This window comes from Molothrus ater, chromosome 13, assembly GCF_012460135.2.
Source record: "Molothrus ater isolate BHLD 08-10-18 breed brown headed cowbird chromosome 13, BPBGC_Mater_1.1, whole genome shotgun sequence".
Classification (NCBI taxonomy): domain Eukaryota; kingdom Metazoa; phylum Chordata; class Aves; order Passeriformes; family Icteridae; genus Molothrus; species Molothrus ater.
In genome coordinates this window covers 8,895,228-9,039,406 of record NC_050490.2, presented here as the reverse complement: position 1 = coordinate 9,039,406, position 144,179 = coordinate 8,895,228, and the positions used below count along the sequence as shown (strand labels likewise).

At 38.2% G+C, this 144,179-nt stretch overlaps 3 protein-coding genes across 4 annotated transcripts; 2 read left to right on the top strand and 1 right to left on the bottom strand.

Annotated features, from left to right (window-relative positions):
* Positions 1–40,608: 40,608 nt before the first annotated feature.
* DMXL2 (Dmx like 2) lies at positions 40,609–88,211 on the top strand. Its single transcript, XM_036389828.2, is given in 45 exon segments — positions 40,609–40,721; positions 48,743–48,868; positions 50,585–50,656; positions 51,333–51,411; positions 52,059–52,215; positions 52,593–52,659; positions 53,404–53,582; positions 53,898–54,081; positions 55,373–55,547; positions 56,305–56,538; positions 56,655–56,932; positions 57,107–57,806; positions 59,456–59,577; positions 60,634–60,723; positions 62,120–62,237; positions 62,909–63,028; positions 63,489–63,716; positions 64,345–65,185; positions 65,187–66,025; positions 66,314–66,424; positions 67,142–67,311; positions 67,865–67,962; positions 68,124–68,289; positions 69,254–69,518; positions 70,112–71,199; positions 71,668–71,859; positions 72,586–72,662; positions 72,942–73,072; positions 73,721–73,969; positions 75,615–75,796; positions 76,110–76,240; positions 76,735–76,820; positions 77,060–77,261; positions 78,194–78,311; positions 79,097–79,159; positions 79,554–79,640; positions 79,720–79,841; positions 80,508–80,646; positions 81,563–81,623; positions 81,700–81,827; positions 83,425–83,502; positions 84,095–84,186; positions 84,758–84,810; positions 85,429–85,646; positions 86,746–88,211. Coding segments are annotated over 45 exon segments (9,213 nt in total). The 5' UTR covers positions 40,609–40,634; the 3' UTR covers positions 86,956–88,211.
* A 1,303-nt stretch (positions 88,212–89,514) lies between these two features.
* GLDN (gliomedin) lies at positions 89,515–106,058 on the bottom strand. 2 transcript variants are annotated; one of them, XM_036389829.2, is made up of 10 exons: positions 105,939–106,058; positions 101,837–101,888; positions 99,714–99,731; positions 98,961–99,059; positions 98,632–98,778; positions 97,867–97,992; positions 95,079–95,162; positions 94,871–94,996; positions 93,996–94,146; positions 89,515–90,656 (listed from the first exon to the last, which is right to left on the bottom strand). In XM_036389829.2, exons 1-10 carry the CDS (start codon positions 105,969–105,971, stop codon positions 90,197–90,199), a joined length of 1,296 nt encoding a protein of 431 aa, XP_036245722.1. In that variant the 5' UTR covers positions 105,972–106,058; the 3' UTR covers positions 89,515–90,196. The 2 variants fall into 2 exon arrangements, with proteins under 2 accessions (XP_036245722.1, XP_036245724.1); XM_036389831.2 differs by having other exon boundaries at positions 98,689–98,778; positions 105,939–106,036.
* A 16,073-nt stretch (positions 106,059–122,131) lies between these two features.
* On the top strand, positions 122,132–143,902 carry LOC118690907 (aromatase). The gene is given in 11 exon segments (XM_036389901.2): positions 122,132–122,214; positions 127,955–128,122; positions 129,092–129,242; positions 131,634–131,788; positions 132,430–132,606; positions 133,274–133,388; positions 135,248–135,362; positions 135,968–136,130; positions 137,276–137,517; positions 140,443–140,493; positions 140,495–143,902. Coding segments are annotated over 10 exon segments (1,530 nt in total). The 5' UTR covers positions 122,132–122,214; positions 127,955–127,977; the 3' UTR covers positions 140,711–143,902.
* Positions 143,903–144,179: the final 277 nt, after the last annotated feature.

Here is a 144,179-nt window from a genome sequence, read left to right as displayed (position 1 = left end):
TGCTGACACATAACAAAACTTTCTGTGTTTCTGTAGTTCGCTCTCATAAGAAATACATAGATATTTCCCTCACTACATTCTCCTTTAACTAACACCATAAGATCTGGGATTTACATAATTTGTAAGAAAATGTCTCTTCTTCATGAAATCTTGACTGCTTAGTAAAATATCCACTCCTTTCCACTACTGAGCACAGGAAAAATATTAATTAGAGCATGACTGCTGGTCAGGTACTTTGAGGATGTGTAAGCAAATGTGAAATGGTACCTCCAGGTGCATTTTACCTCCCACAATACACCACTTTCCCTTCTAATAAAGGGAATTAGTGACTGCAAATCTGATCCCAGAATCACAGAATATTCTGAGTGGGAGGGGTTCCACAAGGATCATGGAGCACAACATTTAAGAGAATGGCTCTTACAGAGATTGAATCCAACATCTTGATGCTATCAGCACCATGCTCTAATCAACTGAGCTCACACTGAAACCTGAGAATAAAACCTACCATAGATGGAAAAACTATCCAACTTACAACTTCAATATATCAGAGCAGCAGTTGGAATTCAAACTGATTTCAGGTTTGGTGGGTGTTGGGTTTTTTTTTAAATTTATTTCCAGCGCATGCTGAAAGTTATCTAAAAGTATAAATTAATAAAACTTCATTCTTCCATTAAGAGTAATTTCAAAGTGGATATTTCAAATATCCAAGCTTCTTCCTTAGTAGCAACATTAGGGCATCTAACACAAAAATATATGTCCATGATCTGCTAAAGAAATACTGGTCAAGTCAGAGTCTCCTTTATTCATATTTCATCTAAAGGAAGACAAGAGCCACAGTAAAATTCCATTTCTGACTGAGACACATTGCATAGCAATCTTTATTCACCTCTGCTCTCTGAGTTGCTGAATTAGCCATATCCCACTGCAAAAATTGATCATCAGCTTTGAATGCAGCTCTCCAATGTGTACATCCCTGTACGTGCAGAGCCACGCATGACTCAGAGCACAAAGCCTTACCTAACTTCATTAGGACGACGTTTCCAGCCAGCCCTTTAAGTGAACTCCCCATTGAATACAGCTGTACTTGAGGACAGGAAGCAAAATAAAAGCATATCCATTTTGCCAGGGAAAGTTCTACATTTCTACCAAGTAGACACAGTGGGGTTACTATAATATTATGAAAAAGAGTGCAAAATTAATTTACTATTTACTTTGTATTCTGAACACTGGTATATATTATTCTATTAGAAACTGGAAGGGAAAGTTTAGTCCTTAAGCAGGTGATAACTGCAAATGAGGGTGAGGGACAGAGCAGCCTTGTATTTAAAATTAACAGAAATACAGTATCAGAGGAAAATCTTCCTATACTACATTTATAGTCCCCATATTAAACAATATTAGTATAAGATAACCCATCTACAATTAACATGAATACATAACATATATGATACAGCTTAACTGCCTTCTCAAAATCTCTAGCCTTGACATTTCATGTGCAGGGAACTGACATGAAATGAATACTCCAGGATCTTTTCCTTTTGGGAGTGTAGGGGGTATTATTCTGCATTTTTTTGGCTTTACAAGTCTCCTACAAGGTTAGTTAGACAAACATTTCATGAGTTAACAGTGCCTCACTACACTGTGTAGCTATTTCCACAAAGACACCCTTCTATCAATCAAACTTAGTAAAGTGTTTGCTGACTGCCTCAATCTGCCAGATACATGACTGCTTCATGTGCAAGCCCAATACAAAGCAATTGCTAGGCAGCAATTAATTAGACTTGCTAAATATAAACTAAATAAATCAGAAAACACACAGCACTGAGTAAGGATATTTGAATAATACACTTGCTTTGGCCAATCTCTTTTAAGCCAGTGAGCTGTGCTCCTGGGACTTTTAGGGCACAAACATGGCACTAATCCCTCAAAGCATCATCTGCATTGGTGACACAATCTAGATGCTCAAGCAGAAGCAGATTCAACATGAATGTGAATAATGCCATGGGAATTGCACTGAGCAGGGATACATCCCTCTGCAGTACCCAATGCAGGCCTTGCACAAACCAGGCCTAAATGGCTGAGCATCACTCTTCATCTTTAAACATTCCTTGCCCTGGGGCTCTTCTTAGTGTTTCATTTCTCAGGTATCAATAAACATTAGAGAAATAGCATGCTGAACAAGAACAGAACTCTGGTTTTGCATGCCAAAACAGTAGTCAAAAGCATAAATACATTTTGTTAAGAACATCTATTCCAGCATTTCCTTACATGGTTTATAGATTACTATAGAAAAAAAAAAAAGATTACATCAGTAGAAGAATGTAAAATTTGACCTTCAGCTAGACAATGATTGGCATTGACTGTAATTCTTCATGAGATTTCACATAATCAACATGCTGATGCATGCAGGGAGAGTACATAATCAGCTGCTCTTGATCACAGACCATTTTGCCTGAGAAAAAAATCCAGCACTGGCTTTCAAGAGTGTAAGGTCTGTGAAAATTCCAACTAGAAACTGAAGTTATGGGGAAAATAACTAAGAAAATTTGGAAAATATACTATTTGAATTTGAACAAAATAATACAATACTACAAGGTTTATAAGCTTCAGACTGGGAAGTGATTATTGACTTAATCCAGTGGTTTTGTCTATGGGCATTTGTGGCAAATTTGCAGAAGAGATTTATCATCTTTTACTTCTCCCAGCATACTAGAAAGATGCAGTCCCTTCCCAACCAACTGTTTTATTCAGCAGTTCTTGAGGACCCTACAAATATGTTAGAGCTAAAGGCAGACATCAGTTCCAGACGATAACAGTCAGACTGGGCAACAGTCCTGTTCCTTCTCCATCAAACATTTTAAGAAGTATATCCCAGCTATAGAAATATCTACTTATTAATCCTGTTTGATTTTACATTCTTGTAATGATCTAGTCAGTTATTCTGCATTAGTTCATGCAGTCTCTCCTATGATGCACATCACCAACAAATGTTACCTACATTACCAAAAGCAGGGTATTCCCAAACTGTACAATTGCACATGTAAATTCAGGGGTTGCACATAAGCAGTTAATAATTGACTCTGCTCATTTTTTAATATTCATGTGCAGTTGCAATAACTGCATAGGAAAAGGGATACACAGACTAGAACAAAATCTAGCTTTCATTAATAATACGGCAATCACAATGGTTAAATAGATATTTTTAGGACAGAAGAACAAGAAGTGTCACCAGGTTGAGACAATTCCCAATACAAATAAATAAGTCTTGCACCTTTTATGGCAACTAACAAAGTTCAAAGTTAATAGTTAAGGAAAAACATGTTTTTTTTTAAGTGCTAAGCAGTTACAATTAGAATTTGCCCTTCAACAGACAAGAGTTTCAGGAGAAAAAAGTAGTAAAACCTCAGGTAAGGAGGACAGCCTGTGCTTCTTCCAGCTGCATAAACAAACCTCCCACTCTAAGTTTTACAAAGACCACAGATGCTATGCCACACAGTTCAACACTCACAGGCATAAGTTCAGGATCAGCATTATGAAAGTTTCACATTTGTATAGTAAATTTTGTGACTGTGTTAAATGTGAAACTCAGCTGAGCTCAAGGTTCAATACAAATGGTTGACAAATTGAGAAAAAGGTGTATAAATCAAAATAACTTTCCTTAGTAACAATATATTCTTTGTAAAATGCTTGATATGAAGGAAGGGAAAGACGAAAATGCCTCCCTCACCACCCCGCAATGTGTTGGATTTGTAAAAGAGTGGATCAGATCATCAAAAACTGTGTAGAGAAGCTGTTCACAGAGCAGTTTTAATCCAAAAAGAAAGGCAACTGTCAGTTCAAATCCAAATAGGCTTTTTCTTCCTCTGGTCAACAAACAGGGGTTGTCAATCAAAACTCCTTTATACTCATAACAGTTTGAACCAACTTACTCTCTGCTCTGATCACATATGTACACTGTATATATGTATATAGTGCATTTTAATAAGAAAAGTGTCCCTGTTTCCTCCCTACTATAGAGGGAATAGAATTTGACCCATGTTAAAAGGACGCCTAATCAAACAATCTTTCTAAAATAATTAAAAAGTACAAAAGTGAACAGAAACTTCCACTTAAGTAACCCTCAGCTTACACTTCAGTATAAACTTAAAATGACCTGTTTTCCAGCCCAGAAGTATAATACCTTCACATTCCCCATGAGGAACTCCAAAAAGAGCAGATATAACTGTATGGCAAAATAGCGACACAGTTTGAATAAGAATTTCTGTGCTGAATGTGTAAACAGAAGCAACTTAGAAAACATGGTGAAATTGTGCACCTTTGCAAGAAAAAACAACATTTTTTCTTGGTTATACACACTTATGTAAGGAAGGAGGGCATTTCAGGTGGCCCCTTTTTTAAATTATTCATTGTTGCACACACATGTTTTTAGTTCTATAAAAGGTCAGTCTTCTGATTCCACAACACTTGCTTGTGGAGTAGAGAAGAGTCCCATGAATATGCAGACACACATCCCTGTAACACTTCAGTCACTGTGCATTAATGTGTGTTCTCTGTATATTTCAAAGTCAAACAAATAATACCTGTCATGAACATGAATTTCTAATATCTTCTATATTTCATTTTAAATGAAATGTCAAAATGATGGAAAATATTTTCTAGAAAGCTGCAAAGGGCAGTGTCTAGTAAAAAGCTGCAATATGCAATTCTGCACTAGTGCAAAACATCATTAAAGGGACACTGCCACAAATTGAATCAGAATTTTTAAATCATTATTTTACTCACCTTTCTCAATCCTTACACAAACATTTCTAAGAACAGAAATCTGTAATCCTGATTTGTCATTCTTCAAGTACAACAACCAGCTAGATTTCTCTACAGCTGAGAAAATGGATGCCAGTATATTATTTTTCCTTTGTTATGCAGTATCATGTTGACATAATATTTACAAAACGCACTGAGCTGGAAGCCAAGTTTGGATGGGTGGTGTTTGCAAAAGATTGATTTTCCTGGCTCTGTCACCTGGCATGCATAGAAATGCTTTTATACATTTATTCCCCAATATTGGTTAAGCTGATTAAGCACCAAAGAAGTCTTAAACAGTTTATGTGGATATTCCAGTTTCTCACATTCAAAACCTAAGCTGCCTTTTACATCCACGAGCCAGGCCCAGCAACTCTCCTCAGCTCATTGACATCTTTCTCCTGTCCTTGGCAATTCCACCTTCCCCAGAGCACTCAGGTTGCATTTTCTGTAATTACTCCACACACACACTCTTGCAGCTCACACATAGCACACTGTGCCCTGCCAGGGGATCCTTGTTAACCCACTGAGTTCATCTTTCACTAGATTAGCTGTGTTCATAAAAAGAGAAGAAGTCATTAAGGCAAGTGACATAATTTTACCATCAGCCACAGAATGTGGGAGAGTGGGGTTTGGTGGTTTTCCTGGGGGTAGGGTATTGGTTTTTTCAATGTTGGCACAGTCCTAATTTCTTTCACCATTGTTATTTCAGACTTGTGAACCATCCAAACACAGTTCACAGAGATGAAAAGATAAATCTTAGGAAAAAGAGAAAGCATTGATTTTCAGGCAGCAAATGAATCTCTAATGTCCATACTACCTTCACTGTGATCTCTAGCAGATAAATTATTAATGCAAGTGTATGAACATCATTTTGTTGTGATTAGATTTCACTTAAATTTTAATTTAAAAAAAGTCACAGGGGATTGAAGAAGCAGTCACATAAGATAAGTGAGTCAGTCAAAGTTTTATTTTTCATGTTTGTGTGCTGGGATTATCTGGAATCTTATCATTCATGCAGCAAATTACCAAGAACTACATTAAAAATGTGTATAGCCATTTTCATTTTTAAAAGATTCAAGACTATAAATAATTAAATGGGTGAGACATCTGTTATTTATGAGCTGAAATGACAGTTTTAATTTAGTTCTTCGTTTAGCTGAGCCTGACGTATTGAGACTAAGTAAGAGAAAACAGGAAATATTTTTAAATGACATCTCTCATAGTTTAGAGCTTCCAAGAGTGCAAATCACACACTTCGGGTTTTTGTTTGTTATGTTTTCCTTCCAGATCCATCAAAAAAGACTCTTCATTTTTGCCCTAGCATTGCATATCCTTGAGGATTCTGATGACAAGGAAGAGCAACCACAGTGGCTTCACAAACTAAATCAGCCATGTTACTTCTCTGTAAACATTCAGGAGACAAATTGTTTATTTTACACACGGATACCAGTCAGACATGTTGCTCAAACTACAACACTGTTATGAAGTAGATATTTCCCATACTTTTCCCCTTTATTTCTCTCCACTAACATACTAGTAGAACATTCATTGTTGTGAATCAAAATATTCCCTGTGAGAAAACAGAGGGTTCAGAAAACTCTGTAGCAAGGTCTGCAGAGAGCTGGTTAAGTCAGATAAAAATAAAAGGTGCTCATCTCCCGCTTGCCCACTTGGGTCTGGGGAGGAAAGCTTGGCTTGTTCTAAAACTTCTGCTTTTCTCTCCTTTTTTTTTCCTTGCTTGTTCTTGATTTTGCTTTTGTTTTAATAAAAAGTTTATATACCATGAAATTATTCTTTAGGAACAGACCTTTAATGATCCTCCCTCATCACCGATTGTTGAAACTACTGTCTCATACATCTACTAACTTTGAGAGACAAGGCAATGGGCACAAATTATAGATTTACTATCCAAATGATTTTTGCAGGTCTCAGTGAACATAACAAAAAGCATCAAATGATTTGAATGTAAAAGTCGGGGTTTTTTTAGTATAATAATACTAAAAAAGAAAAATAAGTAAAAAAGAATTTTTTTTGTGATTGCAGCTATTTTTCCATACTCCAGCTTCAAACAAGCCACACAGCCCCCAAAGCCAAAGGACCCAGAAATAAGAACTCTGAAAATAAATAAACTGAAAATAGATGCAATTATTTGTATAAATCTACCATTAACTTCAGATCTAGTTTACCTGGGAAATGACTGTCCCCATTCTCTTTCTGAAAAAGCAGATTCATAGCTTGAGGGTATCTCAGGGGGTGAGGAGGTGGGGTGGTGTGTGAAATTCTGCTGAGACAGAAGCCTTCCAATAGGAATGTCATAATTTTTCTCAAACTGAGGAGAATGAGCTCTTGGCTTCTATGTGATCAGCCTGGGACAGAACTGCTTTTCAGAGGTGTTGGACATAAACAGCTTTCACTGAAATTCACAGGAGTCATCACTGCTCTGAGAGAAAGGGTTCATGACACATGTTGAATCACAGAGGCTGTTGAAAACAAAAAAAAATGGAAAAAGGCCTAAGCCTAGAGACTTGTAATAACAAGCTATCTTTTATTAGATCAGTCATTTGAGTCTGGAAAGGAGAATATTCTAGCTGATCTCATAAAAGACTTTATCTGTCCCTATGAACATAGCAATTCTTAAATCCTAGGCCATCACTGACACAACATTACTGCCGTGTCTAGAACCTGCAGTAACTTTCTTTTGATGTCTTACTGTTGCACAGAGGAACAACTATATATTCAGAATCTCAGGGTAGTATAACCTTCCCAATGTTACACAACTGTATTGTTTATTTTTGGTGAAGCAGATAGAAAACCAAAGCCTCAACGTTTTGTTTCTTCACCTGCTGCAATGCAAGGAAAAAGGCATTTCAAAAACCTGTATATTTTACCTTATCTCCTAAACAAGAAAAGGCAAAACAAAGTAATACTGACATTTCATTCCTGCAGAAGAAAGTACAAGAGTCTTTCTCAGCATCTTATCTTATTTCTCATTGGTCATTTCCCATTTATTTACCAGGATAAAATTGAAAAGTGTTGGGTTTTTTCACACACAGACAGGAAAGAAAAAAGAAAAACAAACACCCAGCAAAAATGAGGCGGGGAAGGAATCCATTCTTTTTCCACAGGAAGATTAGCTTGTCTATTAAAAAAATATCACAACAAATTTTCACATAACATCAGAACAAGTACCTTACTCTTCTCCCCTATATGTAGCAGTTAAGATATGTATTAAAAGGGAATCAGCAAGAAGGTAGCAGGTGTTGAGGAACATTCGGGCCAAAGACACCTGCTGTAGATGTCAAGAAAATTGAGAGGAATTAGGGACATCTAAGAGGACAAACACAGGTGAAAGCTTGAAAAGTAACAGGGTGCCAGGTGAAAAAAATAAACAGTGCTAATCAGACAGATGAAATTAAAGGCTTGCAGATAAGCACTGCTGAGTGACCACCCCATGAGTACAATCATTTGTAGCCACAGAAATAAACTTCAGAAATAGCAGCCTGATGTAAATATCATAATATATATCCTATAACTTCCTAAAAAGCTAGATGAGCTCATTTCAAATCCAACTTTTTTATTTTTTCTAAGAGGAAACCAATATATGTCCTGAAAACAGTGAATAAAACATCAGAACATTAGCAGGACTGCACAAAATAGTCTGTTACAAGGTACCATTTAAGAGCATCTGGCAATCAGATGTCAGGTGGGTGGCTTTGACTGATGAGAGAAACACCTGCTCCAATGCCACCAAGGGGCAGCTGTTTCAGCTGTAGAGCTTTGGACTCTGATCTGCAGAAATGTCCTGCATCTGGAAAACACTTTCTGTTTAGGTGTACTTGAAACGGGGATTTCTTTGAAGGTCATACATTAATAAAGTCCAATTTTACTTTTGTGAGTCAAATTTTACCAGGAAACTCTGAAAGACAGGAAGAGCAGGAATCACATATGAAAGTGCCAATAGCAATGCATCTTGTAGTTCTGAAGCAAAAGAAGGAACACGTGCAAACTGAACCAAGATAATTATTATTTGTAAGAGGGAGACCAACGCCATGTTTGTTCAGTGTGGGCAGGGCCCAGTGCTGGTCTGTACCATTGGGCAGGTTGATGGAGGCACTAAGATGTGCCCTGCCAGTCAAGCACCCTTTGTGTCCCCCAGAGCTGCAGCAGCACCAAGGGAGGACAAGTCCTGCTCCCTCAGGATCCCCAGCCAAGGCTCTGCATGGCCAGCACCATCTGCTTGGGCCACTGGGCACATTCCCAGCCAGTCTGGGGAAAACATACTACTGGCACTGAGGGAAGGACACACAGGGAATATTTGCTGTCATTTACCAGCCCAAGGACAGCAACTAATTAAGAGTTGTGAGAGTTTAGGGCAATGAAAATCAAATGCAGGACCATGCTCAGATTAGTAAGAAAAATTGCCATCATAGAAGATATTGACTGACCATGACATAAAACAAAGAAAGAGACATACAGGTTCTGAAAAGGGGAAAGATCTGCTCTGCAAACAGGTCCAACATTCAGAACCTGAAAGAGGCATCTCAGTTTAACACTATCTGGAACACTATACATGTCATATGTTGCAGAGATTCACATAGGCTCCTTCACTCTCTTGAATACCAGGACATTTCTGCAGAAAAACATTTGGGCACCATAGAAAACATTGCCAGATTTAAAAGCAAGTGTATTTGTTATTCAGGTATGCATTGTATATTAAAAGCAGCAAAAAATATTCAAGTTGAACTAAAAGTTTTAAAGTTTACAGCAATCTCACTTTCTTAAAAACCTCCAACACCTACAATAATGTCAATAGCATTAATTTTAAAACAGATAAATGGAATACCCCACTATCATCAACACTGATCTCATATTAAAAAGGAAGGGAAAGCATGTTAAAAAAATCAAAGTTAATCTACCTTTCACTTGTTGTCTTCCTAATGTACCACTGAAAGAGCTTAAATACTAGTGTGACCTTTGTAAAGTTCAAGGATTCTGTAGTTGTATTATGGTTAAAGTAATTAAAACAAGCTACAGAATACCTTTTATCTACAGATTAGTTCTACGAAAAGAGTTCATCAAAACTTGCCAATTTTGCTTCCCCACCTAAAGAAGACAGAACTGAATAATTTTCCAAACTGACGTCTGGAAAAAATATGCCACTTCCAAAATAATCTCAAAGCTTAATATGAATCATAGTCTTTTCAGAAAAAATTTTAAACAACCCAGCAGTTTTCAAGAACACTAGATTATTATGAGCTAACACAAAGGTTAGAAGACAGCTTTGCCTCTAGTTCAGTTTCTATTTCATCAGCAAATGTCAAAATATCAGATTTAGTCATTACAAATACAAATGTGAGATCTTTATTTTAATTACAGGATGTTGCTGTACAGTGAGTGCTAAGATGTGGATATCAGAAAAAAAAAATAAAATTTAAAAATAAAGTAGCTCGTCTTTTTCTTTGTCAGGAAATGGCAGCAAAAGGACATAATGTATCCCAGTGCAATATCCCAGGTCTATCTTCTTCTGTACCTATACTACTGACATGTCAGGAAATCATGGAAAACATAACATGGTATATGAGCTCCTGTCCCAATAATACTTGGTAGAATACCTTGAAAAAATAAATTGATTTACACCAGATTGTCTTTCTAATCCACCCACACAATAGAAAGAACACATTTCCCATTCCATAACAATGTTTCTAAAATGGAGGAAAACAACTTGATAGGATTTTAGGTTAGTTTAGTTTTTAATGATTTTGATAGGAAGAAAGGAAATCCAGCTATGAGCTTTGACAGGATGAACAGCTCTGCATGTGTAAATCCTACTTCACCATAGCTGAAGTACATAAGTATTTCCAAGCAATTGTGTGCAAAACAAAAGTAATCGAAATTTTCTATTCTCCTCCCACTTGCATAATAGCTGACTGCATTTAATTGAAACCTCCTTTAAAACTTTTGAGCTGAGACTAATGATGGCAGTTTTGAGACAGCAGAATTTTTTTAAAATGTAGTTGATGGGATAAAAAGAGGGCTTTAATAAAAGACTGTTTGCAACATTAACTAGGGTGTTTACTGGTGCAGAAATACCAGAAATTATCAACATACATCTTTGCTCAGGTAGGCTGCAGATAAAACTTATGTGGCAAAAAGGGAAATTCTTCACTGGATTTCCACAAGTACAAGGAATCCCAAAAGCTTAGTGTGAAAGGGAAAAAAAACACCCTTTTTTTCCAAAAGCCACTTGCTTAAGTTCCCTGAAGCAGAGAAAAATGCCTTTAGATGTACAAGAAAGAGTCAAGGGCAAACCTCTAACAAGTTAGAAATGTGTTAGCATTTCTCATGTGAGTTGTCCCAGGCGTTGTTCAGGCATGAAATAAAGGGTTTGTTGAGCACAGTAACAAGAAGTGCTACTTCATTATAGGGTACCAGAAATAAAAATTTCTATATCATTCAGATATTTACAGTTATATCTGGGAGGGAAAAAAAACCACGACCAACAGATATTTGACGGAGAGACAACCTATCTCTGAAATAATTCAGTAGTCTCTAAGTTAAGGTAAAAGGTACTTACTAAGAAATTGTAACATGTCCCGGTGCTTATAATATACTCTTTGCAGGAGATGGAGGGCTAGATGCAGTAAAGGCCCAGGGAAGTCAGAGCATGAGCTCTGCTGCCTGGTGGAAAACACAGACACCAGCCAGGAGAGGAACTTTAACACACAACCAGCCCTTGCTGGCACACTGCAGGGAAGGATGTGGGTCTCATAAACATGAAAAACAGCACCAAAAAAATTTGGCATTTTCTCCAATTTCCTACATCTGGCTTCTTACACTGATCCTGTTGCCTTTTAAATAACAATCTTCCTGACTTCCAATATATAAAGCATAAATAAATGTATAGGAAATAAATAGAAATATCCAGGCTTTCCTTATTTTTAGAAAATACTTAATAAAAAAGCCCAACAAAAAAACCCCACCAAAATCACCATCAAAAAAAAGACCCAAAACCTACAACTGTTTCATTGTCTACAAATAAACCACACAGAGAACAGAGAAAATATCTGTCATTTTCAAGCTCCTTCCCTTGGAGTTCTAGCACTGAGAACCCACTTTAGAGGTATATTTCTCTAGTGCAATGATGCTTATTCACCTATTAAGTTAATCAGTGGTATTTGTTCCCTCTGGATACAGTTTTGAAAAATTCTTTTAATCCAAGCTTTCTTTTCAGGATTGCAGTCAAGACTGGAAGCAAAACAAAATTAATTCTAATTGTACTTGATCTACCAAGTTACATGACTCAGCACTTCAGATATTAAAAATTCATCCATGGAAAAGCACAAAGCACTCCCAAATGCCTGACAAGACCTGCTTTTCTTACTTGACAAGCTGAGTCTGAAAAAGCTCTTAATGGATTCATAGCAGTGAGGACAGGGAGTTAAGGATACATTTGTAAGGGAGCTGATCCAAGCAGCACTTCTACACAATACAGCCGAGCCCCAGCCTGCATGAGAACATCACTGCAGTGCTGCACTCAGGGTAACGGGTCCTGCTGAGCTCCACAAAATGCACCTCCTGCACAGCTCCCCACTGCAAGAGAAACATGCTTCACACAGTCCAGAGATATTTATCTAGCTTGGCTAAAAAGTATAAAAAACCCCATCCAAAAGTGTTGCATCCTGGGTCTCATGGGATATGGTAAACTACTGCAACCTCCAGAATTTTGGTCATTATGCCCTTTCAATTTTGGCACACATGACCACAGAAAGATCAATTCCTTAGGTGATGGATACTCAAAACAATGTAGGGAAAACTGTACCTGCAGTTGCCCACTACAGCTATGGATTATACAGCATTGATTACATGCAGCTGGCAACAGGCTGGCTTGTGGCATTTCAGGGAGAGCCCCTACAATGTCAGCCCTTCACTGTATCCAGATAATAAACTCTTTAATGCTAATCAGCTGAGTTTTGCTTTGTATTTATATATAATTTTGTACATTCAATCCCTTCATTTAAACTCTCAGTGCTACTGCAAATAATAAGGGCCAGTAATAACAACTAAAGACACAGCAACTTTGAAAAAAGTTGCTTAAAAAAATATCTTGAAGATATTGAACCTTTCCTGCTTATGAAGAAAAATGAAGGAAAACCCTCCAATATAAGACTGCTGATTTCACACCTTGTGACTAAGCAGGGAAAGGGAATGGAAAGGATGTGGATGCTATAACTCTCTAAAAAACATGATCCAGGTCATAAACCTGCCTAGCCAGATATAGGAATATACTGGACTCCATAACTCCAAGGAGCAGCTGCCTACATTTAAAATCTTCAAGTAACACAGGTATGCACAGCAACTGAACTTCTGGAGCAACCTCCTCCCCCCCATGTCTGAGTGAAGAAACAGCAAAGCATTTCCACAGAGATGCTGAACTTCAGACTGCACTGGTCAGCCTGCTCCAGTCCTGAGTTCTGTGACCTTACACAGCTGCTGTGGTGTGGATGACTGCAAATCATTACAGCTTAATAGAGCTCCAATGGAAGGACCAGCTCTCTGCATCTCTGGAGAGAGTGAACTGACACCCAATAGAATGGTAATCAATACATACCTGACACAAGCAATGTACATAAATTATAGATGAAAGATCATTTAAATACATTCAAACAGCACAGTTAGCCCTTCAGATGCACTTGAAATGCAGATCTTGTTATATGAAAAATGGTTTGTGATACATAATTGTACAGGGAACCTTTTTTCAACAGAGGCAGGTCACATTACAGGCTGTGGGATGAGCAAAAGACCAGCTGCTTCAGAGATACAATACCATCAGACTAAGAACACTGCCAGGTATTTCCTGCAGTTCCAGCTCCTTTACATGAACTGTAATTTGCCTTGAGGTATTGATTGCCTTCACCAAAGTGTTTCTTGCTTAGTGATTCTACCCCATTCATTGCCTGCTTCTATTTCCATCTTTCTGCTCTTTTGATCACTTGCATCATGCTGAAGGCATGACTAAGAACATTATTCATCTGTTGTCCATCCCTTAGTTCAAGGGCCTGATCTAAATAAAGGCACACATCATTTTCATCTTACTTACACACATATGAACCAGAATAATTCCTCCCAGAGCAGTTCCTCAGCCATATCTCTCATCTTCAGCAGCACTATGCTGATTTACACTACCAAGCATCCAGTCTGTGAGCTCTATATAAGCTTAAGAGAAAAACCAAGGCCCCAGGAGATCTGCACTGAGATGCCAGTGAGAAATGAACTGAAGCAGTCCATTTGTCATATGCAAACTTTATTTTTCATCTTTATTCAACTCTATCACACATTTTTCCTTCACTCATCACTTTTTTTCTCTTCTCTTCTTTAGATGCTCATTTAGGAACACGAGAAAGAGCAATCCAGTTTGATTCAGAGGTACTCCCCCTCAGATAAACAAGGAGTGGGCACTCGCAAGAATAGGAAACTACACAGGTTCATTTTGCACCAAGTACCAAGGAATAAGTTATTACTCCAGAGACAATTCAAGCAAAACCCCAATAGCTACTACTTCAAACATAGATTAGTTTATCTTTATTTTGTCATATGCAAGGTGTGGACAACTTTAAATGGCAACTAATGAGCTATAAAACTAATTAGCACTAATTTGGTCACTAACCAAGCATTAGGTCGGTTCAGGAAATACCAAAAAACTTCTCATATCTTTAAACTTATCTGCAATATCTTTCTTTCTGTTCCATGTATATAATATATACAGTCACAAGCTGTGACTATAACTCGTACAAAAATCTAGCACACTATGCTGCAAGAGTAACCAACAGAGAAAGTTTTGCATCAGCAAACACATTTTTATCACTGAGACCACGCCTACATTTTCTCACAAAATTAATCCTTTTCTCGAGGAATACCATTAGCCTGCCCCTAACATAGCTCTTGCAGTAAAAATTACTTCCTTCATTCTTTGCCACCTCTCAGCTTTTAATACCTATTCAGCCATATGCAAAAGTGAAATATCCCATTAAAAATACAATCAAGCAATTCTACTGAAAAACTTACATTGCTCTTGCTATAAAAATCTTGTCTACTTTGAATTTAAACTAAGAAAAATTGCTCTGCTCACAACAATGTAACAATGAGAGCCCATGAGAACAAGACTCAATTGGTTCCAAGAGTTTTACCCAGTACAAAATGGCAAAAAGCAGCTAGAAATGTGCTCAACCTTCTCAACCCTTAGCATTCCTGTAGCACAGAGGAAATCCCTGGCTGGCACAGAGCTCCTTCTGCAGCCAGCACGTGTGGTAACTTGGGAAATACCTGGAGTGCAGTTTCTGCAGCTGCCAAGAGCATCAGTGCAAGGGCAGAATTAGTGCAAGAAAATGGGCTGTTAAACTGGCTAAAGAGTGTGGAGCCTGCCTGGAGCTCTGTGCTGCCACATAGCTGTAACTGAGAATTCAGATAAATTAATACACATTTCAGTCACCACAGCCACACACGTACAAATTGGATCCTTTTGATCCCAAGTACACACAAATGCATCAAATCAGCTGTTTAATTGTTCAGAAGTCAATATAGGCTAGCACATGGCTTGAGCTCTTTCCAGGTCATATGTGGTCCTGTCAAGAATCACTCAGCACAGGACAGCAGAGGCTGAGGTCTAAATAAAATAATGTGGGCTACATGAGGTCTTCCAGCTCTGCATCTTTCCCAGAGGGAACAGGGGAGCATCTGTTCTAGCCAAGGACAGTCCACAAAATACCTTTTCTCACTCCCAGCTGCCTTGGGTGGTGGTGTGGCAGCCCCTTCTGTCCAGCCACATTGGCCACAGGAGCCATTCACATTTCCCTATTCTGCAGCCCTACCCTTCACTTCCCCTCTGGGAGAGCAGGAATAGAGACTAATAGAGGGGAAAACCGGTCCTGGGATTATTTACAGAATTACTACAGAACGTGCATTTTTAAAAGGACGTGCCTGTGGGTGCATTTCCTTTGTGCAAGATGAGAAATCAGTTACATAACAGAAACCCACAGAGCAGGGAAGGCACAAAGCATTAATAAAGCACATTGAAGTTCACTTGAATTGAGGTGATGGGTTTGCACTGCCAGCTGGCAGTCAGACAGTCTGGCAATGTCAGAGGTCTTCGTGTCTCCTGATAACAGAGTCAGCAAGGGCTACATGTAACCTCTCTGGAGCAGTATTTGATGTGACTGGTGGACATTTAGCTAAATGTTCATTATGCCTTTTTAGCCAAGACTTCAGAATGCAAATGCCAGGTACTGTATCTCATAGCAGATCAACCTGGAAATTGTATCTCCCCATGAATTAAGCAGCCAAAATACAGAAAAAATATTCTAGATCAGGCTACAGTGCAGATTTCTATGTACAGATGAAGCACACAAAACATGAAAACACATGCAGATGCTAACTAGAATAAAACTGCCAGAGTTTAATTGGTTGGCAGTCAGTGTGACTAGGCGGAAATAGCTGCAGATTGTTCTGTATTGTGCAAGAAATGAAAGCAGCAAAAAAAAGTAAAATATTTACAAAACGACAGAGCAGAAGCATTCCCAGCCAGAACTGCAAATCTGGATACAGTAATTTATTAGGAACAGTAAAGAAATTACCTGAATGATAAGAATTTCAATACCAATAATGACAATGTACTGAAAACTCAGAGGCAAGCAGGTAAAGGCTTACAAACAACAAAACCCTACCCTGACCTCAGTATTTTTCCCTCACATAGCACACTAGGGTAAGAGAATGACAATGCAGTTACACCTTTACACATAACTTCCTGCCATGCATGCCAACATTTGCAGTGCAGCCAGGATTTTATTCTAGGTTTAGTGGAGCTGTGTGAGATTGTGAGATCAAATGATGAGCTTAACAAGCCCTGGCACAAGTTCCTGGGCTTAAATAAAAGCTCGAAGGTCAGGGAAGAAAGAGAAGGAGCTCAGAGAGGCAGGGCTATCCATCTTCTTCAAGTACTACCCAGGCATTCAGGCCACTTCTGCTTCCTGGCAAAGCCTAGCAAATATTTAAGGAAGCACTAAGGATGCTAAAAAGTACATTTCCCCTTTACTTCCTTCCCTCTAATGATTGCTATTTCACTATTTTCACCTTTTGTTTTACTTTCTCTTTAAATTACAGTAATGCAGACTGGTTCTGCTCTGTCTTGCCAAAGAGCATTCAGGCCAAGCTTGACTCAGCATAAGTCTATCCTCTTGATAAGAAGGCTGAGTAAAATCAGAAAAAATCCTCATTGCATAAAGAAAGAGAATCACTGGTAAAGCCAGCTTTAAGTCAATCAAAACTACTCATGAATAGAGCAAATATTTTTGGCCAAAGAAAGAAAAACATTCTGCATTGACTAAAAATGAAAATACTAGGTCAAATATTTAAATTGATCTGGTATTTTAAACAAGGTTCCAAACTTTAACTAAATAAAAAAAAAACCCCACTGCTGTTGACTAAAGTATTTTAAATCTTTCAGTTTTATACTTGTCCACCAACAAAAACTTCCACTTCCCACAAGGGAACATTGCAAGTCACTGTTGGAATACAGTACACAGAACCCAAAAGGATGTACAAGTTCTTTTACCAATCATATGAGGCGCCCACACACTGAGGGTGATGTCATTAGAATTCAGTCAGTTGTTTCATTACATAAAACAATACAGGGTTGTTTTTTTCTGAAATAAGTTTGCAAATACTAAGAATTCAAAGAGAAAGGGATTTTGGTACTCTACATATCCTCCAGTTGAACTTCAGATATTGCTGGTCTGGTGCTACATTAAAATAAACTCTTATGTTTCCCTACCTTTTCCTCATCTTATTACAAGGTTTGATTTTCCTATCATTTCTACCTAAATAGAGTTTCTTTGAAATTAATAACCAATATTTCCTACAATTACACCTCAATAACATCTACAAGGACATTTTGCTTTAATTTTTTACAATCGTGGTCTAGCCAAGAGAATCTTCAATATAGTACCTAACTACTTCAAGTGGAAATAAATGCAGCCCAAAAAATTTAAAGCTTCTACTTATACCTGCACTTACTCTGAGCATTTTGCCAAAGGGTGTCACAGCAGCTTTCCTGCTCAAATAGTTACAACAGTAATCCGTGGATGACAAGACAATATAAAGAGACCTTGAGCATAGCAAGCTGTGCTCAGTAGGACCTTCTGAAAATCAAGATTATTGTTGAAGTGTTGCACTATCATTTCTTCCCAGTTTGGGGTTTGTGTGTGTAGCCTCACTAGGGAAATTACTATCCAGGAAAATATTTCTGAAACACTGAGAAGCATGATATGTTAGGTCTAGTCCGAATATATCTTGAAATAAGTCTCAAAGAGCCCGAATGATGGCATGCAACTAGAAGTAGGCACCAGACTGTTTTGCTTTATCAAGAACACTGAACTAAAGCATGACCAAGAATGCCTGAGAAATATGTTTTTTACTCACAAAAAATGGTTTTTGTCTGGGTTTCAAGCAGACTGTTTGAAACTGAGTTTGGGAAGCAAATGAGATTTTTTTTTTCCCTAAGGACCACAATTTCTGACTGGACTCCTAAATCCTTTTATGTATCCAATTTTTTATATACTTTTACTCAATCCCATGCCCCAATATGATTTTAGGTAAGTTTTCAATGCCTTCTAACAGAGATCCAATACCTGCTCAGTGCTACTATACTCAGTATCTGCCAAAGCAAGATATATCCGTGCAAAGGCCTGGAATTACCTAAACAGTTGTTACATGTAAATTCCCTGTAGAAGAGAGGCAGTAGGATTTATTGCCAGTTTTTATGAACAGGCAAGTTCATCTTACATAAACAAGAGCCTCTCTACAGAGAGCTACAGTGTCCCCCAGACTCAAAAAGCAAAATATCTGCCATATTCATAAATCCCAAATAGCCTTTGAATCCCAAGAGCTACTCTGAAATGAGTTTCCACCTTCACAGGAACTACATTATTCAAAGGACCTTGCACTTCTAATTTGTCATTGTAATGTGTTCTTCAATACCTTGCACTGACATTGTGTAATTTGATGGTGCTACATGAATTGCTCTCCGAGGACGAGTTATCCAGTAATATTCCCAGTGCCGTTAGTTTCACTGCTGAACATGGCCACTCTCACAAGAAGGACAGAACATGTAGTTATTGCAGAATAATTATTTCCATATTGGTTAATTTTGTTACAGAGAGTAAAAGTGGCCTCACTGAAGCTTAAATAGCCTCCATCAGCCCCTCTCTCTTTGACAGTCTCTTAAAACAAAGCTGAAACTGCTGAGACAGCAGTGATCAAAATTTATCACGTTCTGCAACAGAATGTTCTACTGCTGAAAAGTCATTGGTGGTGACACTACTCTTTCTCATAAAATAGCACCTAAAATGCTACATACAGTTCCTCCACAGACTAAAACACATCCTTTAAACCACACACTGCCAACAAATGACCAACCACCAGTAACAGAAGTGCTAAAGGCTAAAGTGCTTCACAAAGCAAGCACAGATCTGAGACCACTAAAGGAAGCAGTGATGACAAAACATATACACCAAGTCTGGCACATCCAGGGTCTTGCTCTTCATCTGAAACACGCTGTATTCTTCACCCACATTCCTCTTCCAATAAGACACTGTTCTAACACAGCTTGGGGTTTTGGTAGTTTGGGTTTTTTACAGCTGTTATCCATAGACTCCTCTGATAATGACTAGACAAAAAATGTTATCACACATGTCCCTTAATGCATATTTTAACATAGTTTAATTAACAATTAAGAAACATCTATCACCGCAAACAGTAAGAAGTACAACTCATTACACCAGACTACTAGGGATGTGGAAAAAACCCTTATAAAACAGGCATATAGCTATTCAATTATGTTTTAAAAAATATCAAAACTGTGATTATATAAACATTACTGATAACAAATTTGGCAGAAAGATATATTGACATTTCAAAATAACAGCAGTCAGAACAAATAAGTATGTCTTCTAAGCAAAGTATTTGGAATTTTCATTAAACTGGAGGTTGTGAAATTCTAGCTCAGTTCCCGATAATACAGTATGGTTCTCCCTCTGCTGGAAAATCCATCCTACTACACAATCCAAAACCATATAAAGATGAAGAATTATTATAACATACTTCTCTGACTCCTCCTGCTGGGAGAGGTAAAGACTTGAATATAAACACAGCTCAGTGGTTTTATAATGAATGCTGCATTGCCTCAATAATTTATTTATTTGGGCAAGTCCTTCATTTTTGTGAATGACTTGCAATCTGAAGCATTGTAACTGTTACTACTCAAACTCTTACTTGATGACAACTTTAAAAATTATCATTCTTGAATTTTCATGGTTAAATTGTCTCCTTCCAGACATATTTTTTTTCAGAAAGAAGGGAAGGAATGCTGTATTTCAGCAAAATTCTGCAAGCCCTTTTTTAATCACAGTGGTGAAAAAAAATGAGGTGGCATTCAATTACTTTCTAAGAACTTCCACACATAGATATATACTAGAAAAACTCATCATTCTAGCTTCAATAGATGCTGAAACTAATGCTTAGGTGCCAGCTGATGTTTGGTGCAAGTAGCAAGTACAGTAAGTGATGAAACTAATTTGGAGAAAATTGTTTACAAAGACGAAGGATAGGTAGAATTAGTTGCTCTGTGGAAATATTTCACAACTAGCATAACTCATGGCACTATTTAACACTGCAAAGAGGCTTCCCTCACTTACTCAGGTACAAAGGTTCTGGGTAAGCATGTGTAAGCAAACCTCTTAAGGAGGAAATGCATATGCATACATTAATTTAAGACACATCTATGCTGCTGGAAGGGTCTGCTGCCAAAATCCAGATATTGGTGAATTTGAGTTGGATACACATCCAGATTTCCAACCATTCCAATGCTTCCAAAAAACAATAACAAAATTTCTCTGAACTCATCAGAAGAAAAATCAGAGAAGGAAAAAAACAACACATCAAAAGCAATTCCTTAAATGTGCACTTATTTTGTTTAATAGCTACATAACTAAGTTGAAGACTGTCATCCTAAAGTGTGTTATCTAAATTGCATCATGACTGAATCTATTTTCTGAAAAGAACAAACTGCAATGAGCTTCACAAAAGAGTAGCCTACTTGCAACTCAAAAAGATCTTATTAAATGGAAGAGTAGTCCCCCATGAAATTCTGAGAATTTCTTTCAATTAGCAAGGCCCAATTCAGACACCCTCCTGTGTTATATTGCTTTTGGGAAGACAAAAAAAAAAAAAAAAAAAAACAAAAAAAACCACACCAAAAAAACCTAAGAGGAAAAAAAAAATATCATTCCAGCTCTTCAGTCCTTTAACCCCTTCAGTTAGCAGCCATGGGTCACCAGTATGCAGCCAGCTGAGATACAGCCCACCTTCTACTAGGTTTCTTGCTGAGAGGTTAAAAGAGCAGGAGGACTCCAGCCCTAAGAGACAAACATTTTCAAATATTTTCATTTTTGTCACAAGTCTTATGACAATCCCAAGTCTCTGGTCCAGGGATAAACCTGAAAACCATGAATAAGACAAAACTGCCCTACTCAGGGAGCCCAAATTTCTTTGCACCCCCATATTGCTCAGTCTGGGAAGCATCCAGCATGTATGAGGTGCTGTGCTCTTCAGCCCGTGCCCATCCTGCAGGGCTTTGTCAGTGCTGCCCACTGTGGCTGGCATTCCCTGCCTGCCCCTAACCAGGGCTGTTTTCAGCTGCCAGGGCCATGGCAGCAAACAGCCTGACAGGACAGACTGACTGGGTGTGCCAGCCATTCCAACAGCTTTCTATTGCACACTACAGGGACCCATGGGGAATGACAACCAGTATCTAGTGTAGAAATCCTGTTCAGTTGAAGCCAGGTCACACATCTCATCTCTGCTCCAGAAGCCTTAAAAGGAAAAAGCTTCTATTCTAGCAATAACCATTAAACAGTACAAATTTCATTTTAAACCTGTCTGAATCACTAGTTTTCTCTTGCAAGTGGAAGATCCTCACAAGGTACACAAAGTAAGCAGTTCTGAAGACTGGCAAAGAAGATCCACCAGAACAAACACAGGCAATGCAGGAGAAGTCCCTGAGAACACCCAAGAATATTGGCACCTTTGCAATTAGTACTTTCTAGTCCAGGCAATGGCTATTAAGCATGAGTTTCAATCTGATGAATATAGGATATTATGTATGATAATATCATACTGTTTCCAGTATGATAGATTGGAAACAGGAAACAAAACCAAACAAAAAAGTATTCATAAACTAATTCAACTCAGAAACAATAGGGAGGGGAACTTAAAAATTAACAAAGGAGATCTGAAAACTGAGATAACGTCAACAGAAACATGCAAAGTAACCAAACCAGAGAGGAATAGGAAACAAATTACCCTGCAAGTTTCACACACAGCTGCACAATGTTAAAAACAGACACATCTGAGCCGAGGATATTTCTGCAGAGCTGTCTCAGAGCAAGTCCCAGCTGTGAAATGCAGCAGTTTGGGGGTTAGAATTCAACAGATTTAATTTAAAGAATATAAGAAAATACAGTATATTCTGCCACTTTAAAATACCAAAAGAAGTTTCCATAGCTGCTCTTCAGGACAGTCTCCTTTTTTCCAAATCACCTCAGATTTGCTCAAGTAAGGTATTATAACAGGAATCAAAACTCATTGAACAATGTTAGTGCTTTAGCAAAACTGCCATGTGTTTTTGACCAAAACGTGATTAAACCCAAGAACAAAAAGGGTACTTTGGAACAGTACCTGGAAAACAGGACTGGCCTAGGCATTGCCTACATTTCTCTCTAAGTCACCACACAAGGTCTGTCAGCTACAGTGACCTAACAGTTTTCACAAGAAAAAACCCAAACCCAATAAGCAACTTCTTCAAATGAACTACACTGATGATTTTCATTTGTTTTCATTGCTCAGCTTGTTCCCCTATATTGCATCCAAGTTTTGTCATTTATAAAAATAAAATCAATTTTCCTTTAGACCAATCTTTTTCAGATTGCATAAATAGAAGTCCACCCAAGCAATCCGAACATTTCTTGTAGACAACCCTTTTTTACAGGGTTTACCTTAAAGCATGGCCAGGTGACTTCCAAATTAAAAAGGGATGGTCACTTCAACTTGGGCTCTTTGTTCCAAGGATTCTTTTTTGGAGGACATAAAACAGCTATCAGTTATTAGAAGTTTAATCCATTTAGCAAACCTATATAAGCACTCTATTGAAAGTATGATTCTTCTCAAGGGAATGTTATAGTGGCTGCCCTGCAATTCAAAGAAGTAATAATTCAAATGTGCATTTCAGTAACAGCTTTTGTGAAACAATATTTTTAGAGCTTTTAAAAAATTCTGGGGTGATGCCAAAAATTAAATTATAAAAGAGTCCTATCAAATGATTAATCAATCTTTTTAATTTAAATAGTCTTTGGATTGAGGTCAATATAAAAAAAGCTGCTGAGCTTTTTCCTAATACCATTGTAAGATGTGATAGAATGTGCTATAAAATACACCACATTAATGGATTTTGTTATAACAATAAGCACTTTTCAAGAGTTTCAGTAAATATTTTAAAATACACTACACACAAAACAAATTATTTGCTGAATCTCTGTTACTTAATAGCAGAATATCTATCAAAGTTAGCTTAATTGTAATTCCCATCATTTTGGTTTCTATGTTACATTTTCAAATCTGGAAATATTTTTCTTCATAAAAGTACCTGTGCACTCAGCTCCTACTCCTAGGCTGGGTAAATCTGTGACTATGCACTTGTCTAAATCTCATATATTTTCTTTTCATAACGTGCACAGAAGAAATTCAGAACAAGCAGTAGGGCTTATTGCATAATTATTAGCTCCTGTAGGAGATTCCGTATGCATGACAGCTTTGGAATTCTTTTTTTTAAAGACTACTTCACATCTAAATCTTGAGGTTAATTTTTCTTTTTCATTTCATCACTGCGTATTTATTTTGAAATGACTGCTGTGTTTTACAAATGTTAATATTTCCTTTAAAAATACTAATTTTGTAACTTATCATGCTGTAATTTTGTAACTCAGCATGCTTATTCACTTTGAGAAATATGTGTTAAATGTAAATAAATACTTGAGAAATCTCTAACAGTGACTGTTACGTTGTGAAACAGTTTCTAATACATCAGAAATTAAGGATATTATTATTTGTAATGAAGAAATACTTGGCTTAGTTTAAACCGTTTTTCCTGAATTGTTCCCACTGAATATTATTGAGCAACTATTAATTGTGAATAATGAATGAATATTTGAACAAATATGTGAGTCTCAAGATTGATCAAGAATTGTGTGCTTTTCATTCTTCTCCCTTTAATTTGCTGTAATTGTTACCTAACTTGCCCCTTGACAGTATGATTTATTCTTCTGAGTACAGAATGATAATAAGAAAAATAGTTTCAAATAAAGGTAACCAATCCACATTCCATGCACATGTGTTTCTTCTTCATACAATAAGGACTGGAATCTGGTGTATCTGAAGGCAGAAATAACAAATAGAAACATCCTATGCAAGACCAAGCAGTTATTTAGAATGCAAATTGAAAAGACTCTGTTGCATTTGTTCCAACCCAGCAGAACAACTCCACCCATTTGATTTACATACCACATTCTTTATATGCATAATATTCTTAAGCATGGGGCTGAATTTTTTCAGAGATTCCCTATATCCAAAAATGAAATCTGGCCAAAGGAAAAAACCCACCTCACTGCCTCAGTCATTTTCTTTATCTTCTGCTAGTGTCAAGAAATGCAAACACCTCCCTACAGAAAGACACCACTGCTTGAAAATTGGATCCTCTGTACCAGCTTCATCATCTCTGCTGGCTGGTGCCTATGTCTGAATTGGACCACAAAAAAAGTAACAACACTCACAAATTATGTTCTGAGTGCTCATTAGTTAAGATTTAAAATATTGGTAGAGACTAAAAAATTGTGGAAATAACTCATAAGCTCCTTAAAAAGAGTTATTCAGACTACACCACTCAGATGTGTTTCTATTTTAAATAAAAATTGTTGCAGAGGTGCTGTTGAAGATGCCTGCTCCTCCTCCCAGTTGTTCTTCTTCACACTTATGTTCCCATATTTTTTACCACTGGCTTCTGTGAGCATGGATTCAGCCATCAAAAGTCTCTTACCCACATTCCATCATTCCAAATAGCTGAAACTAGCCAAGAATTTTAAATACATCTCCTCAGCTGAAGGTTTTCCATGCAAAAGAAGAAAGTCCTTTGTCAGTTTATTTAAATTTTTCTTATCAGTCATGATTTGAGAAGAGAAAGGCTCTTATTTAGAGGCATTACAATCCAATTTAAACTTAGAAATTGCACACACAATCAGCCTGAGCAAACATGTTATTTCATTAATGGCAGTAAGTCTGTGCTGCCTGAACTGAAACCTGTGCTCCTTTCCAAGCTCTGCCTTGATCCCTCTCAGCACAAACCTGCACTCAGCCATTGGATATGGCAAAACCATTTAATCCCACAAAACCAGTGGGCCTCCACACATCCATACATTCTTCTGGTGACGTCAAGTGATCAACAGCAGGCAGATATTTCGTTTATATTCCATAGAACGGTCTCCCTTGAAAGATCTGGCAATCAGATGAAATTTGTACACAGCCAGAGCACTGACTGTCTTTGTAACACTAAGTGACAAAGTCCTGTAGTGTCACTACAGCATCATTGCTTTATCCAGCTGAGGTGCACAGCCATGCTGTAGCACTTGATCTTCCACTCTTCATCTCTTGTATTTAAGTCATCTCCCACACAGCACCATCTTTTTCACTGAAAGTCCTGTTGTGCATAGTCCTCACATTTGTAAGCTCCAGGCTGATAGCCTAAGGCTGTGTCTATGGCAAAGAAAGACTCCATCACATCTGTGTGGAAGCTGGAACACACAGACACATGTCACACCTTCACAAGCGCAGCTGATAGCAGCTTGATTTTACATGACAGCAAAACAAAACACATTGTGCAACTATACCAAGAACTGCTAAAACACAGAATAGATTTCAGCTTGAGAGGTTTTAGAGGTTTGGAGCTGACAGACTGTGACTGTCCATCAGCTTTCACTGCCTAACTGAAGATATGCTCTTTCAAAGTGAAAGAGGATTAAATAACTCAGTCACCTTCAGAATATTCCTAATTCCAGTCTCCCCGACAAGGCTGGATCCCAGTATTGATAATATGTGAGATGTATCAGATATCACAAGTAACTACAAGTTAAAATTTTAATTTTGTATTTCTAAATTTAATTAATAAGAACAGATGGTGTCGCTTCTTTCTATTCATATCTCTGTTTGTGTTGTTTGGAAAGTATGGGCTATGTTTACTGCTCTGTAAGTAACTACGACTCTGACACCTTGGTTTCCCAGCACAATTTTTCTTATTCCATGTTGACTGGCACTGTCAGAGCACTGCAATCTGCAGAGCAATCTCCATGCTCATGATTAAATAGCTCTTGGTATTATTCATTTCTCTGGGAGACATGATAAATATATTCTGTATTTAAAGGTATGAATCTGAAAAAAACATGATATTTTAATATTTCAGCTCAAGTCTTGATAAAGCTAGACAGATATAAGAAAAATCAATCCCCCACTGGTCTCATTTCAATTTCATGGATTCTCCTCTGCAATCATAAAGCGGGGTAGTAGCCTGTCTGAATGGAAATATTACTTGTTCTAAATTGATCAATATTATACAGAAATGGACAGTAAGGGCTATAGAGACAAACTTGGAGATTTGAGTGGCCTTCTACTTTGTGGTCAGTGCATTTTGCTGCCCATGCCAAGACTGAAAATCAGCCCCTTTGTAACATCATCTCTTGTGAAACAGATGCTGAAAAATGCAGCCATGGTCTGTGAGATTGCCCTTAGCATCTCCTAAAAAGGGACTAGCATACTGCTAGGCAAGTCTTCCCTAACAATAGGAGCATTTTATCCTGATGAAAATCAATGAAAACATTCTCTCTTCCATAAAGCCACTCCTTATACCCCATCAGTAAAAGATTTATTTTCAAGACACAGCTTAGGTCCACCAAATCAAGCATGTGCACACTGCTCTGGCCTGGCTCCATACTGTCTCTAGGCTTTAATCTGTTTATTCTCAAAGCCTGGGAAACACTGACATCACCATGTTACACATGATGAGCAGATATTTTAGAACTATACAGGTTGCATTTAAAAGTAATAAACTGAACCTGAATTTCCCTCATAAAGCCTAAAGTTTAAATTATCCCCTAGCTGGACATAGATAGGCTCAGAAACTAAATTTCAATATGAATTAGGTTACCTTCCAACTCACACTCCTACCCCAAATCATCCTTTCCTTTCTTCCTTCAACTTCCAAAGCCCAGAAGAGTACTGGTAAGAATGTGTCATCTTTGGGTCACTGGGGTACAAAGTCCTGCTGTCTGGCCTTTCTGTGTGCTCTGCTGGAATAACTATCCTTGTGACCACCTGTATTTAGGACAGTAATTTTAAGGTTTTGTACAAATGCTCAGACCTCCTGCTACAGGTTGAATAATAATAATTAATCCTAAGGAACTTAGTAAGACTGACTTCAGGAACAGGTTTTGCTTGTGAATAAGGCAAGAGCTGACACATGAAGACAATTTATGACCCATAATTTCAAAACACCTTGCAAACATTAATCAGTTGCTAAATGTATTTGCAAAACAACTAATCAAGTCCTAGCAAATCAGTCAAGGGGGGGAGAACAAAAAAGGGGAATGAAAATAGACTAAAACAGTAGAGAAGCTTTCTGTAAAGAGTTACCTAAGCCATAGCAGAAGAGAAGAATAAATCATACATTAATACAGTGTACTATTTTAAAATAATGTCAGATAAACAGGGCAGGTAGCAAAGAGAAAGAAAGAAGAAGGAAAAGGATATCATTTCTCACAGAAATTTCTCCTTTCTCCATTGTCACTAAGTCCATGATAAAATGAGAACCATTTCTTGACAACTTTGAAGTGCACTTTCCCCCTTCATTCCCATTATTTACGCTTACTTAAACTTTGGAGCCTGAAGCAGAGCCAGCATATATATCAGACAAAGATCCACAGACTCCAACAGTTTTTTCATTAATCTTCTGACCTCCAGCTTTTATAATATTTTTTCCTAAGTTTATTCTAAACTTTTTAATGTCTATTAGTCCATGACCAAATAAAACCACTGGGTGTCACTAATGCTCTACAAAAAGTACAGCATGTTATTGAATTTCCCACATTTTCTGATGGAATTACTGCCACATGCTTTGGCAATCCCTGAGCCTTCATAAAATACCCACATATTTAGGGTGCATTAAATTTAAGCAGATGACTAAGTGGGAGTGCAGACTCTCAGGAGGTCTGTGTTTTCCTGAAGATCAATACTATCTCTGCCTCAACTCTGACTGAATAGGATTCAATTTAGCAAGCAACAAAGTCCTGCCACAGAACAACAATACATGAAAGTAACTGTTTCTATGCAATCATTCTGAGAACAGAGCAACCTAATTAATTGGTGTCAAATAGAACAACAAAGCCAATGTGCTCCTAGGGTAAAAATCAAGAGATCCTTTGTTATCATTTTTTATCAACTGATACTAAAATCCAGCACTGACAAGAACTATTCATTGTGCTTTGTATTTCTGTGGGGTTGATCTGTAAGTGAGGTTTAGAGGTGAGATTCTATAAACTAGTTCTTTTTTTTGCTGCCAGTAAATTAACTTTCCACTAGCAAAGCTCTATTTTAGTCTGAATAAAGCAAATTAATTAAAAGGACTTCCTTTCATCAGGTTTAGGAAAGGGCTTTTGCAAGTGTCAGGTTGTCAGCTTTCTAATCACTTGACAAATGATAAATCACTCAGGACAAAATATCAACTTTTAAAAAGTGTTTTCAGTATTAAAAAAAAGGATCTAGTTTCTACCAGAGTAGAACTGTATTTAACATTCAGTTTTCCGAGTACAATACTAAATAGTTCCTTTGATTCTGTATTGGCTGTGAAAACATCACTTCAAATATAAAACTACTGAGATCGGGTTTATCATTGCAGTTTAAGCACTTCCTTTTCTCATTAGTAATTCTGATTTTTATTCTCTTTGATCTTTTCAGTCTGAAAAAAGTAGAGCATCAACCATTTCCTTGATTCTTGAAAATTATTTTAAATGAATCAATTTTTTACTTATTTTTCACAATCATTCTAGAGTACATTAAGCATTAGAAATAAAAAAACGTTCCATTCACAACGATATACCTCAGTGTAGTTTTATGTCATCACCAGCAGCTCCATTTGTTCCATACATCATTCCAAAGTAGTCCCATCCACATGAAAGCTACATTATGTCTTCTGTCAGTCAGCGTGTTTCTTTCCTTTTCTCTCCTATTCTGTGATTTCATTTTAACAGCTGATGGCCGCTATGCAACACAATAGGGTCAGAGCAACAGAAATGTAAAGTATGTGTACACCAACCATTTCTGTATGTTACTGCTTCCCCTGCCACTGGAACATCCAGCACGAGGCCCTCACTCCAAGAAACCTTGCAAGATGACACAAACAGAAGCAGTCTGGTCAAAATAAAGCACAGATAAGTTAACAAAGTTATCATGCAATTTCGTCCATACTTATGTTTTTCATTAGCCATTAAAGTATGTTGGCTACATTTCTATCAAAAAGGAAAAATATACTGTATGTATAAAGAAAACAGAGATATAGAGGTCAATTACATACAACAAAGGGGTACCACTGCACATCCACTAAAGTCCTAAGAATCACTTTGGAACAGGTTCTTTCCAAATACATTTTTCTTCATTAGTGTATCAAGGAAGATCCTCTGGGATCAGAAAAAAGGCTTCATAACTGAAGGTTCTCTGGCATCAGTCCATTCCAAAAGAGCAAAAATGGCACAATTCTGGAAAGAAAGAGAGCTAAAAGCCTGACTGGTACTAATAGAGAAAACTGAAGATCTTGTCTCCCTCTTGAGAATAATAAGTTTTCAACATAGGAAGACCTATTCCTAAACAGCGATTCTGACTATTTAAGTTGCAAGACCCTTATATATTCTACGGGTATTGTACTCTTTCACTCTTATGGATGGGAGGGGAGAGGGTTTGCAGCTATCTATGTCCCTGGATAGTTCCTTTAACTTAAAAAAGCTTGTAAAACGTCTCAAAGGCTTCTGCTGTCTCTCTAGACATCCATTCTGTCAGTATAAGTCCTTCCTGAAACATAATGTTATGTGAGGCTACCTCTGAGGAAGCTTAGTCATTTTTCTAAGGAAGCTACCAAAGCATTCCTTGGGAAATTATTCTGATCTATTTTGCAAGATTAGTACTTACTAATTACTAGCAAGGAGGGGCAGATAAGAATTTTGGGACACTAACCTAGAAATTGAAGAATAAATGTTTGAGAACAGAATAACTGAGAATTAAGCACACAAAAAGGCTGGTTTGTGGGTTTTTTTGGCTAGCATAGATTGTCAGAATACCACCTTGCACACCTTGTTCTCTAAGAGTTAGTAGAGGAAAAGAATCCAGCATTTTTCCAGCCTCCACCCCTTCACTTTGATTCTTCCAGTAGATATTCCATTCCTAGACTAATCTTCCTATTGCTTGTTCAACTATGGGGAGGAGAGGATTTAATGAAAGTTAAATTCTCCTTTGATCAGTTACTGTAATAACAAGATAAAGAAAAATTTAGTGATTTCTTTTTAGGAGACATGTTAGGTATTTGAAATAAAAAACATAAGGTGTGCTGAAACCTGAGATGGAAATACAAGTGAAAAGAATTTTCAATTACATCTCACTGAGCAAAGTAACCACTCTGAAAAGCTTCATGAGACATTTCTTATGTCCAGCCTCACATCTGGTGAGACCAGTGGTGGTTTCTACCACTGACTGGACCAATGAGTCAGAGGCTCCTCTGTTGCCATGACAAATATTTTACCAAATGAATCACAGAACTTACTCACAGCTAACGCCATCTGGCAGAGCTCTGAAACTCGGGTGGTTGTACTACCCTGTGGATACAACCCTTGCTAAATACAGTACCAAAGACTATTTCCCTTCCCTCTACATCCACCTAGCAACTGAAGAAATTTCTGAGCCATGGAAAAACAAAGCTCCAAACACACCTGAATATTTTTGCTGCCTTTTTGTAGTAAATGCACTGTCCTTGCAAATTAAGAAAAAAAAAAATAAAAAACAACCAAAACCTAACAAATTATTCACACTGTCTGCACTGGCTCGTCATTTTTTCTCCCACTCCCATCTGTTCAGTTTCACTCAGCTGGAAACAAGAGAAAAAGCCAACAACATTGAGGCACTCTGTTCCTTGGGAGTTGGAGCAGTCAAGAGCCAAGAGTTTTAAAATGGACTCCTATTGCAGATATGTTTTTAAAGTGCATTGACAAATTCTACAAATATTGGAAATATGTCTTTTACTACCAAAAAATTACGAATTGTATTGCCAGGTGAACAGGCCTGTAAAATGCATATAACACCATAATTCCCCTAGGCCTTTGGGCTCTATAATGCAAAAGATATTACCCATAAATATCTTTCATGAATTTAAAAAAAAATATTAGAGCTCATTTTAGTCTCTGCAGTTGGAAGTGAAAAGTATTCCTGGTGTTTTTCCAGCATCAGCTCCCAGATTTCCTGTTACCCACTTTTGGGGGTGGGAGGAAATTACATTTCAAACAGTTCAGTGTCTAGTACTCAAAATAATAAAAATAATTATTATTTCACATTTCTTTGAGGTTTTGAATTCCTGTTCAATAGTTGTTCTGGTTTATTTCTCAGTAAAATGTTTCCATTTTCTTCAGAACAGAGATTCCACTCAACAGCCAGGTCTGTAAATTTATTTGGGTTCTTTACATTAGTACAACTGCACAGATGGAGAATTTACACTGGTGCTAGAGGTCTAAGCACCCAAGCATCAAATTAAGCTGTACAAACTATAATAAATAGACTGCAAAGTAGATTTATATCTACTGTCTTTCTTGGGGATGGCAAGAGCAAACAATCCTATCATTTGTAGTGCTGATCCAACTCTCCTAAGGATCTCTCCTTTTCAACATTATATGCATTTATTTAGTACCAAGAATAATGGAAATAATTAAACGTTGTGTTGGAACTGGGCCCAGTACCATAACCAAACGAAAACCCCTTTGTTGCTTTTGAGCTTGTGAGCATTACTTTGACACAAAGCAGGCCAGATCCACAGTTTACCTAATCCACTGCTTTCAGGAACAGAAATTGTACCATGGTGTTTATTTACTAGTAAAAAACTGTTGGAACAGACAGAAGTTCATCCTGGGTGTCTCCTGCTCCATGGATCCCCAGAAAGAACAGGCAGAAGGTCAGCTGTACCAACTATTCTACTCATTGCCAGCAAAATACTGACAGATTCTTTAGCTAAGTGAAAGCTGATGGCTTCAAAACAAATTAATGAGGCACAAAGAAGTGTTAGGATAGAGAAAAATCAGAGAGCATTTGAATATCAGAATATAATTCCTATAGATATCACATGCTGTGCATGAGATCTTTCAGCACAGTTCAGTAGCCCAGCACAGCTGGTGCTCAAACAGATCTTTGCAGTAGAGTATCTGACACTAAGTCTGAGACCCTCTACAAACAGACCACACCACAGACTTAGTTGAGTTGCACAGCCAGTACTCAAAATAAAAATGTTTTAAATAGGTTATTTGGCCAAGAATAATGGCAAACACCATCAGTAACAAACACAACAGTAATTGTAATTATTCTATTTGATCTGCTTAACACTAAAGATGAAAATATAGACTGTCTGCTAACAATGACTACAAGGTTATTCTGTAATGATCCCTTGTGGTCACCTCATCAATAAGATATAAAAAATACTCTATGATCCACATAACAAACTGCTTGTCCTGCTGCCCTAATTACTGCAATTATGCATTTGCTGGAAGCGAGGGGGAAAAAAACATGTTGATGAGATATAGAAAAAAGTATTTACTTAGCAGAGGCTCCTTCACCTAAATTTGCGATTTCCATGGAATATCAAAGTACTGTGAATAAAGACACAACCTGAATTCAGAGATAATAAACATCCAGAGAAAAAACAAAAGTTTTTCCACAAGTTTTAACATAAGCAAAATGATACCATTTTCTGCTTCTCTTAATGTAGCAAATCTTTGTGAACAGATGGTGTGCTGTGTGTGATGCAGTGGGCAGCATTTCCATATCACGCTGCTGGCAAATATCACCACCATTTAACTCATTTATTCCTGTGCACACCCTCACAACACATGGACACATTGCTACCTGTCAGAGGTGCTCAGCACCTACCATTTGAGAGTAGTTAGTGCTCAGGTCTGGCTTCTCCCAGTATTGTACCCAATGAACAGCCAGTTTTTTCATTGCTCCTTCAACAACTACAAAATTAACACTGTCCTCTGCTTTTCAGGCAAAAGCAGATAACCCAAACTCAGCCAGTCTAGTTTAGAAAAAAAAAATACTGAGGTCAAAAAAACAGCTGGTCTATGCTTTAGGCTGGTGAAACAAGAGGAGGCCCTTCTGTGAGATGAGGTGTGACATGAGGAGTGCAGTGAATAAAGCCTGTCCATGGCTGCCACCTCCTTAGTCCCCTTCTTGCTGCCCTGCCACAGCCCTTGTGACATCAACCTTCTCTTTAACAGCATCACTTCCACTAACTGCAGGTACTGACATCCATTCCTCTCCCGGGCCAGACTTTCACCACAGTTTTACCAACAGTGGGGGCCTAAATAAACCCTCTTCTCCATGCCATCCAGAATTTCCTCAATGTATACAAGTGACTTCAGCACTTGTTTAAACTGAGTTAGGGAATTCTGGAGCTTAGGGAGACAGAAAGGGGAAAAGGGAAACTGATGGGAGGGTGGGACATGAACCAGGAAAGCACAACAAAATCTCAAGGAAATATACATAAAGTTTAGGAAAACCTGTACTCTTCCCAGCAATCAATTCACTGGCAAAATTATTTGCTTATTTAGGCCCAGTTTTCACCCTTTATTTTGCCCTAAGGTACACAACTGGATAGCAGAGTGCACTTGCAGTGTATTTGTTGCAGAACATAATTAACCACGGCCAGAATTACATTCATTTCTCATATCCTGTGTGCAGCTGTAGGATGAAGAGAATGTCTTCCACAAACATACATCTTTATTACAATCTCAGCATTGTCTGCAAGATCAGAACACACAGTTCACATCCCAAAATAACCCTAGAGATTGTCAGTACTATATGATATGAAGAGCAAAGCAAATTTCTTTTACGTGTACTGCATCATCCTGCAGATCTGCTTAAAGACCAGAGAAAATCCACAGGTTCCTCACCAATGTATTGACACAGGAACGAGCAATCCTCAACTGCACTGAGAAGCTCCAGTTAGAAAACTCTACAGACCTCTCACATTCCCTGGAGAGAAGATACAAAGAACTTAGTTGTTGCACATATAATCCTTTTCAAAAAATATTCATTGTCAACAGTTACTTGCTTTTCATTATTTATTACAAGTAATACAAATCCCAAATAATTCAGTCACCAGTTTGAAACTATGGAGTCGATAGAGCTTTGCATATCACCTGTCAAACTTACTGCTACCTCTTAGAAACCTTACATGATTCATTATTTATTTTAGCAACTGAATACATAGATAGCACTTTGTTCTCGAGCTATCCTCCATAGATGCCATTTTTAGAATACAGCATATACCTTAAATATTAATGTTCTTTATGTACTATTGCAAGAAACTTTCAAAGGCTTTTCTATGCACACAAATTATGAGCAGGTGTTAAAGATCAGCTGCAAGGCAGTCAATGAAGTGGGGGGGGGGGGGTGTATGGAATTTTAAAAAGATTTTTAGTTTTCCATTTTCCAGAAGACTTTGTATTTTCAACTTTTTACTCTGATTGGGAGGTGGAGGAGAATATCAGACTTCTATACAGCCCCAGTTATTATTAACTACGTGGTCTGCTTTATATCCCCAGCTTTTTAAAAGTCAATTAGCCATAAGAAACTCCCTCAACATCTCAAAATAAATTTCCACACTAAGCAAAGCTGAGGAGATGCCTCAGAGTTATGATAGTGAGATGGAATATTGATAACTACTTCACTTCAAGTGATTCATATCTGTCCTGACAGACTGCCTGGAAATGCATAAAGCAAATAAAATACTTGTGGTCTCCAAATTACCCACAGCAAACACATTCATACAGCCCAAGCCACAGCCCATAGAGATAAATTGCACTGCTGAGCTCAGCTCAAGAAAATGCCAGTGAGTTAATTAGCAATTGTTCAGCTTGAGAGTTTATGCAAGAGACAGGAATAGTTAAGAGTTAATGATTAGAGCCTCAAAAAACCAAACTAAACCCCAGCAACTGGCACAGAGTGTTTCAGTTGCACCTAACTGTGACATGTTGCACAGGGGGCAAATTCAGTCTTATTTTGCACAGTTCTTTTTGTAATGCATTCCCTGTACAGACAGGAAAACTGAGATGTTCCAGGGGGCACTTGGGAAAACCTAGCTAAGTACTCAACATGAGGTGTTGATTTCCAAAGCCTCCGCTGAGCATCTAAAGAACAAAACAAATAAACAGTGTGGATACATTTCCACTCTTCTTCCTCACCAAATGCAAACATACCTTTAAAGACAGCATTGATTGGGTTTTAATATTGCAAACAGAAGAATATAATAAGAGGTTCACAGTGACTTTCAGCAGCTAAATGCACATGATTGCACATGTTATTTGCATCAGCAGTTCAAAGGAAACAAAACTGACAGCTATAATGTTACAAGCTTGGTTGGTTTTACTTCAACTTAAAAACCCATACAACAACCTTCAGAAGCATGAATAATATTACAACAGCCTTAAGGTAGTTAAAGTCTTGCCAAAAGTGAGTATTGAAAATGTTGTATTAGGATGCATTCAGGTACCTGCAGAAAATGTTAGGCAAAAAGCCCATAGCATGCAAACATGCAGATCTGCATGTTTGCAGATCAGCCTATATAGGTGCCAGGAAAACTCAAGAACAGTACCATATGGAAAGCTAAAAGAAAATAGCATAGGAGAAAAATTCCACCCTTACAGATTCCTAATAACACCTATAAAGTGAGGAGGCATCCATAACAGGGCACCTGGAAGTTGAAGAAATGCCCAGTAAAAGAGCTACCAAAAAAGCAACACAAACCTAAACTCATAAGAAGCTTTTAAAATGTCAAAGTTTCTTACAAAGAGTTTTAAATTCAAGCCTTTCTCAGCAGCATTGTTCCTGTGATGCTTGTAAAACTGCTGGTGTTGACGACCTGACTGTGCTTGACAACAGTCATTAGAAATTTATAACTGGAATCTTCTTTTGGGATCCTCCAGTTCCTGGATGGGAATTCGCTCTGTAAATTCATGCAACACCTTTCATTACCTCCTTAAGGACAGAAACATCTGCCTCTGAAAAGAAGAATTGAAATCCTGAGTAGAATATGACTCAGAATGCATCTGGGATTTGTGGTTTTTGCTCCCCAATAAAAGGGCCAGGGAAAATTCCCCAAACACCTTTTATATGCACCTAGTGCCATCAGAAAACTCAGTCTGAATGTTTGTTTATGTATTAGCAAAGTTGTTAGTGTGTAATTGACAATAAAATTTGTCATTCTATTAAGTCATCTTTTAGAGTGGAGGCTGAAGTACATGCTGCATGAGCTAATGCACTTGAATAAATTACATGTGGTCATTTGTGACTTCATTGGAGGGATTCTGTTTTCCAGTTGTTTGGAAGTCATATTGAAAGGCAGGATACACAACTGATCAGAACTGAAAGGGAGCAGAGCACTAACTATTCTACTTGAAGAAAAACACGTACATTAAAATAACAGTGCCTCCTACTATATATTAGGATCCCAATGCTCTGAAAATTATTCTGACCACATTTGTTCAGTAAAAGGTTCATTAAACACCTCTACAGGATACGCATTTAACAGAGAGCACATGAATCAATTCAGTCAACAAAACTAGTTAGCACTTAATCCTGTCATTAAAGTCCAGTCATGCCACATATCACTATTAGAAGTAATTTGTGCTGACTCCATCTCTGTTTTCTTAACATCTAAGTAGTTACAACTGAACAATCACCAAATAACTCAATCCTATATTTTTCTTCTTTAATATCGGATTTGTGAGTGTTTGTGGGAATTATAGACAAGAAAGTTTCAGAGAGGGAAATATTTAGACACCTATGCACTGCCAAAAGTGTTCAGCACTTAGATACCCCTAGGGAAGCAAGACTAGCAGTTGCCATGAACTTCAAAAAAAACAACAAGCAAAAGCTGTGTTGTAGCAAGGTCTATTCAGGAGTACAGTAGAAGTGACCATCCCTCTTGGGTGAATGAATGCCTTCAAAGCCTTCTAGAGAAACACACAGAGAATGAACAACAGAAATAAACAACAGTTTACATATTAAGATCATTCTAGACACAATCTTGTTCAAACAGTAATAACAAAGCTAGAGAAAAAGAACACGTTGCAACTCAAAAATTAATAGCAGAGAACAGATATCACAACTTCTAGATTTAAGTACATTATTTTCTCCAAGCTAACACCTGAATTTGAGTTCTAGAGAAAAACAGACAAGTAGCTGTTCCAGAGGGAAAAATACACTTTGTTCAAGTGTACCCAGAGAAGATTTGAGACAACCATTAAAAATCGTGAGGAAAATATTCACAGAATCATAAAAATAGAGAGATTCTGATCACTATTTCTTGTGGAATGGTAAAGGCTTTCAGAACCACAAACCCAACTAAGTGGCTGAAACAGGGGATGTTCTTCAAATTTCAAGATACCAAGGCAGCATTTCACCTTTGAAATAAAAGGCAGTCTCACATACATATTTATCTAGCAGAATGCCTCTTATGAGCATTTCTTTCTCTAAGCTGATCTCACTGTGAAACCTTTTGAAATTTCTGCCTTCCCATTAAATACTCCACCTTTTACCAAAAGCAAAACATTTCTCCTAGCTCTTACCCCTAAGCAAAACTAGAAAAATTTGTTAGATTTTTTTTTTTTTACATAATGATGACTTCTATATAGAAACATATTTACTTCTGATTACTTTTCTTCGCTAAGTGAAAACTCTGCTTCCTATAGCAAATGGAAGCAGTTATTTCTCCATAGCACCTATGGAGTTCAGAGTTTGCTCTCCAAACTTGGATCCCTTTCCTCTGCCTCCCTCTCTCTCTGGAAGCAGCAGAAAAGATGACTGAAGTCTCAGCTATGGAACACCTCTAGATCTGGACCTGGAGAAGAAAAGGCAAAGCTGTACAGTCACCCACATACCTGATGCAGACAGCCTCGAGAGGTCATCCAACTCATCCCACCAGACCAAACCAGGAGCAAAGTACTCCCAGCCTCCCTAACACCTGCTTAAAACACCACCTAAAGCAGCTCCAGCTGTAGCTTATTAGCATGAATTAAACAGACCTTTGATTGTATGCAGCAGACGCTATCCTGAGGTGCTGGAAGTTCTCTTCTCACAAAGTCAAGCCAAAGAGGGAATTCCTGGGCAAACAGACTCCACCAGAAGGACTGCAGGAACTTTTGTTTAGAGTTAAAAACAAAATAAAGTCATAGAATAAGGCAACAAGATGGTCAATAATTAAAGGGGAGATTAAAAGATTGAAGGCCCCTTACATATTTTTACTATTATTTTACATTTATATATATATATACATACACATGGAAGAGAGTGTTTCATGGTCTCACATATAGAAACCACAGTCACACGGACCAAAATTTACTTTAATATAAGGCATTTAAGTCACTAATAAGGAAGCATGATTTCAGGTGGGTAAAACAATCTGTCAGCAAAACTCAGGTGAAAATGTTTGCTTTCAGGAAGAATGTGGAGGCCTTATCTGCAGATACTTAGAGAATGACTCTTGCTCAAAGTTCTGTGTACAGAGGTAGCCACGTTTCCTCAGCCACAAGAGCTACAGTATTCTCACCAGGAATACTGAACTGAAAACCAAAACTCTCTCTCATCATGTCTGTACCTAGCAAGACTGAACCAATCATGCAGGTACTTCTCTGAAGACTTCATGCCACCACAACCAGGAAAACCCTTTCCTTTAGATCATGTTGCTCATTCTTATTACAGCTGCCAATCCAAAAGCCAGCTGCCCTTTTCAGGCATTAGCTGGACTTCATTCCACTCATTAAAACAAACAAACAAACATCTCAACCAAAAAAAAAAAGCCCCACAAAGCACTTTTTGCCTTTAAGTCCTGTTGCAGGCATTAAAAAACAAAATCTCACTCAAAATAAAAATCAGTTGTAAATTACACTTCTTACATGGAAGAGCCTTCAATCAGAAAAGTTATGGAATAGTGAGCTGAAGCACACGAACATTAGATAGTTCTTTCACGTTTAACCAGGTCAACTCAAGATCTAAATAGTTTTTTTCCTTTTTCCCTTTCACCTCCTTTTCCTTTTTTCCTTTCACCAGCTAGAGACACTGTGGCCTTTTTAAAGGGATTGCCTCTAACAAGCATGGGAGTAGACAAATTCTGAAGTGTTCATAAGAATGTGTTTTCCATCCCAATGTAACTTGACTTTGTGTTTATTTACCTCTACCCTTTGAGCAGCACTTAATTTATGTGGTATGGGATGTACACTTTTAAGAAGCAGTACAAGTAGGATGAATCTTGTAGCCTTGACTCAGGCAATACTGTCATAGCCTTCAAAGGAGTGGGAGCTTTGCAGCTTCAAGTATTAGCAGAGAGACTACTCTATTGACCTAGGACTGGAAAACAGTGAATTTTCCTTATCTCATGACACACAGCACACAGAGTATTTTTATTCCACCACTCAGAGTTTAGAATCCCTTCCAAGAGAGTTTCAGGATCCAGTCTCCTCCACACCTCTGAGACAGAGAAGGACAGTCATACTTAAAGGCTTTAATTTCCCAGAGTGTTTGGCCGTTATTACAAATAAAGCAGCAAAAGGCTGGCGGTATTTTCTGTGAGGTGCACGAAATTCAACTGAACACGTTAACCAAAGTCCCCTCAGTGCGGGCAGGTCCCGGCCCCGCTGCGGGCACTGCTGGAACGACGCTGGTGCATTCCCGAGAGCATCCCAAGCTCTCTGGGACATGACCAAATGAGAGGAGCCCTTACGGAAACCAACCAATCCACCCTCGGAAGCACTATATATACACAGATGTATATGTGTGTGTGTACGTCTAACTACCGAGCGGCAGCCGTGCAGCAGGCGCGCCCGCACCTGCCGGGCTGAGGACACGGCTCCCCATGAGCGCCCCGCCCGCCGCGCTCCCGGGACACGCCTCCCGCCGCCCCGGGCCGGAGCAGCGGCGGCGCCGCCGCAGCAGCCGTGCTCCCGTGCCTGTCGCCCGAGAGGCGAGTGGGGCCCGCTCACCTCCCGGCGCCGCGGCGTCCGTGCCCGCTCGGGGCCAGCCCTCTCTCCTCACGGCACCGACTCCTGCCCGCCCCCCTCACCGGCCCCGCGCGCTCCCTTCACAACCCCCCCACCGGCCCCGCCCGCGGGCACGCGCACAGCCGGGCCCGCCTCCCGCGCGCGCAGCGGGCGGCGCCCGCGCGCGCGCGCGCCTCACCTGATCCGGGCGCTGCCCGGCGCGTGCGCTGCCGCGCGCACCCCCCTCCCGTTCCCCCCCCCCCCCGCCCCTCGCCGGCCCTCGCGCGCGCGCCCGTGGAGCCATCCGGGTCCCGGCGGCGCGGCGGGGCCGGGGCCGGGGCCGCGGCCGCGATGCATCTGCACCAGGTGCTGACCGGAGCCGTGAACCCCGGCGACAACGGGTACTCCGTGGGCAGCGTGCAGGACACCCCCTTCACGGTAACGGGCGCCGCGGCCGCGGCCGGCCTGGGCCCGGCGGGCGTAGGCCCGGGGACAGCGGAGGGAGGGGAGCCTGGCGGGCGGGGGGCGCTGCGGGACCGGCGGGTCTGGGGGCGGCCGGGGATCGCCTGGCAGCCCTGGCAGCGCCCCGTCCTCTGTATCAACCGGGGAAACCCCCCGGTGTGTGTCCTCAGATTTCGCTGGGTGCTTCCGTCTGTCTTTATTTTTTAATTTTTTTAAAATATATTTGGATGTGCTTATATCTCATCTGCAAAGCGCACAGAGCCAGTTGCACTGGGGCTCTGACGAAGCCTGCCTGCTACTGATGAGCGTCTGCCTTCCATTACTGAGCCTGATAAAACACAAATTTGTCAAATGCTCCTCTCAAACTGGAAAAGAAACAGGAAAAGACGATAAAGAGACACACTAAGTGAATTTCGAGAGCCCCGTAGTTTATAAAGCAATCTGTTTCTCATTCACAGGTTATTTTTGTTTATTGACAATTTCTAATGTCAATTTCACTCCGTTAGGTTATGTGTGCTTGGTATGCTTTGATTTTAGTGAGTGATCAGTTTCTGCAATGTTTTCCTGCTGCCTTCTAATCAGTATCTTATTCTTTAGGTATCACTTGTCTTACTGCATTTTATAGTAAAGAGATTATCCCAGGCACAAACCAGTTCCAAGCAAAATGATGCAGAGCATCCTTTCTGGTGTAAGATAAACGTCAGCAGAGTCGTGAAACATTTAAAGCTTGCAGTGAATTATCACAAATGTCTTATTTCAGTAATGAATGCTGGAGAGTCTTAAGAAATAAAAGGTGCCATGTTTGTCTTTATTTTCCTCATTCTGCTGCTATGCAGCCATACTGTTATTAAAGGGACCTCTTTTACTTTTGATATTTATATAAGAAGTCATTTACTCATATTCACATTCTAATGTGTTTCTTTTTACTATGATAATTTGAAAAGTCAATCAAATAGTATTATGCAACATAACTTTATGCCCATTCTTGTCATAGCTTTGATAATATCAGTAATGAGTCATAATGTATATTGTGGTTTATACAATAATTTTCCAAGACCAAAGGTAACATCTTCCAAAATGATGCAGGATTGCTTGGTAGGATTTAAATTATGGAGCTACATATAACAGACCACACTGTTTTTTCTGGCTGCTGTATCCAATTTATTTGTAATACAGCAAACAAGAACTAAAGAGATAAGTATCTTTTAATATGGACTTCCATAGCTGTAACTTTCTTCTTTGCTTTTTCTTCATTCTCTGTCTTCATGATATTATTTCCTGTTCTTTTAGGTCTTGATCCTAGAGTAAACTGTACAGTTAAAAACTGCCTTCAAACAGTTTGAGGTCTTATATCCAGATTCTCAGGAAATTGGTTACCTGTGTGACTTGGTAGAATCATCATCTACCACTGACTGCAGGCAGTTCATTAGTGCCTGACCTCAAATTCTGTCAGTCGACATCACCTGTATGGACAGAGCTTTGTGCCCCCAAACCACTGGGCTTCAGCTCAGATCCTGAGGCAGGTTTTGCAATCAGGTGACAGAGCCTGACTCTGCAGACATGCTCTGAAGCCCCAGCACCTGTCAGGCACTGGCTCACAGCACCAGCAGGGCAGGGAGAGGGCAGGAGGGCAAGGGAGATTTGCACAGCACACTGTGACTCCCTAGGTGTCTGCAGGAACCCACAGCTGTCTGTAGGAACCCATAGATGTCTCTGGGAATCCATAGGTATCTGCAGGAATCCATAGGTGTCTGTGGGAATCCACAGGGCTGTGGCACAGGAGCTGCTGTTTGTGTGCACATGTGCCCACTCACGTTTTGGTTGGTGTTGGGGCGTTGAGAATGCGTGAGAATGGTTCAAAATTGCTACAACTGATTCATCACAGGCACTTGAAAACACAGCTTTTTTGTGTGCAGGAATGAATCACTGCTGTTAAAAATACTCTGCTTAACAGCAGAATAATGGTTTGAGTATGTATATATATGTACCCACTAGTTAATAGGTTTGGAAGTATTTCCCTTTTTTCTTGAGGAGGAGTAGGAGAAACTTCCTCTTAAGATGAATGTACTTTAGATGCCCAAGTCCAGCAATCTTAGCATTCTGAGAGAAGAAACACATTTTCTTCTAACCTGATTAGGGACGTTGCAATTCTCAGGTTCTTCATTCTTCCCTTCTTCTGTGGTTTGTCCTTGGCTTGTTTACATGACTCCTTGCTGGGGATAAAGGTAAGCTTTTAATTTCCAAGTCGGTGTAGCTAGAGTAAGATGATAACACAGTCTGCCTCAACTTTTTTAAAGCTTTGGTTAAAGTCATCAGGTATTCTGAGAATAAGACAGGGAAATAATTATCCCACTATTTTTCTCCTGCTAAAACCTGCTAAAACAAGTATTAGCAGCTCCATAAAACTATAGATTTCCAAAGAAATAGAGACAGGTGTCTGTAGGTTGGCTACAAAGGTTTTGTCAGTGCTTATTCTGGAAGATGCAGGGTCCTTTCCTCCCTCAGCTCCCACATCTGCCTGCCACAATCCTGACAGATATCCAGGCTTTCCCAAGGAAGGGCTGAGGCCCAGAGATGTGTGGTGCCTGCTGGATGGTCTGGTAGAGTGAGTGATACACAGGAAAAACTGTTGGAAGGGTGATAACAAGCAAATAATAATAAAAAAATAATGTTATCTTGTACCAGACAGTCTCCTCAGCCTCCTTCATCTGAGCTCTGGAAAAGACACTGCTTAAGCAAAGGGTCAAAGTACTGAATGGCAGAAATTCTGGGAATAATTCTGTGCACTTTTCAGCTTGCTGTTAGTTCATGTTCTCATTTTAGCAAATATTGCTAGCTGTGTTCCACAAGTGAGTTTACAGAAGGTTGAGCTTTAAGCAGAGGGCCTTACAGCACACCCCCTGCCTTGACAGAAGAGGTGCTTGTGCCTCAGTCTAACTGGTAGCTAATAAGCTTTTAAAGGGAGTAAAATGCATTTTTCAAACCACAGCTGATTTCGTTCAGCTTTTGTTCTGAAAGAGCTGGTTAAGCAGCTACAACAGAATGTAACTGTTTCTAAGGTTAGTCTGGGTTTAAAAATGAATAGATAAAAATAGCTTTGTCATTTACCTAGAGGCTGGATTCTTTCTGTAAGTATAAAAATTTCAAGTGTCAGACAAACAGGAAATAATATTTACTTCTGCACTGATTGTACAAAATACAAAACTATAAACATTCTTAATGAAAAATCAGGTCAGATTTTAGGGATATCTAAGAACTTTACTGATAAAACTGAGAAAAAATTAATTTGTTAGTTTTCATTTTTGAAAAGGACAAGCTTCTTAATGTATTTCATGCCAGTATTGACACTTGGCCTGGAGCTGCATGGGGTGAATTCCAGAAGCTGTTGCAGATGAGTTTCCCACACACCTATAATTTTTTTAATCTCATTGAAACCAGCAAAACCTTCATTCACACAGATGTCCACAAGATACAGCAACTGAGAATAGGTTTGCTCTGCTGTGTTGGGTTCTCCTACTTTTTTCACTACTTCATCCTTCTTAAAACACTTGTTTGCAAATCCCTCTCAGTTATTTATTACTATTTACATATATCTATATGTTCTGCACTCTTTTTATGTAAACTGGATTAGAGATGCTTATATCTGAATCCTTACTAAGTTTTCTTATCTCTGTATGTTTAAGCATGTTGTAAAGTATTTAATCGTGAATTTGTCTGAAACGTCAATTGAGGAAAGCCTGTTTTACAGGCCATGGGCTACTAGTAAGTTAGGAGTTGTTTCTCAGTTATTTTGCTAGTTTGCATTAAGTGTATGTAATTCTAGAAGTACTTGGAAGGAGGAGGGGGAGGAAGTGCAAGTGTTGTCCATTGATGAGAGCTTGGAAACAGTTCAGGATTCAGGTGTCTTCATTGCTGAGTGGAAGGTGGAGGAATTTCTGCCAGAAACTTAAAGATGAATGTTATTTTACTGGAGTAGTCCTTTAAGCTCAGTACGGACTTTCAGGTTTCAATAGATGTTTTAATTTACGTAATTTTAGATGTTTATGAATTTCTGGTTTTTAATAGCACTGATTCTTTTTCTTCCACATCATTTACCATCTTGAAATGCCTCTGCATCCCTGATAGTACACACAGGAGCTTGAGGACTTGTGTTTTATTATTCTTATGCCAAATTTGTAAAGAGTTGCAGGTTATAGAAAGAGAATTTTGTTGGCTTTTTATACGGAGAGAAGTATTTGTAAAAGGAAAAACCAAGAAGAGCCTGTGAAGGAATAATTGTTTCCCTGTCTCTTAGTTCCAGAAGCAAACTGGAAAACATGAGCAGCTGAAAAAGACAGAAGCATGTGCTGCTTTCATATTATCTGAAAACTGAGGATATAGCATAAACTGTTAGACTAGGACACAATGTCCTACTTCTGTGTGGTGCTCCTGCATTCAATTAAAGTTTTGTAATTGTTCATTTCAGTGGTCCCAGATCTTGACAGATAGAGCAAACATTGGCAAACTACAGCTTATTAATTGCTTATGGATCCTGCAAGTCATCCTTGCATTCTGGCGGTTTTGCAACTCCATTTAATTTTCTCCTTGAAGTTATCAGTGACATTAGAAATGGAGGTTGGCAGATACTCCATGTGGGTGGTTCTTACTGCACTTGTTCTGTTCAGTCACTGCTCATAATTCTGTTTATTTAAGAGCTCTGTGCTGCTCTCATCCATTACTGTATCTCAGTGCTGTATTTTTCATCTTTCCTGTCTGTATGGCTTACCAATTTTCCATTCCTTTTATCAGGCTAGGCAGATTGTCAGTCTGCTACCACCAATATTGTGGCCTCTGTTTCTCTGGCAGGAGAGACCTGTGGTGGCACAAATGACCTCATGAAGATGTTGTCAGCTGAATCCTTAGGAAGGAACTACTGATGTTAAATATTACGACACTTCCCTGTTCTTTGTCACTGTGGGGGGTTTCTGCTGCATTACCAGCTTAAGGACAAAAGAAAAGAGGATTTAACAGAAAAGTGTTCTCTTCAAGTATAAACATATTAATAAAAAGTGTTCTCTTCAAGTATAAACATGTTAATATAATGAAGACATCAGAAAAGCTGCATAAAAGCAATCAAATGAAGAACTTGTATGTAGGCATATAACATGAAATATGAAAATGTCTTTTAATACGTAAAACTATATGGATCTTTTTCAAACATGTGTTCTTATGATTTTACTTCATAAAATAATTTTAAGATTTCATATATTTTCAAGAAATAAGGCACATTCTCAGAACAAATATCTACACTCAGAAAATGACCCCAGAACCAAGAGATAGCAGCACTTGCTCTAACAGCCTAGAGCTGAAGGCGGGTGTCCTGCTGCTGGGAATGGGTTCTGCCTACCCCCCTAACCAAGGGGTCCCCACTCAGGTTGCTGAGTCACTTGTTGGTGCAGCAGTAAACACAGGCAAAGAGTAGGATGGCTACAAGTGACAGTAATAAGTTTCACAAAGGAAAGAGATCTCTCTATCCTGATGAATAAGAACCACCTTTTTACTTACCTGTGTAAAAATATGCTAAATAGTTAATAATTAGCTGAAAAATTAATGCTTTGTTGGTGGAATAAGTGCAGGCAGGGGACAGGAGAGATGAAAAACTAAAATTTTTGAGGGGAAAGACACTAAATTCTTTTGCTTCACAGAATAAACAGACATAGCCAAGTATAAAATATTTTCTGTTTCATGCATTATGAGCTGTACTAACACATACAAATGGGCATGTTTAAGAACACTAAGCATAAGGAAATTGAAGTTGATAAGCCTTTTCCTTTTATAATTTGACACACACATACATGTCTCTTGCTAATAAAAATGCAACTAATGATAAGTTATGGATAATGTAGTTTGAAATTTGCAACTCAAGTTATGAATAACAGCAGTGAATAGGGTATTTGAAAGGTTTAAGTCCTTGTTTAAAGTGGATCAGCACCTCTTTTTATTTAGATAATTTAAGTCACATCTTCTAGTAGGTTTGTATTGGTAGTTATGAGGAAGACTGTTGAAAAGAAGATGAGTCAATTCTTTTCTGTTTTAATGCTCACCCTTTGAAGTTTAGGTAGGAGAATAAATTTCTTGTGAATATTCGAATTCTGAATAAATTGTTGGAACAAGAGGATGTGCTTTTATTTTCCTGTCTACTTCTGGGCATTCACATCCTGGTCTTAATCTTCTTCCTTCATACTGAGGAGCCTATACTGTTTCATCTAGTATTCAACACTGCTGGTGAAGCTTGTTTTGTAAAGAATCCCAGTACAAAAATAGGAAAGCAATGAAACAAAAGGACTTTCTGTTCAATGCCAGAACTTATTTCAGAATCATCTTTCTTTCTCTTACGTTCTGGAAATAATCCTATTCAATTTTAATAATAACTTACTCCCTTCCAGACTGAGTCTAATAATCACATAGCCAAGTCATCAAGGAGCTGGGATATTCTGTTACACAGATAATCTCACTCCAACAACCTTTTAGCAATGCTGCTTACATTGTGAATCACTCCAGTATCAGTTCCTCAGAGCTTCCCAGAACAGCAGTGTGGGTTATTATGGCTCACACAACACTGTGTCACTCTATTTTTGTGAGGTGACCTTGGAAATCTTTTAGACAATCTGTCTTATCTGCAATTTTCATTTTTGTGTGTGCAGTTGTATGGTGTATTAATTTCTGGGGACTGAGTTTCTGCTTTGCTGCTTGCATTGCTGTTCCTTTCTGTTCCATGCAGTCACGTACTTTCACTAAATTAAACTCTTTTTTTCAGCCTTCCTCACTTGTTGCTCCTTCCCAGGAGAATTAGAAGTAGACATAGAAAGTCATGAGACCTAAACTGTCCATTCTGATTCCAGTGGTTGTCTTGCACCCTCATCTTAGTGCAGCCACTGAGGGGCACTGGTGGTAAATCAATACAAATACAACTTTCATACATTTACAATAAAGTACTCTTTACACTGATTGAGCTCAAAGTCGAGGGCAAGGGCTGACTCAGTATTTTGGAAATTATTGTGAAAAATCCAGTGGACAAGTTGAAGTGACAAGTAATTTTGTACTATCTGAAATTCACTGTGGAGGACTTGCTCTCTCTGCTTGACTCAGCTGTTATAAAATTTCTGCCTACTGCATTGGAATCAGTGGAAAACTTGCTTTAAGGAAAGAAACTTCCAGCTTTAACTGGTTACTGTAAAAGGCTTAGTGGAGATTGATCCTAGGGAGAGATTTCTGTGCCTGAAGGTGGGAGCTCAGTGGGACAGATAATCTGGAGTGATTAAACTTTTTAGAACAGGTGAAAGGTTGGCAGACAGGTATATATTTATCCTGCCAATAAAAAGTGCTGCAGGCTGTCCTGTTCTATAGCTACTACGTAAACAAATTCTTTAGAATATAGAGTGTATTGCACAACAGTATATCCAAAAGAAATCTTTGTTGTTTTGCAGTTTTATAGTAATGTGCACTTCTTAAAACTCAGAAAAGCCCAGAAATTGCATTGTTATAGAAAAGAATCCCTTAACAATCTTGATTAAAAAAAAATAATAAAGAAGGCAGATGGGGATACAAGACATACCTATTGAAGAAAGATACATGCAAATTCATTAAGAAATGCTCCTGGCTTGGCTGCCTTGCTCTAACAAGAATTGGAAGGGAGAAAAAAATCAACTAAAACCTAAAACAAACAAAAGAAAAAGTAAATAGAGAGCTCAAATTCTTGATTTAAATCTGGGAGTTTGGGTTTTTTGGTTTTTTCTCTTTTCTGTTTGCTTTCATTTAAACCCCTATAGAGTTATGGTTCCCTTGCTACTTTGTTTTTCCTTGTTGCTCATTGAATTAGTGAGGAACAAATCTGCTACATTGTAACTTCCTGTTTAACTGGGATATTCACAGCTTCCAAAAACATCAGTCCGGTAGCAAGTGTTCAGTTAGCTTTTAAAATAAACGTTTAATTTTATTTCTTTTGAAAATTGTTTCAGGCATATGGCTCTGGTTGTGACATTGTTATTCTGGCAAATGACTTTGAATGTGTGCAGATTATTCCCGGTGCTAAACATGGAAACATCCAGGTCAGTTGTGTGGAGTGCTCCCAGCGACAAGGCAGGGTAAGGATTTCAATAAATCTGTATAGAATTTTTTAAATTTGAGAACTCTAAATTGAATGATTAAACAGCAACATAATACGTTAAGGGAATGAAAGAGTTAATTTCCCAACAAAGGTCATGGTTTATTGATCTGGGACTTTCTGAGTAACACCTCTTGTGTTAGTCTTATTCTTTCAATTTATTAGTAATTTGGGGAAGAGGGTAGAGGAAGCAGGAGACATGTTGGAACAAAGGTTTTATTCCCTTTCCGGGACCTGCAATGAGAGCTATGTCAAAATGTGAACAGATGCATTAGTTACAGTGCAATATCAGAACTGGGATGGTACTGAAATGATGATTACTGGCTCCATTTTGTGTACTTCCATGTAACAAAAGAAGAAATGGATAAATCATTTATCTATACATATATATACACATATGTGTGTGTGTCCTGCAAAGTCATGAATTTGAAATACATTTAGAAAAGTTTCAGCATGTTTAATGTGTTTGGAAGTGCTACACTATAAGCTGTCATAACTGCATGGCCCCTTGATTTGCTTAGTGGTTTCATTTTAAATTCCTAAACAATGCTAGAGAGACAGGTTAAAAAGAGAAGGAAAAAAAATTTCTAGGAGTTCCAGTAGTACTGGAACTGAGCAAATTTCATTTGTCAGTTGTCACTGCTGACTAGAATTAGCTGGGTGAAAATTGGAACCAGTACTGAGGAAGCCCTAGTTAGGATCTGGGCAGATTTAGTTGGCAGAGCCCTTGAACTTCAGCAGTGCAGTCCCAGTAATTGTGGGAGGGAGATCTCAGCTTCAGAGATGGTCCCTACAAGACTACCACAAACCCCTGGGTGCTTCTGCATTCAGGACTCTAAACTCACAGTCTGTTCTTTAGTTTGGGACTGACTCTGTTGTTGCAACCTTCTGTCCCCCTCCCCCTAAGGAAGAAATAAGATTTCATAATAAATGTCGTGAAACTTTTGCATCATTTCCGTTTTGAGGAAACCAGATCCTGGATGGGAAGGACCTAAACTTTTTTTTTTTAAATCTTTTAAAGAAGAAAGAGAAGTTTTAAAGATAGTAGAAGTATTTAAAGGATATGAGTATTAGGAACAGGCCCTGATAAATACTTAAGAAATACTATTTTGTGTTTTGAGATTTCTGTGAAATAAATAGGTGAAAGAAACTGAGGGGTTCAATGGCATATATACTTCAATTTTTCTATTTACCATTTATATCCTCTCAAAATGTATTTGAATGTTAAAAATAGAATTGGATTTCTTTCTGCTTCTTATAACTATTATTTAGTGATTTAGTGATACAAAACGGAATCTAGGGACACAGACACTAATAATTAATGCATTAGTTAGCTGTGAAGTACAAAGAACATGAGCAGAAGCAGTGAAGGCATCAACTTTCTCTTATGCATTAAGAGTAGTTGCTCTAGAAGATTGTGACTGTGTTTGTGCCACTGAATGAGATGTCTGCCCTGTTTAGAGTTAAAATGTGAAAGGTGGGTTTATTCAAGAGTGTGTTTTCCTCAATTGCCTTAAGAAAATATACCCATATCATAGTTAATTACATTTGTATTAATTTCACTTTTCAAGAACCCTGGCACATAGAAGAGGTACTGGAAATTCTTTAGCTATTTTGGAATACTAAGGAGCACTTACTCCACTTGCGTCCTAACCTTACATTTTGAGTCTTCAACCTTTTTTTTTTCTTTCCCCAGATTGCAGCATCATATGGAAACGCTGTTTGCATTTTTGAACCACTCGGTATAAATTCTCATAAAAGAAATTGTGTAAGTGTGTATTTCATTATTTTCATTCTGTTTAGGCTCTTAAGAGAGGCAAAAGTCTGTCTGCCAGTTATTTTTATTATATTATGTTGACACACAACAGAATAATGAATAAACAGTTTCCACCATTCATAATACAACTGGATGGGTAGACTTTTCCACTGAATGAGCTGTGAACTGCACTTCTCCTAAGTTCCCAACATCTTGTTCTTGAGTCTCATACTAGAATTACAAGCTGGTATTTCTTATTTAAAGAGGTTGTCAGAGGTGCAGGACAGAAATACAACCCAGACTTGTTTAGTGCACCTGGACTTGTTTTAACAGCACAGCCATGGCCGAGCACTTGAGCACTGAGGATGTTCTCAAGCAGGTTTCACAATCTTTGTGGTATCTATACTGCCATCCCTTATGTTCCTCTAAATCTATGGTCAGAGTAGTTCAAAGTAATCTACAGAAGTATTTGTATGTGGGACAAGTCCAGATCTGGTTTGCAGGGCACCCTGGGATGCACTTACATTTTACAAAACAATTTAAAAACATATTAAAACTAGATTTAGCAATTTACCACTTAATACTTTTGCAGCAGGCTTAATAGCAATTTCATATAGAAAGAAATACCAATATCTTTATTTTTTGCTGTTGATGTGAGACTTAATCCTTGACTGTTTTTACACTACAGCAGCTGAAGTGTCAGTGGCTAAAAACTGGGCAATTCTTCCTCAGTTCTATGACTTACAACCTGGCCTGGGATCCTCAAGGTAATGCATCATTTGTGAAGTATTTGGTCAACATTTGTAGTTAGACAAAATATTTTTAATGTAATAAAATGAGAGCTTGAATATGCAGATTTTAAATTACCTCTTCTCAGGCAGTGTTGCATAAAATGTGAGGCTACAGTTAACATTTGTTAAGATGCTGTGCCAAGTGTTTGCATCTCTTATGTAAGATCTTGGTTTGGGAATCATAGCGCTAAGTTGTTAACTGACTTAAATTGCCACTAATAATAATTTAAATAAAATTTTAGCACAATTGAAGTCAACAATGTACCTAGACATGAATCTTTATAAGATGTCTGTGTATTTATTTGAGATATGAATAACTATTAAGCATCTGCAACATTTATTGGTAAATACAATTCTATGATTCAAAGTTCTCCTTTTAATAATGCAAAAAGAGGAGCTAAATAATAGCCCTGGTATTCTTTACTGAAAGATACTATAAATTCAAAATGTTTTAATAAAACCAGCTGGGTGAAATGATGGAATACCTTATCATATTTAAAATGGACTAAAGTTTAGCATTCAACCTGTTCTGGATAATTCACAACAAAATATGAAGAGAGGCTTAATCTTTCAACATACCTTCATCATCCTGGTTCCATAGCTTTGGTACCACTCCCTTTCAGGTAACAGGTTATTGACAGCAACAGACTTTTTGCAATTGTGGGCCCCTCCATCTGATGACATTCTAGAGGAAGATGAAGATGATGATGCCAGCAATCAGATCAAGGATGATAAAGTTCTCCCGGTTCTAAATGACTGGAAATGTGTCTGGCAGTGCAAGTGAGATAATTTTTGTTTTAAGACAAATTGCAATGCTACCTCACCTATATTTTAAAATGTGCTTTTAAATACCCTAAAATTCAAACAATATAAGTTATTTCAAATAAAAAATCCTCACTCCTGTTGAATCTAACCTAGGCTTGCTGTACTTAAACCAATTTTTTGAGCGGTCTTTTCAATAAAGTATGAAAATACTTTTATGCTCCTGCTATTCAAAAAGTATGCTTAACAAAACAACTATAAAATACTTAATCTAATTTTTACTTAATTTAATATTAAATTTAAATAGTGAACAGTAACACTGAATCAACTGAATACCTATGGAATAATATTTTAGAATAAATAGACCTTACTTAACTTGCTCTTGTGTTCTGTAGGACTGCAACATCAGTACATTTGATGTCATGGTCTCCTGATGGTGAATATTTTGCAACAGCTGGGAAGGTAAGGACAAAAAAGAATAATTAAGATTCTGAAGTATTTTTCATTTGTTTGACAAAAGTAAGTAATATGAATAGTCCTGGACCATACATTCTATTGTAGTCTTAGCAAAGGTAAATTATGATCTCGTGTAATGCTGTATTTTGTGCAATTCCATGGATTTCAGCAGCAAGAAGTTGGATTTATCTATGTACTCTTACTGAATACATGAATAAATGACAGTGATACAGACTTGTATGTATCTATGTGTTCTATATATATATATTTGAATTTTTTTTAGATGTAGTATACTTAGATGAATTTTCAGATATACATAATTTTTTCTACTTCTGTTCAAAGTAACGAGATCGTTATGGTAGAACAAATACACATTTTAACTGGTATAATATGCACATGTCTGGATAAATTAGAGAAGGTTTTTATTTAGTGAATTCTGGGTTCAGTTATCAATTCTATTTCAGTTTGCAATACTTTTTGTCAAATCACTATTCAAGCTAAGATTTCAATGAATAATTCTCTTTAATGTCAGCCTCTCATTTGAATGATTCCTTTTGGTTTACAAGTCTCAATAGGTAAGCACTTTTTACTGGCACCTACTGTTAGTTGGACAGTGAGATGAATTTTAGTTCTGAGCCAAATTTTCATCAACAATACCAGAACAGCAGTTTCTTATTGTTTGTGATTTTCTTTTTGTTACATTTTTAATTATAGCTACCTAAACCCCTGGCTTTTTACTGCTTTACCTAGGATGACTGCCTCTTGAAGGTTTGGTATCCTATGACAGGTTGGAAGTCATCTCTCCTGCCCCAAGAGAATGAAGAAAAGAAGAAAGGCTCAGAGGATGTGCAGTTTTCCTTTGTTTATTTGGCGCATCCCCGAGCAGTGACAGGATTTTCCTGGCGGAACATCAGCAAGTACATGCCCAGGTTTGAAAGCTGCCTTTTTTCAAAAAGCAAGCAAGCCTTTGATCAGGTGTTTTTCTAACATTCTGCTTAATGTTTTGCCATCAAGAGCATGAGACTTCTTATACTTTCAAGAAACAAAGCATACCAACACCTTCCCATTAAGTTCTGTATCACCAGGTTTTAATAATGATAATCAAGTTAACCTTCAGTTAGGGGAGAAGCAGAAATTTGGATAAAACAGTAACTACTAAATTCTTGTACACTCCCCTAATTTCTGCTGTGTCTTTGTAGCTAACTGAGTTACCCAGGCAGTAATTTTGCTGTCTCTGCCGTCAGGGGGTTGGTCTGTAATGTGTTACTCACGTCATGCCTCGATGGCATCTGCCGGCTGTGGGCAGAGACGCTGCTACCTGAAGATACTCTCCTGGGGGAGCAGATCTGTGAAACCACCACTTCCAGCATCAGCAGCACCATCTCACAGTCTGGAAAGCAAAAGGACACTATACAACATGCACTAGAGGTACATGTAATTACTTAATTTGTGACATTTTTATTTCATGATTCTCAAAATTTAATATTGAAGGATATAGAGCTCTAAGAATGTATATTATGTAATACCTCTATGCATAACAGAATAACCTGAATTATTCTATATCAGGTTTCGAAGTCTATTACTAAACACTGAAAAAGTCAGAGACTCCAACTCTGCATTCATGCGTCATGTTTTTAAAACTCAATTTACTTTTTTTATAGTTAGCTAACAGTAATGGGAAGAGACAATGTTTAATGTGGAATAGTAATGATGGTTTCATTCTGATTTGGTCTGAAAGTCTGCAATTATAAAGACAAAAGAATAAATAAACTCTTAAATTTTAGTTACTTCATTAGATAATTTTGTTTCAGTGACAGTCTTATATTCTTAGTGAGTCTATAAAGTTTACAGTAAAAGAAAACCTGTCTGTAGAAGCAGCTACTCCTGGTCAACCTTAACAAGCACCTTTTTCTCATGAGAAAGTGCATACCAAAAATCATCTGCAGCTACAAATGTGAGTGTGAGAATGTTTCAATCAACTGTGTGGGATGTGTGAGAGTGTCCAAGATAAAAGAGAAAGAAACATCTGTTCCACCATTTAGTTGTGTGATTGGTCAGTCTCCTAATCTCTGGCTGTGTGTAGTTGATCCTTCTTGTACACAGAAGAAATATATAAACACTTAAGTGTGTTTAATAAAGACAATGCTGCTAGATGACAAAGTGGTGGTCTGTTATCCTCATCACTACACTATCGATATAAAACCAAGGAAAGATAAGAAAACAAAAAAACACCTCACCACTCATTTGTAAACCATTACAATCAGATTAAGGTTTTACTTCCTAAATATCATGGCCATCAATAAATATGGAGCTTGGGAGCAAGTACACTTCAGGCTGTTAAATCAGTTGTGTTCTTTATATGCTCAGAAATTTTCAGTCATACAAAAATAATTCATTATAAAATGATATTACAAAAGTTACTGTTTTAGATTGTTTTCATCTTGTTCATGAACGTTGTGCAAAATCCTGTGTATTTTTGTGGTGTCGTTCAGTAGAGATAGTAAAGGAACTTTTAGAAGACTGCTAGAAGAGCTTTACTTTTGGGTAGATCAGATGTACATAAATGTTACTAATCTGGTTTGAAATATATTTAAAATAATCCTTTTGAAATTAGTCTTCATTTCTTTGGTAGAAAGAAGCTATAGGCATTATGCAAGTGTAACTTTTTATCTTACGATGTTTTTGGTATTTATTAATTTATTTTTTATAATTAAAACAGACAATTCATCATTTGAAAAATATGAGAAAAGGACAAAGGAGATCTTCAGTTCTTGTTACCCACACGGATGTACTGCCAGATCAGCAGGGCACTCACGAAGTTCAGCGTCACATTTCCCATCAAGCAAATGCGCTTGGTCACTTCCACATAGCAGCAAGCATCAACCCTAATACAGGTGAAATACAACCATTGATTAGACTGCAATAATGTCTTTGCACAACATTAAAAAAGTAAAGGAAGCTGAGCTTTGCCTAACTAAATAGAGGGAATTTGTAGGAAGTCTATTATTTGGCATAGAGTTTTTTAAGACAAATGAAGCTAAATTTATTCTGAATACCTTCAGCATCTTTATAAGCTGAAATTAAATTCATCTTTGCAGATCAGAAGGCAAAAGAAGCATAAATTTCCAGTCTAGTTACTGTTTGATTCTTGATTTTGGGGACCCATGGTGTATGATGAATAGAGTAATTGCATCCTGCAGAATGTAGTGATTGAAAAAGCTGTATCAGAGTCTTTTGGTGGGAAAACAGCTGATTTTTATAGAATAATGGAGAATATTTTTAAAGAAGAAAAATTAAAGAGCAGTGACTTGCTTTACCTAAAATCCATACATGAGAGTCAACACTGCAACATATGAAACTGAGCAGTTAGAACCACTAAATATCATTTACCATTCACATAAGAATAAATTTTCATGTAAATTTATTGACCTTAAAATATCTTTACTGTTTTTATTGCAATTGGATGTAAAATCTTGATCTTTACCTTTTTAATCTTGTAGGCACAAATTATTTTATACCTAAAATAAGTGAAGTGTGTACATACATATATGAATAAAAAGATGAGTGGTTAATATATAGCTTAATATATAGCTTTATATACTTTTATATAGTTTAATACATAGGTTTTTTATTTGTTTAAAATGTCCACAGATATTCCTTCAGTGTTGGCTGGAACTGCTTTTAATATAGATGAAGGCAGTGGAGGCTTCGTCGTCCACTGGCTGAATAATAAAGAATTTCATTTTACATCCTCTATTGAAGTATTCATGCAGCATCTAAGACAAATTTCAGAACAACAACTAGAACAAGATTTTGATATTGAAGCTGAAGAGGAAGAAGAAACAGAAGAAAAAGAAAAAGGCTTACATATGAAGTTAGATCATGGTTAGTAATCTGGTTAGTTCTGTTCAGCTAGTACTACTAGCAGATAAAAAAATACTGTGTTTTGAATGGAAACTGATAGGGAAATCTTTGCATAAAATGGCACATTTCTGTTTCAGATTTGTCTATAGACAGAGAATCAGAGACAGGGACTGGTACAGGCTCTTCAGAACATGAAGATGGAGAAAGAGAGGGAAGCCCCAAAACATCTCTGCTAGCAGGCCCACGCCTGCCTCTGCCCACAGTTTTGTTGGACCGGAAAATCGACTTGCTCCTAACGGAATGGAACAGGAATCCAGATATGCTTTTCACTATCCATCCTGTTGATGGAACCTTTCTAGTGTGGCATGTGAAGTACTTAGATGAATACACTCCAGGCATCTTTCGACAAGTTCAGGTATGGTATATTTGAAATGGTTTTATTATTTTTGATGTTAACATTATCCTTTGCTTTAGAGCTGAACATCAGTAGGAATTCCGTTTTAAGTACTTCCTATAAAATAGCTAGCATTTATTTAGGCTGAAGCTGAGTTCATATATTCTAATTTTTTTTTTAATTTTTTTTTCTTAGGTTTCATTTTCTTCTAGGATTCCTGTTGCATTTCCATCTGGAGATGCTAGCTCCCTTAGCAAAAATATTATGATGTATGCCTGCCCTGTCTTTGTAAAAGACAGCAGCAGCAGTTCTGCACAGCAGAAAACAATGGACTTTCCAGAAAATACTCTAGCAAATAAAGGACCAAGCTTTGCCCAGGACAGCGCAAATGTGAATATAATTTCTCCTGTGGTAATGATGATTTCCAAACACATAGATGGCTCTCTAAACCAGTGGGCAGTTACTTTTGCTGATAAATCAGCTTTCACTACTGTGCTAACTGTATCCCATAAGTTCAGGTACTGTGGACACCGCTTTCACCTCAATGATCTGGCCTGCCATTCTGTTTTACCACTGCTGCTGACATCTTCTCATCACAACGCTCTGTTAACTCCTGAGTCAGACACCTCCTGGGACTCCGACAGGATAAACAGGATGATGGATCCTATTAAACATAAGAGAGGTTCTTCTAAGCAGCAGCTTAAAAATGCAGCAACCCGTACATTCCATGATCCAAATGCAATCTACAGTGAGCTGATTCTGTGGCGAGTAGACCCCATAGGACCTTTATCCTACACTGGAGGAGTGTCTGAGCTGGCTCGAATTAACTCTCTTCACACCTCTGCTTTCTCTAACGTAGCCTGGCTTCCAACACTCATTCCCAGCTATTGCCTTGGTGAGTATACCTGGGTGTTTCCATTTAGAGTTAACACTGTGAGTTGTAGAATTAATTTGTTAAAATAAATGACTGTTTTATTTGGAGTATATTTACATTTGGTTTTCAAAAATTTCCTTTTACTATGCAAATTAAGCATTTTTACTTTGTTGGTGGCTAAGCTCCTGCAAATCACTTGCAGTGGTCTGAGTGTGTCTGCAGTCCCTGTGGATCAGCTGACACTCAGGAAATCCTTTGTGTGAGTAAGCACTCCTTGCTCCCACAGAGAACAGGATGCTGCCTTTCCCCAGTGCTTCAGGCAGCTTCCTTGAGTGCTCTCTGCATTGATGTGGTTTGCAAATGTAAGTGTGCTGATGGCTTACTGTGCTGGCTACGTGCAGCTGCAGGGGCACTGGCTTGAACAGAGCTAGTATTTGGACCACCTCAACATCAGAACTATAGGGGAAGATTTTCAGCCAAAATTGGCATTAAATTGGCTCAAATCCCTTTAACATACTGGCTTAAAACTGCTTAGGAGGTCCTGAAACAGTACTGAAGTTCTTCAGACCACCAGAAGCTCACAAAAGCCCAGTTGGAACCCAGGATATTTATAAATAAATAAACTACATGAACTTTACAGAAGTGCAAAGAACACTTTTTCAGAGGTCAGACTGTACAACATCTGATGTATGATGCCCTTGGCCAATTCTTCAGTTTTTGTTTTTAATTTTAGAGGTTTCCATTGCAATTAAAAAATTACTTCTACAAATGTTACTCTATCAAGCCACACTGATACTTATTTTCTAATTATCACAAAGATGCTCTTGTTTTAGTTTTCATCTTTATATACAGTACTAAAAACCATTTCTCCTATGGGTGTAGCATTAAATTTTATACTAATGCAAACTTATAAATACATAATATATTTGATTTAAAATAAAACAAATTCATTTTCTGGGCTCTTTGTATCCCACAAAGTGTTCTAAACACAAATAATGAGCTGCATTCTTGTAGTTTGGAGAAAAATAGATATCAGAGTGTCAAGCCTGTTGTATATACTGTCGAGAAACAAAGAAAGACACTCTTACAATTTTTCATATTTTGTTCAGAACTGTAGACATATCTATTTCTCCCTCCACTTTTATGTCTGCACTTTCAACTGCAGGGCAGAAGGGAATATTCATAGAGATTAATTTTATGTAAAGAGCCTAGGGTCAATAAACAAGGAAGAAAGCTATGGCTGAATAGTTTCCCCTTAGACTCCTACCCTGAATTGTCTGTGACAACCTTGGGAATCTGGAGTTGGCTCTTGCAAGCAATGCCCTGGAGGTGACAGCAAATCAAACATCACCAGAGTAAAGAATGGCAGCATTTCTTTAGGTGTACTACAGACTGGGGCTTGTGTGAATAGTGTTTGTAAACATATATGAGTTCAGCTTAGATTGTTGACCCTTTTTCAGGAGTTCTGGGTACATTCATGAACAAGAAGGGAATTATTTCAAAGTTCAAGTGATGTTGTATTAATGCACACATTTGCTTAGGTTTTTTGCTTCAATGCTTGATGAAAATTATGTTTGAAGCATGTTCACATACTGAGGATTGTAATAGACTGCCTGATGCCATTGGCTGCCATTTTTTTTCTTCATGAATTTTTTTGTGTCTTCTATTAGGTACCTATTGCAACTCTGCTAGTGCTTGCTTTGTTGCATCAGATGGCAAAAACCTGAGGCTCTATCAAGCTGTTGTAGATGCACGAAAGCTTCTGGATGAATTGTCTGACCCTGAATCATCTGTAAGTTCTACACAGCAATGGTTTGGTTTGAAACTGTTAAAATACAACTAATGTAACTCACCTTCTCCCCGCTTCCAGTGGTTTGTCTTCCTTTAGTTCTGTGTGATTTTTGTGCCATTTCATGTATAGACATTATGCATTACATCTTGCATAGCTGCATGTTTTGCAGCTGTCTTTAGGCATTAGCAGAAAAAAATGCAGATATTACTACTAAAAGTGTCTGCACTGAACCAAAATTTCCCATACAAGTTTCCCCAACCTGTGGCAGGTGGGAAAAGGAAAAATAGGATTTCTTAGATTGTCCTCTCAGAAAAGGGGAGTCAAGAGCAAGAGGGAAAAGGAAAACAGAAGAGCAAGGCTGAGGTGTATCCACCTAAGTTACATCTATAAATGAGGAAGGGCAGAGATGGTGGGATGTAAGGAAATCAGCTAAGGGTCATATTAGCTTTCTTTTTTCAATAACTAATTTTTTCACTCTTTTTATCTTTCATTGCTGTGACTTTAGGAAGAGTAAAGCCTGACCTTGTACTGTTATTGTACAAAGAAACACATCTTTAATTTTTTCCCATTCTTCTGTTATTTTATCTTGCAAGACAGGGCCTGTCATTATTCAGATCAGGCTGAAGAATCTGTTCTAGGAGCAGTGACTATGAACATTCCAGCAAAAATCAATAGAGCTTTCAGCTTATATATAAGCTGTACTGAAGGTGTTTTCTACATGTTGTGACAAAAGCTTGAAAGAGAAGTGAAAGGGTATATTGTTTCTCATTGCACAGACACATTATGTGGTGTTATGTAAGGATAAATCTTTAAATTAGCAATATTTAGCTTCCATAAAAACTGGTGTTTCATCCCCATGAAGAGCTACTGACTCACAACAGTGCACATGCTTTGATAAATACATTATTCATGAGTGTCAAAGTGACAACTGCAAGAACTCTGTTATGGTTTGTGCCAACAAGAAAAAATTGAAGCATCAGTTTATCATAAGCAACTGCAATTTTCTTCTGTCCAAAGGAAAAATATACTAATTCTACTCATTTTTCTCTGTTTCAGAAACTTATTGGGGAGGTGTTTAATATTGTGAGCCAACAATCTACTGCTCGACCAGGATGTATCATTGAGCTCGATGCAATAACTAACAAAGTAAATAAATGGTTGACTCTCTAGAGTATCACATAAGGGTGTTTAATAACTTTGTTTGTTAATTAGCCTAACCTGTTGAAAAGACGTAGAAGAGATTACATTTTTCTAGGGTGACAATGACTGTATTGAATTTTTGTGAATACTGAGGTACCTTGAGCATTTTACTAAGCCAACTTTTTGTTAGCTGCTAAGAGCTCAAAGTTCATTTTTAGAGTAAAGCTATCTAAGCATAATTATTGAAGAAAACAAAACTTTACTAAAGAATGGTTTCCATGGTATCATAATTTAAAGGAAATAATTACAATCCCCTCAAACCAGAAAAACAAAAATAAATTTTAAATAATTTTTAACAGCCCAAACCTAAGAATTAGATCTAACTATCCAAAATGTAAGAATGATAGCCAGGTATGACTTCAAGCTTTTTGTGTTTGTATTGTAAAATAAATTTATTAATTAACACAGCTATACTTCTCAATCTGTGAGCAGGTAGGATAATTGAACCTTCTTTTTACTCGGTTCTTTTGATGATATATATGATATACGCTCCAGTGCTCTTTTCTAGAGCATAGAGCAGTTTTAGCACTGTTTAGCAGCTTGCAGAAACAGTGAGTTTTAACAATTTTAATTAGAAAACTATGGAGTTTGGACATTTATAAATAAGTATTTCTATATTGTCAATAAATTTCTGTGTCTTTTACGTATCAGTAACATAAAATCTTCAAATTTAAGTTCAGATTTACAAAACATTTTCCTATGATTTTTATAAATGAGTACAATGAATACAATCTTGTTTCTCTGGAAAAAAAAATGTGTTTTGCAGCATCACTTTGCCATCACTCTATTTTGGGGATATATTTTTCCTTACCAGCAGGGAAGGGTTTCACCATGAGCAGCCTTCTCTGTAGCAAGGTAGAGTTACTGCAAAGAAATATGTTGCTGTCAGAAAAGACAGATGTTAAGATATCTGAGAGAAGGAAAATCTGCAATTTGTTCCCTTTTTCAGATTTCCCAAGCAATTCGCTGCAGACGTGTCCTTCCACTGAAGTGGGATAAAAGTCTGAGACTTTTTGCCACTGTTATTTATTCAACACCAAAGAAATAAAAATGAGTCAGATACTAATTCATCTGTCAATAACTGCAGGAGAAGTGTTATTACAGATTTTGTCTGTCCTGGCAGACCCTGGTGAAATTGTTTCAATATACAAATGATGAGTTCTAGAACATGCTGTTCATAATATGAAAGGAAAATATTTGGTTTTTCTGATGATAACTTTAAACTTTATAAAAGGAAGTCTTCCTCATTGGTGCCTAGATTGCATAGAGGAAATAATTAATTGCATTAATACTAAATATTGCTGTACTGTTCTGGAAGCATAACAGTTGCTCAATGTTTCAGTGTGGCTCAAACACACAATTGCTTCATGTCTTCCAAGAAGACTTCATTTTGGGATACAAACCACATAAGGAGGATGCAGAAGGGAAGGAAACTGAGATATTTTTCCAGCCATCACAAGGTATAGCATGACTATAACTAATATGAATTAAATTGGTAGCAAAAAATGTTTTCCAGGAAATACTAAAATCTGGCTGGCATGTGGTAATTTACTTTTAAATGAGAATCTGTAAAATTTAGTGAAATGGCTGTCAGGTATTGCTCATATGAATTGTTGCTAAATGGTGTTAAACAAAGACTTTCTAATTGCTTAGAGTGAAACAGCTTATATGACAAAGTACATTTTTCAAAGTGTTTATGTCGTATATAAAATTTGAACAGAATAGAAGCACATTTTCTGCATCATTTGGTAGTTGCAGGTAATGATGGCAATATATCTGGCTTTCAAGTTAACACAATGGAAAGTCACTGGAAGGTTTGGTAGTAGACTTAAAACTTCAAAAGAAAAAGGGAGACAGGTAGAAGAGTCTTTATAATTTGGCAAAATAGTTCAAACTGAATGGAAAGGCAAGTATCTAATAAATTAGATTTGCCATTAATACTCAGATTGTCTGTAAGTCAGTATTTTGTTTTATAATCTAACCATTTATTTCAAAGATGAAAATGGGTATTTTATTGTCAGTTTTTAGAGAATCTTTTGCTATGGAAAAATTATTTAGGTTAAATATAAATTTCATGAACCTATATCAATATATATGTTTATATATTAGATATATGATATGTAAATTACAGGGTATCGTCCACCACCTTTCTCAGAGAAGTTCTACCTGGTAGTAATTGAAAAAGATAGTAGTGGCTGTTCTGTTCTTCAAATGTGGCATCTTCATCTCAAATCTGTCCAAGCCTGTTTAGGTGAGTGAGTGATTGTAATTTTCTTAGACATTTCTATCATATTACTTAAGATAAAACAAATTTTGGTTGTTTATTATAAAACAAATTGTATTGCCTTTGCCCAGCAGAAGCCTAAAAATCAAGAATCTTCAGAATAATATATCAATGTCATAGAAGCAATAAACTTCCTTACAAATATTGATTGCATTTTATACTACTAACAATATTAAAATGTGTTGATGGGATATGTAATGTACTTAAGCAGTGGCTTCTTTACTTCAAACTATCAGTATTTCAGAATGTTATGGATGTCTTAAATGAATGGTCACAACATGCAATAAAACTGACACAGCATGCACACATCATATAATTATTTTGTGTGCAACTTGAGCTCTTGTAAAAACAAATAAATTTGATTATCAGATATTAATACTTTGTCCTTACAAACAATTTTTAACACTTCTTGCATTTTTTAATATAGCAAAATCAACTGAAACATCTTCAGCAGATAATAAGCTTAGTGTACCTGAGCAGAAGACTCTGGATTCTTCTCCAGATGTATCACCTGGCATAAGTCCCATACCACGATCTTCATCAATTGCGAACCTTCAGACTGCCAGTAAACTCATTCTCAGCTCCAGACTTGTGTATAGCCAACCCCTGGATCTTCCTGTTGGTGTGGAAGTAGTAAGAGCAACTCCTTCAGCAGGTAACTTTTACAATTTTTGCTATACAGTTGGTCCACTGATTTATCTCCTAGTTTATAGAATTGTATCTCCCCAGCCTGTAAGATTCTGATTTACTGATACAGAAAACACAAAGGACTGAAAAGGTGCTTTCAAATCATCATGCCCATGTCACGTTACTCGTCTGTAAATGTATCAAGTCCCCACAGCAACACTGTTCCTGAAACTTACCACTCTAATAGTTGGAAATGTAATTTTTAGTCTTAATCTATTAATGAAGAGTTTATAACCAGGTGCTCATTTGCCAGCATTCCAGTGTTTGATATATAGTGGGTTTTTTACCTGACGCACTTACCCCTTCTTCTGTTTGTCTTTGTATTCCTCTCATTGTTCTAAGAGTCCTTCTCTGAATTAGTTCAGTTCCAGTTTATCTTCTTTAAATAGTGACCAGAAATGCAGATAATAGGAAATGCTCAAGCTGCAAGACTGTTACCAGCTCTGATATTATTTGCCCTTATCCAAATCCAAATTAAAAAAATAACACCAGGTTGTAAAGTTTTCTAGCAGTAGGTAGACAGTGTTACGCCTGCCTTAATCATATAGGCATTCTACTGTGTATTACTAAAGTAAATATGTTTGTTCTGACTTCAGGTCACTTGAGTTCCTCATCCATATACCCTGTCTGCCTCGCACCGTATTTGATAGTAACGTCCTGTTCGGACAACAGAGTGCGGTTCTGGAGATGCACTGTAGAGACTGACCTGAACAGCAGAACTGAGGAGAAGGAGACCTACCACTGGAGAAAATGGCCTTTAATGAATGATGAAGGGGAAGACAACAGCAGTACAGTGAGCATAGTAGGAAGGCCGGTTGCTGTTAGCTGTTCTTACACAGGACGTCTTGCAGTAGCATACAAACAGCCCATACAGCATAATGGCTTTGTTTCCAAAGAATTTTCCATGCATGTTTGTATACTTGAATGTGAGTCTACTGGAGGATCAGAGTGGGTTTTGGAACAGACAATTCATCTGGATGATTTAGTTAAGGTTGGAAGTGTACTTGACTCAAGGGTCAGCGTGGATAGTAATTTATTTGTTTACAGTAAGTCAGATGCTTTTTTGAATAAAGACAAATACCTGGTGCCCAGTATCAAGCATTTGGTGCATTTGGACTGGGTTTCAAAAGAAGATGGTTCACATATACTGACAGTTGGAGTGGGTGCCAACATCTTCATGTATGGAAGGCTTTCAGGGATTGTTACAGATCAAACCAGCAGCAAAGAGGGAGTAGCTGTCATCACCCTGCCACTAGGAGGGAGCATAAAACAAGGTGTGAAGTCAAAGTGGGTGTTGCTGAGGTCCATTGATTTGGTTTCATCCGTGGATGGCACTCCTTCCCTGCCTGTGTCTCTGTCCTGGGTGAGAGATGGAATACTGGTGGTAGGAATGGACTGTGAAATGCACGTTTATGCCCAGTGGAAACATGCAGGTCAAGTTTGGTAATGGAGAAAGCGACGTTTTTCCTTCTGAAGACTCAACAGCACAAGATCCATTCAAAACAAGCGCAGTAGTGAAGAAGACCAGTGTAATTGATGGGGCAGGTATTGTGGATGATGTTTTTGGCACCCCAACTGTAATTCAGGATGGGGGCCTCTTTGAAGCTGCTCATGTTCTTTCACCTACTCTACCCCAGTATCATCCAACACAGTTGTTAGAACTGATGGACCTGGGTAAGGTTCGCCGAGCCAAAGCCATTCTGTCACATTTAGTTAAATGCATTGCAGGAGAAGTTGCAATAGTCAAAGACACAGAAGCTGGAGAAGGGACTGGTCCCAAACGCCATCTTTCTCGCACCATCAGTGTGAGTGGCAGCACTGCCAAGGACACCATTACTGCTGGGAAAGATGGGACTCGAGACTACACAGAGATAGACTCTATTCCCCCACTGCCGCTGTATGCACTGCTTGCTGCAGATCAGGATGCCACATATGTTGCTGAAGAAACTTCTAAAATACCTCAGGGCTCTGAAGACCATGCAAAGAGAAAAACAGAGGATCAGTACTCAGATCTGTTCCAGATTCAGCCTGTTACAACTGAAGACTTTATAGATTTTGAGCCTGAAAAGAGGGAGAGTAAATCCAAAGTTATTAATCTGTCACAGTATGGGCCAACTTACTTTGGCCGAGAACACGCCAGTGTCCTTTCAAGCCACCTGATGCACTCAAGTTTGCCAGGCCTCACTCGACTGGAGCAGATGTTCCTTGTAGCTTTGGCAGACACTGTGGCCACAACAAGCACTGAACTAGATGAGAACAGAGATAAGAATTACTCAGGTTAGTAACTGACCTATTATTGAATTGACATTCTTCTCAGCAAAGATAAATTAGTCCTTGGGTATTTTGGGATAACAACGCTGAAAGCTAACATCACTTATTCAGGTTAGATACAGCAGGAAAGAAAAATAGATGTAAGTAAGAGCTTGTAGTTCATACATAGTAAATAACTTGTAGTTCAGGTTCTCAGCAGCCTTAACATACATTCCTCACACACTGTTATGATAACAGAATCTCTATGCCTGCTGTAGTCAGCTGCATGTTTAAAAGTGTGTTTCTATGGCACAGGAAGAGATACCTTGGATGAATGTGGCCTCCGGTACCTGCTGGCCATGCGCCTGCACACCTGCCTGCTGACATCCCTGCCTCCCCTGTACCGCGTCCAGCTGCTCCACCAAGGTAACCCTCACAGCATCTGCTTACCTTTCATTTATAATGTTACATTTCTATTCTCTGCATATTAATTTTCTATTTCATTAAGCCCATTATCTTGCAAAGGCTTGGTGTAGGCTTCCTTACATACACTGTAAATAGCAAAAAAATTATAGCTCTAGAGTAGAAGATTCTGGCCTATCCAGTTTGAGGTATGCATAAATTGCCCAAACAGATAAAACACAGATTGTATATGTAATTCATTGTTTCCTTGCATGAGCATGGGTTTATCTTAAAGAATATTTTATTATTTTCATCACAGCAGGGTTGGGTTTTTTTTGCTCAATCTGAGTAAATGTTGTGGAATAACAAAAGTTATTTCACAATAAAAGCAAAGAAGTTACCACCTAAAGAGCAGAGAGAAAGATTTCTGGCCCAAAATGGGTCTGCTTCTGTGCTAACAGAATATTTTTCCTTCGGTCTTTCAATGTATAAATCTTATATAGTTTTGAATGGGGTACTGAAAAATTATGAAAGAAGTACAGAGGAGAGGACATCCCTAACAAGCAAAAAGATACTTCAGCTGTTCCTTTAAAAGGCTCTACTTCCTTTTGAGGGAATCAGTCTCTCTCAGATGTACCCAGTTCTTGGGTTGGAGGCCCCACTTTGCATCCCTGAAATATTCCATTTACTTATTAGCAACTCTTAGTCTTCTGAATTGTATCGGTTTATGTTATTGTTTAGGCCTGTCAACTTGCCATTTTGCATGGGCTTTCCATTCTGAGGCTGAGGAGGAGTTGATCAATATGATTCCTGCTATCCAGAAGGGAGACCCACAGTGGTCTGAGCTGAGAGCTATGGGCATTGGTTGGTGGGTCAGGAATATCAACACTCTCCGAAGGTGCATTGAGAAGGTACTATTTACTGGTTACAGATTCTAGCTCCATGCTGTTAGATGTGCCTACTATACTAAATTTCCAAGCCATCTAATCTAAAAATACATTTTTAAATGTTACAGTTTATTCAAAGAATCCAGGAGCAAAACAATTATCTAGTACTCCAAATCCAATTACATGAGAGTCCTATGTAAAACCCAAACAGTATTCATTCAAGAAATACTGTTATTAGCTTAAGTATTTTTAAGTAATGGATTGCCAGAGGAATTTCACCTAATAGTATGACTTACTGTAACAATTTTAAATAAAATATTTTCATTTGCACGTTGCTAATGTCCCACTGTGCTTGAGAGGGGTTGCTATCTGCAATAGTGCTGTATTTCTCACTCTTTAAAGCATTTGCAGTGTAGAGCTCTGTTAGATAGGAATAAAACATTCTCACAAATTACTTTGCTGCTTTGTAGAGATAACACAGTCTACCTTGCCCTCCTCTGTGACAAAGAACAGAGATTATTTAGCTAACAGCAGCTTTTATATTTTCATCAATAATAGTAGGCTTTGTTCACTACAGGTTGCAAAAGCTTCATTCCAGAGGAACAATGATGCCTTAGATGCTGCACTTTTTTACCTTGCTATGAAGAAAAAGGCAGTGGTGTGGGGTCTGTTTAGGTGAGTTCTGCTGACTTGAAGTTTGATTAAATCTTAATTGAACCAGGAATGCAAAGCAGAACTCATTCAAGAGTAGAGTTTAATTTCAAGTAATGTTGTTCAAGTGATAGTATGCTAAGGCACATAATAAATAGCTCTATACATTGCATTTCTTTATACAGATCCCAGCATGATGAAAAGATGACTGCCTTTTTCAGCCACAACTTCAATGAAGACCGATGGCGTAAAGCTGCTTTAAAAAATGCTTTTGCTTTGTTGGGAAAACAACGTTTTGAGCAGTCAGCTGCATTTTTCTTGCTAGCAGGTTCACTAAAAGATGCTATAGAGGTATCTGCTTTTGAGAAATTAAGTTTCAATTTCTAATTTGACCTATGTTACTGCATCCTTACAAGCTGTCCTCTGATTAAGTTTTCACAATTTGTGGCAGCAGAAATGGGATGGTATGTCCACTCAGGACCCCCTTTTGCCCTGCAGATATACCATTTACCTCCACACTACTGTGAAAAGCAACTGGGAAGCTGATTTGAAGGCCAGAATAATTGTTCATATACCATTTCTCAGTGGAAGTACTCTTGGGAGTACTTGGAACTGTGGCCCTTCTGGCAAAACTTTGTTTGAACTACACAGTTAAGTTGTAGCACTCTGTTCAGCCTCGAGCTATTCTGCATGACCTCTTGATACAACATTAAGTAAAAAAAAGAAGTCAAGAGTTCTCTTGTGAAGCAGTTCTGGGATCCCTTTTTAGTGAAGCTATGATGCTGCTTGCCACAAGGGAGGTGGGAGCTGTGAGAAGGATCTAAGCACTAAGCTAAGACTATCTCTCAGGAGAGGGTGGGGTTTAGAGAACCTTTAGAATATCTGCCTATTTATTTTCAGTGTGTTTGTCTTCACTTGAGAATGTATTTTCCTCAGAGATGTAATTCTACACAAGATGGTGTGAAAAATATCTTACCAGTGACATAATAACATGAAAGCTGGAGAGTGCTATTATTCTACTAGATGAACTAAAAATAGACATCCTTATCTTCTGCCATATTAATTTTTTGATGCTATGTACTGCTATGCATATTAAAATCCCTAAAATAGAGAAAAGTACACCTCTTTACAAACAGAAGAAAATAGTACTTGGATATCTATCACTTACCACATTTTTAACCTGAAGATTAATTTATACTTCAAGGAACAGATAAGAGGAGAAAAAAAATGTCTGTTCTGTAAACATATATTGCTATTCACTTTATTTTATAGAATTCCCCTTATAAAACAACCTTTTCCCCAATGCTTATCATAGGTGTGCCTTGAGAAAATGGAAGACATCCAGTTGGCCATGGTCATTGCTCGTTTGTATGAATCAGAGTTTGAAACCTCTGTCACATACACCTCCATTCTCTATGAAAAGATTTTGGGTTGCCAGAAGGATGGAACTGGATTCAGCTGTACTAAGTTGCATTCTGATCCATTTCTGAGAAGCATTGCATACTGGATAATGAAAGATTACACACGAGCACTGGATACATTATTGGAACAAACACCCAAAGATGATGATGAAAACCCAGGTAAGGGAAAAAATATTAATCTGATAAGGCAAACGTGTTAAGAAAAAGAAGAGAGGGTCATCAATCCCCTAACACCAAACTTAGTTCCTGCTGTCAGCTAAGCTCAGGAGAGCTGTCTTTGTTTGGCACTTCCACACAATACTTTTCTAGTAATGAATGCTGGTTGGTCTTTTTTCTGTGGGCTTAAATTATTATTCTTACTTCTAGGAATTAGCAGTATTGTAGCAGGATTTCCTATCCCATCTATTCAAGATTCATGTTAAGTGACAGGTGGCCACATAGGTTTCATATCCCCTACAGGAATTTCCTTGGGGAAATCTCTAGCTAGATGATTATATCAGCTGCCTTATAGCTTAGCTAAGTGCAATGTAATTGCAAGGCAAATGATAGAGTTTGTATCTTTCTGCTCATCCAGCTCATACCTGTATTCTTTTTGTGGGGAATAAGTAATTATTTCATTTTATTTTGATAACTAGACCCAACATTATCTTTGTGTGTTTTGATAAATCTCTAATGCAGGAAATAACTGCAAAACAGAATAATACCATCTAAAAGGCATTTTCAATGGATGTCATATCTGTTTAATTCCTCAGTTATTGTAAAGTCCTGCAATCCTGTGGTGTTCAGTTTCTACAACTATCTTCGGACCCACCCTTTGCTCATCCGAAGATACTTCAGCTCACCAGAAGGAACTCTCGCCACCTTAGGTCTAAAAACTGAGAAAAGCTTTGTTGACAAAATTAATCTTATAGAAAGAAAATTATTCTTCACTACTGCAAATGCTCATTTTAAAGTAGGCTGCCCTGTACTAGCCCTTGAAGTCCTTTCCAAAATTCCAAAAATAAGAAAAAAGTCGCCTCTAGCTGGAGAAAAAGATTCATCCAGTCCTTCAATCCAGGCTGATGTTTCAGATTCCAAAGCCCTACAGGATGGTGCTGGAAGTGGTGATATAGACTGGTCAAAACCCATTTCAACTTCCTTTGCTTTGGAGAGCACTGTTGAATCTTCAGCACAATTTGACTGGAGTCAGCCAGCAGTAAAATTTGAAGATGAGCCCCTTACTCTTGACTGGGGTGAAGACAAAAATGGATCAGATGAAGAAGACAAGGATGTTGGGATAATGATGAAAAAGTCTGATTCTAAGAGTGAAGATGAGAGGACCTCAGACACCAGCATGGCTCAAACACCACATGGGGAGGTTTCTGAGGCGGGAGACACTGAGGTTGATGTTATTGCTGAGCAACTGAAATTCAGAGCCTGTTTGAAAATCCTTATGACTGAACTAAGGACTTTGGCTACAGGTTATGAAGTGGATGGAGGAAAGCTCAGATTTCAGCTGTACAACTGGCTGGAAAAAGAAATTGCTGCTATGCATGAAATATGCAACCATGACACAGGGGACAAAGACTACTGTAAAACATATACCAAAGTAAATGGGGATCTGCTTGACCCCGAAGATATCATGGACAAGCCAGACATTGGCTCGTACGAACGGCACCAGATCGAAAGGCGCAGGTTACAGGCAAAGCGAGAGCACGCTGAGAGACGCAAGTGGTGGCTGCAGAAGAACCAAGCTCTGCTCAGAGTTTTCCTCAGTTATTGTAGTCTCCATGGGGCACAAGGTGGAGGTTTAGCATCTGTAAGGATGGAGCTGAAGTTCTTGCTGCAGGAGTCACAGCAGGTAAAGCAAATTCAAAATTCGTTTCTGCTGATGAATGTGAACAGTTCTAGACTGTCAGTTATGTCAAATGCATGAGTTTGTGCCTAGATAGATCCTGCTAATGTTCTGTAAATCTAGTGGTGATTATAATGTTCCTGGAGAAGAGCTTGCTATTTAAGTGTGCTGCTTTTCCCAATATGGAATATTTGGTTCTGAAGAATCTGCTATGTGATCTCTCCACACTTCCTAATGAACTAAATGAAAATATTCTTCCTGCATGAAATCAAAATGTACTCCAGCAAACATGGCTATCAAGTCTGAACCTTATAGTAAATAATAACTTGCTTTTGACAGTAAAATCTTGTCTGTAGTGAGTAGACAGCAGGGGAAGAGGATAAATAATCTGGGAAATATATTTAAGATGTAAAATTATCTCTATTTTTTTTTCCAAAGCAATAATTTTAAATACAATCTTTTCTTTTAAAACAGGAAACTACTGTAAAGCAACTTCAGTCTCCGCTTCCACTACCCACAACACTACCACTGCTTTCTGCAAGCATAGCATCCACAAAAACTGTGATAGCTAATCCTGTGCTGTACTTAAACAACCACATCCATGATATACTTTACACTATTGTGCAGATGAAATCACCACCACATCCTAATATTGAAGATGTCAAGGTAATTCATAGCTTTAATCTAAGGCCTAATGTTTGATGAAATGTAAGGATAGCAGGAAAAGACAGGAATGAGCACAGGGTGAGTTTAGGAAAGTTTACTTTTTTACCAGTTGGACAGTATCATTTTCTTCACACTGCGGATTTCATTGAACTTTCCAAGAAATCCTTGCATTTCCTCTTCTTAAGAATTGGACTGTTTCTGTTGCATTATGAGGCAGAACCAGTTATTTTGTTATTCCTGGAGACTAGAGGAATTTATAAGCACATAATTGAGGTAAGAAAAGAGATTTTAGACAAAAATATTATATCATGACTACACAAACTTTTTGTATTTTATGTATATTGAGTAGCTGTTACTACATTGAACTGCAGTGTTGTATTCTGCAGCTTCCAGGAACCATTCCATCAAAGTCATTGTCATAGCAGGACATGCTTAATCACTACTTCAGTTTGCTCATTTACTGTGGCTGTTCTGTATTAGAATCAAGTTAATTATCTTGAGATAATATTAGAAGGTGTTGACTGCCATCAAATTATCTTGAACAAATAGTGTTGATTTTCTAAGCACTGTACTGTAAACTCAAAGTAACATTCAGTTACGATTTCTTGCACTTGCTTTAAAAGTAGGACAGTCCTGCAGAACACATTTCCAATACCCTTTAGAAAGAAATGTATTTTACTCACCTTTTATATAAAATATATAGCTCATTGGTTCTCTTTATTTTAGGTGTACACACTTCATTCTTTAGCAGCTTCACTTTCTGCATCCATTTATCAAGCACTATGTGACAGCCACAGCTACAGGTAAAGAGGGAAGTTTTCATACAGTCCTACATTTGCAGTATACTTTGTGCATCCTCAATGGAAATTCTTCCTGCATGTGACTTTAAAAGGGATTAAATGTTTGTGTATGGGTAAAGATACTTTTACACATTAAATATTGCTAACTTTGATATGCCCGATCAATTTTACACAGATAAAATAACACCATACAGGGTTTTTCAGTAATCAGTAGGAAAATATGATGTCACTCTCACTTGGTATACTCACTTTCTCATCTGAAAAAAATTTATTTGTATGTAGCAGTCAAACAGAAGCAAATCAGTTTACTGGGATGGTCTATCAAGGACTGCTTTTGAGTGATCGACGCAGACTGAGGACAGAAAGCATTGAAGAGCACGCAACTCCAAACTCATCTCCTGCTCAGTGGCCTGGTGAGACTAAAATAAAGTTACTTTTAGCTCCACTGGACCGGCTCCATGTGCCAAAATGATTTCAGTGTTCTGTATGAGGGATGAAATAGTCGATAATCCATGACAGATGTTTCTAACTTAATTCTCAAAATAGTAACAGCCATTCACTTCTTCATCTATCAAAACAAATAAAAATAAACTTTGTATGTGGCAGACATCTTGCTTGAAGAAGAGATGATGATATTTAGGATAAACTTAATGACAGTTTGTCACCCCAAAATGTTTTCCTCCAGTCTGCCTAACCCCTTAGCAATGCTACCTCTGTTGTCTCCACAGTACTGTCCTACATGTATGCTGTACTTGGTATAGCTCTCAAAGCAGCTAATTCTGATGTACAAGCATAAACTGTGGAAATGGTGCAGGAATTTCATAGACATGCTGAACTGCCCATAGTATTTGCGGAGAAGTGCAATGCAAAAGTCCCAGACCCAAGAAGGCTTTTTATAATTTTGATCTTTATAATTTTAAGAAAACTGTTAATAGTATGTTTCATCTGAATAAAATCATCATGTGGCTACTAGTGTTTACCATGAAGTGTAGAAGTAAAACGTTTTCTTTTAGTCCATTTGTCCTCCTACTCATTTAACCCAGAATTTTTCCTCTTTGCAGGTGTGAGCTCACTTATCAACCTGTTAAGTTCAGCTCAGGATGAAGACCAACCAAAGCTGAACATCCTGCTGTGTGAAGCTGTTGTAGCCGTGTACCTGAGCCTGCTGATCCACGCCCTGGCCACCAACTCGTGCAACGAGCTGTTCCGGCTGGCGGCGCACCCCCTCAACAGCCGCATGTGGGCTGCTGTCTTTGGCGGGGGAGTCAAGCTGCTCGTGAAACCCCGCAGGCAGTCTGAAAACATCCCAGGTACACTGCTCCACAAAGGTCACACCAATGGTGTGCATTTTATGCCTCTTCTGGTAGGAGAGGCTTCCTTCCTTTTAAATAACAGAATTTAAGAAACTACCGGCAGGAAAACACTTTAACTAAAAAGCTGAAACAAATAATAGCCTCACAGTTGTCCTTTGTAATGGTATACAGCACATTTTGAATTTGCATTAAAACTATAGTTATTATAGTAATAATAGTAATATTAAGTGCTTATTTATAATATTTTTCAGCAATTTCAGCCATTTTTTTTAGGGGAAAAAAACCCGAGTGGTATAAATCAGTTAAATAGTTAAATATAAATCAGTTAAATAATATAAATCAGTATAAATCAGTTATTACACATAAATCAGTGTTAATACCTATGAGTTTTTTATGGGAGATGAGTGTTGTTATTTAATGACTGCAGTAAGTAGGAAACAATATTTCTGAAATCAGTTTATATTGCAAGGTATGATTTCACCTAGCACAAAAGCACAGAGAAGAAACACCAACTTCATCTGGCAGAAAAACAGCTCATGCTTATCTAAGCTCCAACTAAACCCATGGTTTTTCAAAGATGAGGAAGTGTTAATATGCTGTATGAGGAAAAGCAAAAGTGGAGATTGAATTCAGACTCTGAAGACAAAGACAGATACAATAATTTGTTATAAACTTCAGCAATACTGAAAATCACATCACACAGACTTTCAAATCACCAATAGGCTTGAAATTTATCCAGAAATTAGACATTCTCTCTCCAGAATATAAAACCAAACAGTAATAAGGCATTGCATCATTACAAGTATGCACAACAGGTATTTGTCATTCATGTAATAAGTTAAACTCATTTAGGGCAATTATTTTCATAAGATAATAGCATTAATAACTTCTGTAAGTTGTGTTCATTTGAGATGTATTCTGTTTTCCTTTAACCTTCAAGCTGCTACAGCTTCTGATGTTTCAGAGGATGGTAACGAAGGTTTGTAAGGACTTGCAGTGTAGATGAGTGCTAGTAGTGGCTTTTTTGGACAAACAGAATAGTTTTTAAATACCTAGCTCCCTTGTAATAAAGTAAGTGCAATCTTCAATGTTGCCCGGCCAGTAACACTTTAAAAAACAAATTCCTCATTAATATTTTGGTTACTATTAAGGCATTTTAAATCAACAATTTTAAATAAACCTTTAATTGTCAAAAAGCCTGTCCTTCTATTAAAATATTTTCTTTGCTATCCTAAGAATTCTTTGGTTTATATTTGAGTAACTGCTAATTGTGCAGCATACTGTTAAGTGATACTTTACATATTACTTTATTTCTCAACAAATTTTCTGAGTTTATTTCTTTCTTTCTTGAGAAATTTTTCAACTTAAAGACTTTTTAAAAGCTACATCTCCTAAGAACTTAATCCAGTATGTACATGTAAAATGTATTTTTCAAAATATATCCAATATCTAAATGCCACAGTTATTGAATTTGTCATAATGAAACTTTTTTATGATTACACTTACTTTATTTAGGCTGGCTTTGATTCTAAATCAGTAGAAATTAGTACCAATAACAGTGGTTTTAGTTGCTTCAGTTACAAAATACAGACATTTTAAAGATGCAATACTAATACCAGCTTTTTTAATTACCTGAATTTAGCACCTCCTCTCCCATCAGAAGAAATGGATAAACACCGCCGTCGGTTCAACATGAGAATGCTGGTGCCAGGCAGACCAGTAAAAGACAGCAATGTACCACCACCTGTACCTGCAGAAAGACCCTCTTACAAAGAAAAGTTTATTCCTCCAGAACTCAGCATGTGGGACTATTTTATGGCAAAGGTAGGTGAAAATTCCATTAAGTTTTAAAGGACAAAAATAAAGTGAAAAATTTAAGCACTCTTAGTAGTAAGATGCAGAATATTATCCTGATAATAAAGGATAAAGAGCCTACAAGTCTATTACTTCACTTTCAAAACATGACTCTTGTCAGTAATAGTGATTAACACTTTCCCCCCTTGCTAATTAATTGCATTTCTAGGGACATTGACTTAAAGGTTAAGTTGCTTTCATTTAAACTCTATGGAAGTCATAAGTGAAGTCAGAGAGGAGATGAGAATATTGTTTTTATACAGACTTTTGCTTTGCATTGCAGCCCTTTCTCCCTTTATCAGACAGTGGTGTTATATATGATTCTGATGAAAGCATTCACAGTGATGAGGAAGAGGATGATGCTTTCCTCTCTGACGTGCAGATCCAGGAGCACACAGATGCCAATTCTTACAGGTCAGCAGAAATTGTTACCATTTTAGAATAATTTTGTCAAATGCTTACCTTTGTTTCCAAATTAAAAAAAAAATCCAGATCTTCTACACCATCCAATTTAATTGAAGCAATTTTAGTACTGTGGGCAGACTCATCTATGGCAATGGGATTACAAAACTTAGAAATTCTCATCATAATAACAGTTCCCCATTTACTTGCCAGAAAAAAGGGATTAGGAAGTTAAAGTTGTGTGGTTTGCAGTTTTTTTGGGGAGGGGAAAAGAACTGAGAAACACCCATTTTCATTTTTAAGACTCAACATAATGTACCACAATGCCAGCTCTAGAATAATGGTTTAGACTGCTGATTCAAGCGTGCAGCTTTTCAATGAGGTGCAGGTTAAATACAACCTTTCCACAGTGTTTTTCTAACCTGTGTACTTGCTTGAAGAAGAAAAATACTCTGTAGATAACTCAGTGGTTTTTTAACGTGACCAAATCTATTCTTGTTATACAGCTGGGCTCTTCTACATCTGACAATGGTAAAATTAGTTCTGCACAACATTAAGAACTTCTTTCCCATTGCTGGTCTGGAATTCACCGGTATGCTAAATCCTGCTCTACATTTAATTTTTCTGTGTATATGGCTTTCTGTCAGACTTCATGTTTTAATTCTAACTTTAAAATTCAAATAATTAAATACCTTAAATATTACAATTGCCAACACGTACATTTCCTTTCAAGCTTTTTTTTTTGGATGGTTTTGTTATTATGGGGGTTTTATACCCACTGTAGCTTAATTTTTTTTCTCTGAGCCTTACTTCATTAATATTTGTGTTTAGATCTGCCTGTAACATCTCCATTGGGCATTGCTGTAATAAAAAATTTAGAACACTGGGAACAGATTCTTCAAGATAGAATGGACCAGTTTGAAGGCCCACCTCCAAACTACATCAATACTTACCCCAGTGACCTGGGTGTAGGGGCAGGACCAGCTATTCTCCGCAATAAAGCAATGATTGAACCTGAGAACACACCATTCAAGTAAGTATTTGTTGCCTAGAAAAAACACATTCTTTGATCACAGAAATTCTAAATAGCATTTCCTCCTCATGTTAAACAGCCAAATTAAGATTGTCTGGCTCTTAAGTCTAGTAGCCAATGTTTTACAGAAACCATTTACCCACATCAATTTGTTCATTCTTATGCAGCTGCCTGTCTCCTGCACCAGCCTTTACTTCCTCTGCTGCACCTCTCACAGCTGCAACAAGGAAAATGGGGAACGAGCAGAGGTTGTAGGAATTGAGAGCAATGGCTGCTGCTAGGAACACCCTATTCAACCTGTTTTACTATTCCCCCAGGAGCTGTTGTCTCTCACTCTATCCCAGCAACAGAAGAGTTATATAATACATGCAGATGTCTGGGGTAGGAGGAAGACAGTTGTACTAAGGTCCTTTTAAGGCTAATCCTCTTGTGTTTAGACAGTGTCATGCCTGGAGGTGTCTGGAAATGCAAATAGTGAACTGTGTTTTCAACTCAAAAATAGCTTGCTTTTCTCAATATATTAAACTACAACTGAGTCAAAACAGTGCTGGGGGCAATTTTGGGTGCCACAATACAATACTATTAGAGAGCATCCAAAGGAGGGCAGTGAAGGTGGTGAGGGGTCTGGGGTGAAGCCCTGTGAGGAGCAGCTGAGGGCACTGGGTCTGTTCAGCCTGGAGGAGACTGAGGGCAGACCCCACTGCAGGTACAGCTTCCTTGTGAGGGGAAGAGAATGGGCAGGCACTGATCTCTGATCCCTGGTGACAGGGACAGGACACAAGGGAATGAATGGCCTGAAGCTGTGTCAGTGGAGCCTTAGGTGTGTAATTAGAAAAAGCTTCTTCACCCAGGAGATGGTTGGGCACTGGAACAGGCTCCCTCCCTCCAACTCAGGATACTCCGTGTTTCTTTCTTTCTTCTGTTTTATACAGATCAAAGGATTACTCAGCTCTTCCAGCAAAAAGGCTCTGGCATTTTCTTGTGAAGCAAGAACTTCTTCAGGAGACTTTCATAAGATATATATTCACAAAGAAAAGAAAGCAGAGTGAGGTAAACGAAGGATGTAACTTTTTTTAAAAAACAAATCTCAATTATAACTGTTCCTCAGTCTACTCAGTATTTAATTTTTCTTCTCATTTTTCATTGATATTTCAGTTTCTCTTCTTTAACAATGTTTGGATTTTTTTCAAAATCATCATGACTGCCGTGTTGTTAATTGGGATATCAACTGAACCAAATATTTTTAAACAAGACATATCTCACCGTTACGTTTTGAATACTATCTTAATAAACAGAACATTTGCAATAACAGTAATAAGCAAAGAAATTTTAAAATTCTTTCTTTTTTTGGTGTGTCATACTGAAAAAGAAATTTAAATGTGCTATTCATTTGTGTATATGTATATATGCATGAGTAATATATACATATAAAGGTAATATTATATAGTAATATATAATATGGGGCTTTACAAATTGTACTGGTTATGACTGCTATGTTCTAACTGAAAATTTAAGCCAACACATAAATAGCATGGGAAATAAGTATATTATTTACTATCTTTTAGAATTCCTGTAAGTATGGAGTTTGTGTGTGTACTACTCCTCCATTTATTTACTATATCATACATTTTGTGTTCATTTAGGAGGCATTACATTTTAAGTGAGTTTGTTTAGATTCTTGTCTTAGTTTCTGTGCCTTTTATAAGAAGTTAAAAATACATTTGTCATCATTTACTGACAGAGTGGCCTTTAAAATCTAGTTTGGAATGTTTCATTCTTTTTTTATATTTGTTTGTGCATGTGTTTTGTGTTTGTGACTGTGTGATGTTATGTAGTCTGTAGAAGATCGTGTGGAGCAGGTCAAACAAAACTGCGTAGCAGAAGATCACAAAAACAAGGTAGTATCCCTTCTCCCAAACCTCTAGCACATTCTTAAAAGTTCTGTGGAACTGGCTTTTCTTTTCTAATGTGACTAACAGAAGCTGTGTGTTCTGTGTAGTCTGTGTGACAGGCTTTTAATCCATGAACTAACTTCGGATGTCCTGATAATTGGGATGAGTGAACACCTTGTAAATAGTGTTGCACACACAACTTTGTGTTTCTTACACTCAAATATCACTTTTGGCTACTAGAACACCAAAGAGTATGAGAAGTCTAAAGTTGAGCTACTGAAACAATGCTAAGGCCACTGAACTTTTCTTGCATGAGTTTTGTATAAATTTTTGCACTCTGAATGTATCACTAAAAAATGGATTTTCACACTAATTGAAGTTTTTTATAAATGTTTTGTAGGTTGAAGCAGATCTTGGATACCCTGGAGGAAAAGCAAAAATAATTCACAAAGAATCAGATATGATAATGGCATTTGCAGTTAACAAGGTAAGCCTCAAGTACTACAAGAAACGTAATAAAAGATCTTAATTATAGTTAGTATAAATTTTGTATTTGTGCTGCATAGGCAAACAGCAATGAAATTGTTTTGGCATCTACACATGATGTTCAAGAACTTGATATTTCAGCTCTACTGGCTGCTCAGTCATTTATATGGATTGGGGAAGAATATGACAGAGAATCTAAAAGGTAGGATTGTTTCTTTGTGGTTATATTAATAAGAATATTGATTTTCTGTGAGGCTGTGTCTATAGTACCTGTGTAAGCACAAATGGAGCATACAAAAACATTAATTACTCTTCTTCAGTAGGTTTCAGATTGCTTTGCAAGTGAGGGAAGGCAAGAGAATAATTACAGTCTTTAGGAATGCATGCACTTCACAGTGAAGTGAAATCCCATGTGGTGCATAAGATAATGAAGGAAGTACTACCTTGGACACCCTGCAGCTCTTGCATCAGTGCAGTGTGGGAGGCAGCTGGGGTAGCTGATGCTGCCTGTTCTGTCCCCTCCATTCCTGTGCTGAGAGCTGTGAATGCATCAGCTGCAGCGAGCACTCCTCTGTACCAGCTCCCTGCACACTGCACACACAGGTCAGGGACAGCCCAACAATATTCTTCTCAGGGAAGCTTAGATTCTTATACTGGGATCATCTCTTGAGATTAAACATAGATAGATTTGGGGCTCATGGAAAGAATTTGTACTGCGTAAGTGCAGGAATTACCAATTTATAATCTCATTATTGTCGCTTCCTCTAGCCACTGCCATTAGGCTCTAAAATAATTTTTAAAAAAATACATGAAGGTAAATATTAGGAGCAAAGAAGTTTTTGCTTAAAGCAGAACTGTTCTTTTACAGTTCTGATGACGTTGACTTCCGTGGTTCTACCACAACGCTGGCTCCCTCAAGTGCACCATCATTTGGAGTGAGTCAGATCCAGCCATCTCCATCCATGCCCTGGCTAGGCACGGGGCAAACCAGCACTGGAGCTGGTGTGGTGAGTACTTCTGTGTGTGCAGCTCAGGAGAGCAGGTGTTTATCATCTGTTATTTACTAGAGAGACCTAGTGTGCATTAGTCACCCTTCTGTCAATCCAGTATTGACATAAAAAGCCAACAGCAACCAAGACCTGGCCAAAAAGAAGGCCAAACTAATCATTTTCTCATATGCTGTGGCACAGAATTATTGTGATAGAGAAAATAATGGGTCAGTCTGTGTGGCTTATTGTGGGAAATAGTAAAGGTAAGAAGACTTTTAGAAAGCTGGGAAAGCAGGCCTTAGAAACAGAAAGAGAGAGAAATTAGAGCTAGCTGCAAAGTCTGAAAGTTGAAAAGTTACAATAGTACAGCAAGCAAGGATATGAAACAATAATTTGAGTATTAGCCTTGGCCAAGATAGACCTTAAGACTGCAGGATAATATGCTTAGCAAGATAGTAGAAGGCTTTAAGCTTAATAATGAAGTATTGTGTATTGTTAATAGAAAGCATACAAGCAAGCATTGTGTGAAGCAGGTGTGCATGTGCTTTTAGAGATTGGCTAGAACAATTGTCAGTGAGCTTTAGCAATATGATATTGGCTAGAACGTTTTTAAAATGCTCTGTAACAAAGAAATCTTTGGCTGCTGCTGGCAAGATGTGAGCTGTTGACATCTTCCAATTGTCTCAGCCATGTAATGACACTGGTGCTGCAATAAAGCTCAAGGAACACATCCCAGCAGTCCCATCCTGTCTGTGAAAAACCACCAACAGTTTTCTTTCTTATGGGAATTTTGATGTAGGACCATTCAAATAATGTTAGCTTAACAGATTTTTTTTTTAACTAGGGGACACTTACCATGTAATAGTATGAACAAAATTGAATGTGTGTTTGTATTTTTCAAAATTATTTTAATTTTTCTTTGTTTCATATAAAGCTGATTAAAAGAAATCTGAATAACGTCAAGAGAATGGCTTCACATCCAGTCCATCAATACTGTAAGTGAATCATTAGTATGGAGTTTATAATTTTCTACAAAATACTGTACTATTAATTATCATCTTTTAATCTTAGATCTTACAGGAGCACAAGATGGAAGTGTCCGAATGTTTGAGTGGACCAGGCCACAGCAGCTGGTGTGCTTCCAGCAGGCTGGGAATGCCAGGGTGACAAGGATGTATTTCAATGCCCAGGGAAATAAGGTAAGTACAACATGTAGGGCTCTCGGGGGGGGTTGGAGTTTTTATTCATAAGGAAACATTTGGTTGTGCTGTGGCCTCTAAAGCAGTTTTACTGCTGCCATGCTGAACTCTTAGGATGCCCTAGAACAATGATGTTGTATTGTGCATTTTGGCTGCATGTGGGAGCTTTGTACTCAACCCTGACCCTTATTCTGCCTTCTCTTCTCTCAGCTCCACACTGCTATCCCATATTCTATTTGCCACATTTTCACCCTATTTGTTCTCCCTCTTCAGAAATCTGTGTTCCCATGTGGTGACCTTTTTAAATTAAATATTTTTTAAAAACTACAGAGATTCCTTATTTTATAGATGCACAGTTGTATCAATAATAGAATCATTAAGGCTGGAAAAGACTCCCAAAATTGTCAAGCCCAGCTGTCAATTAGTATAGGTCTTCAAGAAGTGCCTCCCACTTTGCATTCTGGGCAAGATAAAGTTTTCACAGAATGCAATAGCTTGAAGAACCTGGAAGACAGGGATAATTCAGCCCATGAGTTGAAGGCTGTGAGTGTACTCCACTAGAGCGGAGAGCAGAAAGAGTACAAAAAGACATGCTTTGGCCAGAAGTGACTCTATGAGGGATCTGAAATGCAGAAAGAAGAGTAGAGAAAGAAATTGGGAGGAATACCCACCTCTTCAGTTTCTCATGTTGACCATTCTATTATTTTTACAGGTCTTGTCTGCATTTTTACTCACTAAATATTTCACTTCATTATAGTTAAAAGCTATAAAAAGTGAATTAAAGGTGTTTGGGCACAACTGTACATAGCTATAAAACAGCAAAGGTGAAATAGCTGGAAATATAAAGTATCTCACAGCAAATCTATTTTCAGGTGGCATAGAATGTCATTTAAACTTAGTCTAAAAATGTGTTTTCATTGTGCTTTGAGATATTGCAGTCTTACCATTATGTAGGAATCAATCTTAAGTCAGAAATGAAGGTGTATTTGTTGCTGTGCTTCACATGAAGGTCATTCAGGCAGGACTTGTGAAACCCAACTAAAAAGAGAAAATATAAAAAGTATTTCTAAATATTTCTAAAATTATTTTGTAAAATACTTACAGAACATGCTGCATAGAATATACAACATTAAATGTTGTTAATTTTGGTTAATAAATGTAGCTCACTCATTTTACCATTCATGACTACAATCTTTCCAAAATTGTTCTTACCATGCTTTTATGGCATGCTATCATGCATCTGACTTTTTTAAAGCATTTTCAAGTAGAGGCATGGAGTAATGATGCCTTTGTTAGCTTTAGCATCTAACATTAGGATTTGAAAGATAAGCTTCCATGCTTTCTCCATCTCCAGAAAAGAATTGGGTATGCAGGAGAGCATCAATCATTAAATAATCATTAAACAATCAGCACTGAACTCACTTGGCTTCTAAACTAGTTTTTCTTTTTTATCTTGACAATCGTTGTTATTGATACTCAATTTGCAGGCAAAGGTTTGGTGGTTCAGGGGGGTTTTTCCCTGAAGTCAGCAGTTTACTATCATGAAGCATCCAGTAACCACCATGTCATGTTAATAAATGCAGTTTATTCCTTACAGTGTGGTGTTGCTGATGGTGAAGGTTTTCTAAGTATTTGGCAAGTAAACCAAACCACCTCAAATCCTAAGCCCTATCTGGTAAGTAAACAGATTTTTTTAATTGTTATTATTATTGTAGAGAAAAGCAAAGTCTTTGAAACTTGAGACAGGCCCAGAGCATAGAACTTAAATGAGACATATTTGATTTTGCTGCTTTTTAATTGGCACACTTCATCAAAACTGCAGAGTTTCAGTGATACATCTTTGCAAAACCAATTGCACCATAACCATAAGCTACAGTGTAATTAGAAATACTCTTTCAACATTGCCCATGTTTAAATTAATAATCAGAGCCACAACTAATGACTTTATAACCCCAAAACTTAGTAAAAATACACTCTTCAATACATTTTACTGCTTCTTAACATGAAGACCATGCTAATTTAAAACTCAGGCTGTTTAATACACTATACTGCAGATTTGTTCTTTGTCACTTATTGTAATATCCTTTCATTTTATACTGGATTTTAATCCATTGATCCATTCTCAGTTTCAAACTGTAAGTTTTTAAGCTCTGTTTCAAAGACTCTTTGTGTTTTGTTATCACTGACATCAGACTGTCAGTAGTTAACTTTTGATGCAAATAACAACTGGTAAGATTGCACTTTTCTGTTTGTTTTGTTTTTCATAGAGTTGGCAGTGCCACAGTAAAACCACAAGTGACTTTGCATTTATAACCTCCTCAAGTCTAGTTGCTACATCGGGACAATCCAATGATAACAGGTGTGTTTAAAGAAACAATGAAGAATTTCAAAACTACTTTTTCATCACCCTTAACATGTTAAGCTCTTGGGCATTAGCGTGGCTGACATTTTAAGGCTCATTTTCTAAGTTTTGTTACAGCTTGAACTTGCCAGATAATTTCTTTGAATATCATTTCTTCAATTGCTTGTTTCCAAGTCCTGTTTGTGTGAGGAGCGGTCAATAATTGACCAGTTTTTTCAGGTTGTATTCCCAATGCAACTACTTTGACATGATGCTGTTGCTGGAGGTAGAAATCTGTTCAGCAAAGCAAGATAATTCTTTTTCTCTCAAAAGAATAATTTCTATAATTATTTGATACAACCTTTGATCAGTGCACATTTTAAGGGTAGAAGGTATAGTTCCACTAAGAAGCATAAAAGACCAAAGAAAATAATTAAAACTCTTAGTTCTTTGCAAATGCTCTTCAATGATTGCAGAGTGTTCAATTCTGCCTTCTAGACTGACATAAAATATGAGCACTTTTGAAGTCATGGCACCCCATGAGTCACCTGGAAATAGGCCATAATGATTTTGGTTTTTTCTCCCTCAGAAATGTGTGCCTCTGGGACACCTTGGTTTCATCTAGTAACAGTCTTATACATGGTAAGTACTCTGGTGAAATTAAACCTCTGCTTCTTACTAACTAAGGAAAGACAGCTTGTGTGTGCATTTGGGGCAAGGGGAAAACCTTATCCTGGGGAGCAGATCTAAGTTTGTGTTGCACATTAATACATGCACCTGGTTCTGCATGTTCTCTACCATGATGTTAATCTGCTCCATATGGAAAAGTATGAAGAAAGAACATCATAGAATGGTTTGGGTTGGAAGGGACCTTAAAAATCAGCTCTTTCCACTCCCTTTGCCTTGGGCAGGGACACCTTTCACTAGGCCAGGTCGCTCAAGATCAGCTATACTTTCTCTAAAACAGGAATTTATCTGAACTTCATATAGTGAATTTTATATTTTCTCAAATTTTAAATTCAGGTATGACCCTGTATTCTAAAGTAACTTAGACTGCAGAGCGTGCTTTCTTGTGCATTAGATCTAGATATTTCTTATGAGATCACTAAGCTGTCAGCTGATAAGACATTACCCATATGAAGGAATGTGTCTGCAAAGTTAGAAAATATTCAGGTAGCAAGTTACAGAAGAAAGTCATTTTAAGATTGAGAGCTACTTAAAGTTTCAAATCTATTAAATTCTGACATCCTTCTTCCTCAGCCTTCACTTGTCATGACCACGGTGCCACAGTACTTCAGTATGCACCCAAGCATCAACTGCTCATTTCTGGAGGTAGGAAGGGATATATCTGCATCTTTGACATCAGGCAGAGGCAAATCCTTTTCACCTTCCAAGCACATGAGTCAGCTGTTAAGGCCCTTGCCCTGGATCCTTCCGAGGACTATTTTGTCACAGGCTCGGCTGAAGGCAACATGAAGGTAAGGCATGGAGGAGCTGGCTTCTGGAGGAGGGTGTTTGGCTGAAGCAGTGTATTGGTCTTGTGGAAATAGCCAGAGAAATGCAGTAACAAAACAAAAACAGTCCTCAAAACCCCAAACCTACACTTGAGGTATAGCCTGCTTTACATTTATGCTGTAAACTGAAAGGTACTGGTAGGCATTGAAAACCTACTGAAGCAAGTAGGTTTTTTTCCCCCTCTAAAGGATAGTCTTCTTAAGGTTGCAAGACTAATTTTAAGTGGATAAAGCAAAGTGCACAGTTCTGAAGTCTTACCTTTGTTTTTCACTCAAAAATATTCTGGCTTTGCTGTTGGACATTTCTTTGTAACACAGGGGGCGCTCAGCAACTTCAACATTGTGTAAAGTTTCTGTATCACCAAATTCTATTTTTTCTCCTGATGCTGTAGCCCCAGACAGCTACTGAGAGGTCAGAGTAGCAAGAAATAAACACCAACATGAAAACAAATGAACAAAGCAAACAAACAAACAAACACCAAAAAAAATACAAACCACCACAGAAATACAGTCCCTGTTGTAAGGGCCATTTTACCTGAATACTAAGGGAAGGAAATACAATATGGCAAAGACAAGGTGAATACAGTTTCTTTCCTTCCTGGATGACTGCTTTAAAGGGGCTTTCATGGCCTGGCCTTGCTGAGGCTCCTGCTGCTTAGGCACAGGCAGCTGTGCTTCCTACCACTCCGCACACTTATTAATTGCACAGCTTACTCTCTGCAGCATTCCTTAGCAGGAAAGCATTTCCTTAAGTCATCTTAAATGAAAATGCAACCTTTCCATCTCTGCAGCTTTCCTGGGGGCAGCTGGGAGGAGGACTCTGATCAGGTAACATAGGGAAGCTTCACCCTGCCCAATACCCAGCTGGTCCACAGTAAGGCAGCCTTACACTGCATCAGCAGCCTCTCAGTACTCTTGGACTTGTAGTAATTGTTGCAATGAGGCAACAAAAAATATCCTTTATCTTTCTCAATAGAGTTTAAAACAGCCAGGAATCTGAAACATTGGGGGGAAAATACAAATCCTTTATAATTTATCTCCTTTTGTCATTCTTTTGATACAGGTGTGGAGACTGACTGGCTACAATTTAATTCATTCATTTAAAAATGAACATGCTAAGCAATCCCTTTTCAGAAATATTAGTGCTGGTGTCACGCAGATTGAGACTGTGCAAGGCAATCGTATCTTCTCCTGTGGAGCAGATGGCACACTGAAAATGAGGGTCCTTCCCAATGCTTTCAATGTACCTTCAGGCATTTTTGACATTCTGTAGCGTTCTGTGAGCTAATCCTGGTTTCTATAATGTCCCTATGAGTAGCTAAAAACACAGTGATATGCACTGTGGAAAGAAAACATTGTGTTTCCTTTCAAATCAGTTACTGCAGCATTAAATGTTATGGGGAGAAAACCAACACTTTCACAGCAGGTATATTTTGACTATGCCCATAAGGATCACTGGGGAGGAAATGCATGTACTGGATTGTAAAAGCAAGGAATTCAACCCAGTATTGTTGGTCATGGGGGGTTATTGCTCAGTAACCCACAAGCTGCATTTTGTGAGTGTTGTAAAGATCCTGACAGTTGTCAGTCACTTCACAAGCACTGTGGCTCTACAAGTCAGTAAGCATTTCTGACGTGATTCTGATTACTTTTATTCCAGTTTTTCCTGCTAAATGAAGCATGTATACAACTTCTCATTGTAAAATAGTTTAGTTTTAATTAAGAGGACTCAGTGTATTTGATTTCTGCAGGAAGTGTAATGGATGCAAACGCCGTGGAACATGTGCAATCAAGGATGTACTGTGAGAGATGTATTATTTTATGCTGAGATTCTTTTCCCAGTTAGTATTATTGCACAGTTGATACTGTAACTTGCACATCAATACATTTTTAAATGCGATGGGGTTTAATTTGCACAGTATTTTCCTTTCTTTCTGAGCTATGTTTTCTATTGGACACCTGCCTTTACTTTAGGAATGTATTGTAAGCACTAAATGTTTGTAGTGAAGACATCCAGCATTTTAGTCAGCTTTGAGTTTTGAAAATCATTTGTCCAGAAAATACTTCATTAAATGAAGCTGTTAAGAGAATACCAATGGAACATATAATGCCACATTTCAGATGAATGTCAGGCTTTATGTGGCCAGCTAGTAAATAGTGGATAAAACTGGTAATTAAATTATTACCAGAGTATATTGTATAAACTATGCAGAGTTCAATATTGTTCGCTTGTAATATAACTAGCTACTGTTGTCAGATGTATTTTTCTGTTGTAAACAAAAAATATGTTCTTCAAGGACTGGAATGGATGTCTGTGTATTTAAATGTTAACAAACTGTCTTATTCTTCCAATGAAATTTTGATGTCTGTGCTGTATTGTAAGATATACTAGAATAAAAAGCACCTTTCTCCAAAGGTGATTTTAAATTGCAGCTTGTGAAGTAGGAGAAGTATGAAAAGAAGGAAGGGTAAATGTCACTGTTTAGTTTTCCCTTTGTAAGTTAAATAAATTACTTTTATTTCATGAAACAGCCCATTCTAGAACTCTTCCTTATATTTAAACAGATTTATCTAAATCTCCAGTACTTTGACTGGATACTTCTCAAGTTAGCTTTAACTTGACCTCAGACTGTACTGAAATAAAAAAGATTAGCTGTTTACATTTTGTTTTCAGCTGTTCTTGACAAGTGCAAGGTTAACAGAATTAAGTTCCACAGCTGCAAGAAGAAGACAAAAGAGGTAGAATTTCCTTGCTATTCCTTCTCCAAGAGATTGATCCAAGTGTTTCAACAATGTTAAGCAGAAGTTTACCAAGCTTTGAGATAGGTACATTATCTAGAAAATATCACATCTGACTTTGTATTTGCCCAAGTATATTGCTGACTTTCGGGGTATTTTAGCTGTATTGTGGTATTAGTGCCACAATTCCATTTTTGAAAAAATACCACAATCAAACAAACATGAAAAAAACTGCCAACCAAAACCTTCATGCCCCCATAAAAGTCACAAGCAGCCAACAGAACTGTAGCTCTGGAGCGTGAAGTGTCACACAGGTATAGGTAGAATTTTTAGTCTGTGAGTTCTGATGTATTAACTAGTTCAAAGCATTAATCATGATTTTTGTTCCCTTCTGCATCTCTCTCCTTAGCATGCAAGGCCTTAGTGATAACAGCAAGTATCCTCAGAAGAGCCCAGCCATCCCTGTGCCACACACTGGAGCTTAGCTGCAGCAGAGGGATTCCTCCAGCAGATTTGCTAAACAAGGTTCTGCAGGCACAGACGTTCCCAAATTCATTAATCCCTTCAACAGGGCCTGGATCACACAGGTATTAAACAGCTCAGTGCAGTTCAGGATTTAAATAACACTTTGCTCCTAAGTATTTGAGTGCACTCCATGAAGTTTAGCAATATGCACAGGCAGCTTAGAAATTTAGGTAGGGGTTTTCCAAGAGCATGATTTTGAATCTAGATACATAAAACAACAAGAGAGCTTTTTGTTCCACCATTAAATTTAGAAATCTGAAATACCAGAACAAAATTAAAATAAAAAAATTCCTATTATTTCTCACCTTTAACTCAAAAATTTGAATGTGAATTGGCAGTCTCAGACTTACAGTTAACAACAGATGAAGTCACTAAGCAGTATGATGATTCTAAAAATAGCAGCAAAAAAGTATACCCTTCATTTTATGATTTCATTTGTGTGGATGAATGTGGGGACATTTTATTTTAGTAATATGCCTTATTAAATAGTTATAAGCAAGTTATACTGGTATAGTTTGCACGGCAGTGAGAGCCAAGGAAGAGTCTGCAGCAACACAAGAAACTCAAATATTGTTAAAAATGAAATTTTAATTATAATGGTTATGTCTTTAATTCTAAAGAAACACAATTCATGTCTATTCAGCTGTATTTAATGGCATTATTCCATTTTCCTTTAGCTGGATTTTGCTTTTGATTATTAACAGTTGATTTGACTTGTCAAATTTTAAGCTTTCTGCTTTTTTTTCTATTTAAACAAGTATTTCCATTCCCATTATTTTTAGATTTTTAAAACTTTGTCCAGAAAAAGTGGTCACACAGAATCCATGGAAATTAAATGAAAGTGACAAAGGTATTTGTACACAAAAGTTCATTATTTAGGTGTTTATATTAGACCATCATCACTGACTAGAAAATGATTGCAGAGAAGATGATTGTAAAAAAAAGTTACAAATAGTCTCTGCTGAGCACATGACCATGGAATAATCAATGTACATTAGACACAATTATCAGCTGAGTAACGGGAAAAACAAAAGTATGTCTGTGCTGTGTGCCATCTGCAATAGTGAACAACAATTTTTTAAAAAGATGAGGATGGTAATCTAAGTGTGTTCGTACAAAGGCACCTTTCATACACACTCACAAACCACCATCAGCAAACAGAAACTGACACCAAGTGAAGAGACCCCCCATGTGTATGTCATAGAGCTTTAAACAGATCCTTTAGTCAAAGGTAGCATGTGAAAATATATTCATCTGCCAAAATGGACTGGGTATACCATTAAGCTTCCATTCTCCCACGTGTACAAATTCTTGTCTCGCAGACTGTACGAAAGCATAGCAAGAACAGACTGTGAAGACCGTAACTTAAACCTTGCATCAATCTGCTTCCCTTTCAGCAAATCAAAAGCAAAACTTACTGTCATGTCCTTAGTGTCAGTAACATACAGAATGCCACATGCTATGAATGCATTACCAGCCTTGGACTTAGGATAGCTGGTATTGATGTGCCAATTGACGGAGAAGCTTTCTTCATCAATGTTGGCTACCATTATATTTTCATCAGTGCTTGAGGCATATATAATCCAAAGACCCTTCTCATCCACTGCTATGTTGAAATATGTCTTGGAGTTAGAGAAGAGGTAGTTCTTGCCCTGGTGTAAGGCGTTTTTGATGTGCAGGGTGTGCCGCGAGTCTGTATTGAGCCCAACCCTGAAATGAGATACAGCAAGAATTCAGTACAGGTGACCAGAGCTCATCTCACACACACAGGGTGGTGAATCACTGATAGAGGTGGTGTTGAAAATACCTATTCAAGGAGCATTCTGATGTCTTTTAAGACTAAGTTCTCAAAGGACCTTCCAAAGCACCGGGAGAAAATTACAAAGTCATAACCAATCTGAAAGGTGCACAAGAGCATGGATTTGCTTTTGGTAGGTTTCACTTTATTAAGTCTATGAGCTTTATTAGCACCAAGATGAAAGAAGCAACTAAAAGGAATGGGTATGAAAAAGAATTGAATACCAGGTGAAGGCCCAAATTTGGGAAATGGAATCTATACAAAAGCTTGCTTATGGACTAGGTGGGAGCTAAAGGAAGAAAATGTGATTGACCAAAGCAGGAGGAATTCTGGGCAGCTTCACCTAGTCTCGGAGTTCCTCTGATGAAAACAATCCAGATAATGCAGTGGTTTACTCAAGTAGACATCAAAGGAATTAAAATCCTACTTTTGCAGAGCCAAAATGGTGACCTTATGCTGACCTCAAAGGGACAGCCTGAATATTTCCATCTCTGATGTATAAAATTGTTTTTATTCCTTGAGATTCCTTAATAGGTTGATAATCTGAGGGTAGGAGCAGTGAGCAGCTAAATCATGTTCCTTTACTGGTCCTTTTAGGAGGGTAATCAGCTCTTCCTGAGACACATCTGCTGTCAGCATTTAATCACCCACTAACACTGGGCTTCAGCAAAGGCAGGGAGAGCATGGCTTTATCTTTTTAAATAATGCCCTCTGCAAAGAAGCACGTTTCAGTGTCTGACTCCTCTCTCACTGTATAGCTCCATGCTTCAAAGAAAGGAAGGAAAAATGCTACTCAATAAAGGAATGTGCTACACTTGCAAGTATTTTTCCTGAAAAGATAGGCTTAATCACAGGAACAGTTCAGATCCAGAAACATGCAATACTGGAAGAATAATTTTTCTGTTTAAGCAGCATGGATAGCATATATTGGAAAAATCATGGTAAGAAAAGTCAAGAATACCCAACTTAGGTCATTCCCCTCAGCTTTTGTAAAACTCACATCTTGGCAACTCCATATTCCAGCAGCATGTATGTGCAATAAAAAAAAAAACAGTTAAAGGCTGGAAGAGATTTGAGAAATACATATGTCAACCCTGTTAATCTTGTTCATTGTTTCACATCTATAACCTCATGCAAGGGCTAAAAGGACAGACCTTAACAGGACTAGTTGGTCAGAAATGCAGATTTTTTTCAGGATTCTTTTCTATTAAAAGCCAACAAGATAGAAAGCACCTCAAGATTCACAAGTTCTGCAGCACATGACACCCTATCTTTTCCTGTTATTTACACATGAAAATCTGGAAGACAGCAAAAAAGTGAAGTTTAATTCCCAGGTTCTCTTGGGCTCCCCCACTCAGGGACAGTCCAGCCTGGAATTCCAAACGGTTCTGAAATTCTTTAATCTTCTGACATCTTGGAGTAAATGACAAGATATAGTGTAATAGTTTCATCAACCACCAGAAATCAAGCTACAAACATTTTTCTGATCACTAATATTAACAAACTCAATCAAAAATAACAGAGACAGTAAAGCATGTTATGAAACAAAGTAAAAAGAATGAAACTATCACAATGTTGGAGGTCTGACCATCATGAGAAAACCTGCCAAGGTTCAGACAAACCTAGTTTTACCTGCTTTTAAATATGACAAGAAACTCTTTTTGAATGTTTTTTCAACATTTGCAAAATGGACTAACCAGATCCTCACCTCTACTTTCCATTAAAACAATACAACAATTCCCAGAAGCTTTTATGGAGCCCAGATTCAAGGACTTCAATGTCACAGAACCCATAGTGCCTCATTCTGTCTGTGCTGAAGGTAAATAATCTCAGAGTGAAGAACAGAACAGAAAGGCCATTTCTCAACAGTTCCTTGAGAGGATTTGAAAATTCCACCAACAGTTTGTGTTCATCTGTACATGAAGGCATTTCCCGATTAACGGTATGCAAGCAAAGGGGAGGAATTTCTGCCCTATCACTGTGTATGGCTTAGACAGTGATGGTCTTTTACAGACTACCAGAGAAAAAGCCAAAATATGTTTAAAGGAGGCTGCCAAAAAGTGAGCTTGTGCTTGGCAGAATAAATATTATAGAATCCTTGCAGCTTGCTCACATTCCTTGTCATGCACACGAGTATAGGAAGGCAGCACTCACACCTGCTTGGGAACAGACATCAAAGTATAGTAAATGTTCTTGGCTCAGACATCAGAGTCGTGTAAGAACTTGAAAGAACAAGCAATCTTTCACTTGCCCTTGAACTGTCTTTGGCTCTTCCCACAATGTGAGATTCTGGGGTTGATTTGTATTGTTTGTCTCTGTCCACAGTAGAAAGTTAAATAAGAGATGTAATTCTCAGTTCTAGTCTGGGGAGATGTATCAGGAAAGTAGTAGAAACTTCTTATTATGAGGAAATCAAACACTGGAGCCACTCCCCCCTGGTGGAATGTGCAGTTCTCCAGGTCATCCTGTCCTCAGCAGGTGTCTCAGTGCACCCCTCTGTGCCAGCAGCATTCCCTGCTGCTGCCAGCCAGAGCAGAGCACAGCAAGGGCTCTGCAAAGCCAAGTTTCATGAGTAGGTCATGGCCACAAAACCACCCACGTACACCTCCCACATTGCAGCTGAACCACTTCTGACTCAGATGCAGGTAGGTGCACATCTTATTCTTCTAAATGTAATCCTTTCTTCTGGTGCCCAAATTCCTTAGTCAGTTGTCACTTCTTTCTTGTGATTATGAACACAGCAAAGAATCCAAGCTGAAGAACACCCACAGCGATGTAATGTTCAATAGAACCGGGATCTACTTAGTTGGATCCCAGGAGAGCCAAGAGGAGAATTTCTTGTCCTCTCTGCACATGGCATCTTGTTCATCCTGGGGACCTATTGCTCTATGACATGGTAACTGCAGAGGTGAACCCCTGAGACACAGGGCTGAACAATGCCTAAAGAATTCTCACAGCAGAGTAGTGGTCCTGAGCTATTCTCCCAGTTTTCCTCTTCCCACAACATCTGCACACACAAAGTGAAAGGCTGGTGGCCCATATTCTTGTTACAGATTGGAAAGAATGAGTTGTTCTGTTCTGGAAAAAGCTCTGAACCATTCCTCTGTTCTTCCTGTTTAGGTAGGACCAAAAAGAAATACAAAATGCTACAAGGAGAATTGTCTGCTTTCTGAGGTTCAGCTCTGGCACTCCAACCCATTGCTCCTCCTTTCACAACTTCATTTGTCTTAGGCCAACTATCTTTGACTTACTTCTGAATGTAACTGGTTCCTCCCTGATGATAGTAGAGATGATTGTTTTGTACTGCATGACCACATCCATAGAAAAATCCTGTGATGTTAATGATCCTGTAGCTGCCATTCAGCAAGGCATCGAAATTTTCATATTCTTTTATATAGTTTCCTAAACAAAGAGGAAAATATGTTGAAAAAAAAGGACTATCATTTGGTTCATCTAATTTTGAGATCTCTGTACTAAAGTTCAGTCTCTACTGAAAGTCCATCTCAATCAACTATCAGACAAACAATCATATTTGTGTTTTCAGTAGTGATTCAACTTGCTGGAAGGTGAAAAAAGAATCCAGAGATACACAAAAGTAATCTATAGAAAAGATGATCAAGAGCCTGCTTCCTACAGACCTAATAGGTCCTCATTCTGAACATATTTGATGTGTATGCAGAAATATTTCCTTTTCCCACTTAGGTCCTGGACATTTTCCTGCTCTAAATGTAGTTTATGCAGCAGTTGCCTCATTTTCATGCCTAGCTAAACAAAAAGGCAAAACTCCGAGCTACAATTTAGGGAAGTAAAGCCATAGGAAACAGAAACTCTTCAAAGAAAAGGATAAAGGCCACAAACAATAGACATTTAAACTTGGATTTAGTAAAAAAAAAAACCTAAAATAAAGCTATTTTAAAAATCTGATGTTGACTCTGAAAATGTCTAAAGATATGTCTAAAATGCCTACAGCCATATGTATAGTCAAGTGTTAAACAGGTAATATGGAAAATATTCTGAAAAAGAGGTGGGTAAAAACTCATCATTCTTACAAGTTTAGGTTGAAAGGATTAAGGAAGCAATGTCAGATAATAACAGATTTTTGGTCAGTGACTAGTACTAAAAATACCTGAAAAATGCATGGTGAGCCAAATCCTTTCATCACTTATGTTTGCAGGTTCCCTCATCCAAGTTCCAAACGTTTGCTGTACACTGACATACTGATCAGGACTTCCTACAGACGTTATGACACATTCTGGTGGGAAAAAAGCACATGTCCATGATCTGTGACACTGAGAGAGAAAGTAGCACTCGAGTCACACTTGGTAGCAGGTTACCAGCTTTTTTTGAAGGGGGTTCTGGGGTTCTGTCTTCAGCCTTTCCAGCGAGGGTATCATCATTTGGTACACCACAAATCTCATCTAGGGTGGGGGGAGAAAGAGAAAAATGACATGTTTTACCCTATTTGACATGATAGATGGACACATCAGTGACTCCACTAAAATAAAGGAATGGTAACTGGGATTTTGCTTCATCTGAAAAAAAAATGCTTATGTTGGTGTGGTCAGAAATGAGATAAGAAAAGACTTGCTCTCACTTCTGCCTAGGAAATGAAGTGTTGAGGCTGACAGTCAACTTTGAGGAGTAACTAATTAAATGAATAGATTTAGTTCCTTAGCTGTGAATTTCTGAGTTGCTACTTAGGAAGAGAGAGTTGCCCTTTTCATGACATAACTTCAGGCAGCTGAGGAAGCTGGAAAATGGCTGATTTAGTAGTAAGACAAAAAGCATTTCTTGGGAAGGAGTAGTTGTTAAACACAAAACCTTCATGCACAAATCCCCACAGACCAGAAGAGAGAGTGAATCCTGTTGGCAACAGAACATTTTGTTCACGCTGTTAATGCCCGAGACAGCAATAAAATATGCACACTGAGTACATAATGCATGAGCTTGACATCCATGCCACTAAAGAAGCAGGATGAAATACTAAGGGAAGTGACACATTCTATTATTTACACACATAGAAATGCTTAGAATCCCATTAGAATCAAACACCTGGAAATATTTTTCCCTGCCCTGCAGCAATTTAAGGACTAGCTGGCTGGATTTTCTCTTAGCATTCACTCTTAAAATAATGCCTGAATTAAATTATTTATGGACCATTTTCTTTAGAGCCATGTATCACTTCTGCCCTTAAAACAATGTGACACATTTCAGTTTGCTTAGAATGAATAACCACAGAGAACAGTTCTCATCTTTCTGCTGGTTTCATTGTAGCCTTGTTTTCTAATTCCATTCTTAACTTTTATCTAAAGCATTTCACACAGGCTGTGCTTTACACACAGGCTGCACATTTTTTAGACTTTAGCATTTTCATTGTTGCCTTCTAATATATTTCTAGGATTTACAGGTCTGTGATGAAGTTTAAGTGACAAAGATAGTTAAAAATAGGAAAAAAATATAAAGTAATGCTGAAAGGGTACCATGACATACAGGAAAGAAAGGACAGATAATACTGCATTGTTGTTTTCTCCTTTAGGTCATATCCTCCTTTTGTTCATGCAGAAGAAAACTACTCCAAGATGGAGCAAGAACAACATGTATTTTTCCCATCCATTATCTAGGGCATTTGGTGAGATGGCATTGAAAATTTGCAAGTGATCACAGTGTATCTCCAAGTAAGGCACAAACAGTCCACCCAGCCATGGTAAGCTGAATGCCTATAGATAGAATTTACCAATCCCTTGAGATCCCCTTCCAGCTTCTGATCCCAAAATACTTCCAGAATATTTCAAAAAACAAAATCACTCAGCAGAAATTATAAATTGCAATGCACAAGTTGATTTTTCTTGGGCTGAGTCTAATAGATGCAGTTGACTGAAGGAGCAGTTTCCTGTACAGGAGTTTATCTAAAACTATAGGATAGCCAAGGGCCAGGTCAGTGTTTGTAGCAGAGCTGAGTGCACTATTTGCCTTTGAGAATATTTGCAGTACTTCCAGCTACATGGATTAAAAAGCAACTAAAATTAAAGAGACAGTTTTCAATCAGAGATTCTTATGGGAAATTTTCACTACTTTCTTCCCATCAAAAACCAAGATAAATACCCTGCTGCTTCCTATCATAAAATATTCTGGTTGAGAGTTAATGGAGTTTAAAAGTCATTAAAACTATTCATTTGGTCTGTTGGGGAAGATGGGAAGGATGGAGCAGAGATGTTTTGTTTCTTCCAGAATTCACTAAAGTACCAGAGAGAAAAAATATAGCTGCACTTCCAACTAATTATTCTCTTCCCTTGAAGAAACTAAGTTTTACCAGATTCAAAATTTATTTTGAAAAAGCCAGGCTTGTATTCTTATGCAATAAGTTAATTACAATTGTAATTCAGCATATGTATTTTCTTTCCTTGAAATAGTAATGAATATTTAATTACAAAATCTGGATTATTCATTGAAATTTGGTAATAAGATCTCATGGTTTGCTGAGTCATAAAACATAAAAGCTCATTGAGGAAGATCTCATCTTTGCACAGTTATTTGAGTGTAACTCCCATTTTCCTGCTGCAATTTAAAATCCATCAGAAATCCATCAGAGAGCTTATCCTCCAAAGCATTTCAGTTTGTTTCAAAACTTGAAAAGAGGCCACCTGAGCAAATGGCCCAATTATCTCATACAACAGTTCATGCATTTCTGAATTTCAAATAGGATGAGATTTCTGCTCCAGCTCTCTCCTGTCCATTGTAAAGGAGGCTCCCTGGGCTCTGTTCTGACACTTTAATGTCCAGAATCAGGGGTTTATATTTACATCTAAAATTAAATATTCATTATCTAAAAGCCAACTGTTTCAGCTGCATTTCTCTTACTTTCCAAATTTATCCCACCTCATAGAAGACACCATTTGTAAATACTTTGCCTGAGCATTACCAAAACACAGTTAAAAGACTAACGTGAAGGTAGCCTGCTGCCTTACACAAACTGTATTTCAGCAAAGCACCTGAGCAGATGTTCAGCTTTAAGCTTATGCAGTTGTAGTGGTGCCAGAAAACTAAACTCATGCTGTCTGTTTTGAACCTTGAAGCAATGGTTGAATCTTGGTTTAATGGAAAGGAACACTGGAAAGCACTAACCTGTGCATTTGCTGCTGTAGATGTTCTCCTGAAGCTCCACTTTGGCTTTACCTTTACGTTTTCCTGGAGGCCCTGGGGGTCCAGGAGGTCCAGGGGGCCCGGGTGGTCCAGGCTCACCTTTTGCACCTGGGTACAAAACGCAGTGTCAGGACACAGCCCTTCCCCAGGCAGCAGGAAGCCTGCAGAGCTGTATGCGTCCACAGGACAGCCACAGAACAGCCTCTCTCTTTCTTAAGAGGTGCCTGAGTACAGAATACGGTGCAATAAACTCTCTGAAATGCTGTTTGTTAGAAAGTGAACCAGATAGAGCTTCACAAGGAGTAGGACATCAATGCATTTTATCTGTCTGGATTACAGGCCCACTAGAGAGTTACCATGTCAGATGCTACACTGCTGTAATTTTACACATTTTATATTTGGCTGCTTCACATATTCCTGAGTGGAAATCTGCCCCTCATTTTCTAATAGAAAAATAAAACTACACTGGAGCAGGAGGAAGTCAAATGTATGAGAGCATTCTGGAAAGGGTGAAATCCAGATACACTTCAACCCAAGGGCCAGGCACAAAGGTTTTTGTGAAGACTTGCCCTGCAAAGAGAACAATTTCCTGTGCATAGCAATACTCAGACTTCCCTGTGTATATAAACCCTATTTGTACAGGTTGGTCCTGCCCTTGCAGATCACATTCATGCTTCAGAAGTAGAGCATATCTTTTTCTGTCAAGTACACTGTTGCAAGAGGACTCCCAAGAGCACTTTGCTCTACCTTCTAATATCACATCATTGTTTGCATCCCCCTTTTTTCTCTTGGATCCCCTTGCACCTTTTCCTCCTGGCATACCATCCTTGCCAGGCAAACCCATTTCTCCTGGTTCTCCTTTCTGTCCTTGATCACCTTTTGGTCCTGGCAAACCTAGAAATAAAAACCATTTCAGTATCAAGAGCACTGCTCCAGTATTAAGCACCAATTAATAAATATTTTTACTACAAACCATATCCATTCTAGTTATATTTTTCACCTGTATTTAGATGGATAGCTGTAATTTCTTTGGATTTCAAAGCAGCATTGTAACCTAATATGAAGGGAAGCTGTACCTATTTTTCCTCTTTTTCCATTTACTCCTGGTTCTCCCTTTTGTCCTGGAGTTCCTGGGATTCCATCTGATCCATTGTAGCCAGGCAGCCCAGGAGGCCCTGATCAAACCAAACAGTATAACTGGATTTTCTCTGTTGAATGCAAGTTACCCTGAAATCTACTATATTTACATGCAGCATGTTTATTTATATATTTAAACCCCAGCAAAATGTAACTCATACTTTTCTGATACAGAGAATTGCTCCAAGCAGACTCACAGGTTAAGCAGCACAGAAAGAAAGCAAATAACCATTCATAACATAGCCTTGCAAACCACCTGAGTGAGAACTGAGACAGAATTCAATAAGAAAGGAGGAAAAGTTATGGGGGAGGTGGGAAGGTGTGGTCAGTAACCAATATTTTTTTAAAAGATCATTTTAGTGTTAAATTATAATATCCATTTCCTTGGGAGGTTAATATATAAATTAATCTCTTCACCTAGATGCTACTTAAATATATTAATTTGGTTTTGATCAAATGTTCTACTCCCTCCACTAGAAAATTAAAATGTCTGAAACCTCCCCTCTCCCAGAAGGGGCATGAACTGACTTAAATACAAGCATTATAAAGGCAGGCAGTCATTCAACCCTCCCTTTTTCTAATTAGCAAAGGAACACAACTTTGTGGAAGATACATTTCTGTATTTCAATGTTTTATACCAGCAACTGTTTCAATTACACACAAATGTTACTGCACTTGTCCAAGTGTCTTACCTGGGGGTCCTGGGGGGCCTATAACAAGAGAAAGGGAAAAAAAAAAACAACAACACAAGAAAGAAGAAATGGTGAGTTTAACCTAGCAAGAAAACAAAGCAATTCTAAACTGAACTGATGAGCACTAGATCAGAACAGTAAAAGGGTAAGAAAATCCCTCCAATTTCAAAATGAGCATCTGTTTAACTGCTTTGTGTTATAAATAAGTGTCTGAGCATTAGCAGTAACTCAGACTTGCCAAGAGAGTAACACCTTTACATAAAAACGTTTTGCTTTTTTCAAATTTCAATTGATAAAAGTTTGGCAACAACCTCTGCAATGTAACCTCACTGTCAGGGGCTTTGGTGCTTTCACAAAGCCATGGATGCAAGACACCTCACAGTCACATTTCCTTTATGTGAGTCTTCTTCAAAAACCTCTTCTAGAGAAAGAATATTGGCTTTACAATACTGATGAATGTCACAATTAAAATCCTGTTGGATACACATTAAAAATACATGCCACACTTCTGTGTTTTACAGATTGCAATTCAGGACTAAGACTATTTAAGTAGGAAAAAAAAAGTCTTATCATTCATATCTACAGTCAGACTTTTCACATGTGACTTATTCAGTCTGTATCAAGCTTCCCACAGAAACTGGTTGGTGCATTTAGAAATTGGACTTGCTTCAGTCATTCAGCAACTTGTAATACAGAAAAATCTGCCTCACTCTTAGACAGCTTAGATGTAGGGCCCTAAAGAGAAGCAAGCATAGCAGGCAAGAGTAAAGAAAGATTAACCAGAACAATGTCTGTGATTCCTCATCTGTGATCCCCAATGCACATCAAAAAAATTTTTAAATGGAAAACGAGTTGGAGAATACAAAGGTGACAGTTGCAATTAAAGAACCAAATTAACTCTGTGAACATTTTTATCCAGCCAAAGTACTCTCTTATTTTAATCACTTTTTACAAAAAAAAAAAACAGCAATTACTAGATTTCCCTAAATATGACAATTTTCAGCATTAATTATGAAGCATTATGAGTAAAGTGAAAACCATTTTACAATACCATTACAGGAATCATCCCTTTTAATCAGCACAGGCAGTAATATCAGTTAACATCTTTCTGCCAGTTTTCCAGTAAATGGCTATTTCTTTCACACTATATTACATCCATTAGTGCATTGAATTCCTTCCTCATCCCTAAAGCTGAGGCTCCTTGTACAAGCATAAGATACATAGGAAAGGTGCTTGAAAAGCCACGAATGTCATTGAGGCCTGCAGCAGAGAAAGCCACTCATATAATGGTGTTAAGAGAGAAATAGGTGCAAAAGGCACCAAGTAACATGAATTTACAAGTCTGAAGCCCAAAAAAATCCAAAACTTAGATTGTCTGTGCTTCAGCCAGTGTTGCAATCAGAACTGATGTATGGCTCCAGAAATATTATTTAACATCTGTGTGTACAATGGTAGTTCTCATTTATGTTTAATCAGTTGAGTCAAATGGACCTTATTGAAAATTCAAACCAGACAGCAAGTGAAGCATTTTCTTTAACTCATAAACCTGGCTTCTTTCTAATCTTCTCATTTCCAAAAGGAACGCAGCTCATTCTGTAACAGACCTCAAAGCTAGACTGTAGCTCTTAAATTGGCTGCTACCTGACACCCTTCACCAAACCCCACAAAACCTTCCACACCTTCTTGTGACTCAGCCATCAGCAGCTCCAGTCCTCACTGGTGACATGTGACTTCACTAAGTGCCACTGCTCCACTGCAGTTGTAACAAAGGAAGAAAGTTTCTACCCCCTGCATGTTCCTCCTGTGTTAGGCCTGAAGTGTGGCATTTGCAAAAATATTATGACTAAACCTCAGCTGGTATTTAAAACACCCAAGTCTAAAAGATTTGTTTATGAAAATTACATCAAAGAGAAATGTCTTCAATAGCATCAACTGAGCTCCTTAAATTCCAGCATTTATATTCAAAGGGTACTGATAAGTCCCAAAGTGGTACATATTAACCTTTTTTTAAATTCTGATAATAGCAGTATTTTGACACCGTTATTGACCTCAGGTTCTTTGAAAACACTGTTTCTGGGTTCCTGGAGGTAACATAGGTGTGATGCTTAAGGCAGCAAACATACCTGTTAAACATATCCCTTTTGTGCTGTTACACAAATCCACCATCACTCGGACCTAATATTGCAAAGAAATTAAAGTTGAAAGCAATGCATTTCATAAAAGTATCCAGTTCACTTGACCTACAGAAATAATTCCAAACCCAAAGATACAACTGGCCCTCTGTGCTTATTAGAATAAACTGTTCAGAATTCTGTAACACTGTGACACCATCCATCTCTTTGGGCAGTGTTTCTCTCATAGGACTCTGTTCAATAGACCTCAGTTTAATCCTTACTGAAAATATGAATAAAATATTGGGCAGAAAACTCCATACATCACTTAGTCATTAAACTTCACACATTACTGGAAGACATGTGGTTGTCCACGCATGGACTCTATCAGTAGAAGGTATTAAAATCCAATTATCAGCCAATAAAAACTACATTCAATTTTATTTTATATTAAGTGATGGAAACTTTTCTAATGAAGCATACCCAGGGAGGAAGATGACCTGTGTTCCAAGTAAGCATTTTCTTATCTTTGAATAGCCAAGATGTACAAATTTGAAATGGACCTTCATCCACTCAAAATAATTCAAGCAAAAAGACAAGTCTTTATCAAATCAAGCTGGAAGACATGTTCATAAAGAGGCTTTTAATCTAGAGTAGACTAAAATTTATCAATAGAGGAGTCATCTTTACAAAATACACAGTTCTTGGCTGAGCAAACATTCACATTACGTGTCCTGCATAATGAGAGTCAACACTAAAACATTTTGCGACTCATCAAATCAAACAGCAGAAATATTATGACCATGATCTCTGGAAGTCCCTCAGCTCTCTATGGGAAAGTCTAATGTTTATAGCCAGAAAACAAAGGGTCACTATTTCAAGGCTGTGCAATGAGTAATAATTTATGAACCATTTACCCAGAGCTGCACATTTGTTGATCTTTGTGCAGTTACTCTATCTACAACTAATAGAAATTAATGGAATGCACTAGTCCCAAGAGACAGAAGGAACAAGTGCAAGGCAATCTGAAAGGCAGATTGAAGTTTAATCCTAGCAAGGTTATTTGCCACTGTCAATCATCATTTTTTAAATTAATGCATCATTAGTTTCAACTGCCAAATTTAACAGACTCAAATAGAGGATAATTAGTTTAGTGGAAAGTATCCTTTTGCTGCAAAACCAAACCATATTTGACAATGAGTTCCTGTTCTGTTTGATACCTGCTGAGAATGTACTGATTCCAGACTGTACTGGAACAGTACGTTTAGAATTTCAGACTCAGTTTAAATTAGCTGAGAAGTGCTAACTGATTTTGAATGTCAGAATATGCTTGTTTTCTTTCCCCTCACATTCTTTAAAAACACTTGGCTCCTACCCTGTAATTTGTAAAATACATGTTGTCCATGTGCACTCTAATTCTAACTGCATTCTAATTTAAATAGTTCTGTTGAGGTTGTTGAAGTGATCACAGCTTACTTTGGGGCCCTCCAATCATCTCAGCAGCACTACTTCTACCAGTCAGTGTGACTTAGGTGACAATTCAAAAACATGGCACTCAAGGAGTGCAAATAGCCTGTGACAGAACCTCCAGCTTAGCTATGAAAGATACCCTTCACAACCAGCATCATCACTAAGAAAAGCTACAGATAAAAATATCTTATTTAAATGCTAAAATCTTAGTTTTCTCATGGAGAAATTGTGGAAAAATAAAAATAAAACAAACCCCTAAACGATGAAATATTACTCAGATAATTGGTATCCACATCTCTTGCACTGTCTTAAATCACACTTTGCATCTTGGCCTGTTACCCTCCCATCAGCCTTTCTGCAGCAGCAGATTTGCCAGTTTCCTATTTTTACTCACTTGCAAAATAAATATACATATACTTAAATAAGAGGCCCTGAACAAAAATATGCTCATGTTATTAGAGCTAACATGTTTTAGCTCTAACCTAATCTCCAGAGAGAATCTGTTCAGACCAAGCCTCTGTTCAGGCCCACATTGAACAGGGGCCACAAGTGCCACAGGGGTCATCCCACCAACTCTGAGGAACTTTGTCTCACAGTACAAAAGCAGCCAAGTCTGCAAATGACATTAGTGGGAGTTAGATTCAAAATACAGAAATGCAGGAGTGGGAGGAGAGGGTGCTTGAATATTTTTCTAAGGACTCTTTTCCCCTTGAGCAAATGATTCTGCACACAGTTACACACTGTGCAGTGGCCAGAATGAAAAATGTTTGATGGGAGTAAGAATGAAAAGGCACCAAACCCTCCCAGGCAGCTCCCTGCAGGATACACAGGTTTAAATGAAGCACATCACACACAGCATAGTCACAGTGGACATTTAGAGGCACAAGTGCAGAGTCTGACCATGTGCTGTTCAAATATACACAGTGTGCTCAGTCCTATTTGGAGAGGGCAATAACATTAATGTAATGTAATTAATGTAATCATGGTACCTATTGACAACAGAGTAGCACACTTAATGGCCATTGTCAAAATTATCCAGACACTCACCTGCAGCTAATGATGCCAATCTGAGCACCTAGCAGAAATGGCATTGACTGTCTTCAAGCCCTATAAGGATCAGAATCCTTTCCCCAGTAATTTTATTTGTGGATCTTTTGGACTCAAAAAAAGCAATTCATATCAGATGGAGCAAAACAAACTGCAGCTGCCAAATCCAGGGATGACTTCCTAAAAGAAGTTATTTAAAAGACAGTTTTGAGTACAAAACTATGTGACTTTACAGATTTCTACTTTTTGCAGAAGTTTTGTGCTGCAAATTCTAAATTCAAAGCACAACAACTTAAAGGGCCTAGCTAAAATAAAGTTATTCTAAGACCCAAACAAAGTCATTATCAAGACTCCATGCTTTGAACACCTGTGCTTTACACTCTCATTAGCTCTAATATTAATGGAGATGTTATCACTGTAAAATGAGGATTGCAATAGTTTATTAACAAAAATGCCATCAGAACATGACTGAAGAGGTATTTTCTGTAAACAGTTTTTTAAACCAGCAACATAAATACACGAGTAAGAGCCTGAGTTAGACTTTTGTGCATGTAGACCCGAAGCCCTTACTGGGACAGTTTCCACTAAAGTTCTCTCAATAGTAATATTTTTCTTGCATTTCTTCTAGCTCAAAAGGCAAAAGCATTTCAATCTATTCAAAATTTTTCAACTATACAACCTGTGTAATTTTTCAACTACATGACATTAGTTCCTACTGAGCAACATCATCTTTTCACTGATGTGCAAAAAACTGTGCTGTTCTACCAGAGAAAGGACATACAGTTCTCCTGATCCATCAAATACCGCCTCAAATTCAGCACTTACTGGAAGGGCATTATCCGTTTCAAAGAGATGTCAGGTGATGTCCAGTGCCTCACGCTGAGATGCTGAACAGCACAAAACACACGGGGGCTCTGTTAGTGGTGTTAGTTTTAAAAACCAGGAACGCTGGAAACTGGACAGCTTCTTATTGCAACGAAATTTTGGAGTTTCACTAAACCCCCAACTGTAGTTATGATATTTTCTGAAAAATCCTTTTCTTTAGGATTTTTTCTCCTGAGAAGCTGAGAGGCCTCAGGAACAAAATGTAAGCAATAATGATCTGCTGCTGTGGAATGCAACAGGTGGATCTGTGACTGGTCTCGTGTAGTTGTTTCTAATTAATGGCCAATCACAGTCCAGCTGTCCAGACTGTCTCAGTCAGTCACAAGCTTTCCTTATTCATTTTTTTCTATTCTTAGCTAGCCTTCTGATGAAATCTTTTTCTCTATTCTTTTAGTATAGTTTTAATATAATATATATAAAAAAATAATAAATCAATCCATCTGAAACATAGAAACACAGAGTCTCATCCTAAGACCCCTGTGAGCACCCATCACACCCAGCCTCCCTCCCTTTGTTTGCAAAGTTGGGTGGTACCCTGCGAGCTCTGAGCGCCGCATTCACAGAGCAGGCAGCGGGGCAGAGCACCGCGTTCTCTCCAGGTAAAGCGGCCAAGCAGGAGCCAAGGCGAGCGAGGGCCCGCCCCGGGGCTGCCGGCGGGCCAAGCCCGGCTCTCCCGCCCCCCGGCCCGCTGGCAGCCCCGGCGGGGCCGTACCGGCACCATGGAGTAGGTGAGCATCATCAGCATCTCGTCGCTCTCGGCGCGCACGTGGCCGCGGGCGCGCTCCCCGCGGCGGCTGCGCTTGGTGCGGGCGGCGGGCGTGGGGCCGGGGGGCAGCCCCCGCACGGAGCCGTTCCCCGCCGCCTCCAGCTCCCGCAGCGCCGCGCCCAGCTCCCGCCACTGCGCCAGCAGGAACAGCGTGCCCGCGGCGCTCAGCGCCGACAGCAGCCCCACGGCGGCCAGCAGCGCCCGCCCGCCCGCCGCCTCCATCGCCCCGCCGCGCCCGCACCGCCGCGCATTTATCGGCGCGGCCGGGGGAGTGCGGGGGCGCGGCGGGGCTGGGCACTGTCCCCGCTGAGCCGGGCAGGACGGGGAACTGCCCTCGGTCACTTCCAGAGGAGGATGCGCCTGGCGCAGCGTGTGACCCAAACGCGCTGACAAACGGCTGATGTTGTACATGGGTTTTTCCAGGGGGCAAGCAGTGAGACTGCATAATAAAAATCCCCCCCGTTGGACAGATCCTGTCATCACACAGATCCGTGACGCGGGTCCTGCAGTTCATAGCATCACTGAGCTCTCTTATGAATACCATGTGTCATTCACTTACAAAAATTGCCTTGTTGCTTAAGATGTTCAAGCACAGACCTTTCCCAAATCACCACTGCTAAACCTTCTGTGACGTGGGATACCTTTAATATAGCAAATTTTGTTATCAGTTAATTCAGAGCCAAGATAAGAAAATGAATTACAGCATATAGCAGAATCTATTCGAATACCAAGTATTCATGAAGAATGTGAAAGGTCTTGAACTCAAAAACACTTTTCAAAAAAGTTATTTTTAAAGCTGACATTTCAAATCAAAGCCATGCACTTTCTTACATTGATACCACTTCAAATCGACCTCAAGAAACCCCCAGCTTTTGAATGCCAAATTTCCTACAAGAGAAGGCTTTGATCCTTTGTCACAGTGACAAATCTCTGCTGCAACTGATCACACAAATTTTGTCTCCATTCTAACTACACCATTGACCTGCAATTCATGCTAATCCCACGGTACATTGACAGATGAACTATTGGGTCAAACCAAATCTGAACTTAATACACTCAGTTCTGCTATGGCTGCCTAAGCACAGTAGAGAAGCAGACATAGGAAAACAACTCCATCATATTAAATTTCTCATCTCTCTGAAATAAATTACTGCAAAAAGTGCTGGTGTCCTCAGGCATTGCATTGGAGAGTTTCCTTATGAAGCTGCTACAGGTATAGGTGAAACAAGATTAAAGAAGAGAGACCAATCATTCCATCTCATCCCATGATGGCTGATGAGAAAGAAGAAAATCACCATACACCCAAAGGCATAGGGCTTATCAGCACAGAAACAAAGAATGGTTTGGGCCGAAAAGCACCTTTAAAAGTCACCTAACACAGCCCCTGTGCAGTGAGCAGGCACACCTTCAAACAGGCCCAGTTCCTGAGAGCCCCATCCAGCCTGGCCTTGGATGTTTCCAGGGATGGAGCACCTCTCACCTCTCTGGGCAACCCATGTCAGTGTTTCACCACACTTACTGCAAAATATTTCTTCCTTCTATCAAGTCTAAACCTACTCGAAGATAGTCTAAGGAATAATTACAAAACCAAATGAGCAAACACTTGCTGAAAAATCATTTGAGGCTTTGGGCCTTGGCAAACTATTCTGAAGGTATCACAAAGCCCTCCATAAATGTGAATAGCCTTTCTGATGTCAGTGAGGGTGACAAGAATGATTGCTTCCCCCAATATATCTACACCAAGCAGGACATTCCTGGGTGTGGAAATGCCCTGGCCAGCTGGGGTCAGCTGTCCTGGCTGTGCTCCCTCTGAGCTCCTTGTGCCCCTGCTCAGTGCCAGGGCACGAGGCTCTGACCAGCCCCTGGCTGCAGGTGACCCTGCTCAGCCCCAGCCAAGGTGTCACTGTGCTCTCAGCATTGCTCCCACAACCCCAAAGTGCAGCACTGCGCCAGCTGCCAGGAAAACAAATCATTTTATCCCAGTCAAAACCAGGAGACTCTGCAGTTGATGTCCCAGCTTAGCATAGAAGTGCATATTTGAGTTTTGCTTATAGTATTACTCTTGTAAAGGAGAAAGAAGAGGAAGAAATAAGACCTTGCATAGAATTTCCCAGAAGACTTATCTTAAGCAGGCTTAGTTTATAATTCATAGGCATAAGAAAATGAGTAAGAATCTATCACACCAGCAAGCAAAACTTTCTGTCCAAGAACAAATAGAACTGCACCCCAGAGACCATATAGCACAACTAACACCAATTCTTCATTTTTATTGTCCATTTCAAAGTGCAATGATTGAGCTACAATTTGGAGAATAACAAAAGCAACATAGCACTCTTAGCACTCCTGCTTTCCCATCTGCCTAATTCTGCAAGTTTTTCTCTCCATTACAATCAAAAAGCAACTGAACAATGTTCATTTAAAAAATGGGCCATTGGACCAGCCTATCCAAGGCTACAGTCAGGAACCTGCTGGGATGACAGAGTGGCAGAGTTCTTCCCCAGGCCCCAACATATACCAGGGGTTTATGGCAGTGTGTGCAGACCTGCCCTTGGCTTGCTATGACACACAGTTACACCTCTGGTGAGAAACTGCCCCATTTTTGAAAGTCATGAATCAGCTGACAGCACAATTTTGTGGCAAAGAGGTCCCCAAGACTGCACTGAAAGTCCTTTAGCTACTCCAGTGGCAGGAGCAGCTGACTGACTGGGCTGTGGACATTGCTGTCCCTGCCTTCTACTGAGTGTTCCCCCAGCCCATATGAACAGCAGCTCATTCAAATGTCTCCATGTTACCCTCTGCTGCTGCCTGACAGTCCTGTGGCTCCTTCTGGATCTCTTGTCCCTGTGTAACACAGCTGAGATTTTGGTTCCTCCATACAGCGTTTCTTACCAGCTGCAATGCACTTCATGCTCAATGCCTCTGTTCCTTCACAGTGACAAAAACCAATGGTCCCAATGGTGATCACAAAGCAGAATGGAGGCTTGGATGCTGGTGGCAAATTCTAGAAACCTTACAGCTATTTTATTACCAAAAAAGCAGAAAAATTTGCTCAGTAGCAATTTAAACCCATGTGAGGAAAGTGTTATCCCCTGGATCCATCATTTTCTCAGTTAGGTAGAATGCCAGCAAGCAGCACTTCAATTATTTCCTGGCATTTCAGAGCCTGTGTCTCTAAAGCACATCCTAACACGACTGTGCATCATAACTGACAGGCCATACAAAGGTCACAGAAATCTGTCCAAGTAACACTGGAACCAAATAGAAGCTACCAATATGCAAACTGCAGAGGCAACACCATGTTTTTCTTTTTAGATTTCCAGCTTTGCAGAGCTGAAATAAATTCCCAGGAAATAAAACATAGCATTCCCACAAGAGGTATTTTTGTATCCAAATTACTCACTATGTGTATAATAAAAAATATTCCTTGATTATCCTCAAGCTGACAATGTATTCAGATGGTGTCACACTTAACTAATGCTCCCACTGATGTTTTACTTTGTAGAAGTTGTTATTACTAAAATCTCATCTTGGCAGCTGCCCCAGTGATAAAGCACATTGGAGATTGGAACATTATTTCACTTGGGTAGATAATGCTGGAAGAGGACCAAGGTGCTGCTCTTATGAGACAGTTAAACTGCCTCTGATCATGCCATGACAAGATCAGACAGATTATATTCTTTATGAATACTATCAGAAAGAAGATAATCTCTTTTCCTGACTAGTTAAAGTGAAAAAATGATCTTTTAAAGCTTTCATAACCTGCCATGATAAGTGACAGATTTTATTGGATCTCCCTTTTTCTCAAGAAATACACCAGAGGTTTGATATATTCAATTTTACCATTCCAAAGCTACTATACATTCCAAACCTACAAAGTAGAAGGGGAAGATCATTCTTTGGAGTCCAAACTGATGAACAGTTAAGGCTTTTCAGCAAATTTCTTGTGCTTTCCATTGCCACAGCTGACACTGGTAAGTGCTGCAGCCACATGTTGAGCATGGATGTGCTCAGGAAGGGAGCCCCAGGCAGGGCTCTAAGTGCCCTTTCTCCTCACCCCTGCTCCCACTGCCCAAACCATGGCACGCACCAGCAGCTGAGCAGAGCTGCTCCATCCAAATCACAGTTACACTTTAATACTGGCACTGAACCCAACATTGCTTCTACAGCAAAGAATTAGCTTAAAAATATTAAAAGGCTTCTGATTACATGCAAGAAGAGGCTTGATTTTGAAATTCATATTAGGTCCTGGCATATTCATTTTCAGAGAAACTGGAGCACGTAGGTTTGAAATATCTTGCAGCAGTTGTAGGTCAGGCACAATAGCAGATTTAGTGATCCAGACCACACTAAGTTCTGTGATCAGCCTCACCCCACAGAATTAATTCAGGCTTCTATCAGGCACACACACCAGAATGCCTCCTACTCCATTTCTGCACATACATTCCACACAGATTATGGCATATTGGATACAGGCTTGCTTTTCAAGGAAAAAAATTACTGAAAGAAGATAAAAATACAAGGGAAATACTATAATTCTCATGATTTTGCATCAGAGGAGGTGTGGGAAAGACGGAGTAATACCCCAACCCCTTAAATCTTGTATGGTGCTTTTCAGTGGCACAAATACATAAAGCTCCTCGAGGAACCAGCCACAAATACCTTAAAAATTACTTCTCATTTCAGGAAATTCCTACTTAGTACAGAGCTGCAAGAATAAGCAAATCTATGCAGAGGAAAGAATATGCCAGCTGGTACTTTGGAATATCTGGCCTTATTATAAATCATAAATTAGGACTCAGTGAAAAGTGTTTCTTAATAGGTAGGTCAAGTTGGTGTTTGAAGTTCAAAATAAAACCCATAAATATCTGCAAGGGCTGCAGCACAAAGAGTACTATTCAGTGGCATCAGCAGAATGTCTCATTGTCTTTGAATGCACATTCAATAAATTGGAGGAAGATGCCTTCAAGATGTTTCATCAGGGCACTGGCAGCTAAAGACTATTTTCCCAGAAAACTGCTCAGAATTCCTCCAACACACATTAGAAAAAAAAAATCAAAGCTGCACCATAGACAAAGATGACTTAGGGAGCAAAGAAAGAGAACAATTCAGACACCATGGCTACAACAACCCATTCATAATCCAAATTATGGGAGTAAAAGCAACTGATCAAAACACATGACAAATAGGAAGTGACTTAAAAGATCTATCAATCTTTGTACCACCACTGAAATCTGAAAACAATGAGAAGAACTGTAGAAATCCAGAGAGCTATCCTTGGAAATAGTCCCTGTTTTTGCAGAGAGCCCTGCAGTTCAGTAAGGAAGCAAAGGACCAGGACACTGCTCAACTACCCTGAAACACAGTCAGGAATTAAATATTAAATATTCAGTATCAAATCATCAAAATTATGTTATATCCATGTTGAGATACAAAACAAAGAATGTTTTTTGGTAAAGGTATTCCAACAACACATTAAAAAACTGGAGTTTGCATGCGGGAAACTCTCTTAAACCATCCACTCTTAAGATGTCAAGGAACAAGAGTGGATGTCTCTGTGGCCCAGGTATAACAGACTGGGAGAAATAAAACAGCTGGATATAAAAGAGAGCAGAATTAAGATTGCCTCTCTGCTTCCAAAACCTGACTCCACATCATTGCACCGAGCATGGCAGCCACCACCTTACAGCCACTGCTGCCCAGAGCTTTAGCCAGCTCTCAATCCACTCTCTGCAGCTCTTGGCAATTTGCAGCCAGGAATCATTGAATACAAGTAGTATTCCAGCTTTATTCTCCTCAACTTTTTTTCATTCATATTTACCACTGTGATTCACAGAGGATTAAATATAATTTTGCCTACTTGAGCACTTTTAAGACATTAATTTGATAGATAACTATGCACACCATAAATATACATTTTAAGACTATTTATAAAGCCAAGAGAAAGAAATAGCACTATATAACAGCACTGTTTAATATGTCATACAGAAGATATTTCAAATAATGAATTTGCCACTGGTATCTTTGACTTTCAGAAAACTGAACACAGTCATAGCCGCAAACACAGCTGAAAAATAAATGGACCAATTGCACTGGGGTAATTTATAAATGGAGAACAGCAGTGTCATCTCAGAACACTCAAAAGAAAACTGCTCTGTATTAGGTAGATTTTTATAGGCACTGTATGCCAACTCATGTCAAAACCTCAGGACATATTCTTGGAGGTCTTGATAGGAAAAACCATTGCAATTTTAAAGACACAGAGAGGTAACAAAGACAATTAAACAGTAAAACCATGCATTAGAGTGACAGAAAAACCAGCTCTATTAAAGCAATTTAAATCCATCTGCCATTTTCACCTTTAAAATCTAGCAATAATCTAGAATTGGATCTTCTTCAGTTAGAAGAGTTAAAGTTTCCATCAATAACCAAATAATTGCCAACTATCTATTCACCCAAAATCAGGATAAAAATCATATGCACTGGATTAACTAAAGAGGAACCTTTAATGAGTTTATCCCTGACACCTCAGTGCCTCTTACAGACAGATTTGGGATCTTGGTGAGCAGACACAGACCTGAGAGTCACTCCTAGAAATGACTGATTTTCCTCTACTACTGACAAAGCAGGGCCAAAAGACAGGTTTAGGCCTAAATGTCTAGAGTTAAGGAAAATTAATCACATTCACAGAAGTGTTACCACCCAGGGAAAGCCTGATACTAAAACAAACCTTATTCAGACACATTTCCTAAGAGACTCTCTCTATTCCAGTGATTCCATAATCTCAAGACATAACAGAAAAGAGAACCAAGGTAAGAAACAGGAGGTAAAATATACATTTTCATTATTAGATTAGACTTGAAATATGGTTTTCTAAATACAAATTATCTAGAAGTACAATTTTCAGAAAAGCTGCCCATACAATAATAGAAGGCACAGACATAAAACTGTATTTTGAGTATTTTGCCCCATTCAGGGAGAAGTGTGGAAGGCTCTTGGGTTTTTCCAGCTGAAGGAAGAGGTGCATTCCCTTCCCCCAAGCACCCTTGTTTCAGAGCTGTGTATGCCTTGATTTGCAGAGCAGAAAATGTGCAAGTCTGTGCAGATCTGGAAACGGCACATGGCTGTGACACAACATCCAGATTGTTCTGGGAGCACAGGATGGAGGGGGCACTCTGGCAGAATACTCAGTTCCCTTGCAGGCACTGGAGCTGCAGCCCACGTCAGGCAGCAATTTGGCTCATTCCCTGTCTGGGAAGAAGCCTCTCAGACTGTCTGGATCTGTGTTTCTTGTCTCCACAGGGAAAGATCTGAAGATACCACAAAAGGACTAGAAATATCACAACTCAAAAAAAATGTTAATAATCTTCTAAACAAGCAGCTCAAGTCAGAGAGACTTTTGAGAAAAGAGTAATTGTATCAGATTTTTGAACATGAATGGCTGGATGCCACAGCACTGCATTCCCAGCCCACTTTCTGTGAGTGCAGGGGTCCTCTGTAAGGAGTAGGTTGGATGGAATAATGACATAGATGGGCACAACATTTAGTGCATGCAGTGTGTTTGGGATCCCTATGTATAGTTTGTAACTAATGTTAGGGTAGGTTTAATATCAATGCAATTAAACATGATAATGCATTTCTTCAGGTGGGAAAGCTGGAAATCTTAAGCTGCTAGGTAGAGGAAGTGCAGCAGTGAGGAAGAACTGCAGCATTTCTCCAGCCAAAAGGAAAAAAAAACCCAAAAACACAAACAGGAAAACATCCTTCTAGAGTGACTCACCACATTGTATTACTCTTCAGTAGAGATGAGATGCAGACTGATTGTGGGTTAATCCTCAAAATTTTATTTTAATAGTCTACTTTTGATGTTATTTGGATTCTGATAAGTGTCCTTGCATAGCTAAGAGCAGAGGGAATTATCACAGGCAGAAACTGAAGTAACACAACCATTCTGCTGCCAAGGTATTTCCTTTATAGTTAGCTTAGCTAATACTGAGAGTACTGCCCTGTGCAGCGCTGGTTTGAGACTATTTACAAAGGCTCAATTCAGAATCCCTAATAATTCTGAACATTTCAGGTATTAAAATTGACTGGATTCCACCAAACACTGAAGAGGACTTTGCACCATTTTCCTTATGCTGCTGTCTTAGACATAATCTTCAGCAAATAGGCGTCTTCAGGTGAATAAATTTCAGTACTGCTTCCTCAGCTTGAGTTTATCTTGCTACAAGTAGGATTTTAGAAAATACATTGTGTTTTACTCTTGTGCACACCCCAGTAACTGTGAGCAATTTTGCAATGGACAAGTAAACATTTCACTGTATGGCTGGCTGATAAATGAATTACAGATAATGCTTACCTGTGCAGGTTATGATACTTTCAGCTTTGTTTGCATTTCAGAACTTATCAGAAATGACCTGGACTAAGCATACTTACATACAGTTTTAAAGATAATTTTTGAGATCACAGCATTCCCATACATTCTGGGTCATGAATTCTGGGCTCACAACCAAAGAGCAATTTTGGCTGTTTTGCTACACAGCCACAGGTAACTCTTTGCCCACAGCTTCCTCTGCAGATGGTTACAATTGTCACACTGTGTTGTGCAGCATGAAAATACAGTATTCCATTAAACTCTTACATGAGAGAACCTAAACATAAAACACATGTTTCTACAAAACTGACTTGCAGCTTTTACAAGGTGGAGCCATAATAATACAGGAGGTTAAAAGAATATTTTTCAACACAGAGGGAATTATCTTAAAGGAGCTTTTTCAACCTGAAATTCTACACAGCTTGAAGTTGCATTCATTAATGGTTATGGAAAGTTTTTCCTCCATAGACCATTTCAAAATATGTTACTTGTATTTAACAAAACATTATAAATTTAAAAAACACAACACTTTATGAGAATCTGATGAGCCCCAAAATACTTCATAACTTGGTCTGACATACAGGCAGAATGATATCATCCCAAAACACTGAAAAATCATTTTGTATAAACCACAAGCCCAGTGCACAGAAAATGTTTTTGGAAACCTGCTGTGCCTACAAGCAGCACACTCTGCATTGTGCAAAGCAGGTGCAGAGAGGCCTCTCTGGAGCCTCTTCACTTCAGAGACTGTGCAGCCAAAGCTGCCTTAACAGAGAAATTGATATCACTAACAGCACTTGAAGAAGCAGATGAGAGGATTTGGAACAGAAGTAGTGAACAGAATTTTAACCTGATGGCCTCATACCTTCTTTCCAAGATAAACTTTAGTACTGCATCCAGTGCTTTAATTCTACTGAGAAAATGCCTGCAGCACCTTCAGCACTGCAGATGCTCTTGTTCTCCAAGCAGGGCTGCTTTGGCTGGGAGGGTTGGCTATACTTCCATTTCAGCAAAGTTTAGCATGTTTGTTTTGGACTTCCCATGGAAAGTATCCCCACTTGTTAAATAAAAGGATGCCTGAATCATCCCAATATATCCAAGTGAGCCTTAAAAAGAATTTGATGTGATACAATGATAGTGGATTCAGGTTCCCACTGTAACTGTCAAATAACAGAAATTTGCTCAGAAAAAGTAAATGGACACTGAGCATTTTCTAAATGTGGCACCAGTAGATGGTAAGCAGGGGGAAAAACAGGGGAAGTATTTGCAAGTTTACAAGTTTGTGTCACCTTTATTGCAGACATAAAAGAACACTGCATGAGACTTGCACAGACATCCCTGTGACAGCTGAGCTTTAAAAAAACAAGGAGAAAAAAGAGTATTTAACTGACAAAGAATCCTGTAACAATCTGAAGACTCATCCTGAACTGCTCTGAACATCTTGCACATTTTTCCATGACAAGAGAACAGATTGTCTCTCAAAGCACCTTTCTCCACTCTCCAAAGTGTTGCTCTCAAATTATTCTGATGCCCACGGACAAAGACAGAAAATCTAAGACAGTCCTCACGAGTTCTTGCACATCAAGGACAAAAATCATCACACACCTCTTTCTTTTTCTCACCAGCTGAAATGCCAGTTCAGGAGAAGGAATAAAATGAAAACAAGTTGACCAGCTAACAAGCTGAAAGTGTAGATGCTCAGGCACTTAATAGAGTTAGTTTTAGAAAGTGCATGCATGACCTGTTCCTATAATTCACCATTACAGCTGCCTCTGCCTGTGACAAGAACACACTGTCCCCTTCTTCAAAATAGGTGGTGCTTCTTGAATTAACAAGTGTGGTCAACAATAGTCTCAAGATTTGAACTTATGTAGGCAGACTAATAGGAGAAAAATATCCATACTGTTAACTCTTTCCACTTTGGCTTTCATTTGGAGATTTTACTGCTATTCTATCAACCTGATATGGACAAAACAAGAAGAGTGATTTTTGGGGGGAATGTGAGAGATGCACTTGACTGCTTAAGAAAATTATGTGTTTGGCCCTAAAGGAGGCAAAGGCCTGACCCAGAGCTGGGCCAGAAACCCCTCCAGGACATCCCCAGAGGAGGAGGAGGACCCTGAGAGCAGCAGTGCACAGGAGTCCCTTATGTAATCACTGTGAGCCAAACACTTCACTCCATAAACCTGGGAGCCTTTGTGAGCTGCCTCTGGGCCCTCCCTGCTGGGCTGCAGGGCAGAGATGTCCCCTCCAGCTTCCCAGGAGGCCCCTCAGGACAGAGAGACCTTCTGCTAATGACAGAGCTTTGGGTGAGTCCAACCCAAGCTTCCTCTAAATTGCCCCTGGACTGCACTCCAGGTGACTCTCCCCTTGAGCAGGGACACCTCTCAAGGTTTGAGGTTCCTCACCTAAGACTAGGAGATTCTTCCTTGCAAATTGGATGTGAAAATGACCCTCAAAAACCAGCTGAACCAGCCCCTGGCTTCTGTGCACCTCCTCACTTAGGGATTATTCAGGGAAAGGGTGGTTGCAATAAAGCCCAGAGCCCACAAATCTCACATGAGACCCGTTTTGAAGAAAATCAAATCTCATGTACAGGAATTAGGGAGCTGCATCCCATCATACTGAAAACTGACCATTTTGCCTGTATTTGTTCCAGATCAAAGAAATCACTGAAGAGATCTTTTTGAGTGTTCAAGGCCACATGGAACATCTTTTATAAAGCTCCTTACATCAACAACATTTACAATCAAAAAGAAACCCACCAAAACCATAAACACCAAACCCCAAGTACTCAAAGGTGGAGTCTGAAGACTTGTACCTGTCTCCAGGCAGTAGAGGCAGAAAGATTTCAAGAGGCTCTTATGGATTGTTTTGTACCTGACAATATAATGAGTTTCTAAAGCTTTTCTTTCCTTCCAGAATAAGAGCTAATGTTCTTTTTTGAAACTTTGCTGACCATGACACTCTAGATGTTGAGCACCCACGCTTCCCAACACACCCTAAAGTTTGGGAGTTTGGACAATAAGCCAGAAAGAGAATTGTGAAGATTTGTGAAATAGAATTGCCAAATCAAGCAGAATAGACCCTCTGAAGCTGGACATGAAAGAAAAAATGTGGGCAGTATAGATGGGTTCAACCAATTACATTGATATGAGAGTACTTCTGTGATCTTTTTAAAGTGGCATTATCTAGGGCAGCCAAACTTCAGTTTGCATTAAAAAATTCTGCTGTGAGACCAAAAAAGTCCATCCCTGCAATAAATATAATGTTAGAAAGGCCAAACAAGACAGCTCCTTACAAGACACTGCACAGAAAAAAATCACATACCAAATATGAAATGAGTGATTTCCAATATTCTGTTACTAAATCCCTCAAAATACACCTGCCTTCAATACCTGCCTATGTACTCAAAATACACCTGCCTGTGTGCACACTGTTCTTTGAAAGGGTGCATTTATGACAATGACCAGGAACAGCCATGGAGGGGACATGAACAGGTTCCAGGGTGCAGGGGATGCTGCCAAATGAAGGAGCTGTTTAGAAGCAGCACCAGAAGTAGTACTGGAAATGTGGCTGGAAATGAAGGCAAGGGCTAAAATCTGATTGCCTGCAAGCACTCTGCAGCATTTTGTGCTTTGCTAGTTCTTTAACAACAGTTAATTTTGAGTCTGTAGACTGAAACGGACTCAAAATCTGCAAGCAGTTCACTGACACAATTTTAAAGAATTGGTAAATTTTTATACACACAGGATATATTTGTTGGACAATTTTCCTCCCCAGTGAGAGAACCTGACAGGCTGAACATCACCTGTTCCCCTGGCTGATACACACCTAAATTAGAAAGTAGCACTGGAAATGTTTGAAGACAGGCACTTGCAGTAGTCTCAGCTCTCTCAGTACTTGATAATTGACTTGTTAAGGGTAACAGGAAAATAGCACATATGAGAAGTTAAAAGAAAAAGAAAGAATAAAATGGCTGGTTAAATTATAGCAATGCCTTTCTTTAAGTGCCTAGGAAAGACAGGCAGTCATAATTGCAAACACAGGGATCTATAAGAGTGCCACTTTAGGTTCCTTTACTTTTATATAGGGAAGGAAAGGCATAGAGAGTTTAACCATTGTCCCATGGTTAAACTGCCCACCTGGCATCTGATTCTGTCCAATATCCAGGATGGAGCAACAATCTCCATGGATCTCCAGCAGGACCTTGTGCTGACAGCTCTGTTCACACAGATGTCTCACCTCCCTCTTTCTTTGCTAAGATAACACCAGGGACAGGTTCAGCAGAGGCTGTGCACCCTTGGGGCAAAGCAAGCATTTCCCTCACACCTTTGAAACTGCATTGAAACCACCAGGACATAAAAAGAATTAAGATCTGATGCCATCTCACCAGTTTCATAATGCTAGTTCTTACACCAGTGATTTCATTGCCACTGATTTAATGTAATTTTCTTTCTAGCTAGATACTAGGGGAGAATCAAGCCCTTGTGACTAAAGCCCAACTCCTATCATGTTATCATAGGAGGCACAGGGCCCTTAGAAGGATACATACCCTTCTTCAGCTATGAAGAGCATTTTGCATCATTTTCCTCAACAGCCTATTGTGAAATATTTAGAACAAAAAAAATCCTTCTTTATTTTTGTTTAATGGTATAAAACCCAACTTTGTTAATTGAGTGAATGCCTACTCAGGCTCTAAAGAATTTGTAGTATTCAACATAGACCTTTGTAGTGAACAACAAGTCCAATCATTCTGGATGCATTATGCAAAGTTCCAGGAATTCTTTGGCATGAGAGAAAGATACATTTTGTCTGGTATATGGAAATATTATTTGATTTAAAGTTGTATTCCACAGAAGTCAGTCTTGACAAAACCTAGTTTAAATATAAACAGTCACTTTCATGCTATTTTACCCTTTTGAGACTACTTCATGACCATCCATATCAGCTTCCTACCCCTGAATTCATACACAAATTCCTTGTATCAGTAAGTAGATACATAGTGCTCTCAGAAGAAGGAGCTCCAACAAAAACTTTAACAGATTTTTTCATTTTTAGACATGTACTTTTGGTTAAATAAATTATCATGGAGCAAGAAATAAAAATGTGCTTGTGTGAGAAACTGGCCATTCTTGGTCTCCCTTAAACTTCAAGCAACACTTGCTGACCAAGAAAAAAAATTTAATTTGTTTCACATTCCTTATATTAACTTCGTATTTCACTAATCTCATCATTCTGATGGGCTCTTAAAAATGAGTAATCAAGTAGTTTCTTTTGTGCATGTATAATAAAGAATATCTAAGGATTTAGGTGCTTCCAAATATAGCTAATATTTGTTTTAATTTTGATTTATCACTAATGAAAGCATTAGTGATAGATTGAAATTACAAGTTTGAAATTAGTGATAGATTGAAATTAAAACTTAAAATTGCCTTTAAGAGCTCTTTCACCAATAGCCAAGTTACTCTCTAATGCTAAAGCCTGACCCATCACCAATAAAACAAAACCAAAACATCATTAGTGAGGGGTGGCTGCTCCCCACAGCACCGGGAGTGTCAGAACCTCCCTTTGCCTCCTTCCTCCACAGAACACAAGAGCAATGATGTGTTTGCAGGGGCAACAAGGACCAAGCCTGGCTTCTGAAAAAACACAGAACATAAAGGAAAAACACAACCAGAAAACCAGCACAGAAAGTTCAACACAAGCTGCTGTTCTTCTCAGCAGCTGAAACCACAACCACACCAAATGCCACAAACCAGTTCCAAGTCAAGAGCTGGAAACTTTCTATCACTGCTTTCTTGTACAAGGCTTTCTTAATTTGGTGTCTCTGAAACCATTATCCATCTGCTTCAGAACTGATCACTTATATTAGCTTGCCCACATTAACAATCTATAAGAAATACATCATGCAATGGACCAAAACCAGCCCCAAACCTCAGCTCCTCCAGAATGTAAATATACTTTACTCTACAAGCAGTAAGAACATACAGTTGGCTTTTAAAAGGAAAAAAAAACCCACCAAAACAACAACAAAAACCAACCAAAAAACAACAACAAACCACAAGCTAATGCATCACTTTCCTCTAAACTTTCAGAAAGGCCCAAAAGAAATTACAACCAGCTGTTGTGTCTTTTTGAAATAAAACAAAGTAATTTTAACACTTTCAGAATATCAGACACTATGCCACAGGTTGTAACCACTGTTGTGTCCATCTCTAAACACTGAACACAGTAGAACTGAAGTTCTGCCTGCTTTTTCTTGTAAACAAGTCTCTGCATAATAAATAGACATGGAAGGGTGTGTACACGTGGAAAAAGAAGAGTTCAGTTGTCTGATTGAAATTGTTTGTTTCTGGTTGTCTAATCTGAGTCTCTTCCACAAGGTTGCAGTAATGCCACAAGAATTTGTGCATTAATTCAGCCCTTATTCTCCCCAAACTGTCTGCATTATTTATTTATTTACTTTAAGAAAGGCTTCTCAAAAGAGATTTTCCATTCAAAAAAATTCTAGGTCTCTTTCATCCTTCCCGGAGTTAAAAAGATTCCATCACTGGAACTCTTGTACAAAACCCTTAAACACCTTCTGTTCCAAGTGAGATCACAGTTCTTTAAGTGTAAGACCCCTTTCCCCATCAGATGAGTTTTCTTATTACAGGAATGCCAATGCTAAAGCTTTGAGTGAATTCAAAAGTAATTTTCTTTCTTCAAAAGAAGAAGAATAAAAACATTTTATGAGAATCTTTTACACTTGTGACCTGACAGTGGAAGACAGGGATGCCCAGTGTCTTACTGCCACAGGATATTACACAGCCTTGCTGGAAACAGAATTGAGTCATTGAATTTTCCCAACTAGAGACTACTAAGAAAAAAAAAGATGATTTTGACCTATTTCCCAAAACAGTCTGTTTGGACTCATGGGGTAAACTTACAGAAGAGGCAGTTGAGCCAGCCAAGGATTTCCCCATGCTGACATTGAGACAATTTGGATTTCTCTTGCTTCAAAGCAGTAACAGGCACAAGTTATTAGTCATCTTATTCATGTTGCTCCTCTATTAGCATCATCAACACCTTTTCCTATAGATCTTTGGACATTAGTTTAATCATTCCTGTAAACACATAATTCAGTTCTTCAAAACAATTGGCATTTTGTTTGAGTTGCCCTAAACTACAGCAAAAAGGAGAAGAACCACAAAGCAGAGAAACCAGCCTTAGTTTGTACAATCATTCTGGGAGTTATCAAACCAGCTGGGAGCAGAAAGCAAACAGCCCATACCAAAGTATATGGGACAGCAGTCAGTCCTCTGCAATGGCTGTGAAGGATTGTGTCCTACAGAATGTCTTTGAAAACCCCATACATTCTTATTTTAGAATAAAACATTTGGACTTTCTTGCTGTTAGAAATCTAAAATACCTTTAGATACATATGGCAAAGAGTTCACATAATTTCTGTAAGTTCTATCTCTGGTTAAACGACAAATCTGTTTCCTTATTCAGAGCCACTAAACACAAACTATAAACTTTGTTTAATTCTCTGTTTTACTCCCCAGTCACAATTCTAATCAGCACCAGGCATGTGTATCTCTGTCACTGGCTGTTTTGCAGCAGATACATTGAGCTGTAGAGGTAAAATTACAAAATTTTCTTTTCAAAGCAACAGCCCCTGAACTATTACAATAAACAAACTTCCATCTCCAAGCAACTGATCTCTTAGCAACAAGAAGCACCTGCATAAAAGATGCTACAGGGAGTGATCACCAGACAACCTATCCAGACCTGTGAGAGGAGCACATCAGGAGCCAGGACAGCACTCTCCACCAGCAAAAATCCACAAGTGACAAGAAGACACAGGTACATTTTCAATTCATATTCTCGTTTTTTTCTTCAAACTGTATGGGTAGGACATTAAATAAATGGGATTTATTTTTGTTTTGAGTGGGAAGTATGCCTTCTGGAGCTGCTTTGATCTGCTACTGTAATTATCTTTGTGTAAATTATATGCTGTCACTATCTAAACAGAGGGGTTTTTTAGTAGAAAATATGCAGGTCTTTGGCCAAATTCTTGGTAATAAAACAACAGCAATATGCTATATATTTGTCAAGTATTCCATGAAGTTTCTTTTCCTAAAAAACAGCACAGTGTTCTTGCAGAATAGTTATCCTAAGAAAGTGTATTCACGAAGTGAATACACTTTCAAGCTGTTTACATTACATCAGAAAATATTAAATCATTTCAGTTTTTTATAGATGTGGACCCCATAGATTAAAAAACCAAACCTTTTCAGTGTTTCTGATTTAATACTTTCGACTCTCAAGTGGATTTTTTCATGTGTACCATGACAAAGTTCTGGTGGAATACACAGCATGGGACAGGCACTGCCAGCTGCTGCTGCACAGCAATGTAGAATTAGTTGGGAAGTTGTGAATTTTGGACAAACTGATGTTTCCAAGCATCATTGTCACAGCACAGAATAATGGATTGTAAGTGAGGTTTAAAAAAGTGAGATAAAAAAAGTGAGGGTAAAAATCAGATAGAACAAGTCTTGAACTGACCCTGGGAACTTTTTCATTCAACCAAAGCTTGGTATATCTCAATTGGTGCTTGCTGTGGAAAGGTGCTGTCTTTCTTCTAGCTGCTATATCTCAGTTCATAATAATATCTGATAAATAAAGTCATTTGCAAAAAGAATGGTTTGAGAATTGTCATGCATTCTTTCTCAGTCTTTTTTTTTTTCAAACACACAGATAAACTTTCCTTCAGGATTAATTTACATACTTTGATAGAATACATGATACTTAAAGCCAGAGGAAAAAGTAAAAACTTTAATATTTCTTAGAGAGTCATCCCTTCTGTGTCAACTAACTTTTTGCTTAGATTAATCAAGGTATTTGCCAGCAGTAAAAGTACAACAGCAGAAACATGACTATGGTAGAGAGAGCTGGTTTTTATTTGAGAAATTAGAAACAGAACACCTCCCCTGTAGTAATAGAAACCAAGAGCAGCTATCTACAGAAAACCCTCTCAAACAGGTCTGCTTTGCCACAGCCACAACAAGGAGTCTGATCAAAAGCACTTCAGAGAGATTTCATTTGTCATCCACAACTCATTTTCTGCTAAGTTGATTAGACCTTGTGGTGCTGTAATGAAACTTTGAGGCTGGGATGAAGTAAATGATAGTCCTGCCACTCCTGCAGAGGTTTGCACCCCCCCAGCTGGCTTTGATGCCCTACAAGCGCTGGCACCCAGTTCTGCTCAGGACATGGTTTGTTTCACAGGAAACTCTGCTACCTTCTCATGTGGGTGATTTCATGGACATTGTGGTGGCTCATAGGCAACAAGACCTTTTGTGAAAAGTGCTAAAACTGACAAGATATTTTTCCAAATCACACCTCAACCACCATGTAAAGGCACAAAAAAGAGGCACTGCTCTTACAACAGAACTCCATTAATATTCAAATTGAGTCCTACATTTATAGAAGATATTTGCAATGTATTTGTTTCCCTGGCAAAGGGTTTAGTGACCAGTTCATTTCCAGTCACATGCCAGGACTGGGGGGTGCTAAGAAAACTGATTGACCAAGCTGGCTCCAGACAGTAGCAATGTCAACATCTACAACAGTGATTTTAAGTTTGCAGTTCCAAACTTCTCTGCACATTGGAACTCACTGGAGACCTTGAGTAGAAAGGGTGACAAGAAACTGAGTTGTGTGGATAAAGTTGTGGCCACCAGCAGCCCTGTAAGAATGCAGCAGCATTTTACAAGTGCTATAAAAGGCAGTTAACAGAACTTAATCTCAGAGAAGCAGGCTCTGGGGATCCTATTCAGCTGTGAAATAAGGTAACCCTGTCATAAGAACACTCACCAGAATTAAAAAAAAAATTCAACATAATAGCAGAGGCATCAAATGTAACAATCTTTCTTGTCGCATAGTACAGATGTTTTTTCAACACCACAAAATCACGGCTGTGTTCTGCATTTCTCTTTCCCTTGCCCTCTGACACAACTTTAGGCTCCTACCTTCTCATTTACTTGTCAAGAGCCCCTTTAGACTGCCAGGATGATCATTACTAAATTCCCACCTGCAAGCTTCGCTGAAAGCTGTCATCTCTTCCCCCTCTCTTCCTCCTCCTCCTCCAAGCTAAACAACAGATGAAGTTGTAAGTGCTATTTAGATTAGATTTCATAGTAATCAAGTGGTGCAGGATTAATCTACCAGGCTGTAATAATCATTCAACGCTGCTAGAATACATTTCCATAGTAATTAGATGGGATAGACCTCTACAGCTACACAAATTCCAGCCCACTGACTCAAACTCTAGAGATGACTGAAAAAGGGGTTTATTCCCTCCTTTCCACATTTTACTATATTTATCTTTCTTTTGAGATGAAGAGAATTGAGTTAAAAGTAGAAAGTAGTCCTAAAGAAGGCAGAGTGCTGCAGAAGCAGAGTAATGAAAACATCTAAATTTAAAATGCCAGCTCTGCACATTGGGACTGCAAACCCACCTGTAACGAGAGATGTCTGACAGATGCAAAGGATCAGGTGACTAAAACACAGTGAGAAGTTATTAAGTGATAAAAATAATTAAGTAATAAAACAAATGAAAAGTAATTAAGAAAAAAGTATGGCAGATCAAAGACAAAAAAATGTCACAAGAGGAGTGCAATAAAAGATAACCAATAAATTGTGATGGAAAACTCTCAGTGACATCCACATTGCATCCTGAGAGAATTAAAGAATTAGAAGAGACCACAGAATGCAGGGTGACACTAAATAAATGTGCAGCCTGATGCTCACAGGGAAATTTACCTCTCACAAGGAATGGTGAGCACTCCCAAGTTTAAAAGAGTCTCCTGACGTGTTCTCAGCTTTAAACCCCACAGCTTTTCAAGGAAACAAGACAATCCCTCTATCAAGGATGTGACATTTGCTGTACCCCTGGTGATAAATATCCACTTCAAATCAATTAAACCTACTATTTTATTTTTCAAAAGTACTGTGCTCCTTCAGTCTATATCAACATTGGCCAAAATTGTGGTACAATGGGAGCAGATCTGTAAAACAAAATGGGGTTTGTATGAAATAAGTCTGTTTATTTTCCTAAACTGTTTAAACCTAGAAAAGTTGCTTCACAGATGCTGCTAATAACAGGTTACTAATATTTGGGAATTTTTAAGCAGCAGATTTTTTTCTCTCCTGACACAAGAGCCACTCCAAAGGAAGCAACTCCAGGACACAAGAATGGCTCTTCAAGTGTTTTCAGGCATTTTTATGAACACCTTCTTAAAATTAAGAGAGATTTTCAGCTCCAATTCTATAATATGATTTTATGAATTTGCTCTTTTACTGAGAGAGTCATTAAGCATGAAGCTCTAACCAGAATAAGAGGTGTCAATACAGTTGTCATACAGATGTATGAGCTTTTCTCTTTACTGTGGACCCTTGCCATCATTCCTCACATTACCTTTAGCAAGAAAATGTTTGACAGAACCTAGAACATTCTCCTAGTGCTTTGTAGCCGAGACTCAAAAATGAGTAATCTCAAAGGCCCTCTGCTGGCAGCTGCTTTCCCAGGTGTTGAGATCTGTAATTGCTGCCAGGCCAGACAGCCTGGGCACATCCACCTATTCTGTCCCAAAAACCCTTTCCTATAATAAGTCTCTTTCCCCCCACTGGATAGTGGGATTTTTAAAGTTTTGCCCCATAAATAACAATCCAAACCAACAAATCCCTCTGATCTGAGACACCTCAACCAGCTGCAAGGAAAGGAAGAATTACTTATAGCAGATAAATGAGCAAGACTAGAGAAACCTTCCTTCATGCACAGTGGGCACTAACTCAGTTCCATTTCTAACTTTTTCAGGCGACTACCCACTATCCAAATGGGTTTGAGTTTTTAAGAGGAGAGACTTCACTCATGGGCAGTTCTTAAAAGATGCAATGCATGAAAAGTGGGATAAGCAGTTGAGTGGAAATATCTTTAAGGTGAATTTTTCATGGCCCAGCTGGCTTTTGCAATGAAAAAAAGGTTAAAAATGCAAGTCCTGAAAGTGTGTTTCATTAATGCTAATTGAAATGAAGCAAAGACCTCCTCAGTACAGGAAATGTCAACTGCTTAAGGTCTTGAGAAGCCACTTTGACTAAAGACTGTTTTAGATCAGGTCAAGAGTGTATAAAATACTCAAACCAAATACTTTGCCTTTAATACATTTATCTACATGACAGCACAATCCAGGATTTTAAAATTATAAATGTAACAGCAAGGTGTGGACATGGAAAAAGAAAAAAATTCTTTTACTAAAAACTCTAAAATGATGAAGCTGGGGCAATCAAGAATCTAAAATCCAGTCCATTGCTATCTGTATATTTTGAAAAAACAGAAACCTGCCTGCATTCTGCTGTCAAAACAATGATAAGCTTTAGCTGTGAGTATTTAAGAGCTGAACAAGATCAAAACTCAGGGTTCATTTTTAGAAGATAGAAGGGGGAGACTCATACTTGCAAAGTACACTGTGCAAACATATCAGGGCCTTCAACTGTACCAGGGCTCACCCTGCACGTACAACATTCACACATCCACATTGGGAGGTATGAAATTGGTTTATTTCACAGCACCCAAGTGCATAACCAGCTCCATACTTGTCTGCATAGGGAATGTGAGGCAGTGAAACCACTCTGCACACACTAGAAGGTCTTGGAAACGAGAAAAACCAATAAAACATAATGTACATCAGAGCCTATCTGTGGCAATGGAGTACAAACATGAAGTTTATGCAGATCCAGAGAGAAAGCCACATAAAAATGGAACTAGTTTTTTCTTTATGCATAAGAGACCTGTTGGCTGTCTTGGGTTTTTCTTTCCCATGCTGAATGCTGGTTACAGTCTGAGTAAAAATATGGCAACAGATAATATATGACCCTGTTTGTTATGGCATATATTCTATTTTTCAAAGTATTTAACAGAAAAACCATAAAGAAATGCATTACATTATATTACATTATGTTACACTCAAAGGTTGGCAGTTAAAAAAAAGGCTATAATACATGTCTCAGACAAAAAACTGTGGTTCTGGGGTACTTAATCTGTATCATTGAAAACTACCATAGTTATTCTAGAAATTCAGGAACTCTGGCACTACAGGCATGCAGGAAGGCAACAGCTAAATAAGACAGACAAAAGCTGGCAAGTAAACTCATTCAATGCTTCCACATGTGCTGAAAGTTTAATTTCTTGTGTTTTGGTTAGAGATATGTAAGGAGTAAACCTCAGTGTTGGCCAGCAAAGTCGATATCAGAGATAAAAGGTCTGTCAGCCAAAATATCCAAAACTATGCCTCAACATCAAGGTCAGAAAACCTTTGTTATTCCCAAGCAAAAAAATGTGTCTGCTTCATGTCTCTTTTGACTTGTGATGAGGCTTGTCCCAGCAAGCACTCCAGGCAGTCCCCCTGGTTATAAAGCCATGTCCAGAGCTGATTTGCTCATTTGTAGGGACTACAAAGGGGGTCAGAGGTACCGAGCAAAGCTGAACACATCTGAGCTTTGACAGCCTCTGCCTCTCTCCCCTCTTCTCTCTCTCTCTCTGAAGCAAAGCAGAAGCTCATTGGAAAGATGGTCCTGGAGACCCTGAACCCAATGCACTACAACATCACCAGCCTGGTACCAGACACGATGCCTGTGGCCACCGTGCCCATACTCATCCTCATGTGCTTTCTCTTTCTCATATGGAATCATGAAGAGACTTCATCAATACCAGGTAAATAGCTTTAGCTGCTGTGCCACATTAAAGTTTTCAGAGTAATTTTTGTTTGTTTCTCAAATTTAAGTGACAAAGTAATGCTGAATAATCATGGTAAGACAACAAAAATTATTATGGATCAGTTTAAGTAATACAAATTCTTAAAAATTCCTGATAAAGGAAATCAGGCTTATTCTAACTTCAGAACTTCCATAATAAATCGTGGCTTGGCCATCTGACATTTTTTCTTCAGCTTTAATTTGTGTATGCTAGAAAAGTATAATACTATTTTAAAACTCAGGATTTTCAACTATTTCATACTATTTTACAACTCCCATTTTCATGTGCATTATAACCTACTTTTTGGATGTTTTAAAGCTTAAGTCTCTCTAAACTACCTTTACTCTAAACAGTTATCTAAGCAGCTGTTCAGATTTTAGTAGGTTATCAATGTTTAGCACTGAAAACCCTCCAGAACAGAACATCAAATCTCCTTTCCCTTCTGGAACATTCTGGGGGCTTGTTTAGACATTAATGGCTCAGCTTATTTTCCACCAGATGCAACACCCTGCTGCGTGGAGGAGAGCAGTGCACAGCCTCTCACAGGTGTTGGACAGGAATAACCCTAAACCAGTACAGTGACTCCTGGAAGAAATTCTGGGAAAAGACCAGAAAAGAGAATTTCTTCTTCCTAGGATGGAGCCATTGTCCCTCCAAAAGCAAGCAGCAGCTGGAAGCTGTACACAGCAGCAATGAATGTCCTTTGTTGTAGGTACCACTGAAACCACTACAGGCTTCTCAGACAGTGGGACTCCACCAGCACAGCTGCAGTTCCTGAGACAGTTTCAGAGCAGAAAAGTTTGTGTGAGCTGCCCAGCACAGGCTGTGACTGCCATGCCAAAAACCTCCTTTCAAAGGGAGCTGCTCAGAGGTGTTTTCTTGTCTGTGAGCGCTGCTGAGACCAAACCTCTCTTCCCTGTTTCTTAGGGCCAGGATACTGCATGGGAATTGGTCCCCTCATCTCTCATGGCAGATTTCTCTGGATGGGAGTAGGGAATGCCTGCAACTACTACAATAAGACATATGGAGAATTTGTGAGAGTTTGGATCGGCGGTGAAGAAACCTTTATAATTAGCAAGTAAATCCTTACTTTCTATACTTAATAACTTGAAAAGCTTTATATCTTTACAACCTCTTTGCTACTTTATTCTAAAGCAGAATTGAAGTTATTTTTTTCAAAAATTGTCCTAACAAAAGCCTATTACTTTCTGCTATTCACAGACCTTTTTCTAATCTTGTGTCTGTTTAATGAAGTTTTGGTGAACTCCCCTAATATTTTTTTTTATGGATAGGAAAGTACTATGGCTAAATCCTGGAAATAATTTACCATCTCTTTTACTATTATTAAGATAATATTCAGTTTAGGGATCTAGGCTTACAGCAATATGTGATTAAGTCAAATTTTCATTTTCTGTGTTTTTAAATTTCTCCTTAAAGTGGAAGTAAATGCTTGATGGTTATGGCTCCAATTCAGTGATTTAACTAAGCAAATACAGCATTATAGTATTAGGAGTAATTCCACTCCAATTAATGGGATTATTCATAGGTTTCAATTATGCACAGTATTAAACATAATGCTGAACTTCAGCCTATCATTTTATTAGCTCCATTGGTTTCTTCTTAAATTGGATTATTATAAGTCATGCCATGAAAAAGAAAAAAAAACTAGTAAAAGGTTTACCTCATGTAATTGATAAAGAATCAGAACCTTTTAAGTAACAATGTCAATCAATTAATTCTTTCATTAAGCAAAAGCCTTTGAAAGAAGAGCAGCATAGAGAATAATCACAGAATTTTCCACCTGGTGCAAATCTGCTTCATCTCTATTTAAACCTCAGTAGAAAGAAGTAATCATGACGAGAAAACTGTTCACATTCCTATCCTACAAAGGCGCTATAAATATCAACTAAAGCAGTAAAATGTTCTGATAATTCTCTAAATGCTTTGAAAATCCTACCAACTCTACACAACTGTCTTTATACTACCAATTCACCAGAAACAAACCAGGAGTGCTGCTAAACAATGCCAGATTTACAGTCAATACATTGTTTCTTCTCAGACATTTCTTGCTTTAAATCATTGGCTATACCTACAAAACGAGTATGTAACTTTTTTTAAAGCAAGAACATAGAATAAAGTTTTCAGTGGATCCTAAATTCACTGCAGAACTAAACATAACCTGGCTTCTGCAAAAGAAAAATCAATGTCTTTTTTCACCAATGACATCTGAACTTTTAGCATCAAAGCTAATACTGAGGTTCTAATGCTCAGAGAGATGGACTTGGAGTCTTGGTTACAACAGCTGATGTCTTTTGGAGGACTTCATTAAATAGTTTCATAAGGAAAACCTGCTTATGCAAGGTCACTTGACAAAACCCTGCCTTGAAACATTATGATGTGTCTCCTGCATAGAGACACGTGGGATGGGAGGAAGAAAACTGAGCCTGCTGCACCTTCTCCTTTGTGGGGAGCTGCCAGAATTCAACACCATCTTTTCATGTTCAGGGAAATACAGATGTATACCCTGACATGGGAAAAAACTTCAATGTTAACTTTACCCTCAGGTCATGCAAAACTAAGAAACCAAGAATAGTTGTAGTCAATAGCAAAAGCCACATTTACATAAATTGACTGAAAAAATAAACTAAACCCATGTTACTAGTCTGGGGTTTGGCCTGTAGACTATACTACACAGTAAAGAAAGAAGCATGTTGTTTCATTTCAAATCTTTGTTCTGATTTTCTTTCTTTGGTTGGATTCTCTTTGATCAGTGTTTCATCACATCCACATTTCTGAAATGCTAGCTCCCTCTAAAGGAAATTATATCTTAAAGCAAGAATGTTGTCTGCCAGCACCACCAAATTAATCTTGCTGACTGTAAATATAATTATGGATTTCCCTTATGTGTCTCTTTAAAATATTTATTATTTATCCCACACATACCATTGTACTATGATAATGCATATTTAAGTGATGCATGTGTTTTTATGCTTTCAATATGTGTCTGAGAATGACCAAAGAGCTACAAAAGAATACATAGCATTGACCATACAACAGTAAAGCTGTAATTTAGTACACATCAAATATTTTACCTTATCCTCTGAACTATCTGACACTGGGCACTGCCTGAGTGTATCATATATATCTACACATTTCTATGTATACGCACTACTCTGTTTAAAATCCTTCATTAACTATTTGCATTTTAACTGAAAAATAGTTTAAATCTGAACAGAACACCTTATTGCTTTAATATAAATTCTGACAGCATTGATCAAATTTTTAATTATGTAAAAGATTTTTAATTCTGTGAAGGGAACAACATTTCGTGCTAAGCATTGTACTTGCTGCTAAATTAAGAATGCGAGTCAGCACTGGGGAGCAACTGTAAAATGTCAGCATACAAATGCTGTATTTAGTCTATGAAACAGTTCTTTTATTGGGGGCTTTTTCCTCCTTCCTTCCCCAGATCCTCCAGTGTGTTCCATGTAATGAAGCACTGGCATTACGTGTCTCGGTTTGGGAGCAAGCTTGGATTGCAGTGCATTGGCATGTATGAAAATGGGATCATATTTAACAACAACCCAGCTCACTGGAAAGAAATTCGACCCTTTTTCACCAAAGGTAACCAGTGTGCACTGACACCCTGCATCCCTGTGACACACACAGAGCCACCCCTCCCTGAAATGCTGCTGTGTTTGTCTGACATCCATTGTGGAGACCCTGGGGGGGGCATTCCCTACTCTAGGGAGACACAAGAGGCTCACCTTGAAAATCTGCTAGATCCCACTGGCTCCTTCCCCGGTTCCTATGTCTATTCCTATGTCCCTGAGCCACTCCTTCCCATTTTCCTGATTGTCCCTCACCTTTGCACTGCCCTGAGACCAGGGTCAGCCCCCAGGCCCCTGGGGAGCGTAAGGGAGACCCTCTGTGTGTAGGGGTGGGGGCTTGAACATCTCACCTCGCAGCTGAATAAAACATCTGTGGGTATTATGCAAAGACCCTTTCTGCTTCCTTACCCTGTACCATACTAGCAAAAACCCTTGTTCCTTCCTTACCCTGGACTATACTAGCAGCTATTCAGGCTGCTCCAATCCATCCCTGTGCTCTCCTTTCAAACAAAGATAAACCAGTGAAGCTCCAGAAAGGTTTCACACCAGCCACTGACACAATTTGCAATTTATCAACACTGCTATCACCACTTGAGGCATTATAAGAAGGTACAAAAACTAACCAACCTTTTGTGTTCTGCACAAATGTCCCAGCTCTGTCTGGCCCCGGGCTGGTGCGGATGATCGCGATCTGCGTGGAGTCAACCATCGAGCACCTGGAGCAGCTGCAGGAGGAAACCACGGAGCTGGGCAACATCAACGTGCTCAACCTCATGAGGAGGATCATGCTCGACACTTCCAACAAGCTCTTCCTTGGGGTCCCTCTGGATGGTACTGATAGCTTCAGTTTTGGGCCTTAGGATGGGTCTGAAATGCATATCCAAGGAAAATTCATTGACACCGCTCAGCTGTTTTGTCTCAAAATAACAGAGCAAGAACAGACCCTTGTATCACCACATAATTAATTGAAATTGATTTATTACCATCTTAGTTACAAGAGAGTTTTATATGACCAAAAATATGCATTAGCTTGTCACCCAACTTAGTGAATTGGATCATTTAAAGAGATTTTTATGCACCAATTTGGTACAATTCCAATATTAAATTATATTCATGCAAGAATCTGAAATCTTTCTACCAAACTAAATGATTGCTCTGAAAAGTTCACCAAAAAATTATGTTCTCTACAGTTTCTTCAGCCTATAACAGAAATAATATTATCAGAATGTCTAAATTGCCCATTTCACTGTTCTGCAATAGCTCTGCTTCTGCTGTCCTGTGGCAGACTCTTCAGTCTGGCTGACACACCCCTGTGTTCTTGTAGCAAGTTACCAAGAGTTTCTGCAAAGATCTAGACCTTTTTTACAGTGTACTTCAAATGTTATCTACCAGTTGCTTATCAGATTCCCAGGAACTTAGGGAACCCAACCTTATTATTAATTTTCTGAAGGATTCATCTTACTTGACTAATGACCATTTTTTTAACATTTCTTTTCAGAAAATGCCATTGTGCTTAAGATTCAAAACTACTTTGATGCTTGGCAAGCACTTCTGTTAAAGCCTGACATATTTTTTAAGATTTCTTGGCTGTGCAAGAAGTACAAAGACGCAGTGTGAGTATCAACCCTTCTACAGAGTGATTGCATAAGAGTCTTTCTTTTTATGAAGAAGCATTTCCCTTGATGGGAAATCAAGGGAAATTAATCAGATCTTTCCTCTGCCTTTAAGAAACTAAATTGTGACACTTGCAAAGGTGGCTGCTGAGGTTCCCTGTCCACAGAGCCAAGACAGAACCAGGTTTGTCACTGGTGGTACAAGAAGCTGAATTCTGGGACCAGTTTAAAGCTTTGTCTATCCAGACCCAATTTATTCACCAAAATACCAGTTCATGCACACTCAAATGTGAAACTAAACTTTGGTTCCGAGGAGGAAAAGCCGCTGTATGGATGAAGTGATATTTGCTGTCCAGTTGAGGACAATCAGAATAGGTTGCAGCTCATCCAAACAAGGAAACCCATCTGTATGCACAGCACAGCCCCCAAGGGGTTAACCCTTGAGCAGTTTCTGGTTATTGGATTTGTCAACATGCATTTTTGAGTCAAACACTCATTTATGAGTTAAAACCTGGTGCTCAGCGTGATAATCCATTTCAAGGTTGAGGGTTTTTTCCCTAAATAAGGAACAAATATATTTTGCCATTTTCCTCTTTGCAAAAACACAAAATGCCTCTTCCAGCTTTGTGGTCTTGTTTTCTCTCTCCTGCCAAAAAAGAGCTGGCTTTGAAAAGAACTGGCAGTCACTTTTTTTCATTTTGGATTTGTTTTCCATCTAGTAAGTGAAATTGCTCCTTAGGAAGGACATGTAATAAACTGCTTTGATAGTGCTACATAGCATAAGGGCTTTAAGGAGAAGATCAGATTCACCCAAGCTAATTGACAGCTCTTGAGCACTGGACACAAGATTCACCTTCTCTAATATTTGCTTGCTAGTTTTATTATGGCACTGATTACTGCTTTATCCTGTGATGCTGATAATAAACTATTATGGCCCAGTTATTACCAGAAAGCCCCTGCAAGCAAATATTGATATTTCAAAAGCAGTCCCATAAAAAAAGAACTTATTAATAAATTTTTATTGCAAAGAAAAAAAATATTTCTGGATTTAAGACAATGCAAAGAACCACCACAGGATATGAGGACTTGTAATATTCTTCTGATAAACTTTTCAAAAAGGACTACTATTTGTAATACATAAAATATTTATAAATACTGAGATCTTTATGGGGATTGACGTTCTAAATATATTTACCCTACAAACACAAATTATCTATCTCAACACTAACAAACCTACATTTGAAAAGCCTCAAGATTTCATTCAAAATCTTTCCAGAATACTTTTTTTAAAGAATTGCCTTTGAATCCATAATTAATTGAAAATTCCCCCAAAATTTATAACAAGTTTTGAGCTTTGTTTTTTCCACCACTGGAAGACAAACTGTTGACACAGTATTACTATTTAAACATGAAAAGTTTATATAAACTCTACTCCAGGATACAATTTTTCTAATACTTGTCTACATTTTTCTAAAAATCACCCCTTATGGTCTCTAAATTCATTTTACTTAGTGATAAAACACAATATAAAATACAAGGAAATAAAATACTTCTTTGGAAATGGTAATAAATCTTTAAAACCTTTATTCATTAATAGTGTATATAGATACCTTTTCCTCCTTTTCAGCCTATTCTCTAAAGAGATTAAGATTTCATTCCAGACTGACAAGCAATTACTTAAGAATAATAAGAAAATACACCTTACCTCAGTATTACTGCTTTTGCAGAGAACCATATAACTATTCTTAGGAATACTTAATTTCTGCCATCCTTAGATGCTTTTCTTGATATATCTCTGTATTTCTAGTCATACCCTGGTGCAGATATTTATCAATATGTTGGATTTCATCTGTTTTCAGCAAGGATCTTAAAGGAGCAATGGAAACTTTAATAGAACAGAAACGACAAAAGCTTTCCACTGTGGAAAAGTTGGATGAACACATGGATTTTGCATCCCAGTTGATTTTTGCACAGGTATTGGGAATTTACTGAAAATAGACTAGGTTTGGTTTTTCTGACATTCTCCTGAACACAGGCTTTGCAATTTAATCTTCATATGCCTCTCTAAAAGTCACATCATCATAAAAGGATGCTGAGTTGGTGCTGTGGAGTCCCTAAGAGTGACTCAAACAGGGATACTTGTATTTCAGGATCAGATGCTTGCCATATTTATTTCATAGCTTAAACAACATCCCTAAAACTCTTGCATCTATCCCTGAATGTCCTTCAGTCTTTCCCTAACCACTGTGTATTATTTCAGGTATTTCTTTTTGTTTGCAAAGGTTTCAAATGCTATATAATTCCTATTTTGTATAATCTCTGACAGCTCACAAACTCAGTGAGGAAATGCAAAAAACTAAAAAGAATCTGAGCTTAGAACACACATTTCTGCTTTTCTGCAAAACACCACACACCCCCCAGAACATGAGCTTTCTGTCATTCTCTGAAAGACAAAAAAGAAATGCTATTTAGTGTAAGATAGACTGTCCAGAAATTGTGCAGTCTGTAAGACCTTTGTTGGCATCACAGGTCAGCAATCAATACTTTCTCCAAAATTTCCTTTTTATTTTTTTTTTCAGAACAGAGGGGATCTGACTGCTGAGAATGTGAACCAGTGTGTGCTGGAGATGATGATTGCTGCTCCTGACACTCTGTCTGTGACTCTCTTCTTTATGCTAATCCTGATTGCAGAGCACCCCACAGTGGAAGAGGAGATGATGAGAGAAATTGAAACTGTTGTGGGTAAGGACGAGCTGCAAAGTCAGTGATGTGGGAATACAATTTTGCTTCAGCAGTGATCTAATTTAATTTATCTAAACCTGAAAATTTTAAGCATTTCCTCCCAAAAGAAGCGTTTGCTGTAAAACATATGAACTACTATTGTCTGTAAAAATTATATTAAAGAGCAAATTAAAAAATGTGAGAAATTTATAAAATAAAATAGGAATAATCAGAATTGATTATATATTAGAAATAATGTGGTATATTCTCTCCTCAGCAACACAGAGCATTCACCTCAAGTTTAATTGAAATTATTTTCCTGTTACCCTGAAATAGCAAAAGAGGGCACTTGTTTCAAATAATTCTAATCATCAGTATTTTTCTGTGCTAAAATACAGAATTTCTCTAAGTTTCATTATAACTCTAGAAGGAAAAGACTAGACAAAATTAAAATTATATTCTGCTGTCATCCATTTTGATCTCAAATTGGCCTCCTCTAAGTACTAATTACTAACTATTCAAAACACAATCAAGATATTCCAAATTTGTATTCTTCCCCTTCTCTAGCCTTCATTCAAAGCCTAACACTGAACCAATATAGAAACTAATTTCATCCACACTTATTTAAGACTTACTTCTGGTCTGTTAAACACCAGAAAATGTATCACAAGTCTTTTACTCTTTTTCTAAGGTTCTTTTAATGATCCTTATTGTAGTGTCCTCATGAGAGTACTCGCTCACTCACTTTCCCTGCTTCTTTCTGAAGCCTTACCCTCTAAGGTAAGGCTTCACCACACGGTGAAAGTTTAACAGAACTAGCTCCAGACTATCCCAGGTTCTGTTTGCTGTTAGCTCCTGGAAGATTTATTTGTTGTTCTGTTGCTCTCTCTCATGTAAAAGCCAGGGAAAGACCCCCAGAGTTTTGTTGGTGACAAGAACAAAGAGTGAGAAGAAGATGATAAGATTGTTAATTAATAAACTAGGATTTATGCTAATGAACAATATACCAGATTTCCTCAATAAGTAAGGCCACACAAAACTCCTTAGAAGCTATTGGATCCTTCCTACAACTTCAGAACCCAAGAATCCTCCCAAAAAGTTCTGATATTTGTACGATGTAAATTCCTAACCAACTAATCCCTTCACCATCTGCTTTATTCCACAAGGCAACAGAGACATCCAAAGTGATGACATGCCAAACTTGAAAACTGTGGAGAATTTTATTTATGAGAGCATGAGATACCAGCCAGTGGTGGACCTGATCATGAGGAAAGCGCTACAGGACGATGTCATTGATGGCTACCCCGTGAAAAAGGGCACAAACATCATCCTCAACATCGGCCGCATGCACAAACTCGAATTCTTCCCAAAGCCAAACGAGTTCTCTCTTGAAAATTTTGAGAAAAATGTAAGTTCTCCATCTTGTTTCTTACAGAAATTTGGGGTTTATTTATTGCTAATGTCTCTTCCTCTTACTTTGCTCAAGAACTTAGTGACCATAAGACTGTTTTCCCTTTGTTTAAGTGCGCAGTTAGCCATACAACCTGCTGATTACTGTTATTATTATTATTAGAGCTGGGCAGATATTTTCCCGTCAAGCTGCCTTTTAAATAAAAAAATAATTATAATCTAGAGAACAGTTTTTTTCAGACATAATAGTTTTGATTCAAAAATCTGATTAAATTTGTCAGACACACAGAGTTACCATTATTTCCCCTGACACTGGACAAGATAAAGAGGCTTTATGGAGCTAGAGCCATGCCAGCAGCCCACACAGAGCTGAGCATTCTCTGGAGAGGTGGAGCAGTGCAGTAACTTCTGAGAGACTGGGGATCTAGTGCCTTTATTCTTTTTTTTCTTTTTAAATTAACAATATTTTATAGACCATAATGAAAATGTTAAGTTTTAACTAACTCAGTACTGCAGATGTTGAGTAATTAAGTTTCTGTTCAGCTCTGAATTTCAAATGAAGTTATGTTCTAACTACCAGGAGAACTATAATCAAAAGCAATATGTGAATATTTTTTCTTCTTGTAATCCCCAACTGGTTCAAACATCCTTCAGATTATTTACTCAGACCTCTGCTCTGATGATTACTGATTAAACAATTGGTTTTGTGAAGCTGTATTTGTTCAGTAATAATAACCTGGAGAGATTAAAACTGCACTGATATGTTAGCAGCTGCACACATGAACACCGACAGGAACAACTTCAGCTTCAAAGAAAGTACAGAATATTTTGATACACCAAAAATGGACTCACCAGTAAAAACACCTGAAGCAACAACTAAGAAAGAAAAAAAAAGTGTTTAAGCCAGAACAAAACTTTAAGTTTTACCTATTTCTTACCAAAAAAGCTAAGGGTATCAAATATGACCCACAAAAAAAATGAGTATTAATCCACCTGATTAATATTTCTCAACTGCTGAGCAAATCCTGCACACAGCATTAAAAACAACACCTCAAAAAAAAGTTTTTGTAGAAAATTCAAGAAGAGTAAGTGACGAAGTTTATCAAAATTACAATTCCCTGTGAATAGACTCCATTTTGCCACCCATTATTTACATTCCAAGTATTTCTACCAAAAATTGATGTCTTGCTTAATTTACGAGCACATTTTGCTACTAAAAATATTTCCCCTTGACCAAATATTTAACCACACATTTTCTATCTGACTTGATGCATTCTGTTTGCCACATAATTATTCTGGCAGGCACAATTTCCCTCCAGTTCTCTAAGTGAATAGCAATCCACAGCATTATTTATGATAAGATGCCATTGTTAGAATCTAAACATTTTTCCATTTTCACAGGCTGTGCATTTGCCATTGTGCTGCACTGCCAGCTGCTGTACTTGCTCTGTGTTATAAACACTTGTATTTATCTATAATTTTTCCAAAAGCATGGCTCAGTTTATTTAAAAAAAAAGTTGAACTGAACACTGAAAATAAGAAAAAACAACACACTTTTTTCCAGATGACTTGATAGAAATAAATGGTCTCTACTCTATTCTTGTTAAATAGGAAATCAGAACATGGTTAATACCTGACTTTTTAAAAAAGAAGTTACACAGATGAAGAAAAGTAATTTCTTTATAACCAGACTTTCTTTTTAACTGATCCACTCAACGGCAATAAAAGTAGCAGAAACTAGCTGTTGGTTCTTCAGAAGTCCTGGGAATCCTGCATTTCATATTTCAGCTGACAGGACAGAAGACAATTTTTTGTGTTATCTCTCTATTAAATATGAAAAATTTTAACATTTAATTTTATGACAAATTAGTTTCTCAGAAATACTAACTTTATAATTACAAATGGAGTAGGCATATGGCTCAGTGATTATCTTTAGACAAGGCAGCAGCCTGTATTTCAGATATTTATAAGCTTTATAATGAACAATTTCTGAAGAACTTTTTAATGAACTTTAATGCATTTGAAGAGCAGAGGCTTCACTCCATTTCACAGCTTGTGGTGAAATCCCTGTAGTTCCCAGGACAAACAGACAAACACATGAGCAGAATTGTTTAACTGTACAATCCCTGCTACCTCTGAATTTCAAGGGCTCATCCACACTTCTGTCAGTGCCTGTAGCTGGGCCTGGGATTTCCAGTGTGAAATGAGAAATTGCTCTTAAAATTTTATTTCCACAGCTTTTTGAGAATATATCTGTGGGAATACATAAAATCAGAGGGTTTTGGGAAAGCTGCAAAAGGCAGGCTTCAGAGACAGCAGAACTGTGATTAGAGCTAAGCAGTAGCCCTAAGATTGGTCAGCAGAAAAATTATGTAAGAAGCAGAAAAGTAAGGACAAATAGAACAATGGTCTGTGTATTAAGCTGGTCTAGAATAACTCCCTAAGCTGCAGAAAAGTATATCTAGCAAGATATGAGGAAGTTCTAAGCTTAATAATGGAGCTCTGTGCATTGTGTTTTAAGGCTTACAAGCAGGTATTGTATTTGAAATAAGCAAGCATTGTTTTAACCGAGGGTATGTGTGCTTTTAGTGGTTGGATAGAACTACTGTCAGTGTGCTTTTGCTTTGTGTGATTGGTCAAAAAACTTATAAACTAAGTTGCAACATTAAGTTCTTAGTCTGCTGCCTGGGATGTGAGCTGCTGGCATCTTCCCATTGTCATAACCATGTAATGAGACTGATGCTGGAAAATAAAACAGCTCAAGGCGCGTTCCCAGCAGTCCCATCCCATTTGTGATTTGTACATAGCCCTGGCAATAATATTGACTGGCAATAATATCTACTACCAATTTCCATCACTGTTTTCACTGATCTTACGGAGAAAAATCTGTCTCTGAGTTTATTCCTCACGTTGCTCTCCACAGGTTCCTTCCCGCTATTTCCAACCCTTCGGGTTCGGCCCCCGGAGCTGTGTGGGGCAAGTTCATTGCCATGGTCATGATGAAGGCAATCCTAGTGACTCTCCTGAGGCGCTGCAGAGTGCAGACAGTGAAAGGAAGAGGCCTGAACAACATCCAGAAAAACAATGACTTATCCATGCACCCCATAGAGAGGCAGCCTCTGCTGGAGATGGTTTTCACACCCAGAAGAAATGCGGACGAGAGTCAGGGTGATAGAATGGATCAGCACTAAAGTTACCAGATTTTCTCAACCTCGAAGAAATAGTCATCATTCCTAGTTAAATACAGAAAATAAAATGTTTTGTTGCCCCTAAATGACTTCAGGTGACACCTTGTTCTGCCTGTACAGCAGAAACAAAGGCCAGAATTGGAAAGACTAAAAGTACAGGAAAGTTCTGTTGTAGATGAAGCCATGCTATACAACTCCTGATTATTTTTTAAAACATAGAGTTCAGACAAAAGTTATGCCTTCCCTTTCAAACACTGCCAGTTCAGAGGTTTGAGGGTCAACAAACCAACATACCTGATGTGTGCTTAATTCCCTTTTCACCCACCTCCCTGAAGCTGCACCTAGCAATATTTGACCACAGCAAAACTCTAACTATCTGTTTTCAAAACAGCTGAATGAATAATATTAGTTCATTTCAAGACTAAGAAACTATTTAAAGTATTCAAGATGTCTATAAGTTGTAAAAAAAAATGTTTGAACAAGCCATTCAAACATTTTTTCTTTACCACATTTTGCTGTCCTGTTAAACAGATACCAAAGATTTACAGTGTCACACAGATTTTACCAATAGCAGTAATTTGCAGAGTGCTACATAATAATAATGATAGTTGAGGTAACTATTCTATATTTTTAAAACCCAATCTCCTGCTGCAGGGGGTCTGTAAACATCTTAATAAAGGCCAGGTGAGAATGAGCTATGAGCACCAAACATTACCACCAGCACTACATGGGTGGGTGACTTTCAGCCCCACCTCCTCACCTGACTGACTACAGAAATTTCCCACCTCCCCTCAGCTTGAGTGAAGAAGTTCAAATTTCCTTTAAGCTGCCTAAGGTGTGCCAAATCACTTTTTGACCTGGTTTTAGTTGCTCAATTCCACTTCAGAGAGTAAGATTTGGAGTTGTTGCCCACATTCCACACCACAGTAGGAGACAATGTCCCTCCCTCATGATCCAAACAACTCCTGGTGCTCCTTCTGCACGAGCTCTGGGCTGTGTCCTGCTCTCCAGCATCTTGCTCCATGCCCACTGATGTACAAAGGTTCTGAGCTTATAAACACTTTCACAAGAGGCAGATTTCACTGGGTAAGTGCCCAGAGTTTGGTAGTGACAAAGGAGAGAAGTTCTGAACTAACAAGCAGATTTCTAGGAAATGCTTTTCAAGGTGTTTTGCATACACAGGTTTTTATTTTAACTATAAACCAGGCGGGGGGTTATACTTAATCCTTAACAGGAAAAAGGGACAATTACTCAACCTTTCTGTTCAGAATTGACCCATCTTGAAATTTGTACAGTCTGGACATTGATATCTTTACTAGCCTAATGAGGAGTTGCCAGCTTGGTCAAGAAGAAAAAGATCTTCCTGGCTAAATGACAACATTCCTTGACAGAGACTTTCCAGTTTCATTAAGCTTGAGTTTTCATACTGTGTAACACAAAGAAAGAGATTTTCCAGATAAAGTGCCTTGATAAAGACATCCAACCAATGTACAATAGGCTTTATATTAACCTTTTCCTTCCAAGTCCTTTAAACTATAATAGAAGGCGAGAAAAAAAGGGAAAAAAGAGAAAAATTGAGTCTTTACTTTGAAAATATAAATAAAATTTATTAATTAATCTATTCCTTCAGACCACTGATCTCAGGCAAAAGTCCAGAAGAAAAAGATCTATCCAGTAGCACGGAAGAACTGCAGAGACCCAACAAATAATTATGTGCCCCACCCAAAGGTAATGAATTAGACTGGGAATGGTGATAAAGAAGAGGAGCTGCCTATTTAGGGTAATTCTCAAAACAACATGTGAATTTTCTGTAGTAATTTTTAAAAATCAAACTTGAAAGCATTTATTGAAGAATTTATTGCAGCTAGGTTACTTTTAAAACTTTCTCAACTTTTCCATTATACCAAAAATTACAACAGCAAAGTGCAATCCTGTACCACCTGTACATACAGACAAAACTGGGCAGTTGAAGACACAAATAAATAGGATTTAATGGTAAGACTCAATGGTCTTTTCCAAACTCAAAGGTTCTATGTTTTCTAGGACTTCTGTTTTTTAGGTCATGAAATGCCACAGAGGTATGAATCTGTGGAATATCTAATGTGACCTCTGTTTGTGCATCCTTTGTACCCTTTAAACTAGGAAATTGATAAAGCAGTTGGAAGAAGAAAAAAAAAAACAAACACAACCATGTTTAAAACATTTTTACTCTTTTTGCATCTTAAAACACTTCAGGGTACTTTAGTGGGCATGTATTTCTTATTTGCCTAAGAACTCTGAAAAGAAATCCACTGAAGATTTTTCTTGGGAATAAACTACTATTTTATACACAGGATACATATCTTTGCTTATTCCACACGCAAAACCAATTTTGTAGTGATAATTTACTGTCTGATTTTCCCACCTCACAATTATAGGCCTCCTCCGAGCAAAATTTTTCACAAGCTTGAAATTAATAAATTATCATTCAAATTCTGAAGCAATTTTATGAAATCAAATAGATGAAAAATGCATGCTGCTCTGATTTCTGAATGTATTCTATATTGTTGAATTTGTAGGCAGGAACTTCAGAAAATGATTACCATAATTATTCTAGGAACAAAATAAAGCAGTATCATTTTTTACTTGTTGTCAGCAGGACAACAGAGTTATTTCCCATTGTGTCCTGTATGTTTTGAACATAGCGTTTCTGGTCCTCTTGTTTCTACAGGATTTAGTTTGGTCCCCATTTGGGCAGCAGAGCTGTAATTAATCTGAGCTCTCAGCTCATCTGAGTCCTGCTCCCCCTGACCTCATTAGGGCTGCTCCTCAGTGGTCTGTTTGCATGAATATTTGCACTGCCAGCTCCATTCCCCCATCCCATAATCTCACACCTGCTTGAGAGCTGCAGCTGGGGCAGCAGAGTTCCAGAACTTGCCATGTGGGTATGAACAGATTCTACCTTTCACTGTACAGAACAGAGCTCTGGGTTTAAACAGTGTTTTACCACCAGGTACTGCACAAATTCCAGTGGCTTTTTAAACCACATCAAGTCCACAGTCATGACATGACTGCTCCATTAATGTTCAATGCATTACACACAACAAACTCAGCTGTGTTTTATACTTCACTGTGATCATGGGCTGCTCACAGCACATGGATGTGGATGTTGTCAGCAAATAAAATAAACATCAAATAAAAGTTGTATGTAAAAGAGTTTAAAGTCATGTTTCATCATGTTCTCCCAATTTGAGAATCACAGATTGTATTAAAATGCATGAGTGTGTCTGCATGCATGAACAGATCAATGTATTAGATACAAGGATGAAATCTACAATGTTCTAAAATCGAAATTCTCACTGATTTTAGAGACTATATTATTGCCAAGATATTTTTCATGTAGTAAGAAAGCATAATTAAAAGAATTTAAATTGATACAAGACTACTTTCCTAGGAATGCACTTTTTCAAAGCTATAAAAGAAGGGAGAAGAG

Coding starts and splice junctions, on each gene's coding strand:
- GLDN (XM_036389829.2), bottom strand. CDS start 105,971: ATGCTGATGATGCTCACCTACTCCATGGTGCCG. Junction 94,997..95,078: donor ACCCCCTTCAAAAAAAGCTG/GTAACCTGCTAC, acceptor TTTTCCCACCAG/AATGTGTCATAACGTCTGTA. Junction 94,147..94,870: donor GCTCACCATGCATTTTTCAG/GTATTTTTAGTA, acceptor CTCTTTGTTTAG/GAAACTATATAAAAGAATAT.